We start from the raw sequence: 106,822 nt of genomic DNA on the forward strand, positions 1-106,822 counted from the left end.
AAAATAAATTGGTCGATGAGAGACTATTTGCTGGGAAAGAGCAATCTTAAAAGGAGAAATGGGTACCTAATGACTTATATCATTATCTAAATTATTCCAGTTTCTTAAAGTAGAAGGTAAGAAAGACTTGAGAGTGGAAGAGAGTCGATAATTTGAATTACAAAACTCGATATTGTTTCTTAGAGTATATTGATTATTTTCACCAACTTTGGGAGGTAATAGATTCGAAAGAAAATTAGGAGTATCATTAGTTTTCATCTTATGTAAAAATTTAAGTTTTCTTCTTGCTCTCCTATCACTTGTACTTAGTAGTTCTAAACCTGATTCACTATTTTTTTTTTTTTTTTTTTTTTTTTGCAAATGATGGCAAACTCGTTATTATTCTAGCTACTTCCATTAGACAAGCATATTCTAAAATGGGTAGTATAAATGACTTCTAAAGGCGTAAAAGGGTATCACGATTTAGCATATATTTAAGTTTACACAATCCATTTGTTTTCTTCATAACAGATTTATAGATTTCATTGAAATTGGCATTTGAATCAAGAGTTACCCCAAGGTGTCTATGGAATTGACTAAAAAATTAGAAAGTTATCATCAAAAATCAAATCTAAATCTGCATCAATGTCATTCAAGTCTAAAATGAAGAGCACTTCAGTCTTATTGGGATTAAAAGATACAAGCCATTTTTTTGCCCACCTATTTATCTTTTCTAAATCGCTGTAAAGTGCATATTCAATATCTCTGCATGATGATGATGATTTTGATAGAGCTGTATCGTCCGCTAAAAGACGAATAGAAGATGAAGATAACAAAAAGAAGTGGACCAAGTATTGAGCCTTGAGGGACTCCAGCCATAATGCGATTACTGAAAATGAATTATTAATAAATACTTTTTGTTGTCGATTTCTAAGATAATTTTCTAACCATAATAAGAAATTTCCTGAAATACCATATGATTGTAATTTTATAAGTAGACTTTTGTGCCATATCCGGTCAAAAGCTTTTGAGATATCATAAAAATCATACAAGTGTATGTTTTTTTCTTCCAGATTTATACAAATATTATGAAAAAATTCTATCAATTGAAATACTGTTGAATGTCCTTGCATAAAACCGATTGGAACTGGAAAATAACGAATTTTCAAGGAAATAATTATAAACATGCTTATAAACTACCCTTTCAAATACTTTTCCAACAGTTGAAAGAAGAGATATAGGTCGATAGAGAGAAATGGAGTGTTGATCTCCCTTTTTAAAAAGTGGCATTACTTTAGCAAGTTTCCACATATCTCGGAAAACACAAGACGATAGGGATAATTAAAGAGAATTTCTAAAGGTTTGCAAACAGTGTCAGCAGTGCTTAAAGGGACTAAATATTTAAAAATTCATGTAATAAAAGATAAAAAGAATTATAGAAATAAAAATAATTGTAAATGTTGTGTACTTTGTGTTAATAACAAAGTTTAAAAGTTTGTATACCCATTTTGTTCAAGATGGAGAAAAACTGAAAATAATTAAGGTATAAACTCTTATTTTGTTGAGGTAATGAGGGTATAATGATAATGGAGCACGTGTAAATTATGTAACCCCGGCGAAGCTGGCTGGTTACATAAAATTTACAGGAGCTCCATTATCATAATACCCTCATAACCTCAACAAAATAGAAATCTATTCCTTATATTTACAGTTTTTCACGTAAATGAATATTATTTATTCTCGTGACATTTGAAAATTTTTTTAATCAAAATACCCATATTTTGTTCTCTCCCGTCATCGTCAACGAATTCGATTGAACAGGTGATTGGAATCGATTCATTTATATGTTCCCACCAAAAGTGGGGTCATGACCCCATGTTGCTACGCCAGCGACAATTTCCGTAACAATAGAATAGCCGCACGTGTTGTACTATCATTATACACTGATAATGATAATACTAGAAAGCATGGTTCTTGAGTCCATGTCAGTGCAAACTGTAAATATATAGAAACGACCTAGTCACTATTTCATATTATTATCTTTAGACGAGTGTAAACAATCCCTATTTGCATGCGCGATGCTGGAACATTCAAAACATCCGATCGCTGGAAATCTCATCTGTCTAATGACATATCTGCTATCGACTGAAAACGGCAATTTATCTACTACAAGCTGATTACTGTGTTAAATCTAATATGCAGAAGTTTTGTGAATAGTTTCTAAGTGTAAGTAATTTTTTTTGTACATGTTTTTGCAGCTATAAAGAAGAGTTTTCATTATATTATATGGTATTATACTCCCTTCTACCGTTATTTTATTTTCATTTGTCATGATATTAGGTACTATAAATATAGTCCACTAAACCTGCCTAGATCTTTATTATTATGCTTTTTCCCCTAATATATAGACTGGACTATATACTAGGAAAAAAATAAAATGCCTAATAATATAGGCAGGTTTAGCTGACTAATCAGGTCAATGTATTTCTTTTATCATTATATCAATATTTGATATTCCCTATATATCCCTAGTTATAATGTCCATATCCGTCTAATGGACCTTCCCTATATATCCCTAGTTATAATGTCTATCCGTCTAATGGACATTCGCTATATATTCCTAGTTATAATGTCTATCCGTGTAATGGACCTTCCCTACATATCCCTAGTTATAATGTCTATCCATCTTAATGGGGTTATTATATATATATATCCATTAGCCGGATGAGATTTTCAGCGATCCTGATTTCGGAGTCAAAGATGCACTCGGCTATTTCCGTTATGAACAGCCAAACATTGCCAATATTTCAAATAACTTGTTGTAATTTTGAAAACTTTCTAATTCAGGTATAAGAACGTTTGTAGGAAGTCAAAAACCCTAATAAACCTATGGATTTAGTCCCTTTATAATAATAATATGGACCGAGCCAGGTTGTCCTTCTGTGGTCTGCTACCTTATAATGGCGTCCTCCTTTATAATAAAAAGTGCTGCGCATGTCACAACGACGGAAGTAGAAAAAACGAAAAAGCGAAAATTCAATGTTTGCTTTTTCGCTTTTTCGCGTTTTTCCAAACACGAAAAAGCGAAAAAGCCCAAATAAATCCACGAAAAAGCGACGGAATGGATTTTCGCTTTTTCGTTTTTTTCGCTTTTTCGCGTTGGGAAAATGCGAAAAAGCGAAAATCCGATGTTTGCTTTTTAGCTTTTTCGGCTTTTTTCTAACACAAAAAAGCGAAAAAGCAAAAAAAATACCACGAAAAAGCGACGGAATGGATTTTCGCTTTTTTTTTTTTTTGGCTTTTTGGCTTTTTTCGCTTTGCATTTTTTCGCTTTTTCGCGTTGGAAAAAGTGCGAAAAAGTAAAATAGAATTTTCGCTTTTTCGCGTTTTTTCCAACACGAAAAAGCGAAAATGGCACAAATCAGCCACCATAATAAATTACTCACGATTATGTTGATTACAACATCAATAGAAATAAGGAAATTGTGGAGTGTTTGTTTTGTATTCCTGTGAGGGTGTGAATGCCAACTTTTTAATAGTGGATATTTCACACATTTACTTGCATTTCAGTAATTTTTTTTATTTTACTAGTTAACTGTATGTCTTTTAAACAACTGTTCTTATTTGTGCAACCTAACTGAAGCATGCCTATTCTCAGGAAGATGCTTGATAATGCACTGAAGTAAAACTGTGAGGCGCGATATTTAACAATTGAAAACAATTATCGTGTTCCATTACAAGATTCAACACGAATAATGATATTTAAAACCGAAACATGATCAGGAGGGGGGTCGCTTTTTTGGTGTCTTCGGCGGCATGCTTCAGTGAGATAGCACTATGTACAAGGACAAAAACATAGACATCCACACACAGACCGCATACAGTGGAGACCACCGTCCTTAAAGTGGCCATGGGTGTTAATAGGACGTCAACGTTAACATGATAAACCAAACACAGAATACTTTAAAACTCGCCGCTAGTTATGAGGTCTCGTCAAAATAACTTGATAAAAACAGAACTTATCATCAATCAAGAGAAATCATATACCTCATATCATAAGCACGGGCAATAAAGGCTAATAACTATCGGCGTAGGATTCGGTGTAGGTTGTCGCTGCCGCCGAAGGACTTGCGATAAAACATGATCACTGAACACTCCCACGATTCTAATTTGTACCCATAACATGCTTCGTATCTCTCGTTTATCCTATCCTCACCAACATCACGCTTCGTGTCATTTAGGGCCTCGTTTCATCAATACGTCTTGGCTTTAAAGAAACTCGGTACTGGTAACTTAAGCTTTCTCAATAGGAAAACATTACAGGAGTGTAAGGGACGCCCCTTATTATATTTACCGTCGCATATAACAACACCTTAATGCTTTCCTGTGGAGGAATTTATCCCCAAATACATGTATTTGGTCAGGCACATAACAGCCACGTTAAGACAATTAATAATCCATACATATGATAACTTAGATATCTATATCGGATTATCAATTATAAATCACAAAGCATTTTCACAATGATTTCCACAGTTTTGTACACACGAGAATTTTCAACTTAAATTTGAACGGAAAAAAGATCGTCATTTAGTTTACTACATTTTGTGCCCACAATCTGGTTGTGAAAAATAGTTAATTTACTTGATCACCATAGTTATAATAAAATGGTTCGATGGAGGACTATTTGCTGGGATATGAGCAATCTTTAAAAGGAGAAATGAGGTTCTTAATGGATTAATATTATTATCTAAATTATTCCAGTCTCTTAAAGTAGTAGGTAAGAAAGACTTGAGAGTGGAGGATAGTCGTTAGTTCGAATTACAAAAAGTCGATATTATTTCTTAGAGTATATTGTTATAATTTTCACCTAAACTGTGAGAGGTAGATAGGAGTCGGAAGATAAATTAGGTGTATCATGAGTTTTCATCTTATGTAATAATTTATGTTTTCTTCTTGCTCTCCTATCACATGTACATAATTAATTCTAAACCTGATTTCACTATAAATGTAATGAAACATGGCAAAATTTTTTTTCTTTTTTTGCAAATGGATGGCAAAACTCGTTATTATTTCTAGCTACTTCCATTAGACAAGCATGTATTCTAAAATGGGTAGTATAATGGACTTCTAAAGGTGTAAAAGGGTATCCTCGATTTTAGCATATATTTAAGTTTACGCATTCCATTTGTTTTCTTCATAAACAGATTTTATAGCTTTCATTGAAATGGCTATTTGTGTCTATGGAAATTGACTAAAAATTTAGGAAAGTTATTCATCAAAAATCAAATCTAATTCTGCATCAATGTCATTCAAGTTTAAATGAAGAGCACTTCGAGTCTTATTGGGATTAAAAGGATACAAGCCATTTTTTGCCCACCTAAATTTTCTTTTCTAGATCGCTGTAAAGTGCATATTCAATATCTCTGCATGATGATGATGATTTTGATAGAGCTGTATAGTCCGCTTAAAAGAAGATTCATGCTCATCAGCAATATCGCTTATGAAAGATAACAAAAAAGAAGTGGACCAAGTATTGAGCCTTGAGGGACTCAGCCATAATGCGATTACTGAAAATGAATTATTAATAAATACTTTTTGTTGTCGATTACTAAGATTATTTTCTAACCATAATAAGAAATTATTTCTGAAATACCATATGATTGTAATTTTATAAGTAGACTTTTGTGCCATATCCGGTCAAAAGCTTTTGAGATATCATAAAAAAAACATACAAGTTTATGATGTTTTTACTCGTCCAGATTTAACTATATTATGAAAAAATTCTATCAATTGAAATACTGTTGAATGTCCCTGCATAGAACCGATTGGAAACTGGAAAAATAACGAATTTTTCAAGGAAATAATTATAAATATGCTTATAAAACTATCCTTTTCATAATAACTTTTCCAAATGTTGAAAGAAGAGATATAGGTCGATAGAGAGAAATGGAGTGTTGGATCTCCCTTTTTTTAAAAAGTGGCATTACTTTAGCAAGTGTCCACATATCTCGGAAAACCCACAAGACGATAGAGGGATAGATTAAAGAGAAATTTCTAAAGGTTTGCAAACAGTGTCAGCAGTGCTTAAAGGGGACTAATAATCATTTAAATTCATGTAATAAAAGATAAAAAGAATTATAGAAATAAAAATAATTGTAAATGTTGTGTTCTTTGTGTTAATAACAAAGTTTTAAAAGTTTTTATTAACCATTGTTGTTCAAGATGGAGAAAATACTGAAAATAATTAAGGAATAATACTTTTATTTTGTTGAGGTTATGAGGGTTATAATGATAATGGAGCACGTGTAAATTATGTAACCTTTACCTACGGGCTCCATTATCATTTATAATCCTCATAAAACCACAACAAAATAGAATTCTATTCCTTTTATTTACAGTTTTTCACGTAAATGATTATTATTTATTCTAGTGACATTGAATATTTTTTTAATCATAAATGACCCATATTTTGTTCTCTCTCCGTCATCGTCATCGATGAATTCGATTGAACAGGTGATTGGAAATCGAGTCATTTATATGTTCCCACCAAAATGTGGGGTCATGAACCCATGTTGCTACGCCAGCGACTATTTCCGTAAAATAGAATCGCCGCTCGTGTTGTTACTATCATATGCACTGATAATGATAATACTAGAAAGCATGATTCTTGAGTCCATGTCAGTTGCAAACTGATAAATATATAGAAACGACTGAGTACTATTTCTTATTATTATCTTTAGGCGCGTTGTATAACAATCCTATTTGCATGCGCGATACTGGAACATTCAAAACATCCGATCGCTGGAAATTCATCTGTCTAATGGACATATCTGCTATCGACTGAAAACGGCAATTTATCGACTACAAGTTCCTGATTACTGTGTTAAATCTATTATGCAGAAGTTTTGTGAAGAGTTTCTAAGTGTAAATAATCCTTTTTTGTACATGTTTTTTGCAGCTATAAAGAAGAGTTTTCATTATATTATATGGTTTTATACTCCCGTCTACCATTATTTTTATTTTCATTTTGTCATGATATTAGGTTCTATAAATATAGTCCACTAAAACTGCCTAGATCTATATTATTAGGCTTTTTTCCCCTAATATATAGGACTATATATTAGGTAAAAAAATAAAATGCCTAATAATATAGGCAGGTTTAGCTGACTAATTAGTTCCATGTATTTCTTTTATCATTATACCCCATATTTGATATTCCCTATATATCCCTATTTATAATGTCCATATCCGTGTATCCCTTGGATCCCTTCCCTTACACCTATATATCCCTAGTTATAATGTCTATCCGCCTTACGGACATTCCACTACATATCCCTAGTTATAATGTCTATCCATCTTATGGACATTCCCTATATATCCCTAGTTATAATGTCTATCCATCTAATGGACCTTCCCTTATATATCTCTAGTTATAATGTCTTATCCGCCTTATGGACAATTCCCTACATATCCCTAGTTATAATGTCTATCCGCCTTATGGACCTTCCCTATATATCCCTAGTTATAAAAGTCTATCCGTGTAATGGGACCTTCCCTATATATCCTAGTTATAATGTCTATCCGTGTAATGGACCCTTCCTATATATCCCTAGTTATAATGTCTATCCGTTCTTATGGACCCATTCCCTACATATCCCTAGTTTATATGTCTATCCGTGTAATGGAACTTCCCTATACCATATCCCTAGTTATAATGTCTATCCGTGTAATGGAACTTCCCTATATATCCCTAGTTATAATGTCTATCCGCCTAATGGACATTCCCTTTATATCCTAGTTATAATGTCTATCCATCTATGGACCATTCCCTACGATATCCCTAGTTATAATGTCTATCCATCTAATGGACATTCCCTACATATCCCCTAGTTTATAATGTCTAATCCGTTAATGGACCTTCCCTATATATCCCTAGTTATAATGTCTATCCGTCTAATGGACCTTCCCTATATATATCCTAGTTATAATGTCTATCCGTGTAATGGACCTTCCCTACTATCCCTAGTTATAAATGTCTATCCCGTGTAATGGACCCTTCCCTACATATCCCTTAGTTATAATGTCTATCCGTGTAATGGACCTTCCCTATATATCCCTAGTTATAATGTCTATCCGTGTAATGGACTTCCCTACATATCCCTAGTTATAATGTCTATCCGTGTAATGGACCTTCCCTACATATCCCTAGTTATAATGTCTATCCGTGTAATGGACATTCCCTATATATCCCTAGTTATAATGTCTATCCGTGTAATGGACCTTCCCCTATTTATCCTAGTTATAATGTCTATCCGTGTAATGGACCTTCCCTATATATCCCTAGTTTTAATGTCTATCCGTGTAATGGACATTCCCTATCATATCCCTAGTTATAATGTCTATCCGTCTAATGGACCTTCCCTATGTATCCCTAGTTATAATGTCTATCCGTTGTAATGGACCTTCCCTATATATCCCTAGTTATAATGTCTATCCGTGTGTAATGGGACATTCCCTATATTATCCCTAGTTATAATGTCTATCCGTGTAATGGACCTTCCCTATATATCCCTAGTTTTAATGTCTATCCGTGTAATGGACCTTCCCTATATATCCCTAGTTATTATGTCTATCCCGTCGGTAATGGACATTCCCTATATATCCCTAGTTATAATGTCTATCCGTGTAATGGACATTCCCTATATATCCCTAGTTATAATGTCTATCCGTGGTAATGGGGACCTTCCCTATATTATCCCTAGTTATAATGTGTCTATCAGTGTAATGGGACATTCCCTACATATCCCTAGTTATAATGGTCTATCCGTCTAATGGACCTTCCCTATGTTCCCTAGTTATAAGTGTCTATCCGTGTACATGGACCATTCCCTACATATCCCTAGTTATAATGACTATCCGTGTAATGGACCTTCCCTATGTATCCCTAGTTATAATGACTATCTCCGTGTATTGTAATGGACCTTCCTACATATCCCTAGTTATAATGTCTATTCCGTCTAATGGACATTCCCTATATATCCCTAGTTATAATGTCTATCCGATGTAATGGGACATTCCCTACATATCCCTAGTTATAATGTCTATTCCGTGTAATGGACATTCCCTAGCCATGTATCCCTAGTTATAATGTCTATCCGTGCTAAGGGACCATTCCCTATGTATCCCTAGTTATAATGTCTATCCATCTAATGGACATCTTCCCTATGTATCCCTGTGTTATAATGTCTATCCGTGTAATGGGACATTCCCTACAATTATCCCTAGTTTATAATGTCTATCCGTTGTAATGGACCTTCCCTACATATCCCTAGGTTATAATGTCTATCCGTTTGTAATGGACCTTCCCATACATTTTATCCCTAGTTATAATGTCTATCCGTGTAATGGACATTCCCTATATATATCCTAGTTATAATGACTATCCGTGTAATGGACGATTCCTATGTATCCTAGTTATAATGTCTATCCGTTGTAATGGACCTTCCCTATATATCCCTAGTTATAATGTCTATCCGTGTTAATTGGACCTTCCCTATATATCCCTAGTTATAATGTCTATCCGTCTTATGGACATTCCCTATTATATCCCTAGTTATAATGTCTATCCACCTTGTAATGGACATTCCCTATATATACCCTAGTTATAATGTCTATCCATGTAATGGACCTTCCCTATATATATCCCTAGTTATAATGACTATCCTTGCTAATGGACTTCCCTACATATCCCTAGTTATAATGTCTATCCAGTTGTCTAATGGACATTCCCTATATATCCCTAGTTATAATGTCTATCCGTGTAATGGACATTCCCTATGTATCCCTAGTTATAATGTCTATCCGTGTAATGGACATTCCCTACATATCCCTAGTTATAATGTCTATCCCGTGTAATGGACCTTCCCTATTTATCCCTAGTTATAATGTCCCATATCCGTTTTGTAATGGACATTCCCTATTATCCCTAGTTATAATGTCTATCCGTGTAATGGACCTTCCCTATATATCCCTAGTTATAATGTCTATCCGTGTAATGGACCATTCCCTATATATCCCTAGTTATAAATGTCTATCCGCCTTATGGACCTTCCCTATGTATCCCTAGTTATAATGTCTATCCGTCTAATGGACCTTCCCTATATATCCCTAGTTATAATGTTCATATCCGTGTAATGGACATTCCCTACATATCCCTAGTTATAATGTCTATCAGTACTAATGGACCATTCCCTACATATCCCTAGTTATTAATGTCTATCCATGTAATGGACCTTCCTACATATCCCTAGTTATAATGTCTATCCGTCTAATGGACCTTCCTATGTATCCCTAGTTATAATGTCTATCCATCTAATGGACCTTCCCTACATATCCCTAGTTATAATGTCTATCCATCTAATGGACCTTCCCTATGTATCCCTAGTTATAATGTCTATCCGTGTAATGGACCTTCCCTATATATCCCTAGTTATAATGTCTATCCGTGTAATGGAACCTTCCCTACATATCCCTAGTTATAATGTCTATCCGTTGTAATGGACTTCCCTATGTATCCCTAGTTTTAAAATGTCTATCCGTCTAATGGACATTCCCTACATATCCCTAGTTATAATGTCTATATCCGTCTAATGGACATTCCCTACATATCCCTAGTTATAATGTCTATCCGTGTAATGGACATTCCCTACATATCCCTAGTTATAATGTCTATCCGTCTAATGGACATTCCCTACATATCCCTAGTTATAATGTCTATCCGTCTAATGGACATTCCCTACATATCCCTAGTTATAATGTCTATCCGTCTAATGGACATTCCCTACATATCCCTAGTTATAATGTCTATATCCGTTTAATGGACATTCCCTACATATCCCTAGTTATAATGTCTATCCGTCTAATGGACATTCCCTACATATCCCTAGTTATAATGTCTATCCGTTTAATGGACATTCCCTACATATCCCTAGTTATAATGTCTATCCGTCTAATGGACATTCCCTACATATCCCTAGTTATAATGTCTATCCGTCTAATGGACATTCCCTACATATCCCTAGTTATAATGTCTATCCGTTCTAATGGACCATTCCCTACATATCCCTAGTTATAATGTCTATCCGTGTAATGGACATTCCCTACATATCCCTAGTTATAATGTCTATCCGTGTAATGGACCTTCTATGTATCCCTAGTTATAATGTCTATCCATCTAATGGACCTTCCCTACATATCCCTAGTTATAATGTCTATCCGTGTATGGACATTCCCTACATATCCCTAGTTATAATGTCTATCCGTCCTAATGGACCTTCCCTACATATCCCTAGTTATAATGTCTATCCGTCTTAATGGACCTTCCCTACATATCCCTAGTTATAATGTCTATCCGTGTAATGGACATTCCCTACATATCCCTAGTTATAATGTCTATCCGTTAATGGACCTTCCCTACATATCCCTAGTTATAATGTCTATCCGTGTAATGGACCATTCCCTATATATATCCCTAGTTATAATGTCTATCCGTGTAATGGACCTTCCCTATATATCCCTAGTTATAATGTCTATCCGTCTAATGGACCTTCCCTACATATCCCTAGTTATAATGTCTATCCGTGTAATGGACCTTCCCTACATATCCCTAGTTATAATGTCTATCCGTCTAATGGACATTCCCTATATATCCCTAGTTATAATGTCTATCCGTCTAATGGACCTTCCCTACATATCCCTAGTTATAATGTCTATCCATCTAATGGACTTTCCCTATATATCTCTAGTTATAATGTCTATCCATCTAATGGACATTCCCTATATATCCCTAGTTATAATGTCTATCCGTGTAATGGACCTTCCCTACATATCCCTAGTTATAATGTCTATCCGTGTAATGGACTTCCCTACATATCCCTAGTTATAATGTCTATCCGTCTAATGGACCTTCCCTATATATCCCTAGTTATAATGTCTATCCGTGTAATGGACCTTCCCTACATATCCCTAGTTATAATGTCTATCCGTCTAATGGACCTTCCCTACATATCCCTAGTTATAATGTCTATCCATCTAATGGACCTTCCCTACATATCCCTAGTTATAATGTCTATCCGTGTAATGGACCTTCCCTACATATCCCTAGTTATAATGTCTATCCGTGTAATGGACCTTCCCTACATATCCCTAGTTATAATGTCTATCCGTCTAATGGACCTTCCCTATATATCCCTAGTTATAATGTCTATCCGTGTAATGGACCTTCCCTATATTCCCCTATCCATGGATCCCTATTATCCCTAGTTATAATGTCTATCCGCTAATGGACCTTCCCTACATATCCCTAGTTATAATGTCTATCCGTGTAATGGACATTCCCTATCATATCCCTAGTTATAATGTCTATCCGTGTAATGGACCTTCCCTACATATCCCTAGTTATAATGTCTATCCGTCTAATGGACATTCCCTATATATCCCTAGTTATAATGTCTATCCGTGTAATGGACATTCCCTACATATCCCTAGTTATAATGTCTATCCGTGTAATGGACCTTCCCTATGTATCCCTAGTTATAATGTCTATCCATCGTGTAATGGACCTTCCCTATATATCCCTAGTTATAATGTCTATCCGTCTAATGGACCTTCCCTACATATCCCTAGTTATAATGTCTATCCGTGTAATGGACATTCCCTACATATCCCTAGTTATAATGTCTATCCGTCTAATGGACATTCCCTACATATCCCTAGTTATAATGTCTATCCATCTAATGGACCTTCCCTACATATCCCTAGTTATAATGTCTATCCGTGTAATGGACCTTCCCTACATATCCCTAGTTATAATGTCTATCCGTGTAATGGACCTTCCCTACATATCCCTAGTTATAATGTCTATCCGTCTAATGGACCTTCCCTACATATCCCTAGTTATAATGTCTATCCGTGTAATGGACCTTCCCTACATATCCCTAGTTATAATGTCTATCCGTCTTATGGACATTCCCTACATATCCCTAGTTATAATGTCTATCCGTGTAATGGACCTTCCCTATATATCCCTAGTTATAATGTCTATCCGTGTAATGGACCTTCCCTACATATCCCTAGTTATAATGTCTATCCGTGTAATGGACATTCCCTACATATCCCTAGTTATAATGTCTATCCGTCTAATGGACATTCCCTACATATCCCTAGTTATAATGTCTATCCCCTAATGGACCATTCCCTACATATCCCTAGTTATAATGTCTATCCGTCTAATGGACCTTCCCTATGTATCCCTAGTTATAATGTCTATCCGTCTAATGGACCTTCCCTACATATCCCTAGTTATAATGTCTATCCGTGTAATGGACCTTCCCTACATATCCCTAGTTATAATGTCTATCCGTCTAATGGACCTTCCCTATATATCCCTAGTTATAATGTCTATCCGTCTAATGGACATTCCCTACATATCCCTAGTTATAATGTCTATCCGTCTAATGGACATTCCCTACATATCCCTAGTTATAATGTCTATCCGTCTAATGGACCTTCCCTATGTATCCCTAGTTATAATGTCTATCCGTCTAATGGACCTTCCCTAATATCCCTAGTTATAATGTCTATCCATCTAATGGACATTCCCTACATATCCCTAGTTATAATGTCTATCCGTCTAATGGACATTCCCTACATATCCCTAGTTATAATGTCTATCCGTGTAATGGACCTTCCCTACATATCCCTAGTTATAATGTCTATCCGTCTAATGGACCTTCCCTATGTATCCCTAGTTATAATGTCTATCCGTCTAATGGACCTTCCCTATGTATCCCTAGTTATAATGTCTATCCGTCTAATGGACCTTCCCTACATATCCCTAGTTATAATGTCTATCCGTCTTATGGACCTTCCCTACATATCCCTAGTTATAATGTCTATCCGTCTAATGGACCTTCCCTATATATCCCTAGTTATAATGTCTATCCGTCTTAATGGACCTTCCCTATGTATCCCTAGTTATAATGTCTATCCGTGTAATGGACATTCCCTATATATCCCTAGTTATAATGTCTATCCGCCTTATGGACATTCCCTACATATCCCTAGTTATAATGTCTATCCGTCTAATGGACATTCCCTACATATCCCTAGTTATAATGTCTATCCGTCTAATGGACATTCCCTACATATCCCTAGTTATAATGTCTATCCGTCTAATGGACATTCCCTACATATCCCTAGTTATAATGTCTATCCGTCTAATGGACATTCCCTACATATCCCTAGTTATAATGTCTATCCGTCTAATGGACATTCCCTACATATCCCTAGTTATAATGTCTATCCGTCTTATGGACATTCCCTACATATCCCTAGTTATAATGTCTATCCGTCTTATGGACATTCCCTACATATCCCTAGTTATAATGTCTATCCGTGTAATGGACATTCCCTACATATCCCTAGTTATAATGTCTATCCGTCTAATGGACCTTCCCTACATATCCCTAGTTATAATGTCTATCCGTGTAATGGACATTCCCTACATATCCCTAGTTATAATGTCTATCCGTGTAATGGACCTTCCCTACATATCCCTAGTTATAATGTCTATCCGTCTAATGGACCTTCCCTACATATCCCTAGTTATAATGTCTATCCGTCTAATGGACATTTCCTATATATCTCTAGTTATAATGTCTATCCATCTAATGGACATTCCCTATATATTCCTAGTTATAATGTCTATCCGCCTAATGGACCTTCCCTATATATCCCTAGTTATAATGTCTATCCGTCTAATGGACCTTCCCTACATATCCCTAGTTATAATGTCTATCCGTCTAATGGACATTCCCTATATATCCCTAGTTATAATGTCTATCCGTCTAATGGACCTTCCCTACATATCCCTAGTTATAATGTCTATCCGTGTAATGGACATTCCCTACATATCCCTAGTTATAATGTCTATCCGTCTAATGGACCTTCCCTATATATCCCTAGTTATAATGTCTATCCGTCTAATGGACCTTCCCTATATATCCCTAGTTATAATGTCTATCCGTGTAATGGACCTTCCCTACATATCCCTAGTTATAATGTCTATCCGTCTAATGGACCTTCCCTACATATCCCTAGTTATAATGTCTATCCGTCTAATGGACCTTCCCTATATATCCCTAGTTATAATGTCTATCCGTCTAATGGACCTTCCCTACATATCCCTAGTTATAATGTCTATCCGTGTAATGGACCTTCCCTACATATCCCTAGTTATAATGTCTATCCGTCTAATGGACCTTCCCTACATATCCCTAGTTATAATGTCTATCCGTGTAATGGACATTCCCTACTATCCCTAGTTATAATGTCTATCCGTCTAATGGACCTTCCCTATATATCCCTAGTTATAATGTCTATCCGTGTAATGGACCTTCCCTACATATCCCTAGTTATAATGTCTATCCGTGTAATGGACATTCCCTACATATCCCTAGTTATAATGTCTATCCGTCTAATGGACCTTCCCTATATATCCCTAGTTATAATGTCTATCCGTCTAATGGACATTCCCTACATATCCCTAGTTATAATGTCTATCCGTGTAATGGACCTTCCCTACATATCCCTAGTTATAATGTCTATCCGTCTAATGGACACTTCCCTACATATCCCTAGTTATAATGTCTATCCGTCTAATGGACCTTCCCTACATATCCCTAGTTATAATGTCTATCCGTCTAATGGACCTTCCCTATGTATCCCTAGTTATAATGTCTATCCGTCTAATGGACATTCCCTACATATCCCTAGTTATAATGTCTATCCGTGTAATGGACATTCCCTACATATCCCTAGTTATAATGTCTATCCGTGTAATGGACATTCCCTATATATCCCTAGTTATAATGTCTATCCGTGTAATGGACCTTCCCTATATATCCCTAGTTATAATGTCTATCCGTCTTATGGACATTCCCTATATATCCCTAGTTATAATGTCTATCCGTCTAATGGACATTCCCTATTTATCCCTAGTTATAATGTCTATCCGTCTAATGGACATTCCCTATATATCCCTAGTTATAATGTCTATCCGTCTAATGGACATTCCCTATATATCCCTAGTTATAATGTCTATCCGTCTAATGGACATTCCCTATATATCCCTAGTTATAATGTCTATCCGTCTAATGGACATTCCCTATATATCCCTAGTTATAATGTCTATCCGTGTAATGGACCTTCCCTACATATCCCTAGTTATAATGTCTATCCGTCTAATGGACCTTCCCTATATATCCCTAGTTATAATGTCTATCCGTCTAATGGACATTCCCTACATATCCCTAGTTATAATGTCTATCCGTGTAATGGACCTTCCCTATGTATCCCTAGTTATAATGTCTATCCGTCTAATGGACCTTCCCTACATATCCCTAGTTATAATGTCTATCCGTCTAATGGACATTCCCTATATATCCCTAGTTATAATGTCTATCCGTCTAATGGACCTTCCCTACATATCCCTAGTTATAATGTCTATCCGTGTAATGGACATTCCCTACATATCCCTAGTTATAATGTCTATCCGTCTAATGGACATTCCCTATATATCCCTAGTTATAATGTCTATCCGTGTTATGGACCTTCCCTACATATCCCTAGTTATAATGTCTATCCGTCTAATGGACCTTCCCTATATATCCCTAGTTATAATGTCTATCCGTCTAATGGACCTTCCCTACATATCCCTAGTTATAATGTCTATCCGTGTAATGGACCTTCCCTATATATCCCTAGTTATAATGTCTATCCGTCTAATGGACATTCCCTACATATCCCTAGTTATAATGTCTATCCGTCTAATGGACCTTCCCTATATATCCCTAGTTATAATGTCTATCCGTGTAATGGACCTTCCCTATATATCCCTAGTTATAATGTCTATCCGTGTAATGGACCTTCCCTACATATCCCTAGTTATAATGTCTATCCGTCTAATGGACCTTCCCTACATATCCCTAGTTATAATGTCTATCCGTCTAATGGACATTCCCTATATATCCCTAGTTATAATGTCTATCCGTCTAATGGACCTTCCCTACATATTCCTAGTTATAATGTCTATCCGTCTAATGGACATTCCCTACATATCCCTAGTTATAATGTCTATCCGTCTAATGGACCTTCCCTACATATCCCTAGTTATAATGTCTATCCGTCTAATGGACCTTCCCTACATATCCCTAGTTATAATGTCTATCCGTCTAATGGACCTTCCCTACATATCCCTAGTTATAATGTCTATCCGTGTAATGGACCTTCCCTACATATCCCTAGTTATAATGTCTATCCGTGTAATGGACCTTCCCTACATATCCCTAGTTATAATGTCTATCCGTCTAATGGACCTTCCCTATATATCCCTAGTTATAATGTCTATCCGTCTAATGGACCTTCCCTACATATCCCTAGTTATAATGTCTATCCGTCTAATGGACATTCCCTACATATCCCTAGTTATAATGTCTATCCGTCTTATGGACATTCCCTATATATCCCTAGTTATAATGTCTATCCGTCTAATGGACCTTCCCTACATATCCCTAGTTATAATGTCTATCCGTGTAATGGACCTTCCCTATATATCCCTAGTTATAATGTCTATCCGTGTAATGGACCTTCCCTACATATCCCTAGTTATAATGTCTATCCGTCTAATGGACCTTCCCTACATATCCCTAGTTATAATGTCTATCCGTCTAATGGACATTCCCTATATATCCCTAGTTATAATGTCTATCCGTCTAATGGACCTTCCCTATATATCCCTAGTTATAATGTCTATCCGTGTAATGGACATTCCCTACATATCCCTAGTTATAATGTCTATCCGTGTAATGGACCTTCCCTACATATCCCTAGTTATAATGTCTATCCGTCTAATGGACCTTCCCTATATATCCCTAGTTATAATGTCTATCCGTGTAATGGACATTCCCTACATATCCCTAGTTATAATGTCTATCCGTCTAATGGACATTCCCTACATATCCCTAGTTATAATGTCTATCCGTCTAATGGACATTCCTTACATATCCCTAGTTATAATGTCTATCCGTCTAATGGACATTCCCTACATATCCCTAGTTATAATGTCTATATCCGTCTAATGGACATTCCCTACATATCCCTAGTTATAATGTCTATCCATCTAATGGACATTCCCTACATATCCCTAGTTATAATGTCTATCCGTGTAATGGACATTCCCTACATATCCCTAGTTATAATGTCTATCCGTGTAATGGACATTCCCTACATATCCCTAGTTATAATGTCTATCCGTCTAATGGACCTTCCCTATATATCCCTAGTTATAATGTCTATCCATCTAATGGACCTTCCCTATATATCCCTAGTTATAATGACTATCCGTGTAATGGACCTTCCCTACATATCCCTAGTTATAATGTCTATCCGTGTAATGGACCTTCCCTACATATCCCTAGTTATAATGTCTATCCGTGTAATGGACCTTCCCTACATATCCCTAGTTATAATGTCTATCCGTGTAATGGACCTTCCCTACATATCCCTAGTTATAATGTCTATCCGTGTAATGGACCTTCCCTACATATCCCTAGTTATAATGTCTATCCGTGTAATGGACCTTCCCTATATATCCCTAGTTATAATGACTATCCGTGTAATGGACATTCCCTATATATCCCTAGTTATAATGTCTATCCGTGTAATGGACCTTCCCTACATATCCCTAGTTATAATGTCTATCCGTCTAATGGACCTTCCCTATATATCCCTAGTTATAATGTCTATCCGTGTAATGGACCTTCCCTACATATCCCTAGTTATAATGTCTATCCGTCTAATGGACATTCCCTATATATCCCTAGTTATAATGTCTATCCGTGTAATGGACCTTCCCTATATATCCCTAGTTATAATGTCTATCCGCCTTATGGACATTCCCTACATATCCCTAGTTATAATGTCTATCCGTGTAATGGACCTTCCCTACATATCCCTAGTTATAATGTCTATCCGTCTAATGGACATTCCCTACATATCCCTAGTTATAATGTCTATCCGTCTAATGGACCTTCCCTATGTATCCCTAGTTATAATGTCTATATCCGTGTAATGGACCTTCCCTACATATCCCTAGTTATAATGTCTATCCGTCTAATGGACCTTCCCTACATATCCCTAGTTATAATGTCTATCCGTGTAATGGACCTTCCCTACATATATCCCTAGTTATAATGTCTATCCGTGTAATGGACCTTCCCTATATATCCCTAGTTATAATGTCTATCCGTGTAATGGACCTTCCCTACATATCCCTAGTTATAATGTCTATCCGTGTAATGGACCTTCCCTACATATCCCTAGTTATAATGTCTATCCGTCTAATGGACCTTCCCTATGTATCCCTAGTTATAATGTCTATCCGTGTAATGGACCTTCCCTATATATCCCTAGTTATAATGTCTATCCGTCTAATGGACCTTCCCTACATATCCCTAGTTATAATGTCTATCCGCCTAATGGACCTTCCCTACATATCCCTAGTTATAATGTGTCTATCCGTGTAATGGACATTCCCTACATATCCCTAGTTATAATGTCTATCCATCTAATGGACCTTCCCTATATATCCCTAGTTATAATGTCTATCCGTGTAATGGACATTCCCTACATATCCCTAGTTATAATGTCTATCCGTCTAATGGACCATCCCTACATATCCCTAGTTTTAATGTCTATCCGTCTAATGGACATTCCCTACATATCCCTAGTTATAATGTCTTTCCGTCTAATGGACCTTCCCCTACATATCCCTAGTTATAATGTGTATCCGCCTTATGGACATTCCCTATATATCCCTAGTTATAATGTCTATCCGCCTTATGGACATTCCCTACATATCCCTAGTTATAATGTCTATCCGCCTTATGGACCTTCCCTACATATCCCTAGTTATAATGTCTATCCGCCTTATGGACCTTCCCTACATATCCCTAGTTATAATGTCTATCCGTCTAATTGACCTTCCCTATATATCCCTAGTTATAATGTCTATCCGTCTAATGGACATTCCCTATATATCTCTAGTTATAATGTCTATCCGTCTAATGGACATTCCCTATATATCCCTAGTTATAATGTCTATCCGCCTTATGGACATTCCCTACATATCCCTAGTTATAATGTCTATCCGTCTTATGGACCTTCCCTAATATTCCTAGTTATAATGTCTATCCGTGTAATGGACATTCCCTATATATCCCTAGTTATAATGTCTTATCCGTGTAATGGACATTCCCTACATATATCCCTAGTTATAATGTCTATCCGTGTAATGGACCTTCCCTATGTATCCCTAGTTATAATGTCTATCCGTGTAATGGACCTTCCCTACATATCCCTAGTTATAATGTCTATCCGTGTAATGGACCTTCCCTACATATCCCTAGTTATAATGTCTATCCATCTAATGGACATTCCCTACATATTCCTAGTTATAATGTCTATCCTCTAATGGACTTCCCTATATATCCCTAGTTATAATGTCTATCCGTCTAATGGACATTCCCTACATATTCCCTAGTTATAATGTCTATCCGTGTAATGGACCTTCCCTATATATCCCTAGTTTTAATGTCTATCCGTCTAATGGACCTTCCCTACATATCCCTAGTTATAATGTCTATCCGCCTTATGGACATTCCCTACATATCCCTAGTTATAATGTCTATCCATCTAATGGACCTTCCCTATATATCCCTAGTTATAATGCTATCCGTGTAATGGACATTCCCTACATATCCCTAGTTATAATGTCTATCCGTCTAATGGACCTTCCCTATATATCCCTAGTTATAATGTCTATCCGTGTAATGGACCTTCCCTACATATCCCTAGTTATATAATGTCCATATCCGTCTAATGCACATTCCCTACATATCCCTAGTTATAATGTCTATCCATCTAATGGACATTCCCTATATATTCCTAGTTATAATGTCTATCCGTGTAATGGACCTTCCCTTCATATCCCTAGTTAAAAATCAGTCTAACTGTATATCTAAATTTTATCTTATTAAAAGCAAAAACTTACCTTACATATACATTGTAGGCCTATGTATATGTTTGCTGAATAATGTACATGGTACATCTGTATACATGTAGAATGTATACATAATTAACGAGTGAAAATACCTTTCACTTCTTGTCATATTTCCATCAAATACTCTAAAGCTTCATAGAACTATGCTGTTTTACTTGCCAATGTAGAATCGGCTATTACACTGAATCAGGCTATTATAACCGATAAACTATATATATATGAGTGGCCTCTTAATGGGGTTATTATATATATATATATATATATTAGCCGGATAAGATTTTCAGCGATCCCGATTTCGGAGTCAAAGATGCACTCGGCTATTTCCGTTATAAACAGCCAATCCCGACGGATACAGTTTCGGGTTGCGTTTTGCGATATTTTAACGTTGATAAACATTGCCAATATTTCAAATATCTTGTTGTAATTTTGAAAACTTTCTAATTCAGGTATAACAACGTTTGTAGGAAGTGAAAAACTCTAATAAACCTATGGATTTAGTCCCTTTAATAATAATATGGACCGAGCCAGGCTGTTCTTCTGTGGTCTGCTACCTTATAATGGCGTCTTCCTTTATATATAATGTGCTGCGCATGTCACAACGACGGAAGTCGAAAAAACGAAAAAGCGAAAATCCAATGTTTGCTTTTTCGCTTTTTCGCGTTTTTCTAAACACGAAAAAGCGAAAAAGCCCAAAAAATCCACGAAAAAGCGACGGAATGGATTTTCGGTTTTTCGCTTTTTCGTTTTTCTTTTTTTTCGCTTTTTCGCTTTTTCGCGTTGGGAAAATGCGAAAAAGCGAAAATCCGATGTTTGCTTTTTCGCTTTTTTCGCGTTTTTTTCTAACACAAAAAAGCGAAAAAGCCAAAAAATTACCACGAAAAAGCGACGGAATGGATTTTCGCTTTTTCGCTTTTTCGTTTTTCGTTTTTTGGCTTTTTCGCTTTTTCGCTTTGCATTTTTTCGCTTTTTCGCTTTTTCGCGTTGGAAAAAGAGCGAAAAAGCGAAAAAAGCGAAAATGGCACAAATCAGCCACCATAAATTCAGGTATAAGAACGTTTGTAGGAAGTCAAAAACCCTAATAAACCTATGGATTTAGTCCCTTTATAATAATAATATGGACCGAGCCAGGTTGTCCTTCTGTGGTCTGCTACCTTATAATGGCGTCCTCCTTTATAATAAAAAGTGCTGCGCATGTCACAACGACGGAAGTAGAAAAAACGAAAAAGCGAAAATTCAATGTTTGCTTTTTCGCTTTTTCGCGTTTTTCCAAACACGAAAAAGCGAAAAAGCCCAAATAAATCCACGAAAAAGCGACGGAATGGATTTTCGCTTTTTCGTTTTTTTCGCTTTTTCGCGTTGGGAAAATGCGAAAAAGCGAAAATCCGATGTTTGCTTTTTAGCTTTTTCGGCTTTTTTCTAACACAAAAAAGCGAAAAAGCAAAAAAAATACCACGAAAAAGCGACGGAATGGATTTTCGCTTTTTCGTTTTTTTTGGCTTTTTGGCTTTTTCGCTTTGCATTTTTTCGCTTTTTCGCGTTGGAAAAAGTGCGAAAAAGTAAAATAGAATTTTCGCTTTTTCGCGTTTTTTCCAACACGAAAAAGCGAAAATGGCACAAATCAGCCACCATAATAAATTACTCACGATTATGTTGATTACAACATCAATAGAAATAAGGAAATTGTGGAGTGTTTGTTTTGTATTCCTGTGAGGGTGTGAATGCCAACTTTTTAATAGTGGATATTTCACACATTTACTTGCATTTCAGTAATTTTTTTTATTTTACTAGTTAACTGTATGTCTTTTAAACAACTGTTCTTATTTGTGCAACCTAACTGAAGCATGCCTATTCTCAGGAAGATGCTTGATAATGCACTGAAGTAAAACTGTGAGGCGCGATATTTAACAATTGAAAACAATTATCGTGTTCCATTACAAGATTCAACACGAATAATGATATTTAAAACCGAAACATGATCAGGAGGGGGGTCGCTTTTTTGGTGTCTTCGGCGGCATGCTTCAGTGAGATAGCACTATGTACAAGGACAAAAACATAGACATCCACACACAGACCGCATACAGTGGAGACCACCGTCCTTAAAGTGGCCATGGGTGTTAATAGGACGTCAACGTTAACATGATAAACCAAACACAGAATACTTTAAAACTCGCCGCTAGTTATGAGGTCTCGTCAAAATAACTTGATAAAAACAGAACTTATCATCAATCAAGAGAAATCATATACCTCATATCATAAGCACGGGCAATAAAGGCTAATAACTATCGGCGTAGGATTCGGTGTAGGTTGTCGCTGCCGCCGAAGGACTTGCGATAAAACATGATCACTGAACACTCCCACGATTCTAATTTGTACCCATAACATGCTTCGTATCTCTCGTTTATCCTATCCTCACCAACATCACGCTTCGTGTCATTTAGGGCCTCGTTTCATCAATACGTCTTGGCTTTAAAGAAACTCGGTACTGGTAACTTAAGCTTTCTCAATAGGAAAACATTACAGGAGTGTAAGGGACGCCCCTTATTATATTTACCGTCGCATATAACAACACCTTAATGCTTTCCTGTGGAGGAATTTAAGTTGAGGAAAGTTGATGAAACGAACTTGAGTTGACGAAGCTTTTGTATTTTGATTACTGCTCATTTACACACTTGCAAACATTATTTGGATCTCGGTTTAAGAGGCGTTTATTGAAAATCTGACGACTAGGCTGTTGGCAACCGGAATTTTATTCGCAATGCTCGGCTAGTGTGCAATGAGTTTATTGACGAACAGTAAGAAAATGTGAAAGAAGCGTAATTTAAATTCTTGCTGACGGGACATTCCAATTCCACGTGAACAGTTTTACGTCTAATTTTGGTATTATAGCCCTATTTCTAATTTCGGTCGAGTGTTGAAATTATAAAGAAGCTTTAAAGCCTTTTGTCAGTTGGGAGACGACACAGAGAATAGCCTTACGTCAACACTGTAATGAAAAGGAAATCCTAGACTAGCTCATTCCAGAGAAAACCTAATTTGAAATTTCTTTTTAAATTCCAATTCCTGCAAAATGTAAAGATTGGGGAATTCTTATTGTAAGTTTGGCATGGTCTTTTAAACATCTAGGTATTGCTTTTGATAGATTTTTTTTTAATTTTTCACACGTTCGCATTTGACGCTTGCAGACTTGAATGATACCTTGATTTTCAATGCAATAAAGACATTTCATTGTAACTGAGAGATACATGACGACGGTGAGTATCGTGAACAGACTCTAAGATCCTGGACTCTTCGCGCTGGAAAATAAATGAATTCAGTGATTGTTATTGGGAGTCAAATATGTATTTATATACTCAAATATATTGCCACGTAAACATTAGACGTAAAGAATAATACATATTAATACTTGAAGGAATTGACGCGTATTCAATAATGGAAATATTGGTTAGTGTTCACCCACCTTCATTGTTTACGTGATTTAAAGAGAAAGTTATCAAAGAATAAAAAATTGCCTTTGTTTTATATATCATACCGATTTACAAGATATGCCCTACAAGTGCCCTACACGCCGTATTTCAAGAGTTATTAAATCATTCCTTTCAGCGGTCGACTAAACTTCCAACAAAACAAAAACCCTTAAACGCTATAATCTCTATGATTGAAAAATGTACACGTTTTCTGTGAGTTCTGACCTTTTGACAAAACATTAAACGGACTCTTCAATATTTAATTATGGCTCAACTTTCAATTGGTATTAGGAAAAGAAACCGCGAGAGAAATTGCAATTTGTAGGACATAAAACAAGATGAAGAGGTTATGAACATGAAGCGTTCATCCTAAAGTCGTCACCCAAGTGACAAACAAAACTGTTGCCGTACAACTACTAATGAAGTTTCTCGCAATTCAAATTATCTGGAGGAAAGCTTCACTGCAGTGTTGATATTTTTTACTCAAGCTTGCACAATTTTCGAATAGAAACTGCCAGAAGCTGAGAAGATGATAATGACGTCAAGCCAACTCATTTCATTCTGTTTTCAAACCGAGACAATTATTCTCTGGGGTGAAGCAGTTTTTGCTTATGAATGCATTTGTCTTACAGAAGGTTAAGCACACTGAGTATTTTACACTTACAACAACATCAATTCTGACTAGAACAGAGACAATCGTTTTTATTTTCTCTGTCACATTGACACGGGTATAGCTTATGGCCAATTATTTTGCTTCAGAGATATTGTATTGTTACATGGTTAGTCAATAAACTGACATTAAATTAACCATTTTATTCGATTTTAAAACAAACCTCAGTGTTTTACATTAGTTATACATTTCACCGTATCGCGGCCAGGTGGGGTGCGCTATGCGGTGTCTTCGTTGAGATGAAAAGATGACAATAGGGGAGATATCCACTGTGGAGCAGACGATACACTTACTGAAAGCACACGCTCACGTACAACCATTGAACTGTTAAGCATAAATAAATAACAACTATCATTGCACCGTACGTGGAATGGAAATATTACAACTTTCAAGATACAAACGTTTACCTCAGACACACTCATGCTATTTAGCACACAGCGATGTCAATATTAAATGTGTCCAACTAGTGAAATTATTATTCCTTATTTGTATACAAGGGCTTTGAATATAACTATCATGAGCTTGAAATGACTTATTAAAAGATAGATGAAGCACATACAGCCATTCTTATATATCATGAATTCTAGGAGATCAGTTTGGGAGAACAATACCCTATTCAATCACTGCTTTGATATCTATTTCCAATCGGACATTGAAATAAATGATTTTGTTTAGCTTAGAACAAAGCTTATGTCACATCCATGTGGACTCGTTTTTATTCCTGTTTGATCTAGTAGGGAAAACAGTGACCGAGTGGTTACGACATGCTACTTCAAGCCATCAACCTCTCGGTCGTGAGTTCGAATTGGAGTGTTTTTTTATTCTAGAACCTTGCCGTTAATAGGACGTTGGTCTAACCAAACCAAACATTTTGTTCACCAAGATTTTCCGCCTTGTACTATTGGGATATAGATTCGTATTTTCCTTCATATCAGGTTTCGTACTTTTGTCCATGGCTTCTCATCATTCAAATCGTGATCGAAGACCGAGTGGGTAGCGAGATTTACATTTGCATAAATTGTCCATAAAACAATGCAAGCCTTATTTACATTTTCGAGATCATATCGGGACATCCTGTAAATATCCTAAAATCCCGTATATTGTCATCACGATCGAAAACATACGCGTTTATTAATTAAAAATAATATCGATGAAAATATACAATTTATTACTAATTGGACAATCATAAATAGATCCATTTCACCATGAATTTATTGAGCCGTCAGGTGATTGTCCCTGGCGGGTATTTTTTGCCTGCGTCATGTGATATCAGCCAATATCTCACGCATTTCTCCTATCAGTTAATACTGTCTAGTTCAGCGGCGGATCTGTCAGCTTTATTTGTTAATATAGACTGATAGATGTTGATTAAAAGGATGACACACTGTGGTCAGTGGATAAAGACAGTGTCATGTGAAAGTAAGCAGGACACGTTTACAAGTCGTATATCACGGTTTTAAACTGTTGATTGACTAAATTTGGGATTTTTTTCTTATCTTCCTAACGTCTCTCTTGACACTGCCTGATATTTGGCCTTAAATTGAGCCCTCTCCCTTTTGAGGAAGGCTCTGCGTTCTTTCCCTTGGCCAAGACACATTATGGCGGCAGTGTTTGTTCACGCTTAGTGCTCGGCTAAAGGGAATGTGACGACTGGTTTGCCCTTTGTCAGTATAATGTGATCGGGTGGGTTGTACTGCTCGGTGTGTTTGGCTGCATGTTTAAGTGAGATACGGTAGCAATATAAAAACGGCAAGGGCCCATAACTACAAAGACACATAACTATATCACAGCTTACTAAAACGCACATTTTCACACACAAACGCGTGGAACGTCCTTCAATGGCATTAGCCGTTAAAAGACCTTAAAGCGTAATCAACAACAAATCAATAAGTTCCTCAATCAGTGATACGAAAATATGAAAAAGATGGAAATGAAAATAGTAGTAATGGTAAGTATCATTCATTAAGTACAAAACAACACAGGTATATTGACAATGATGATCTCGTAATTAAGTACAAAACAACACAGGTGTATTGACAATGATGATCTCGTGATTAAGTACAAAACAACACAGGTGTATTGACAATGATGATATCGTGATTAAGTACAAAACAACACAGGTGTATTGACAATGATGATCTCGTGATTAAGTACAAAACAACACAGGTGTATTGACAATGATGATCTCGTGATTAAGTACAAAACAACACAGGTGTATTGACAATGATGATCTCGTGATTAAGTACAAAACAACGCAGGTGTATAGAAAATGATGATCTCGTGATTAAGTACAAAACAACACAGGTATATAGACAATGATGATCTCGTGATTAAGTACAAAACAACACAGGTGTATTGACAATGATGATCTCGTGATTAAGTACAAAACAACACAGTTGTATTGACAATGATGATCTCGTGATTAAGTACAAAACAACACAGGTGTATTGACAATGATGATCTCGTGATTTTATCAGCTCAATATCATAAAACTGTTTACATTATCGGTTAAGTTCATGCACATGTACAATTCAAGATTTAACAACACGGATATGTAGCCTCTCAAAACGCATGCGTAAAGATTCCTTGATTTCATCTGTTATTATGATACAAAATCCTTCGCCAAACAAAAACTACCCGTATGGATTGGCACTTGTCCCCAGGGTTCGAATTAATGGTTTTTGAAAACACACTGAATGCTGGTAGGATAATATTCAGTACATAGCTATTTCCTACACTTCGGATCACAGTTCTGTATTCTACATCAGTTTTACGTGGAAATGGACAGAAAGTTCAATAAAAACAATCGATGGAATATAAACAAAAATAAGTTCAGACTGTAAAGAAATATATCAGATACATAATGCAGCTAACAGTATTGCAAAAGGTAAATTTTGTCTTTTTTTGCAAGTGAATAAATGCGCGGCTGTATTCTGAAATGTATTCATATATTCATTATACATTCGATGTCTTATTATTGATTTAGTGTCACATCATCATTGGGATACTTGTTATTCTCTTTTTATCTTTCAAAGGGGTCTGACCAAGTTAGTTAACATCAGGTTCAATTATAAAGTGCACATGTAACATTAGAAGCTTCACTATAACAAATGAATTCTGCTTTCCTGAAAATGTCACTTGGGTCAGTTTAGCTGTAATTGCTCCTGTGAACGTCGCCCAAAGGGACAAACGTAGTTTCAAGCTGATATTCATATGATTGTGATGTCAATGACCTGCCCTCGGTCAATGTAACGATACAGCGATTGCTTACCCGTCCTCAGCAGTGTCCTCTATAAACAAATCGTTTTTAATATCAGCTCTCTAACAGGTATATTGTAACAGGTCTTATTTGTTTATCGCGTTCTTCGTCCTCTCTCACACACTCTTTTTCTTTCAATTATATACTTTTTAATCTGACGTTAATACACACAATAATGACGTATTAATTACTCTCTCTTTATCTCTATTGCTGGTGTACTGGCAGGCCTACGCCAGTTACTGCTGAATGTTGAACTTTCCTGTATGCGATTTGTTGTGCGTGTGAGTGTGTAGTATGTCTTGGCATATTGTGTTTTTTTTATATCTTGCCCATTTTAAAGTGCTGTCTTTCTGGGGCATACTGTCAAAGACACTAAACAAGTACATCGTATATCTCATCTAGTCTACATTAAACTGAAAATGTCGAACCAGTTGTCGGATTAACTTTTTGCTTAGCGCTATTTAAGAGTCGCGGTCAAAGGGATGAACCCGGAGCCTTTACATTCGGAGACGAACTCTGAACTCAAGGCTAAACGTGAGACTATTCCCTACTTCTTTTGTATTAAAACATCTCATTAGAATTGTGTTCTTTAACCTAACAAATGCCTTGGTATAAACCAAAATCCAAACAAAGCTGCATAAGTCGGTCCCAGATCTTCAGTTCGTCTTCTCCTGCTTAGTCTATAATTGACGAGTACTACGGTGTTATAGGTTTTACGTTTAATTACAGAAATATTCCGAGCTATCGGAGAACGGCTACTAGCTGTAAGCGTGATTGCGGCAGAGACTTGAAGCACGGTAGCCGTTGGATACGATCGAGTGAGCAATACATTATATTGCTCCCGGATGTTCCGGGATACATCAGTGCTAGTGTGGAGTCGGGACTGGTCACTTCACAGTTTCCCGCTATATGGAACAGTCCTTTGGTCGACATAACACCTGCTGTGTTGCTATTGGTTACGGATATATTACGTACGTACAGTGTACGGGTGACTTAACGTATCAATAGATTGACACACATCGATAGCATTAACTATAACTTCACTAACATCGTGTCCCTTCTATACATTCCACACACTTAAGTAAGCCAAGACAACCACTTCATTATTTTTAATTTTACCATTGTTATTTAAGTAAAATGGAGGATGTTGTTTATTTATTTGTTTAGGTAGTGGTTCCCTAAGACAGCGGTTTATAAAGTGAGGTCTTTTTCTACCTGGAGAACCATATGGCGCGAGGAGACCAGGTGTAATTCCGGGAGAAATCCATCATCAATTGAAAGCATGTGTTTCCACGAGAATTAGACTTTGTATACTTGGAAGTTATATAGATCATATCAATCGATACCATTCCGACTCAAACCGGGACCACCAGGGAGGACTATGTTACCAGTAAGTATACCTCATAAGTGACAATGATACATAATTGCCATTAAACTCGTTTATTTAACTTTATTATATTAGATAAGAAGCATTTCAAAACTATTTTATACTTTTATTTGTATTTGATATTCGAAAAGAAACTGCGATTTATTAAATGAATGCAATTTTGGATTATTCAATCATTTTTAATCAGATTAACATTGTCAAAAAAAAAAAAAGCCTTGTGGTAAATACAGAAATAACTATGTAAGATGAAAACTTTGTGGTACATTTAACACAAATTACCAAGTGACAACTTGTCTGTGATCTATATGCGATGATGTACATTAATTCTTCACTATGGTTATGAATATGAAGTTTCATTTTAATCTTTATTATCTTTAATATATGTAGTATCGCATACGTTTATAGATAATTACGCATGGAATAGACAACTTATTAGCAACTCTTCATGTATTGTTCAATTAGATACTAAATTGTGATTTAGCAAATATGACAAAAAATATTCATGTACGTGATTTAATGCAACTCTACAAATACTGCCAAAAATAATCATATACGTATTATAAGTTCAATTGTCCTCATAAGGTGACAAATACAGTAATAAGTATTGTCTATATCTGAAATGTTCAATGGATGTTTACCAATAAGTTCAATTGTCCTCATAAGGTGACAAATACAGTAATAAGTATTGTCTATATCTGAAATGTTCAATGGATGTTTACAAATAAGTTCAATTGTCCTCATAAGGTGACAAATACAGTAATAAGTATTGTCTATATCTGAAATGTTCAAAGGATGTTTACAATAAGTTCAATTGTCCTCATAAGGTGACAAATACAGTAATAAGTATTATCTGTATCTGAAATGTTCAATGGATGTTTACAAATAAGTTCAATTGTCCTCATAAGGTGACAAATACAGTAATAAGTATTGTCTATATCTGAAATGTCCAATGGATGTTTACGATAAGTTCAATTGTCCTCATAAGGTGACAAATACAGTAATAAGTATTGTCTATATCTGAAATGTTCAATGGATGTTTACGATAAGTTCAATTGTCCTCATAAGGTGACAAATACAGTAATAAGTATTGTCTTATCTGAAATGTTCAATGGATGTTTACTGAAATGTTCAATGATGTTTCAAAGTTCAATTGTCCTCATAAGGTGACAAATACAGTAATAAGTATTATCTGTATCTGAAATGTTCAATGGATGTTTACAAATAAGTTCAATTGTCCTCATAAGGTGACAAATACAGTAATAAGTATTGTCTGTATCTGAAATGTCCAATGGATGTTTACAATAAGTTCAATTGTCCCCATAAGGTGACAAATACAGTAATAAGTATTGTCTATATCTGAAATGTTCAATGGATGTTTACGATAAGTTCAATTGTCCTCATAAGGTGACAAATACAGTAATAAGTATTGTCTGTATCTGAAATGTCCAATGGATGTTTACGATAAGTTCAATTGTCCTCATAAGGTGACAAATACAGTAATAAGTATTGTCTATATCTGAAATGTTCAATGGATGTTTACAATAAGTTCAATTGTCCTCATAAGGTGACAAATACAGTAATAAGTATTGTCTATATCTGAAATGTTCAATGGATGTTTACAATAAGTTCAATTGTCCTCATAAGGTGACAAATACAGTAATAAGTATTGTCTGTATCTGAAATGTTCAAGCGCGTATTATATATCAAATATACGTAATTGTTTTCATTGAGTCAAATAATTTGTATATTTGGAACACCATTAAAATTTACGCTTTAAAATAATAACTTATGTTTGATTTCTAAGTTGTTTATCAAATAGTTTACACTACCTTGTATTGTTTTCATTAAATGGTGTAGACAATTACGCCGTTTGAGACAAGAATATGTTATTGCTTTGCTAACTGTTTTAAAGATTGGTATAATGTCAATGTAATAGTTATAGCCGAATTAATGATTATAATTGAACATAAAATAAAGTGGCCCGTGCTCCTATATGGTCTACACTATTTTTAAACATTCATGAATCATTCGAGACAGTGAAATTTGACTTCCACTTCATGGAAGGAAATCAATATAAAATTTCTAAAGAATCGATACGTCAAAATTTGTCTTTTACATGCAATACATATTTATTTTTTTTATTTCGACATTCTTCGCCAACAACATTTCTAAAATAGAAAAAAAATACTGTTAAAATTCGCGCATAGCACAGAAACTGCACTGGAGATTGTTATATGAGCTTAGAATGATGTTAAAGCCGACCTTCACTTAAAACCGATTTCATTTCCTATCACCATTACTCTTCAGAAAGTCGTCTAACACGATTACAAGTGTTACACGCGCGCTCAGCCTACGCTTGTGCGAGGAAAGTGGTTTAAATGTATACCAAAGTTAAATAGAGTAACAATGGTATTAACAAATTTGACAAGTAGCATTTTTTTATACCGAAGATCGTTTAAAACATTTGAAATCTTCATTTTCCTATGTTAATTGTCTCTGACTAATTGCTTCGAAATGGAAGATCGATTTGTCTTCCATGCTTGTCCTCATTCTACTTCAAACCTCGAGTCATTGGATTAGTGTTTACCTCACCAATATCAAGACACGTATCCGTTCATATCGGTTCATTAATATCGTCAGCGTTTGTTTATCACTTTGGTGTCGCCAATGCCAAGAACGGTACAAACGGTCGCATTTTGAAGCCTAAGAATCTACATTATGTACTACTACTTAAACTTCAGTTTGATGTTATTGTATCACATCGTTAGGTCATTGACTTATTATCATTACATCAATTAAAATCATATATCATCCCACCTCTGGTAAGTTATGACTTATTATCATATATTATCCCACCTCTGGTAAGTTATGACTTATTATCATATATTATCCCACCTCTGGTAAGTTATGACTTATTATCATATATTATCCCACCTCTGGTAAGTTATGACTTATTATCATATATTATCCCACCTCTGGTAAGTTTATGACTTATTATCATATATTATCCCACCTCTGGTAAGTTATGACTTATTATCATATATTATCCCACCTCTGGTAAGTTATGACTTATTATCATATATTATCCCACCTCTGGTAAGTTATGACTTATTATCATATATTATCCCACCTCTGGTAAGTTATGACTTATTATCATATATTATCCCACCTCTGGTAAGTTATGACTTATTATCATATATTATCCCACCTCTGGTAAGTTATGACTTATTATCATATATTATCCCACCTCTGGTAAGTTATGACTTATTATCATATATTATCCCACCTCTGGTAAGTTATGACTTATTATTATACAATTATGGCCCTCTGTGGAGGGATACATCTAGAATTGTCTCCCTGGAAAGAGTTATTTTCTCGAGGGCGAAGCCCGAGAGAAAATAACTCTTTTCAGGGAGACAATTCTAGATGTATCCCGACACATAGGGACATAATTATTTTATTATACCGAACAAAATTAAAAGAAATCTCTGTTAAAAGAACCCATGAAGATATTTCCCAACAACAACGTTGTTAAATTCGTTGGGCTACAAAAAAATAAACAACACCGTTGCCATTGTTGGTTGACGTTGCAGATGACGTCAACTTCCGGTCACGTGCGGAGCTTCCAACGGGTTATTTCCCTGGGGTTATTTCCCTCGGGGGTTATTTCCCTGGGGTTATTTCCCTCGGGGGTTATTTCCCTGGGGTTATTTCCCTCGCCTTCCAATTCCGGGGGAAACATCTAACTTATTCAATGTCATGTGATCAAGTTATAATCCAATCAGAACATTCTAAATGAAAGTTATGACTTATTAACATATATTATCCCACCTCTGGTAAGTTATGACTTATTATCATATATTATCCAACCTCTGGTAAGTTATGACTTATTATCATATATCATCCCACCTCTGGTAAGTTATGACTTATTATCATATATTATCCCACCTCTGGTAAGTTATGACTTATTATCATATATCATCCCACCTCTGGTAAGTTATGACTTATTATCATATATTATCCCACCTCTGGTAAGTTATGACTTATTGTCATATATTATCCCACCTCTGGTAAGTTATGACTTATTATCATATATTATCCCACCTCTGGTAAGTTATGACTTATAATCATATATTATCCCACCTCTGGTAAGTTATGACTTATTATCATATATTATCCCACCTCTGGTAAGTTATGACTTATTATCATATATTATCCCACCTCTGGTAAGTTATGACTTATTATCATATATTATCTCACCTCTGGTAAGTTACTTGGAATCCGATTTGTCGAGAATGGTAAAATATTTTCTTATATGGGATAGCTACCTGGCGTAATAATAGTTTTAACGAGGTCATGATTGATTATGACGTCATTTTAAGCAGACCGCATGCCATAAACAAACATGTCTGACAGGCGAAGCGAGTTAATGTGAGCGCCAAATAATTCGTACTGTGAATTAACAATTATGTGAGAGGGTTTGTCAGCATCGAATTTGAAAAGCTATTATGTCATTTTCAAGTATTCGACAAATTCGACACAGAACAGTTGAAATCTGAAAGATGAACTTTCAAACATGCATAAAATTGAAGTCGAAGGCCAAAAGTGAGGCGGTGTCAAGGCGGACGTTAGGAAGTGAGGCGGTGTCAAAAGAAGTGAGGCGGTGTCAAGGGAGAAGTTAGGAAGAAAAGAGTAGTTAGGAAACAGATAAAAGATAAGAACCTAAATTTAGTCACCTTTTACGATCATGCTATACGAGCAGCAGGTAACTACAGGACCAGTATCACATGTGTTTTTATCACCCCTGTAATACACTATATAACTAATAATGTGGCATGTATATGTTGATTTCGCGCCTAATAACCGGAGGAGTGTCTCCAACGGTATTCGGTATTACCATGATGTGAATTGCGCTATCACATGGAAAAAATCAATGGTTATTATGAGTGTTCGGGTGGCATGTTGATTAGTCTTTCGCCTTTCCACAACTCTCTGGGTTCAGCACGGACGTGAAAAGGACAAGGATCACCTGCCTGTCCAGGTGGGCTTTCTCTGAGCACTCCGGTTTCCTCCCACTCTAACATCCTTGCACGTTTAAATTACATGTAATTCATATGAATTCTTACGTGTTTCGCAATCAGCGATGTAAAGATGAGCGCGCAGCCTCCTGATACATGTATTCACTTCACGTATTCATTTTTGCTTACAATTCAAATAGTAAATCTTCGCCAGTGATATTAAAATGATTGTAACAACTTGTAACATTGTTTGGTATTTTTAACTACGGTTTCCCGATTTTCAAAATAACGCTGAATTTTATACTGGCCCAGAAGTTTTTTTTCTCGTTATTCAGCTTGTTCGTACATTGTTTGCCCAATTATTCTTGTGTCACTTGCATCCGACTCAACATGCCCCGAACTGTTCCGAGGACGTTCAACTTCCTTGAACAAAGCGAACAAATATGATCCATAACCTTATATCCCCTGCGGGGAAACCCCTAAATTTATTTTTGTATCCGCCTGTCAGCACTATACCATATCGCAGTGGGATTCCTGTTCCGTAAACTAGAGCATTACATTGTCTTTGACAGCACCCCGGGGCAAATGTCTACAACGACCATGACAGAGCGCGTCAATAATATAGAAATCTCATTACGTTAACGTCAGAAACCGAATTACCATTGCCACTTCCCCTGTCGTGAGGAGCCTTGTTTCTTGTGTAAATAGTCTCAAATCAATTATAACACCTTGTCTGAAACCATAATGTCTCCGCATCACTTAGTTACCCATTCCTTATAAAGTTAACGTTGGATTAACAAGTAATTTCCGAAATCCTAAAACCGGGGTTTTTTGTTGACATTATGTTTGTATTCTATTTTGCACTGCCATTTTAGCTCAGCTGAAAATATGTACTTTTCTTTGTGGATTCCAACCTCCTTTAAATAAAGTTAGGCGGGTTTTACATTTTTGTTTTAATTTCGTTAAAGGAAAATAAGTTTTATAAATGATTTAAAGTTTTATATCGATATTTACTCTCTAAGTTGTTACCTTTGTGATTGTAAAACATTTCTCAAGTAAGTCAGTCTCTCAAGACCTAACAGACATATGATATTGTCAATAAGGTTCCTACAGCTTCATCTTTTTTCATAAATTCAAACTAGGGAATATCATCACTTACGGATAATTCATTAATGTAAATTCTTGCATGTGTTTATGAAATAAAGCATTTAGAATAAACCGAATGAAATCCCAATTCGATTCACCAACACATATCAAAACTATTGCATATTGGGACTTTACAATTCGATGTTTGGACATATTCGGAACTATTTTATGACAAATGTCTTATCAAACACTACTATATTCTTCCACTTCGTGTTAAGCAATGCAAATTGAAACCGAGCATTTCTGTATCCAAAACCAATTTTGATTTTATTTACGCTCTATATTATTGATATCAAATATTGATAGAAATACAGGTATAACATGTTGCAGTAAGAAATGTCTATATCACAAGGCAAACAACTGTAACAAGAGTTTCGATCGGCTTTGTGTTTTTTATGTTAAACCTAGATTCTTTATCTGTATTCAAAACCAAGAACATACCAGGCATACACAAGCATCTTGGTGATATTGGTTTATACCATCATGAAACACGATCAGCACAGCGCTTTGATCTAATGGCGTATAAAGCTCAATAACGGCAAAAATACAAGGCCACAGAAGCTATGGTAGTCGGCAGAGGCGAACCAGCGATAGCTAAAGTTGTATGGTCTATCACTTTCGCTCTTTTTGTCATAGTGAAAACTGTTTAAGTGTTATACACATTTTCCCCGTCTGTCCGAGGTTTAAACTTTCTACTTTTACCACTTTCTATAAAGTTGCAGCACTGGGAGTATTTTTAATTATAGAAGTAAAAAATCTTTTTAACGTGTACACGTGAAAAATAAGCTCGAAAGATGCCGAATCATTCCGAACTCTTCCGAACATCGTCGCGACAATCTTGAAGTAACACGAGAGTTGTGAAACCAAATGTCAACAATTTTTTTTCGTAAACAAAACATGCGGTCGACCTCAGCAGATTGGATCTACAAAGCAAATAATGCTTGCACATTACAATATTTGGTACACACAATATTGATTTACGGCTATGTGTGAATTAGATGTTTCAAATACTCGCTCTGTGGACATATACCAGCACGATTTGCTCATATTAGCCAGAAGGAAAACGTAAACAATCACATGTGCGCTTACGATAGTTACCTGAATCACCACGTGCAGGACGTGTGGACGTCAGTCAGGTGATACGATTCGGAATTCCGACAAAAGCCGAAGGTACTGAACATGGCGGTGATTTAAGGCGCTGTATTCAAAACCAGGAATATATGATCCCTATAGATTTCGGCGCTCTTACGGGCCGACATATGCTTTTGGGGAGTTTAATCATTAATTACATATACATGTTCAAATATCAAATGTTTAAGTGATATAGCGTTACAGTGATAAAATACAACTTTACCAGAAATACAACTTTAAAGGACTGAATGCAGTAGAGAAATCACTCATAGCACTGATCATGTCTAGGGCTAATAACAGTAGTGGCTTTTGGTTTCGACATACTAATTGTGACTATTGAAAACAACGTTTTTCTAAGTGTTTGGAACAAGTTTAAAGAAAAGAAATTACTCTTTTATAAATAAATTGCAGGTAACCAAGTTAATATTACTAACATACTCATTATACCTATATTCCCAGTAATAAGTATCCAACAAACATTTCTTCTTAAAACTTTATATTTTTGTTCCTACTCTTATTATTGCTGAGACAAACTTTACACCTTTTTTCCCAGTAATATGTATCCAACAAACCATGTGTTTGCTAAGATCCGGTACTTTTGTTTACTTAGAATAATCCATCAATGTAGATACATTTCCAAGACATTCTTTGTAACAAGATTGAAGTTCCTAAAACAGTTTTAGTTTAAATCAATACCAATGATAAAGCTTCGGTCACAACCCCTTCCGATTAGGCTTAGGATGTACTACCTGCACGATTTTGAGCCATTTTAGCCCGGTTCCCGGCCGGACACCAGACATGGCCGGCCGGTGGTCGGGGCTCTCAATCAGCATCGGGAAGGTGCCCGTAGATTTCCATAACCGGCCACATATCCTTCACACATCTTTTGCGTATCGTCCGATATCCGGGCGGGAATGGAGTGGCAATCACACCGCCCGACGTTCGGCCGGCTCTGGTACAACTATCGTTGTTATCCGTAGGATATTCGTCCGGTGTCCGGAGACTAGGCACGTTATCGCCCGGACATCTTATGATAATCGGCCGATTAGTATTAGATGCTGCTTCGTTGTCCCCCAAAAACTTCTCTTTGGAAACAGACGCCGCACGGCCTTCTTTTTTATGTGAACGATGTGTGACACATTTTTTACCGGTATTGTCCGATGTCGAAAAATGGCCAAAACCCGCGGTGTACTCTCGATTACCCCCTATACCCGGATATCCACCGATCGTTGTGACCCAAGCATAAAGTCAGGTGATCAGTATTAAATTAGTTTTGGCTAAAGCAAGACTTTACATCATTTTGTATGATATCGGATGTGAAAGGCCTCTAACATAACATTTCTTTGAACGGTCACACGTTGCAGGGGCTTATGGTTCCATGTACATATGCCATATGTAAAAAGGTAAGAGTCCGTTTAACTTAGGCGATGGACTCAAATACACAGCAGTCTGTACGTTGACCTAACAGAGGGGATTAGTATGGTACTATATGGTTTGATATTCTATCGGCGACTATTCTGATTGTGAAGGCTATTTGAGTGTGACTGGCGAGGATACACTGAAAAAGTAACTGATCATTAGATAAGATCACATATAAAGGGACTATCAAATTCATCTGTGCATTTCAATCAGAGCAGAGAGCAGACTGCCGCCTTTTAGTCATGTCATTTAAATGGACCAAGATAAAAACTTATAACTTATGTCTTTATAAAGGTGGTAGAAGAGGTATGTTTTTACTTCTCGTGATGTAAGATTATACATCGGATGACAGTGTCCGGCCTTCGTAAGATTTAAGTCACTTTATCATGATCGGATGTACTCTTTCCGCACCTGGAGTAACGACGTCACATCCTCATCACGCCTGCTTCAAATTAATCTTTTATGTTTATCGTGGAATCGGATACACTCTGATTTCATTTGTTATTGTCGGAGTTAATACTTCATATGTGCATCTGCATGTCGAGAATCCTTGTAAAAAAGGGGAGTCGGAGCGAAAAGATAAGAATCTTCTGTTTGAGATAGTTCTGATACGTATACATACGTGTTCCATCTAGCCTTGGATTAAAGCCATGGTGTAAGTCTAAGGCATTGGTGTATTGAGAATTGCACGCGATTTTCAAAAGATGAAAGTATGGGAACTACGTTATTAAAGAATAGCATGACAGCCATCGATGAATTCAATGCCTTCCTTTGCTAATGCATCGTCACGATGCAAGACCAATGTCTCTTGTTATAGTATTTTATAGGATGCATACAGAGGAAATACTCGTTAGCTAATACGTGTTACTCTCTAACCATATACATGTAGTCAAAGTATTCCTAAAACTGTTATTTCATTTATTCAAGTCTATTTTCACTAAAATACAGGAGAAATCACTTTAGCTTAAGTGCAGTATCAAAGAGTTTCTAAGCTTGGTACAAATAGGAATGGTCTTCTTTACTCAATACGTGCAAATAAATCAGTCACCAGAAATAACGAATGAAAAGTAGTTTAAAAACGAAACAAAAAGCATACAATACACAATTGATAAATAATTAACTTTTGAATTAAACTGTACATGTTTTCATGCATATTTTGAATATGTCCTGCAGGTAGGGCATTAGAATTGTACCTGCTGTTCCTATAGCATGACCGTAAAAGGCGACTAAATTTAGGATCTTCTTTTCTCTTCTTCCTAACTAACTCTATTCTTCCTAATGTCTCCCTTGACACCACGTCACTTTTGGCCTTCTGTTGAGCGCTCGCCCCTGTGAGGATGGATCTGGATTCTGTCCTCTGGCCGAAACACCAAGTCAATTAAAGTGGTAGTTTCTGCTCCTACTTAGCGCTCATCATAACGGAAGTGGAATGACTCAGCCCTGCAGGTAGGGCGTTAGAAATTGTACCTGCTGCCCTACTGCATGGTCAGGAAAAAATGACTAAATTTATGATATTATTTTTTTTTCTTCCTAAATGACTCTATTCATCCTAATATCTCCCTTGACATAATCTCACTTTTGGCCTTCTGTTGAGAACTCGTCCCTGTGAGGAAGGCTTTGGGTTCTGTCCCGTGGCCGAGACACGTCTATAAAAGTGGTAGTTTCTGCTCCTGCTTTGCGTTCAGCATTAAGGGAGTCGGAAGACTGATTCGCCCTTTATCAGTATAATGTGACCGAGTGTAGTGTGTTGCTTGATGTCTTCGGCGGCATGCTTCAGTGATATAGTACTATACAAAGTGCAACAGATCCACTTTACAAGAAGACACAACATGAATATACCGCAGTCTCCCAAAACACGCACCACACACCTCATACACACTACACACCGCATATATGGGAGGCCGTCCTTACATGACCCTGACTGTTAATAGGACGTTAATTAATCAAACAAGCATACTTTGAACTGCATATGACGTCATTTACACGTATGTCGTCATTAGCCATAAAATGTTCGACCTGGCCGTACGTCATGACATTAAAAGTGCGCAATGTGATGGATTTTCAAACTATTTAACTTCTTAAGTACTTCAGAAGCTTTAAAAGTACAACTGAATATTTATCGGAGAATTTTCAGACAACCTCCCATCAACCTTATCATTACTCCGTGACGTCAGAGATAACCTTTTTCAACACCTTCGTCTGATCGCTTAAGGAGACGGATATAATTTGATATCGACCTGGGCAGATGACGAGACAAGCTTCATATGAACTTGTTTATAACTTATTATGTCGATATACGTATTCATATATTGAATTTATGCCAAGGTGGACAGTATTTGATTAAAGGTAGCAAATGTATTTGCTAAAAGGTTTGTAATCTTCCTGAGCCTGATTGTCAATTATGGATTTATCGACCACCCAGGAATGCTTTGTCCTTGGAAATCCCGCTGTCTCCCTATAGTATCTCGTGTATTGTGTCAAGCATCCGTACACATGTTAATTATTTATTTCAATAGATTATATTGAAAAGTTCGTATAGTTTATACATGGGCTTGAAAGTCGATGTTTCAAATTTAATCATATGTGCAGTCGTTTAATAACATTCATACATGTATCTATATAAACAAGAGGTACGATAAATCTATCTGGTTTCGTAATCCGTATGATTTTGCATGCTTTCAAAATTGATCGAAGTATCAAATTACCTTAAACACAACCCGGGACAACTTGGAAATATCATATATGTGGTAGTCACTACATACAGTATCATAAATACCTCTAATTGCTAATTTGGATTTCATTCCTCTCCTTTATAGCATCATGTTTGACCTAATTTGAGTATTCGTCGCTGAAGACGTCTATCTGCTTATCTCATGGCACAGACGTCATACACGTACCAATGGTAGTGACATGAGTACTAGATTTCATGTTTACTTGCCGTTATAGCTGTCGGGGTAGATTCGCTGCTGGTGTGTTTTCTAATACACTTCAGTGAATGAGTGAATTAATAGACAATAGTCCTAACGTTATACACACAATACTAATATAAGGTATTATTGCAGTTTCACAAAAAGTATAATTTCTGTCAAAAACGTTAAATGAAGAAACTTGATAACCATTGAACTTTTTTTAATATTGAGATTAGATGCGAGAAAATAAGATTGAACCGATACATCGTTCCTCGCATGTCCGCTGTATCCATTTTAAATTTAAAATAAATCAGTTTCTATTTATCTTGCTTTAGCGGTTAATATCCATCGATATTTAGTCGCAAAATGGAAATGTCAAATTGAAATATGTGACAACTTTTCAAAATTATAAAAAAAAAGAAAGTTGATCTAGCTCTGTTTTCCATCACAACAAAGAAGATAGAAACAACCCTGGCTAGTCCAATGGCAAAGCCTACGTGATTGCGTGTTACAGTGTCAAATACCAAGGACATTACTGACTGCCTTGAGTTTTATTCAAATAGCATTGTTATCGAAATTGACACATAAAATATATCTGGGTGTGCAAATGAAATTGCATCGGCCACGTTTGTAATTCCCTGTGCTATTCTGTATTCATGAGTTTCGCAGTTTGTAATGTGCTATCCGTGGCATTTCTATTACGAAATATACGATTAAGCATTCACAAAGAACAATTGGCCGGTTCCTTAAACTGTTGGTTTTTCAAGAAGTAATCGCCGATAGAAATTGACGGAGGTCGAAGTTAATAAGAACAGAAGAATTTCCCGTCATTCTTGAAAACAATGCGGTTGTATGATTATCACTTCGATATAAGCTGAGAAAGATCTGATAACTAACTTTTCGTGAAGTAAGTCACAACTTTGAAAGGTGCAGAAATAGATGACTTCATGTCTCCATTTAAGGTGTAGACTTAAAGATTCCTGACGAATTATCATGATAAAAATTGTTTCAAATTTTAAGCAATACAGTAATATTTGAGAATTACTCCCATTATTACGAAAATAAACTATTTTAGGTATATATATATGGCATTTTTGTTTTCGACAAAGTTTACATCCGGTATGCGATTCAAAATTATTATTATTATAACGGCGTTTATGGCTGAAAATGCAACTTAAAAGGAATCCAAATACGATGTAAAATGAAAAATATTTTATACATGGTTTTAAACTTGCATTGTTGCCTTTAAGTATGTTCTTTGACCACACTGCAGACGTGTTTTTTTTATTATATTGTCGACTGTCTTTAAATTTGGGCTGTTTAGGCTGTATATATCTCCATCTAGTCCTCGATTGAGTATAGTGTACTTTCTGGATGGTAATACCAAGAGATTGGGCCTACGGAGGATAATGTCGATGGATGGTAAAGGTTTACCAAGAGATTGGGCCTACGGAGGATAATGTCGATGGATGGTAAAGGTTTACCAAGAGATTGGGCCTACGGAGGATAATGTCGATGGGATCAATATGATATGTCTATGTAAGGAATGAATTGTCACTTTGTTACCTTATTGATAATTACAATATAGTATCTAACTTATTAAAGTAACATTTCTTACGACAAAACACCGGCATTAACCTCCTCTATGGTACGAGAAGTGGGACTTCTCCAGTCTGCGACTTTAAGGTTGTATTCTTCTGAGGTTTCAGTCCCGTTGAAGTCTCGTTTCGACATAAATCAAAGAAGTTATGAGATTTTCAAACAAAATTTATCAATATCTGTAGCAAGTTGCCAGTTGCAAATTTTGTCAAAAAATTACATTTCTATTTTTAGAAGATTTTTGTATACGGGGATTTTAAGAAATGGCCCATTTGGCGGCCATTTTAAAATTGTGTCTTTTTTCGCTTTGAGAAGAGCCACAATTTTACCATTTTTTTCTGAAATTGTTTTTATTTAAATCATCACTGCGCCAGTATTTTTAGCTGTATCGAGCTAATTTTTGCTGTAAATCTTTACTGGTTTCGTGGTAATCAAAATATTGAGCATTAATGTGTGAAATTATACACTTTATTTTAACATTTAATGGTTATTTGAGCACTTTTATTGTTTACTCCAAAATACTGAAAAATAACAAATATTCAAATGGGGCCAAAAAGTAAGCACACGGACCCCCCATTTTTCTGCATGATTTAGAAAGAACAACCCTTTCTCTGTTGATATACAAAATATTAACAAAAGTTTAATACCAGAACGTTTTCTATAAAGGCTTAAATTAGGCAAAAATTACTGAAAATAGTGCTTTTGGTAGCTCAAAATTGAGGGGTAGGGTAGCATAGGTCGTTATTCTGAGGAAAAATATTAGTCTTATTAATCAAAACTGGTATATTTTTTAAAGAAGACTACTGGAAAATAAATACTACGAACATCCATACATTTCAAACACTTCATTAGGAAATTATGGCTTTAATCTCTTGTGTATATGGTCAAAACGACAAAATTCCCATGAAATCCAATATTTTGTCAACTAGGTATCTTTGAGTGACAATAGCTCAAAAAGAGCACACTGACATTTGTTTTTCCTTCCATTTTCTTTTATGATATGATTTCCTATTTCCAAATATCTATATGAGCAAAAAAGTTTAATACAAGAAAATTTTGACTTCTCAGAGGAGTACAACCTTAAGCACTAGTCCGATTCCCATGACAAGTAATTTTACAGCTGGACTAGTGCTAATTGTAATGAACAAGCCGATTGGACTAGTGGCTCCCAACCCGATTAAAATCGGTAAATATCATATTTTTCAACACATTTTGAGTACATGATGTATGAGATTATTTCTGTCTGGATTCATCAATTTATGATAATTTGCGTTCAGGAATGCATCCAGACTGTATTATGGGTCAAAATTGTAAACTGATCATGAATGAAGTGCTAAAACAGAACGGCTGTATAATCGGACTAGTAAAACTTTGGGGTTTAACTAGTCACTAGTCCAAATGACAAGCAGAGAAAAAAATTAATGTCACAGACTGCTTCTCAGAGGTGAACATCCTTAATACATGTACTATTTGTTTATCTTTGACAAGAAAATGTCACGCTACCAAAACCAATTTATTTCTTAGTACAGGTATTAAAAAATTATTTTTATTAATGAAAATGAACGTCCAGTTTAACATAGGAAGCAACATTAGTAGGATCTTCTAAAGGATGATGATCTATTTTATTTGTTTAACATGGAAGTTACTTCGGCGTTTCCCCAACAAGTGCCCAATTGACATTATTGAAGGGAAGCTTACACCGATGACTACCGGACTCCCGTGATTCTATTCATATTAATTTGCTATCTACATGTCTGTGTCATTGCTTTCAATGTGATGTCCCGTCCAGTCTCATTACCGTTGTGTTGGTCAATTGGTCAAGCTAATCAAGCAGAAATAGTAACCTGTTTGCTAGTCAGAACCTACATCCTAAAGAATTAGACTAATATGAATATTTATGATAACGTTTTGCCTTGGAGCTGTCAATTGGAGGGGAAAGAATGGAATGAAAGTCGAGCAAAAATAAACAGGAGTTTGAAGGAACAAACGCAATCACGTCTTATTTTGAATTTGAACACATTTGTTTCTGTTGAAATACGAAAAAAATACACAACAAAGCATTCTCTTCAAAACCGGATTTGGTTGATAACGAATGCACGAAATATTACATTATTTTACAAACTATTTTAAAGTTTGACTTGTAGGATACATCGATTAATTTGTTACTGAGTGAGGTGTGCTATTCGGTATCTTTGAAAGTAAGCTTCAGTGAGAGAACACTACAAAGTGGGCAAGAGTTCCGCTAGCAAATGTATCACACAGGAGATGATATTTAAGGATTAACTTGAAGAAATTTTTTCATGTATTGAGATATAACACAAAAATCTGAGTGTACTCTAAATAAACCGCGAAGCGGTTTATGATGAGAGTACACTCAGATTTTTGTGATATATATCCATCACATAAAAAATCTATCAAAATTAATGCTTATAACCCTGTATAAAGTTAGGAGGTTTACAGTAACATAGGTCTGTTATCTAGTACCGTTATATTCTAACCTTGTATAAGTTAAGAGGTTTACAGTAACATAGGTCTGTTATCTAGTACCGTTATATTCTAACCCTGTATAAGTTAGGAGGTTTACAGTAACATAGCTCTGTTATCTAGTACCGTTATATTCTAACCTTGTATAAGTTAAGAGGTTTACAGTAACATAGGTCTGTTATCTAGTACCGTTATATTCTAACCCTGTATAAGTTAGGAGGTTTACAGTAACATAGGTCTGTTATCTAGTACCGTTATATTCTAACCCTGTATAAGTTAGGAGGTTTACAGTAACATAGCTCTGTTATCTAGTACCGTTATATTCTAACCCTGTATAAGTTAGGAGGTTTACAGTAACATAGGTCTGTTATCTAGTACCGTTATATTCTAACCCTGTATAAGTTAGGAGGTTTACAGTAACATAGGTCTGTTATCTAGTACCGTTATATTCTAACCCTGTATAAGTTAGGAGGTTTACAGTAACATAGCTCTGTTATCTAGTACCGTTATATTCTAACCTTGTATAAGTTAGGAGGTTTACAGTAACATAGGTCTGTTATCTAGTACCGTTATATTCTAACCCTGTATAAGTTAGGAGGTTTACAATAACATAGGTCAGTTATCTAGTACAGTTATATTCTAACCCTGTATTAGTTAAGAGGTTTACAGTAACATAGGTTTGTTATCTAGTACCGTTATATTCTAACCCTGTATAAGTTAGGAGGTTTACAGTAACATAGGTCTGTTATCTAGTACCGTTATATTCTAACCTTGTATAAGTTAGGAGGTTTACAGTAACATAGCTCTGTTATCTAGTACCGTTATATTCTAACCCTGTATAAGTTAGGAGGTTTACAGTAACATAGCTCTGTTATCTAGTACCGTTATATTCTAACCCTGTATAAGTTAGGAGGTTTACAGTAACATAGCTCTGTTATCTAGTACCGTTATATTCTAACCCTGTATAAGTTAGGAGGTTTACAGTAACATAGGTCTGTTATCTAGTACCGTTATATTCTAACCCTGTATAAGTTAGGAGGTTTACAGTAACATAGCTCTGTTATCTAGTACCGTTATATTCTAACCCTGTATAAGTTAGGAGGTTTACAGTAACATAGCTCTGTTATCTAGTACCGTTATATTCTAACCCTGTATAAGTTAAGAGGTTTACAGTAACATAGGTCTGTTATCTAGTACCGTTATATTCTAACCCTGTATAAGTTAGGAGGTTTACAGTAACATAGGTCTGTTATCTAGTACCGTTATATTCTAACCTTGTATAAGTTAGGAGGTTTACAGTAACATAGGTCTGTTATCTAGTACCGTTATATTCTAACCCTGTATAAGTTAGGAGGTTTACAGTAACATAGCTCTGTTATCTAGTACCGTTATATTCTAACCTTGTATAAGTTAAGAGGTTTACAGTAACATAGGTCTGTTATCTAGTACCGTTATATTCTAACCCTGTATAAGTTAAGAGGTTTACAGTAACATAGGTCTGTTATCTAGTACCGTTATATTCTAACCCTGTATAAGTTAGGAGGTTTACAGTAACATAGGTCTGTTATCTAGTACCGTTATATTCTAACCCTGTATAAGTTAGGAGGTTTACAGTAACATAGGTCTGTTATCTAGTACCGTTATATTCTAACCTTGTATAAGTTAGGAGGTTTACAGTAACATAGCTCTGTTATCTAGTACCGTTATATTCTAACCTTGTATAAGTTAGGAGGTTTACAGTAACATATAGCTCTGTTATCTAGTACCGTTATATTCTAACCCTGTATAAGTTAGGAGGTTTACAGTAACATAGGTCTGTTATCTAGTACCGTTATATTCTAACCCTGTATAAGTTAAGAGGTTTACAGTAACATAGGTCTGTTATCTAGTACCGTTATATTCTAACCCTGTATAAGTTAGGAGGTTTACAGTAACATAGGTCTGTTATCTAGTACCGTTATATTCTAACCCTGTATAAGTTAGGAGGTTTACAGTAACATAGGTCTGTTATCTAGTACCGTTATATTCTAACATTGTATAAGTTAAGAGGTTTACAGTAACATAGCTCTGTTATCTAGTACCGTTATATTCTAACCATGTATAAGTTAGGAGGTTTACAGTAACATAGGTCTGTTATCTAGTACCGTTATATTCTAACCCTGTATAAGTTAGGAGGTTTACAGTAACATAGGTCTGTTATCTAGTACCGTTATATTCTAACCCTGTATAAGTTAGGAGGTTTACAGTAACATAGGTCTGTTATCTAGTACCGTTATATTCTAACCCTGTATAAGTTAGGAGGTTTACAGTAACATAGGTCTGTTATCTAGTACCGTTATATTCTAACCTTGTATAAGTTAGGAGGTTTACAGTAACATAGCTCTGTTATCTAGTACCGTTATATTCTAACCCTGTATAAGTTAAGAGGTTTACAGTAACATATGTCTGTTATCTAGTACCGTTATATTCTAACCCTGTATAAGAGGTTTACAATAACATAGGTCTGTTATCTAGTACCGTTATATTCTAACCCTGTATAAGTTAGGAGGTTTACAGTAACATAGGTCTGTTATCTAGTACCGTTATATTCTAACCCTGTATAAGTTAGGAGGTTTACAGTAACATAGGTCTGTTATCTAGTACCGTTATATTCTAACCCTGTATAAGTTAGGAGGTTTACAGTAACATAGGTCTGTTATCTAGTACCGTTATATTCTAACCCTGTATAAGTTAGGAGGTTTACAGTAACATAGCTCTGTTATCTAGTACCGTTATATTCTAACCCTGTATAAGTTAAGAGGTTTACAGTAACATAGGTCTGTTATCTAGTACCGTTATATTCTAACCCTGTATAAGTTAAGAGGTTTACAGTAACATAGCTCTGTTATCTAGTACCGTTATATTCTAACCCTGTATAAGTTAGGAGGTTTACAGTAACATAGGTCTGTTATCTAGTACCGTTATATTCTAACCCTGTATAAGTTAGGAGGTTTACAGTAACATAGCTCTGTTATCTAGTACCGTTATATTCTAACCCTGTATAAGTTAGGAGGTTTACAGTAACATAGGTCTGTTATCTAGTACCGTTATATTCTAACCCTGTATAAGTTAGGAGGTTTACAGTAACATAGGTCTGTTATCTAGTACCGTTATATTCTAACCCTGTATAAGTTAAGAGGTTTACAGTAACATAGGTCTGTTATCTAGTACCGTTATATTCTAACCCTGTATAAGTTAGGAGGTTTACAGTAACATAGGTCTGTTATCTAGTACGTTATAGTACCGTTATGGAGGTTACAGTAACTACGTTTTTCTAACCCTGTATAAGTTAGGAGGTTTACAGTAACATAGGTCTGTTATCTAGTACCGTTATATTCTAACCCTGTATAAGTTAGGAGGTTTACAGTAACATAGGTCTGTTATCTAGTACCGTTATATTCTAACCTTGTATAAGTTAAGAGGTTTACAGTAACATAGGTCTGTTATCTAGTACCGTTATATTCTAACCCTGTATAAGTTAGGAGGTTTACAGTAACATAGGTCTGTTATCTAGTACCGTTATATTCTAACCCTGTATAAGTTAGGAGGTTTACAGTAACATAGGTCTGTTATCTAGTACCGTTATATTCTAACCCTGTATAAGTTAAGAGGTTTACAGTAACATAGGTCTGTTATCTAGTACCGTTATATTCTAACCCTGTATAAGTTAGGAGGTTTACAGTAACATAGGTCTGTTATCTAGTACCGTTATATTCTAACCCTGTATAAGTTAGGAGGTTTACAGTAACATGGGTTTGTTATCTAGTACCGTTATATTCTAACCCTGTATAAGTTAGAGGTTTACAGTAACATAGGTCTGTTATCTAGTACCGTTATATTCTAACCCTGTATAAGTTAGGAGGTTTACAGTAACATAGGTCTGTTATCTAGTACCGTTATATTCTAACCCTGTATAAGTTAGGAGGTTTACAGTAACATAGGCTCTGTTATCTAGTACCGTTATATTCTAACCCTGTATAAGTTAAGAGGTTTACAGTAACATAGGTCTGTTATCTAGTACCGTTATATTCTAACCCTGTATAAGTTAGGAGGTTTACAGTAACATAGGTCTGTTATCTAGTACCGTTATATTCTAACCCTGTATAAGTTAGGAGGTTTACAGTAACATAGGTCTGTTATCTAGTACCGTTATATTCTAACCTTGTATAAGTTAGGAGGTTTACAGTAACATAGGTCTGTTATCTAGTACCGTTATATTCTAACCCTGTATAAGTTAGGAGGTTTACAGTAACATAGGTCTGTTATCTAGTACCGTTATATTCTAACCCTGTATAAGTTAGGAGGTTTACAGTAACATAGGTCTGTTATCTAGTACCGTTATATTCTAACCCTGTATAAGTTAGGAGGTTTACAGTAACATAGGTCTGTTATCTAGTACCGTTATATTCTAACCCTGTATAAGTTAGGAGGTTTACAGTAACATAGGTCTGTTATCTAGTACCGTTATATTCTAACCCTGTATAAGTTAGGAGGTTTACAGTAACATAGGTCTGTTATCTAGTACCGTTATATTCTAACCCTGTATAAGTTAGGAGGTTTACAGTAACATAGCTCTGTTATCTAGTACCGTTATATTCTAACCCTGTATAAGTTAGGAGGTTTACAGTAACATAGGTCTGTTATCTAGTACCGTTATATTCTAACCCTGTATAAGTTAGGAGGTTTACAGTAACATAGGTCTGTTATCTAGTACCGTTATATTCTAACCCTGTATAAGTTAGGAGGTTTACAGTAACATAGGTCTGTTATCTAGTACCGTTATATTCTAACCCTGTATAAGTTAGGAGGTTTACAGTAACATAGGTCTGTTATCTAGTACCGTTATATTCTAACCCTGTATAAGTTAGGAGGTTTACAGTAACATAGGTCTGTTATCTAGTACCGTTATATTCTAACCCTGTATAAGTTAGGAGGTTTACAGTAACATAGCTCTGTTATCTAGTACCGTTATATTCTAACCCTGTATAAGTTAGGAGGTTTACAGTAACATAGTCTGTTATCTAGTACCGTTATATTCTAACCTTGTATAAGTTAAGAGGTTTACAGTAACATAGGTCTGTTATCTAGTACCGTTATATTCTAACCTTGTATAAGTTAGGAGGTTTACAGTAACATAGCTCTGTTATCTAGTACCGTTATATTCTAACCTTGTATAAGTTAGAGGTTTACAGTAACATAGGTCTGTTATCTAGTACCGTTATATTCTAACCCTGTATAAGTTAGGAGGTTTACAGTAACATAGGTCTGTTATCTAGTACCGTTATATTCTAACCCTGTATAAGTTAGGAGGTTTACAGTAACATAGGTCTGTTATCTAGTACCGTTATATTCTAACCCTGTATAAGTTAGGAGGTTTACAGTAACATAGGTCTGTTATCTAGTACCGTTATATTCTAACCCTGTATAAGTTAGGAGGTTTACAGTAACATAGGTCTGTTATCTAGTACCGTTATATTCTAACCCTGTATAAGTTAGGAGGTTTACAGTAACATAGCTCTGTTATCTAGTACCGTTATATTCTAACCCTGTATAAGTTAGGAGGTTTACAGTAACATAGGTCTGTTATCTAGTACCGTTATATTCTAACCTTGTATAAGTTAGGAGGTTTACAGTAACATAGGTCTGTTATCTAGTACCGTTATATTCTAACCCTGTATAAGTTAGGAGGTTTACAGTAACATAGGTCTGTTATCTAGTACCGTTATATTCTAACCCTGTATAAGTTAGGAGGTTTACAGTAACATAGGTCTGTTATCTAGTACCGTTATATTCTAACCCTGTATAAGTTAGGAGGTTTACAGTAACATAGCTCTGTTATCTAGTACCGTTATATTCTAACCCTGTATAAGTTAAGAGGTTTACAGTAACATAGCTCTGTTATCTAGTACCGTTATATTCTAACCCTGTATAAGTTAGGAGGTTTACAGTAACATAGGTCTGTTATCTAGTACCGTTATATTCTAACCCTGTATAAGTTAGGAGGTTTACAGTAACATAGGTCTGTTATCTAGTACCGTTATATTCTAACCCTGTATAAGTTAGGAGGTTTACAGTAACATAGGTCTGTTATCTAGTACCGTTATATTCTAACCCTGTATAAGTTAGGAGGTTTACAGTAACATAGGTCTGTTATCTAGTACCGTTATATTCTAACCCTGTATAAGTTAGGAGGTTTACAGTAACATGGGTCTGTTATCTAGTACCGTTATATTCTAACCCTGTATAAGTTAGGAGGTTTACAGTAACATAGGTCTGTTATCTAGTACCGTTATATTCTAACCTTGTATAAGTTAAGAGGTTTACAGTAACATATAGCTCTGTTATCTAGTACCGTTATATTCTAACCTTGTATAAGTTAGGAGGTTTACAGTAACATAGCTCTGTTATCTAGTACCGTTATATTCTAACCCTGTATAAGTTAGGAGGTTTACAGTAACATAGGTCTGTTATCTAGTACCGTTATATTCTAACCCTGTATAAGTTAGGAGGTTTACAGTAACATAGGTCTGTTATCTAGTACCGTTATATTCTAACCCTGTATAAGTTAGGAGGTTTACAGTAACATAGCTCTGTTATCTAGTACCGTTATATTCTAACCTTGTATAAGTTAGTAGGTTTACAGTAACATAGGTCTGTTATCTAGTACCGTTATATTCTAACATTTTATAAGTTAAGAGGTTTACAGTAACATATGTCTGTTATCTAGTACCGTTATATTCTAACCTTGTATAAGTTAGGAGGTTTACAGTAACATAGGTCTGTTATCTAGTACCGTTATATTCTAACCCTGTATAAGTTAGGAGGTTTACAGTAACATAGGTCTGTTATCTAGTACCGTTATATTCTAACCCTGTATAAGTTAGGAGGTTTACAGTAACATAGGTCTGTTATCTAGTACCGTTATATTCTAACCCTGTATAAGTTAGGAGGTTTACAGTAACATAGGTCTGTTATCTAGTACCGTTATATTCTAACCCTGTATAAGTTAGGAGGTTTACAGTAACATAGGTCTGTTATCTAGTACCGTTATATTCTAACCCTGTATAAGTTAGGAGGTTTACAGTAACATAGGTCTGTTATCTAGTACCGTTATATTCTAACCTGTATAAGTTAGAGGTTTACAGTAACATAGTCTGTTATCTAGTACCGTTATATTCTAACCCTGTATAAGTTAGGAGGTTTACAGTAACATATCTGTTATCTAGTACCGTTATATTCTAACCCTGTATAAGTTAGGAGGTTTACAGTAACATGGGTCTGTTATCTAGTACCGTTATATTCTAACCCTGTATAAGTTAAGAGGTTTACAGTAACATAGGTCTGTTATCTAGTACCGTTATATTCTAACCCTGTATAAGTTAGGAGGTTTACAGTAACATAGGTCTGTTATCTAGTACCGTTATATTCTAACCCTGTATAAGTTAGGAGGTTTACAGTAACATAGGTCTGTTATCTAGTACCGTTATATTCTAACCCTGTATAAGTTAGGAGGTTTACAGTAACATAGGTCTGTTATCTAGTACCGTTATATTCTAACCTTGTATAAGTTAGGAGGTTTACAGTAACATAGGTCTGTTATCTAGTACCGTTATATTCTAACCCTGTATAAGTTAGAGGAGGTTTACAGTAACATAGGTCTGTTATCTAGTACCGTTATATTCTAACCCTGTATAAGTTAGGAGGTTTACAGTAACATATGTCTGTTATCTAGTACCGTTATATTCTAACCCTGTATAAGTTAGGAGGTTTACAGTAACATAGGTCTGTTATCTAGTACCGTTATATTCTAACCCTGTATAAGTTAGGAGGTTTACAGTAACATAGCTCTGTTATCTAGTACCGTTATATTCTAACCCTGTATAAGTTAGGAGGTTTACAGTAACATAGCTCTGTTATCTAGTACCGTTATATTCTAACCCTGTATAAGTTAGGAGGTTTACAGTAACATAGGTCTGTTATCTAGTACCGTTATATTCTAACCTTGTATAAGAGGTTTACAGTAACATATAGCTCTGTTATCTAGTACCGTTATATTCTAACCCTGTATAAGTTAGGAGGTTTACAGTAACATAGGTCTGTTATCTAGTACCGTTATATTCTAACCCTGTATAAGTTAGGAGGTTTACAGTAACATAGGTCTGTTATCTAGTACCGTTATATTCTAACCCTGTATAAGTTAGGAGGTTTACAGTAACATAGGTCTGTTATCTAGTACCGTTATATTCTAACCTTGTATAAGTTAGGAGGTTTACAGTAACATAGGTCTGTTATCTAGTACCGTTATATTCTAACCTTGTATAAGTTAGGAGGTTTACAGTAACATAGGTCTGTTATCTAGTACCGTTATATTCTAACCTTGTATAAGTTAGGAGGTTTACAGTAACATAGGTCTGTTATCTAGTACCGTTATATTCTAACCCTGTATAAGTTAGGAGGTTTACAGTAACATAGGTCTGTTATCTAGTACCGTTATATTCTAACCCTGTATAAGTTAGGAGGTTTACAGTAACATAGGTCTGTTATCTAGTACCGTTATATTCTAACCCTGTATAAGTTAGGAGGTTTACAGTAACATAGGTCTGTTATCTAGTACCGTTATATTCTAACCCTGTATAAGTTAAGGTTTTACAGTAACATAGGTCTGTTATCTAGTACCGTTATATTCTAACCCTGTATAAGTTAGGAGGTTTACAGTAACATAGGTCTGTTATCTAGTACCGTTATATTCTAACCCTGTATAAGTTAGGAGGTTTACAGTAACATAGGTCTGTTATCTAGTACCGTTATATTCTAACCCTGTATAAGTTAAGAGGTTTACAGTAACATATGTCTGTTATCTAGTACCGTTATATTCTAACCCTGTATAAGTTAGGAGGTTTACAGTAACATAGGTTTGTTATCTAGTACCGTTATATTCTAACCCTGTATAAGTTAGGAGGTTTACAGTAACATAGGTCTGTTATCTAGTACCGTTATATTCTAACCCTGTATAAGTTAGGAGGTTTACAGTAACATAGCTCTGTTATCTAGTACCGTTATATTCTAACCCTGTATAAGTTAAGAGGTTTACAGTAACATATGTCTGTTATCTAGTACCGTTATATTCTAACCCTGTATAAGTTAGGAGGTTTACAGTAACATAGGTCTGTTATCTAGTACCGTTATATTCTAACCCTGTATAAGTTAGGAGGTTTACAGTAACATAGGTCTGTTATCTAGTACCGTTATATTCTAACCCTGTATAAGTTAGGAGGTTTACAGTAACATAGGTCTGTTATCTAGTACCGTTATATTCTAACCCTGTATAAGTTAGGAGGTTTACAGTAACATAGGTCTGTTATCTAGTACCGTTATATTCTAACCCTGTATAAGTTAGGAGGTTTACAGTAACATAGGTCTGTTATCTAGTACCGTTATATTCTAACCCTGTATAAGTTAGGAGGTTTACAGTAACATAGCTCTGTTATCTAGTACCGTTATATTCTAACCCTGTATAAGTTAGGAGGTTTACAGTAACATAGGTCTGTTATCTAGTACCGTTATATTCTAACCCTGTATAAGTTAGGAGGTTTACAGTAACATAGGTCTGTTATCTAGTACCGTTATATTCTAACCCTGTATAAGTTAAGAGGTTTACAGTAACATAGCTCTGTTATCTAGTACCGTTATATTCTAACCCTGTATAAGTTAGGAGGTTTACAGTAACATAGGTCTGTTATCTAGTACCGTTATATTCTAACCCTGTATAAGTTAGGAGGTTTACAGTAACATAGGTCTGTTATCTAGTACCGTTATATTCTAACCCTGTATAAGTTAGGAGGTTTACAGTAACATAGGTCTGTTATCTAGTACCGTTATATTTAACCCTGTATAAGTTAGGAGGTTTACAGTAACATAGGTCTGTTATCTAGTACCGTTATATTCTAACCCTGTATAAGTTAGGAGGTTTACAGTAACATAGGTCTGTTTATCTAGTACCGTTATATTCTAACCCTGTATAAGTTAGGAGGTTTACAGTAACATAGGTCTGTTATCTAGTACCGTTATATTCTAACCCTGTATAAGTTAGGAGGTTTACAGTAACATAGGTCTGTTATCTAGTACCGTTATATTCTAACCCTGTATAAGTTAAGAGGTTTACAGTAACATAGGTCTGTTATCTAGTACCGTTATATTCTAACCCTGTATAAGTTAGGAGGTTTACAGTAACATAGGTCTGTTATCTAGTACCGTTATATTCTAACCCTGTATAAGTTAGGAGGTTTACAGTAACATAGGTTTGTTATCTAGTACCGTTATATTCTAACCCTGTATAAGTTAGGAGGTTTACAGTAACATAGGTCTGTTATCTAGTACCGTTATATTCTAACCCTGTATAAGTTAGGAGGTTTACAGTAACATAGGTCTGTTATCTAGTACCGTTATATTCTAACCTTGTATAAGTTAGGAGGTTTACAGTAACATAGCTCTGTTATCTAGTACCGTTATATTCTAACCCTGTATAAGTTAGGAGGTTTACAGTAACATAGGTCTGTTATCTAGTACCGTTATATTCTAACCCTGTATAAGTTAGGAGGTTTACAGTAACATAGGTCTGTTATCTAGTACCGTTATATTCTAACCCTGTATAAGTTAGGAGGTTTACAGTAACATAGGTCTGTTATCTAGTACCGTTATATTCTAACCCTGTATAAGTTAGGAGGTTTACAGTAACATAACTCTGTTATCTAGTACCGTTATATTCTAACCTTGTATAAGTTAGGAGGTTTACAGTAACATGGGTTTGTTATCTAGTACCGTTATATTCTAACCCTGTATAAGTTAAGAGGTTTACAGTAACATAGGTCTGTTATCTAGTACCGTTATATTCTAACCTTGTATAAGTTAGGAGGTTTACAGTAACATAGGTCTGTTATCTAGTACCGTTATATTCTAACCCTGTATAAGTTAAGAGGTTTACAGTAACATAGGTCTGTTATCTAGTACCGTTATATTCTAACCCTGTATAAGTTAAGAGGTTTACAGTAACATAGGTCTGTTATCTAGTACCGTTATATTCTAACCCTGTATAAGTTAGGAGGTTTACAGTAACATAGGTCTGTTATCTAGTACCGTTATATTCTAACCCTGTATAAGTTAGGAGGTTTACAGTAACATAGCTCTGTTATCTAGTACCGTTATATTCTAACCCTGTATAAGTTAGGAGGTTTACAGTAACATAGGTCTGTTATCTAGTACCGTTATATTCTAACCCTGTATAAGTTAGGAGGTTTACAGTAACATAGGTCTGTTATCTAGTACCGTTATATTCTAACCCTGTATAAGTTAGGAGGTTTACAGTAACATAGGTCTGTTATCTAGTACCGTTATATTCTAACCCTGTATAAGTTAGTAGGTTTACAGTAACATAGGTCTGTTATCTAGTACCGTTATATTCTAACCCTGTATAAGTTAGGAGGTTTACAGTAACATAGGTCTGTTATCTAGTACCGTTATATTCTAACCCTGTATAAGTTAGGAGGTTTACAGTAACATAGGTTCTGTTATCTAGTACCGTTATATTCTAACCCTGTATAAGTTAGGAGGTTTACAGTAACATAGGTCTGTTATCTAGTACCGTTATATTCTAACCCTGTATAAGTTAGGAGGTTTACAGTAACATAGGTCTGTTATCTAGTACCGTTATATTCTAACCCTGTATAAGTTAGGAGGTTTACAGTAACATAGCTCTGTTATCTAGTACCGTTATATTCTAACCCTGTATAAGTTAGGAGGTTTACAGTAACATAGGTTTGTTATCTAGTACCGTTATATTCTAACCCTGTATAAGTTAGGAGGTTTACAGTAACATAGTTCTGTTATCTAGTACCGTTATATTCTAACCTTGTATAAGTTAGGAGGTTTACAGTAACATATAGCTCTGTTATCTAGTACCGTTATATTCTAACCCTGTATAAGTTAGGAGGTTTACAGTAACATAGGTCTGTTATCTAGTACCGTTATATTCTAACCCTGTATAAGTTAGGAGGTTTACAGTAACATAGGTCTGTTATCTAGTACCGTTATATTCTAACCCTGTATAAGTTAAGAGGTTTACAGTAACATAGGTCTGTTATCTAGTACCGTTATATTCTAACCCTGTATAAGTTAGGAGGTTTACAGTAACATAGGTCTGTTATCTAGTACCGTTATATTCTAACCCTGTATAAGTTAAGAGGTTTACAGTAACATAGGTCTGTTATCTAGTACCGTTATATTCTAACCCTGTATAAGTTAGGAGGTTTACAGTAACATAGGTCTGTTATCTAGTACCGTTATATTCTAACCCTGTATAAGTTAGGAGGTTTACAGTAACATAGGTCTGTTATCTAGTACCGTTATATTCTAACCCTGTATAAGTTAAGAGGTTTACAGTAACATGGGTCTGTTATCTAGTACCGTTATATTCTAACCCTGTATAAGTTAGGAGGTTTACAGTAACATAGGTCTGTTATCTAGTACCGTTATATTCTGTAACATAGGTCTGTTATCTAGTACCGTTATATTCTAACCCTGTATAAGTTAGGAGGTTTACAGTAACATAGGTTTGTTATCTAGTACCGTTATATTCTAACCCTGTATAAGTTAGGAGGTTTACAGTAACATAGGTCTGTTATCTAGTACCGTTATATTCTAACCCTGTATAAGTTAGGAGGTTTACAGTAACATAGGTCTGTTATCTAGTACCGTTATATTCTAACCCTGTATAAGTTAGGAGGTTTACAGTAACATAGGTCTGTTATCTAGTACCGTTATATTCTAACCCTGTATAAGTTAGGAGGTTTACAGTAACATAGGTCTGTTATCTAGTACCGTTATATTCTAACCCTGTATAAGTTAGGAGGTTTACAGTAACATGGGTCTGTTATCTAGTACCGTTATATTCTAACCCTGTATAAGTTAAGAGGTTTACAGTAACATAGGTCTGTTATCTAGTACCGTTATATTCTAACCCTGTATAAGTTAGGAGGTTTACAGTAACATAGGTCTGTTATCTAGTACCGTTATATTCTAACCCTGTATAAGTTAGGAGGTTTACAGTAACATAGGTCTGTTATCTAGTACCGTTATATTCTAACCCTGTATAAGTTAGGAGGTTTACAGTAACATAGGTCTGTTATCTAGTACCGTTATATTCTAACCCTGTATAAGTTAGGAGGTTTACAGTAACATAGCTCTGTTATCTAGTACCGTTATATTCTAACCCTGTATAAGTTAGGAGGTTTACAGTAACATAGGTCTGTTATCTAGTACCGTTATATTCTAACCCTGTATAAGTTAGGAGGTTTACAGTAACATAGCTCTGTTATCTAGTACCGTTATATTCTAACCCTGTATAAGTTAGGAGGTTTACAGTAACATAGGTCTGTTATCTAGTACCGTTATATTCTAACCTTGTATAAGTTAGGAGGTTTACAGTAACATAGGTCTGTTATCTAGTACCGTTATATTCTAACCCTGTATAAGTTAGGAGGTTTACAGTAACATAGGTCTGTTATCTAGTACCGTTATATTCTAACCCTGTATAAGTTAGAGGTTTACAGTAACATAGGTCTGTTATCTAGTACCGTTATATTCTAACCCTGTATAAGTTAGAGGTTTACAGTAACATAGTCTGTTATCTAGTACCGTTATATTCTAACCCTGTATAAGTATAAGAGGTTTACAGTAACATAGGTCTGTTATCTAGTACCGTTATATTCTAACCCTGTATAAGTTAGGAGGTTTACAGTAACATAGGTCTGTTATCTAGTACCGTTATATTCTAACCCTGTATAAGTTAGGAGGTTTACAGTAACATAGGTCTGTGTTATCTAGTACCGTTATATTCTAACCCTGTATAAGTTAGGAGGTTTACAGTAACATAGCTCTGTTATCTAGTACCGTTATATTCTAACCCTGTATAAGTTAGGAGGTTTACAGTAACATAGGTCTGTTATCTAGTACCGTTATATTCTAACCCTGTATAAGTTAGGAGGTTTACAGTAACATATAGCTCTGTTATCTAGTACCGTTATATTCTAACCCTGTATAAGTTAAGAGGTTTACAGTAACATAGGTCTGTTATCTAGTACCGTTATATTCTAACCCTGTATAAGTTAGGAGGTTTACAGTAACATAGGTCTGTTATCTAGTACCGTTATATTCTAACCCTGTATAAGTTAGGAGGTTTACAGTAACATAGGTCTGTTATCTAGTACCGTTATATTCTAACCCTGTATAAGTTAGGAGGTTTACAGTAACATAGGTCTGTTATCTAGTACCGTTATATTCTAACCCTGTATAAGTTAAGAGGTTTACAGTAACATAGCTCTGTTATCTAGTACCGTTATATTCTAACCCTGTATAAGTTAGGAGGTTTACAGTAACATAGCTCTGTTATCTAGTACCGTTATATTCTAACCCTGTATAAGTTAAGAGGTTTACAGTAACATAGGTCTGTTATCTAGTACCGTTATATTCTAACCCTGTATAAGTTAGGAGGTTTACAGTAACATAGGTCTGTTATCTAGTACCGTTATATTCTAACCCTGTATAAGTTAGGAGGTTTACAGTAACATAGGTCTGTTATCTAGTACCGTTATATTCTAACCTTGTATAAGTTAAGAGGTTTACAGTAACATAGGTGGTCTGTTATCTAGTACCGTTATATTCTAACCCTGTATAAGTTAGGAGGTTTACAGTAACATAGGTCTGTTATCTAGTACCGTTATATTCTAACCCTGTATAAGTTAGGAGGTTTACAGTAACATAGGTCTGTTATCTAGTACCGTTATATTCTAACCCTGTATAAGTTAGGAGGTTTACAGTAACATAGGTCTGTTATCTAGTACCGTTATATTCTAACCCTGTATAAGTTAGGAGGTTTACAGTAACATAGGTCTGTTATCTAGTACCGTTATATTCTAACCTTGTATAAGTTAGGAGGTTTACAGTAACATAGCTCTGTTATCTAGTACCGTTATATTCTAACCCTGTATAAGTTAGGAGGTTTACAGTAACATAGGTCTGTTATCTAGTACCGTTATATTCTAACCCTGTATAAGTTAGGAGGTTTACAGTAACATAGCTCTGTTATCTAGTACCGTTATATTCTAACCTTGTATAAGTTAGGAGGTTTACAGTAACATATGTCTGTTACCTAGTACCGTTATATTCTAACCTTGTATAAGTTAGGAGGTTTACAGTAACATATAGCTCTGTTATCTAGTACCGTTATATTCTAACCCTGTATAAGTTAAGAGGTTTACAGTAACATAGGTCTGTTATCTAGTACCGTTATATTCTAACCCTGTATAAGTTAGGAGGTTTACAGTAACATAGGTCTGTTATCTAGTACCGTTATATTCTAACCCTGTATAAGTTAGGAGGTTTACAGTAACATAGGTCTGTTATCTAGTACCGTTATATTCTAACCCTGTATAAGTTAAGAGGTTTACAGTAACATAGGTCTGTTATCTAGTACCGTTATATTCTAACCCTGTATAAGTTAGGAGGTTTACAGTAACATAGGTCTGTTATCTAGTACCGTTATATTCTAACCCTGTATAAGTTAGGAGGTTTACAGTAACATAGGTCTGTTATCTAGTACCGTTATATTCTAACCCTGTATAAGTTAGGAGGTTTACAGTAACATAGGTCTGTTATCTAGTACCGTTATATTCTAACCCTGTATAAGTTAGGAGGTTTACAGTAACATAGGTCTGTTATCTAGTACCGTTATATTCTAACCCTGTATAAGTTAGGAGGTTTACAGTAACATGGGTCTGTTATCTAGTACCGTTATATTCTAACCCTGTATAAGTTAGGAGGTTTACAGTAACATAGCTCTGTTATCTAGTACCGTTATATTCTAACCCTGTATAAGTTAGGAGGTTTACAGTAACATAGGTCTGTTATCTAGTACCGTTATATTCTAACCCTGTATAAGTTAGGAGGTTTACAGTAACATGGGTTTGTTATCTAGTACCGTTATATTCTAACCCTGTATAAGTTAGGAGGTTTACAGTAACATAGGTCTGTTATCTAGTACCGTTATATTCTAACCCTGTATAAGTTAGGAGGTTTACAGTAACATAGGTCTGTTATCTAGTACCGTTATATTCTAACCCTGTATAAGTTAGGAGGTTTACAGTAACATAGGTCTGTTATCTAGTACCGTTATATTCTAACCCTGTATAAGTTAGGAGGTTTACAGTAACATAGGTCTGTTATCTAGTACCGTTATATTCTAACCCTGTATAAGTTAGGAGGTTTACAGTAACATAGGTCTGTTATCTAGTACCGTTATATTCTAACCCTGTATAAGTTAGAGGTTTACAGTAACATAGCTCTGTTATCTAGTACCGTTATATTCTAACCCTGTATAAGTTAGGAGGTTTACAGTAACATAGGTCTGTTATCTAGTACCGTTATATTCTAACCCTGTATAAGTTAGGAGGTTTACAGTAACATAGGTCTGTTATCTAGTACCGTTATATTCTAACCCTGTATAAGTTAGAGGTTTACAGTAACATAGGTTCTGTTATCTAGTACCGTTATATTCTAACCCTGTATAAGTTAGGAGGTTTACAGTAACATAGGTCTGTTATCTAGTACCGTTATATTCTAACCCTGTATAAGTTAGGAGGTTTACAGTAACATAGGTCTGTTATCTAGTACCGTTATATTCTAACCCTGTATAAGTTAGGAGTTTTACAGTAACATAGGTTTGTTATCTAGTACCGTTATATTCTAACCCTGTATAAGTTAGGAGGTTTACAGTAACATAGGTCTGTTATCTAGTACCGTTATATTCTAACCCTGTATAAGTTAGGAGGTTTACAGTAACATGGGTTTGTTATCTAGTACCGTTATATTCTAACCCTGTATAAGTTAGGAGGTTTACAGTAACATAGGTCTGTTATCTAGTACCGTTATATTCTAACCCTGTATAAGTTAGGAGGTTTACAGTAACATAGGTCTGTTATCTAGTACCGTTATATTCTAACCTTGTATAAGTTAGGAGGTTTACAGTAACATAGCTCTGTTATCTAGTACCGTTATATTCTAACCTTGTATAAGTTAGGAGGTTTACAGTATACATAGTCTGTTATCTAGTACCGTTATATTCTAACCCTGTATAAGTTAGGAGGTTTACAGTAACATGGGTTTGTTATCTAGTACCGTTATATTCTAACCCTGTATAAGTTAGGAGGTTTACAGTAACATAGGTCTGTTATCTAGTACCGTTATATTCTAACCCTGTATAAGTTAGGAGGTTTACAGTAACATAGGTCTGTTACCTAGTACCGTTATATTCTAACCTTGTATAAGTTAGGAGGTTTACAGTAACATAGGTCTGTTATCTAGTACCGTTATATTCTAACCCTGTATAAGTTAGGAGGTTTACAGTAACATAGCTCTGTTATCTAGTACCGTTATATTCTAACCCTGTATAAGTTAGGAGGTTTACAGTAACATAGGTCTGTTATCTAGTACCGTTATATTCTAACCCTGTATAAGTTAGTAGGTTTACAGTAACATAGGTCTGTTATCTAGTACCGTTATATTCTAACCCTGTATAAGTTAGGAGGTTTACAGTAACATAGCTCTGTTATCTAGTACCGTTATATTCTAACCCTGTATAAGTTAGGAGGTTTACAGTAACATAGGTCTGTTATCTAGTACCGTTATATTCTAACCCTGTATAAGTTAGGAGGTTTACAGTAACATAGGTCTGTTATCTAGTACCGTTATATTCTAACCCTGTATAAGTTAGGAGGTTTACAGTAACATAGGTCTGTTATCTAGTACCGTTATATTCTAACCTTGTATAAGTTAGGAGGTTTACAGTAACATATAGCTCTGTTATCTAGTACCGTTATATTCTAACCTTGTATAAGTTAAGAGGTTTACAGTAACATAGGTCTGTTATCTAGTACCGTTATATTCTAACCCTGTATAAGTTAGGAGGTTTACAGTAACATAGGTCTGTTATCTAGTACCGTTATATTCTAACCCTGTATAAGTTAGGAGGTTTACAGTAACATAGGTCTGTTATCTAGTACCGTTATATTCTAACCCTGTATAAGTTAGGAGGTTTACAGTAACATAGTCTGTTATCTAGTACCGTTATATTCTAACCCTGTATAAGTTAAGAGGTTTACAGTAACATAGGTCTGTTATCTAGTACCGTTATATTCTAACCCTGTATAAGTTAGGAGGTTTACAGTAACATAGGTCTGTTATCTAGTACCGTTATATTCTAACCCTGTATAAGTTAGGAGGTTTACAGTAACATAGGTCTGTTATCTAGTACCGTTATATTCTAACCCTGTATAAGTTAGGAGGTTTACAGTAACATAGGTCTGTTATCTAGTACCGTTATATTCTAACCCTGTATAAGTTAAGAGGTTTACAGTAACATATGTCTGTTATCTAGTACCGTTATATTCTAACCCTGTATAAGTTAGGAGGTTTACAGTAACATAGGTCTGTTATCTAGTACCGTTATATTCTAACCCTGTATAAGTTAGGAGGTTTACAGTAACATAGGTCTGTTATCTAGTACCGTTATATTCTAACCCTGTATAAGTTAAGGTTTACAGTAACATAGGTCTGTTATCTAGTACCGTTATATTCTAACCCTGTATAAGTTAAGAGGTTTACAGTAACATATAGCTCTGTTATCTAGTACCGTTATATTCTAACCCTGTATAAGTTAAGAGGTTTACAGTAACATAGGTCTGTTATCTAGTACCGTTATATTCTAACCCTGTATAAGTTAGGAGGTTTACAGTAACATAGGTCTGTTATCTAGTACCGTTATATTCTAACCCTGTATAAGTTAGGAGGTTTACAGTAACATGGGTTTGTTATCTAGTACCGTTATATTCTAACCCTGTATAAGTTAGGAGGTTTACAGTAACATAGCTCTGTTATCTAGTACCGTTATATTCTAACCTTGTATAAGTTTAGAGGTTTACAGTAACATAGGTCTGTTATCTAGTACCGTTATATTCTAACCCTGTATAAGTTAGGAGGTTTACAGTAACATAGCTCTGTTATCTAGTACCGTTATATTCTAACCCTGTATAAGTTAGGAGGTTTACAGTAACATAGGTCTGTTATCTAGTACCGTTATATTCTAACCCTGTATAAGTTAGGAGGTTTACAGTAACATGGGTTTGTTATCTAGTACCGTTATATTCTAACCCTGTATAAGTTAGGAGGTTTACAGTAACATAGGTCTGTTATCTAGTACCGTTATATTCTAACCTTGTATAAGTTAGGAGGTTTACAGTAACATAGGTCTGTTATCTAGTACCGTTATATTCTAACCTTGTATAAGTTAAGAGGTTTACAGTAACATAGGTCTGTTATCTAGTACCGTTATATTCTAACCCTGTATAAGTTAGGAGGTTTACAGTAACATAGGTCTGTTATCTAGTACCGTTATATTCTAACCCTTGTATAAGTTAAGAGGTTTACAGTAACATAGGTCTGTTATCTAGTACCGTTATATTCTAACCCTGTATAAGTTAGGAGGTTTACAGTAACATAGGTCTGTTATCTAGTACCGTTATATTCTAACCCTGTATAAGTTAGGAGGTTTACAGTAACATAGGTCTGTTATCTAGTACCGTTATATTCTAACCCTGTATAAGTTAGGAGGTTTACAGTAACATAGGTCTGTTATCTAGTACCGTTATATTCTAACCCTGTATAAGTTAGGAGGTTTTACAGTAACATAGGTCTGTTATCTAGTACCGTTATATTCTAACCCTGTATAAGTTAGGAGGTTTACAGTAACATAGGTCTGTTATCTAGTACCGTTATATTCTAACCTTGTATAAGTTAGGAGGTTTACAGTAACATAGGTCTGTTATCTAGTACCGTTATATTCTAACCTGGTATAAGTTAGGAGGTTTACAGTAACATAGCTCTGTTATCTAGTACCGTTATATTCTAACCCTGTATAAGTTAGGAGGTTTACAGTAACATAGGTCTGTTATCTAGTACCGTTATATTCTAACCTGTATAAGTTAGAGGTTTAAGTAGGTCTAGTAGTACCGTTATATTCTAACCTTGTATAAGTTAGGAGGTTTACAGTAACATAGGTCTGTTATCTAGTACCGTTATATTCTAACCCTGTATAAGTTAGGAGGTTTACAGTAACATAGGTCTGTTATCTAGTACCGTTATATTCTAACATTTTATAAGTTAAGAGGTTTACAGTAACATAGGTCTGTTATCTAGTACCGTTATATTCTTAACCCTGTATAAGTTAGGAGGTTTACAGTAACATAGGTCTGTTATCTAGTACCGTTATATTCTAACCCTGTATAAGTTAGGAGGTTTACAGTAACATAGGTCTGTTATCTAGTACCGTTATATTCTAACCCTGTATAAGTTAGGAGGTTTACAGTAACATAGGTCTGTTATCTAGTACCGTTATATTCTAACCCTGTATAAGTTAGGAGGTTTACAGTAACATAGGTCTGTTATCTAGTACCGTTATATTCTAACCCTGTATAAGTTAGGAGGTTTACAGTAACATAGGTCTGTTATCTAGTACCGTTATATTCTAACCCTGTATAAGTTAGGAGGTTTACAGTAACATAGCTCTGTTATCTAGTACCGTTATATTCTAACCCTGTATAAGTTAGGAGGTTTACAGTAACATAGGTCTGTTATCTAGTACCGTTATATTCTAACCCTGTATAAGTTAGGAGGTTTACAGTAACATAGGTCTGTTATCTAGTACCGTTATATTCTAACCCTGTATAAGTTAGGAGGTTTACAGTAACATAGGTCTGTTTATCTAGTACCGTTATATTCTAACCCTGTATAAGTTAGGAGGTTTACAGTAACATAGGTCTGTTATCTAGTACCGTTATATTCTAACCCTGTATAAGTTAAGGAGGTTTACAGTAACATAGGTCTGTTATCTAAGTACCGTTATATTCTAACCCTTGTATAAGTTAGGAGGTTTACAGTAACATGGGTCTGTTATCTAGTACCGTTATATTCTAACCCTGTATAAGTTAAGAGGTTTACAGTAACATAGGTCTGTTATCTAGTACCGTTATATTCTGGATACGGGTGGCCTTACCTGTAAAATTGATACTGTATTAATATCATAGATATACGGGAGGCCTTCGTTATGTTAAAGTTTGTATCTATAATTTATCCGATATACTTGAGGCCTTACCTGAAAAGTTTGTTCTATATATTATCAATCCTAGATACAGGGAGGCCTTACCTGGTATAAGTTGTACTGTATTTTATCCTAGATACTGGAGGTCGCTTACCTTTTAAAGATTGTACTAAATTAAGTATCCTTAGATACGGGGATGCCTTAAGCTATAAAATTGTACAATATTTTATCCTAGGATACGGGAGGCCATAGCCTGTCAAAGTTGTATTGTGCATAATTTATCTAGAGATAGTGAGGCCTACCCAGTCAAAATGGAACTTTATTTTATCCTAGATACGGGATGCCTTATCTGTAAAGTTTTGTACAATATTTTTATCCTGGATACGTGGAGGGCCTTAGCTGTAAAAGTTGCTACTATATTTATAACCTAGTTACGGCGGTGGCCCTTAGCTGTAAAGTTGTAGTGGTATTTTATACTGATACGCGATCGGCCTTAGCTGTAAAGTTGTATTTATTTTATCCTTAGTGTACTTGAGGCCTTACATGATAAGTTGTACTATATTCCATGCCTAGATACGGGTAGGGCTTATGTCTGAAAAGTTGCACTATATTTTTATCCCTAGATGGCGGGAGGCCTTAGCTGTAAAGTTGTACTATATATTTTATCCTAGATACGGGGAGGCCTTAGCTAAAAAGTTCGACTTAATATAGTCCTTGATACTTGTTCACGTGAGAGCCTCAGCTGTAAAAGTATGTACGTATTTTAATGCCTAGGAAGACTTGGAAGGCCTTAGGTGTAAAAGTTGTTTCTATATTATAGATCCTAGATAACGGGAGGCTCTTACCTTGTAAAGTTGTACTTATTTTATCCTGGATACGGTAGGCCTTCGATGTAAAAGTGTACTATATTTTATCCTAGATCTTGAGGCCTTACCTGTGTAATGTTGTACTATATTTTTATCCTTGATACGGGAGGCCTTACCTGGAATGTTTGTACTGTTATTTTACTACTTGATACGGGAGGCCTCTAGTCTGTAAAGTTGTTACTTTATTTTTATCCTAGATACGGGAGGCCTTACCTAGATTAAGCTGTGTAACTATAATTCTATCCTAGAGTACAGGAGGGCCTTACCTGTAAAGCTAGGACTATATTTTATTCCTAAGATTACTTGAGGCCTTACCTGTAAAGGTGTACTAAATTTTTGAATCCTAGATACGTGACTGACCATACCCTGTAAATATTGAACTATATCTTATCCTAGATATCACGAGAGGCCTTACCTGTAAAGTTTTACTATATTATATCCTGGTTTGACGGGAGGGCCTTAGATGTTTATGTTTGTACTGTATATTATATCCTAGATACTTGAGGCCTTACCTGTAAAGTTGTGTACTCTATTTTATCCAATGATACGGGATGCCTTAACCTGTTAATAGTTGTACTGTAATTTATCCAAGGATATGGGAGACCTTGAGCTGTTAAATTGGGCACTCTATTTTATACTAGATACGGTAGGAGGCCTTAGCTGTATAAGTGTGTTACTCTAGTTTAATCTAGATACGCGGGAGACCTTACCTATTAAAAGTATGTAATAAAATCTTTAAATCCTAGATACGGGACGGCCTTAGGCTGTAAAGTTGTACTAATATATTTAGTCCATAGATACCTGGAGGCCCTAACCTGTAAGTTTGTACTGTATTTTATCTAGATACGAGAAGGCCTTAGATGATACGGGAGTTCCATTAGCAGTAAAGTTGTACTATATTTAATATCCCCAGAGACGGGAGGTCCTTAGCTGTAAAAGTTGTTAGCTGTTATTTTATAGATACGGGAGGCTGTAAAGTTGTATTATGTATTTACCTGTAAAGTTGTACTGTAAAGTTTGTATTTTAAATTAGATACGGGAGGCCCTAATAACCTAGATACGGGGATTGTAATATCATTTTAGTACTATATTATATCCTAGATACGGGAGGCCAAATCCTAGATACGGGAGGCCTTAGCTGTAAAGTTGTACTATATTTTATCCTAGATACGGGAGGCCTTAGCTGTAAAGTTGTACTATATTTTATCCTAGATACGGGAGGCCTTAGCTGTAAAGTTGTACTATATTTTATCCTAGATACGGGAGGCCTTAGCTGTAAAGTTGTACTATATTTTATCCTAGATACGGGAGGCCTTAGCTGTAAAGTTGTACTATATTTTATCCTAGATACGGGAGGCCTTAGCTGTAAAGTTGTACTATATTTTATCCTAGATACGGGAGGCCATTAGCTGTAAAGTTGTACTGTATTTTATCCTAGATACGGGAGGCCTTACCTGTAAAGTTGTACTATATTTTATCCTAGATACGGGAGGCCTTACCTGTAAAGTTGTACTATATTTTATCCTAGATACGGGAGGCCTTACCTGTAAAGTTGTACTTATTTTATCCTAGATACGGGAGGCCTTAGCTGTAAAGTTGTACTATATTTTATCCTAGATACGGGAGGCCTTACCTGTAAAGTTGTACTTATATTTTATCCTAGATACGGGAGGCCTTAGCTGTAAAGTTGTACTATATTTTATCCTAGATACGGGAGGCCTTACCTGTAAAGTTGTACTATATTTTATCCTAGATACGGGAGGCCTTAGCTGTAAAGTTGTACTATATTTTATCCTAGATACGGGAGGCCTTAGCTGTAAAGTTGTACTATATTTTATCCTAGATACGGGAGGCCTTAGCTGTAAAGTTGTACTATATTATATCCTAGATACGGGAGGCCTTAGCTGTAAAGTTGTACTATATTATATCCTAGATACGGGAGGCCTTAGCTGTAAAGTTGTACTATATTATATCCTAGATACGGGAGGCCTTAGCTGTAAAGTTGTACTATATTTTATCCTAGATACGGGAGGCCTTAGCTGTAAAGTTGTACTATATTTTATCCTAGATACTTGAGGCCTTACCTGTAAAGTTGTACTATATTTTATCCTAGATACGGGAGGCCTTAGCTCTAAAGTTGTACTATATTTTATCCTAGATACGGGAGGCCTTAGCTGTAAAGTTGTACTATATTTTATCCTAGATACTTGAGGCCTTACCTGTAAAGTTGTAATATATTTTATCCTAGATACGGGAGGCCTTACCTGTAAAGTTGTACTATATTTTATCCTAGATACGGGGAGCCTTAGCTGTAAAAGTTGTACTATATTTTATCCTAGATACGGGAGGCCTTAGCTCTAAAGTTGTACTATATTTTATCCTAATACGGGAGGCCTTACCTGTAAAGTTGTACTATATTTTATCCTAGATACGGGAGGCCTTAGCTGTAAAGTTGTACTATATTTTATCCTAGATACGGGAGGCCTTAGCTGTAAAGTTGTACTATATTTTATCCTAGATACGGGAGGCCTTAGCTGTAAAGTTGTACTATATTTTATCCTAGATACGGGAGGCCTTAGCTGTAAAGTTGTACTATATTTTATCCTAGATACGGGAGGCCCTTACCTGTAAAGTTGTACTTATTTTATCCTAGATACGGGAGGCCTTAGCTGTAAAGTTGTACTATATTTTATCCTAGATACGGGAGGCCTTACCTGTAAAGTTGTACTATATTTTATCCTAGATACGGGAGGCCTTAGCTGTAAAGTTGTACTATATTTTATCCTAGATACGGGAGGCCTTAGCTGTAAAGTTGTACTATATTTTATCCTAGATACGGGAGGCCTTAGCTGTAAAGTTTGTACTATATTTTTATCCTAGATACGGGAGGCCTTACCTGTAAAGTTGTACTATATTTTATCCTAGATACGGGAGGCCTTAGCTGTAAAGTTGTACTATATTTTATCCTAGATACGGGAGGCCTTACCTGTAAAGTTGTACTATATTTTATCCTAGATACGGGAGGCCTTAGCTGTAAAGTTGTACTATATTATATCCTAGATACGGGAGGCCTTAGCTGTAAAGTTGTACTATATTTTATCCTAGATACGGGAGGCCTTAGCTGTAAAGTTGTACTATATTATATCCTAGATACGGGAGGCCTTAGCTGTAAAGTTGTACTATATTTTATCCTGGATACGGGAGGCCTTAGCTGTAAAGTTGCACTGTATTTTATCCTAGATACGGGAGGTCTTACCTGTAAAGTTGTACTATATTTTATCCTAGATACGGGAGGCCTTAGCTGTAAAGTTGCACTGTATTTTATCCTAGATACGGGAGGTCTTACCTGTAAAGTTGTACTATATTTTATCCTAGATACGGGAGGCCTTAGCTGTAAAGTTGTGTACTGTATTTTATCCTAGATACGGGAGGCCTTAGCTGTAAAGTTGCACTTATTTTATCCTAGATACGGGAGGCCTTAGGTGTAAAGTTGTACTTTATTTTATCCTAGATACGAGAGGCCTAAGCTGATACGGAGGCCTTAGCTGTAAAGTTGTACTGTATTTTATCCTAGATACGGGAGGCCTTAGCTGTAAAGTTGTACTATATTTTATCCTTGATACGGGAGGCCTTAGCTGTAAAGTTGTACTATATTTTATCCTAGATACGGGAGGCCTTAGCTGTAAAGTTGTACTATATTTTATCCTAGATACGGGAGGCCTTAGCTGTAAAGTTGTACTATATTTTATCCTAGATACGGGAGGCCTTAGCTGTAAAGTTGTACTATATTTTATCCTAGATACGGGAGGCCTTACCTGTAAAGTTGTACTATATTTTATCCTAGATACGGGAGGCCTTAGCTGTAAAGTTGTACTTATTTTATCCTAGATACGGGAGGCCTTAGGTGTAAAGTTGTACTATATTTTATCCTAGATGCGAGAGGCCTTAGCTGATACAGGAGGCCTTAGATCGTAGATACGAGAGGCCTTAGCTGTAAAATTGTACTATATTTTATCCTAGATACGGGAGGCCTTAGCTGTAAAGTGGAACTATATTTTATCCTAGATACGGGAGGCCTTAGCTGTAAAGTTGCACTATATTTTATCCTGGATACGGGAGGCTTTAGCTGTTAAGTTGTACTCATGTAAGGGTGCACCCGGTATTCTAGTCGCCCGTATTACAAAAACAAGTTACTACATACCGGCACAACTTGGTTATCCATTATTCAACGCCACCGATCAAGATTGTTTTCTTTCTCCTTTGCCTCTATAATTTATTGAACTGCTTCTGTATTATTGAGCTGAGAGAGCTATCTCCAGTAATCCAGGCATCATATTTAATTCATGGCGGTCGTTCATATACATCATAGCCTACTGTGATTTACCGTATGTGGACGAGTTGAGACGTCTGCCGTGGTAATCGGTCGATATACCTAATTAATATTATATATCTTTGTATTTATCATCCTAGTTTACTATTACTGTCTATAAATTAAACTATAGAAGTCTGGTAAGATAATGTATTCTTACCCTTCAGATAGTTTTAACGTCCATCTTACCCTTCAGATGGTTTTAACACCCATAAACACCCGAACCACTTACAAATAAAGAAGATCGATTTCATAACAAAATCTTTATACAGATCCCGATTCGGTTAAACGAAATACCGCCATTTTTCTGAAGTGCTATAAAATGGCGGTTTTGGTATTATGCCATTTATTTAGCCCTTGTAAATAAATATATTAGTACATATACAGTTTCAAAAATAAAGACTTTTTTCTGCGATATGAATTTCTAGTATATCTAGCGTGCTTCATCAAGTTTACCGTTGTCCAGTTGGTATTTATATTCCTATAATTGCAAGCTGAATGCAGTTCAATGATTTATGAAATGTTTGTTACATTTTTATACTTATTTGATATCTTTAATGAAACAATCCTTTTTTGTCCACAGGTTTTTCACCTTCTGCTGGTATGCTTTACCTATAGAGCTGTCGATGGCCTGATGGGTCTTAGACCACCTTCCGCCACCTACAAACCACATCCGGTCGGTCCTGTAACCGGAAGCAAGCCTTTAATACACGATCGTAGAGTGACTGATGGATATGAAAGCAACGATGACATCAAACTATTCATTCTTCAAAGGTATAGTTGCAATGTTTGTTTGTTTGATTAATTAACGTCATATTAACAGCTATGTATGCGGTTTGTTGCGTGTATGTTGTGCGAGGTGCGTGTTTCGGGAGACTGGTATATTCATATTGTGTCTTCTTGTACAATGGAACTGTTGCCCTTTTTATAGTGCTATATCACTGAAGCATGCCGCCGAAGACACCAAGCAACACACCCCACCCGGTCACATTATACTGACAACGGGCGAACCAATCGTCCCACTCCCTGTATACTGAGCGCTAAGCAGGAGCAAAAATTACCACTTTTATAGACTTTGGTCAGTCTCGGCCAGAGGACAGAACCCAGAGTCTTCCTCACAGGTGCGAACGCTCATCTCAAGGCCAAAACTGAGGCGGTACCAAATGAGGCATTAGGAAAGATAAAGTCAGTTAGGAAGAATAGAAAAGATGAGATCCTAAATTTAGTCGCCTTTTACGATCATGCAACAGGGGCAGCAGGTAGAATTCTAGCGCCCTACCTGCAGGCTGTGATTTGAAGATGCCATTTTGATTTTTTCTGTCGACAAATGATAACAAGGAAAAAACTAGCGGATTAAAACTAAAACGGAATGACATGTCTTGTGGTACAGTGGTACCAGGTGGCGACAACCAATGTTATATATCACCTGGTTGACAGAGTAGACTTTTCTTTGTTACTTTGTATTCCTTCACCTGGGCTGACTGGAGTTACGTTTGATACACTCTCAATAGTTCCTAAATATTTGATGTTGGAACAATTATCATAAACGGCATATCAAATCATAAATGAACAGATGCCAATGTAATACAAATAAATTAAAGTATTCCCCTTGTGCAACAGTTCGAAGTTTCAATGAGAAACCATGAGAGCATTCTACTTCCTTAGCATTGTAGTAAAGAGTAATCAAACTGGATGCCCATGGTAAGTTATATGACGACCACTTACTCTGCTATAACCTGCGTTTAAATAAGCCAGCAAGCAATGCACGTGCTAAAATAACTTTTTTTTACTTTCCCCGAAATTCACTCTACGTGTCATCGTAAACCAGCCGACGTGCGCGCGAGTTCCTATTATTAACCTTACGGAGGTAATTTCCATCTCTAAGAGAGCATACTTGTCTAATACAATTACGGTTGGACATACGAAATACGTTGCCGTGGAAATGCATTAATGTAGAAAACAATTGGAATCTGTCGGGTTCGTCTGGGCTGATATCTCGTAAGACATTTGGTCAACCCAACCAAACTTATACAGCTTTCTTACATTAACGCCATATTACTATTACGGTGTAGACTGGATCAGAGGTCATTGGTATACTGGCCAATCGTTGGCTGGTTAATGAATAACGTACCTCGACTGGAATAGCTTTAGACTTTTATGGTAATTGGAATTCCAAATCTTTCTGTTTGAGAGCATCAGTAGTCCGCTGTAATAGCTGTGGGCTCTGTAATCCACATTGTGTTTGTTTTTATGTCTCAAGAGAAAAATACCTACAAAGTTACTAATACACGAGGTAATCTTGATCTCCGTGATAGTCAGCGGCCCTCTCAGATAAAATTTAACGATTAAATGTAGTCGAAGTTTTAAAGGGACAATTCAGTCTAAGAGAACATTAAAATTTGTATATATATCAGATAAAACAAGTTCTAATGGAAATTACATAAGTCAGTTTTACTGTGATATGCCTGAAACGCCTATGGTAGTGACACGTGTGTGAAATATTCAAACTTGCTCGCTGTCCGCCATTACACACTGTGGTCGAACTTCTTGTATGCCGAACCCTGTCCCTTGCTCGTAAAGTAATGCAACTTTTGGCTAGAACTGCTCAAATCGCTCTGACAGTAGTGTGTTTACCTTATTAGGTGAATTGTCTTGCCTAAAAATCATTTTATCACCTTCTCAGTGCTTATGTAGTTCATTTGCTTAACGTGCGTGACTTTGGCTCGGGTATGGGTACAGAGTTAATATTGTACCTGCTTAATCGTATTGATCAACGATTTGATATTTCAACGATATTAATTAAAATACTTAACAATGTTGTGGAATTTGTCAATGTTTTACGTTATATGTTTCATAAGAAATGTAGAACAATACATTTATGCTATAGTTTGCTTATTGGTTATGTAAAAGAATTTGCCTGAGTGAATTGTCTCTTTAAGACATTACACTTGTTCGTTCAACAATTGAAACCCTTTTGTTTATCGAGATGCTAATTCTAATTCACCAACATGAGGAAGTTTATTGTCTGAATCAAAATCATAGAAGTATCGTCTCCTATTATAAAATCATGCATTGACATTAACCTATAACATGAATCAATAAATGCCAATCGTATAAGTAATGTTAAATCCCTTGGTTTGTGTGGACGTATTGTTACTTTGTTACAATCATAACACTAGCTTATGTCTAGACTTACATCGGTAGAAACATTAAAAGTACAACAAAGGTTCAACGATTTCAAAAAAAAAAAAAAATTTTCCCCGACTACATACAATATTTCTCTATCCGTCATCGCTGAACCGGAAATTACTTCTACCACCTATGGAAGCAGTAGATTCTTATGGAATCAGATCCCATAATTCAAAGGAAACGTCCAGCTGGGTTGGACTGCGGATTGCGCCAGGGCACAGTTAAAAGGTCTGCGGCTGAGGTCAATATGCCTGTAAGCGATAGAACCAGAAAAAAGTCACCATTAGCCCCGATGTCTGTGGCGGGGTTGCCAAAGGAATTCGCAAGTCCCGAGAAGTTCATTTCCGGGCCACAAAATGGAAACGATGAATTTTACATGAAAGATTAATTGCCTTTTTGGACACAGATACTGAAAAGTACATGGCCAACATTGATCTACTGCTTTTAGCATCATACGAATACTATTTTGTTTGTTGCTGTATGCATGTTCCATGCGAGATTCTCTTTCCAAATGATATATGATTTTGACGTCTGACCAAAAAAAAGAAGCTTTATTTATCTTACATCGATTGCGAAACTAGTTAGATAACAAATCGCTTTTGATGGCTCAGATGTAAGTGAGCGATGGGTCGAAGAATAGGTGGAAACCGGAGTACCACGTGATCGGGCAGGTGACACATTATGTTTTCACGTCGGTGCCAGGGATCGAACAGCGGCCGGCTAAATGAAAGGCGAGTGGCTTAACCATTACGCTTCCCGAGTATATGAAATAACAATAAAATAATAAAAAAAAGTTAATAAAAATAAAAATAAAAAAATAAAAAAACACAACAACAACAGTTAATGCGCTTGTTTTTTTGTGTGTAAGGTCAAGACCCCACTCACCCGTTCGACAGGAAATCATCGACAAGGTTGAAGCGCTGCAGCATCAGACATCAACAGAGGTCCCACCAAAGGTTAAAGGTCAGTTTTAATGGGTTAATAAGAGTTACATACATTTGATTTTCTGTGGGAATATATATGTTTTAGTTGACTGTTCCATGTCCGGTTATTATCTTTAGGATTGATCTATTGTGTGTTTAAGATTGGTGTATTGTATCTTTAGGACTGGTGTATTGTATCTTTAGGACTGGTGTATTGTGTGTTTAGGACTGATCTATTGTGTGTTTAGGACTGGTGTATTGTGTGTTTAGGACTGGTCTATTGTATCTTTAGGACTGGTCTATTGTGTGTTTAAGACTGGTGCATTGTGTGTTTAGGACTGGTGCATTGTGTGTTTAGGACTGGTGTATTGTGTGTTTAGGACTGGTGTATTGTGTGTTTAGGACTGGTGTGTTGTGTCTTTAAGATTGGTCTATTGTGTGTTTAGGACTGGTGTATTGTGTGTTTAGGACTGTTCTATTGTGTGTTTAAGACTTGTCTATTGTGTGTTTAGGACTGGTGTATTGTGTGTTTGTGACTGGTGTATTGTGTATTTATGACTGGTGTATTGTGTGTTCAGGACTGGTGTATTGTGTGTTTAGGACTGGTGTGTTGTGTCTTTAAGATTGGTCTATTGTGTGTTTAGGACTGGTGTATTGTGTGTTAAGGACTGTTCTATTGTGTGTTTAAGACTTGTCTATTGTGTGTTTAGGACTGGTGTATTGTGTGTTTATGACTGGTGTATTGTGTATTCATGACTTGTGTATTGTGTATTTAGGACTGTTGTATTGTGTGTTTAGGACTGGTGTATTGTGTGTTAAGGACTGGTGTATTGTGTGTTTAGGACTGGTGTGTTGTGTCTTTAAGATTGGTCTATTGTGTGTTAGGGACTGGTGTATTGTGTGTTAAGGACTGGTGTATTGTGTGTTTAGGACTGGTGTATTGTGTGTTTAGGACTGGTGTATTGTGTCTTTAGGACTGGTCTGTTGTGTGTTTAGGACTGGTGTATTGTGTGTAAAGGACTGGTGTATTGTGTGTTTAGGACTGGTCTATTGTGTGTTTAAGACTGGTGCATTGTGTGTTTAGGACTGGTGTATTGTGTGTTTAGGACTGGTGTATTGTGTGTTTAGGACTGGTGTGTTGTGTCTTTAAGATTGGTCTATTGTGTGTTAGGGACTGGTCTATTGTGTGTTTAAGACTGGTGCATTGTGTGTTTAGGACTGGTGTATTGTGTGGTTAGGACTGGTGTGTTGTGTGTTTAGGACTGGTCTATTGTGTGTTTAGGACTGGTCTATTGTGTCTTTAAGATTGGTCTATTGTGTGTTAGGGACTGGTCTATTGTGTGTTTAAGACTGGTGCATTGTGTGTTTAGGACTGGTGTATTGTGTGGTTAGGACTGGTGTGTTGTGTGTTAAGGACTGGTGTATTGTGTGTTTAGGACTAGTCTATTGTGTGTTTAGGACTGGTCTATTGTGTGTTTAAGACTGGTGCATTGTGTGTTTAGGACTGGTGTATTGTGTGTTTAGGACTGGTGTATTGTGTGTTTAGGACTGGTGTATTGTGTGTTTAGGACTGGTGTATTGTGTGTTTAGGACTGGTGTATTGTGTGTTAAGGACTGGTGTATTGTGTGTTTAGGACTAGTCTATTGTGTGTTAGGGACTGGTCTATTGTGTGTTTAAGACTGGTGCATTGTGTGTTTAGGACTGGTGTATTGTGTGGTTAGGACTGGTGTGTTGTGTGTTAAGGACTGGTGTATTGTGTGTTTAGGACTGGTGTATTGTGTGTTTATGACTGGTGTATTGTGTGTTTATGACTGGTCTATTGTGTGTTTAAGACTGGTGTATTGTGTGTTTAGGACTGGTGTATTGTGTGTTTATGACTGGTCTATTGTGTGTTTATGACTGGTGTATTGTGTGTTTAGGACTGGTGTATTGTGTGTTTATGACTGGTCTATTGTGTGTTTATGACTGGTGCATTGTGTGTTTAGGACTGGTGTATTGTGTGTTTAGGACTGGTGTATTGTGTGTTTATGACTGGTCTATTGTGTGTTTAAGATGGTGTGTTGTGTTTATGATTGGTCTATTGTGTGTTTAGGGACTGGTGTATTGTGTGTTTAGACTGGTGATTTGTGTTTATGACTGTGTTTATGTGTGTTATGACTGGTCTATTGTGTGTTTATGACTGGTCTATTGTGTGTTTAGGACTGGTGTATTGTGTGTTTAGGACTGGTGTATTGTGTGTTTAGGACTCGTCTATTGTGTGTTTAGGACTGTTGTATTGTGTGTTTAGGACTGGTGTATTGTGTGTTTAGGACTGGTGTATTGTGTGTTTAGGACTGGTGTATTGTGTGTTTAGGACTGGTGTTTAGGATTGTGTGTTTAGGACTGGTGTATTGTGTGTTTAGGACTGGTGTATTGTGTTGTTAGAACTGGTGTATTGTGTGTTTAGGACTGGTGTATTGTGTGTTTAGGACTGGTGTATTGTGTGTTTAGGACTGGTGTATTGTGTGTTTAGGATTGGTCTACTGTGTATTTATGACTGGTGTATTGTGTCTTTAGGACTGGTCTATTGTATCTTTAGGACTGGTCCATTGTGTCTTTAGGATTGGTCTATTGTGTATTTATGACTGGTGTATTGTGTGTTTAGGACTGTTCTATTGTGTGTTTAGGACTGGTGTATTGTGTATTTATGACTGGTGTATTGTGTGTTTAGGACTGGTGTATTGTGTGTTTATGACTGGTGTATTGTGTCTTTAGGACTGGTCTATTGTATCTTTAGGACTGGTCCATTGTGTCTTTAGGATTGGTCTATTGTGTATTTATGACTGGTGTTTTGTGTCTTTAGGATTGGTCTATTGTGTATTTAGGACTGGTGTATTGTGTGTTTAGGACTGGTGTATTGTGTGTTTAGGACTGGTGTATTGTGTCTTTAGGACTGGTCTATTGTATCTTTAGGACTGGTCTATTGTGTATTTATGACTGGTGTATTGTGTGTTTAGGACTGGTCTATTGCATCTTTAGGACTGGTCCATTGTGTCTTTAAGATTGGTCTATTGTGTATTTAGGACTGGTGTATTGTGTTTTTAGGACTGGTGTATTGTGTGTTTAGGACTTGTCTATTGTGTGTTTAGGACTGGTGTATTGTGTGTTTAGGACTGGTGTATTGTGTGTTTAGGACTTGTTTATTGTGTGTTTAGGACTTGTCTATTGTGTGTTTAGGACTGTTGTATTGTGTGTTTAGGACTGGTGTATTGTGTATTTATGACTGGTGTATTGTGTGTTTAGGACTGGTCTATTGTATTTTTAGGACTGGTCCATTGTGTCTTTAGGATTGGTCTATTGTGTATTTAGGACTGGTGTATTGTGTGTTTAGGACTGGTGTATTGTGTGTTTAGGACTGGTGTATTGTGTGTTTAGGACTGGTGTATTGTGTCTTTAGGACTAGTCTATTGTATCTTTAGGACTGGTCTATTGTGTGTTTAGGACTGGTCTATTGTGTCTAAATTTAGGATTGGTCTATTGTGTACACTAAGTTCAGCATTATAGTGCTAAATGAATACGATAATCAGTGGTTAAAGTGATACATTGCCTTACCTCCATGGTGTTCGATGTACAAGCGGTTGATATGTTCTGTTTTAGGTGCCTGAGGTATAATTTTGATCTGTCTTAGCTCGTTATAAATATTCCTTTTCAACATGAATTTGTTTTTTCAATGTAGGACACATTATGTTCATTTTGAAATATTTGGCAGAATAAGTCTGGTCTAGAACTAATAGAAATTCATGTTATATTTTACAGGAGTTACCGGAACGTGTAGACCGTCTGCCGTATTAAAATGCACCATTCGTTTCCTGAAGGATTATCTAAGGAACAACACCACCATATGCCAGGATATCGAGGTACATTACACACTTTTGTCCCCCCCCCCCCCCCCCCCCCCCCCCCCCCCCCCCGATTTTACCGCCCTTTACATAATATGCGCCTTTTGACTGTTAGAAAGGAGGGAGGAGTGTTGCGGGATTTCACTGAATCACGTCTTTCCGGAGAATGTTGAATGTTCGTGTTTTGTCTCCTTGTCATGACGGAACTCTTGCCAACGTTAAATATTATCATTATCATCTTAATAATGCATACCGCCAAAGAACATTCCATCCCTTCACCTTGTAATGACTTACGGAGTAGAAGCTTCTGTTACATAAACCTTGCTTTGCTTTTGCTTTGGTCATGCGTGAAAGCGTAGTAGAGAGACTTCCTAATAGGGACACCATTAGCACGAATAAGTCAATTCCAAAATCAAGGCAATGTCAAGGAAGACGTAAGGAAAAAACCAAAGACATATATATATAAAAATATGTATCAGATCTTAGTCACCTTTTACGATCATGCAATGAGGCAGCGGACTCAATTCTAACGTCTGCAATACAACAGCAAAAAAGCTACGTTAAAAACTGTCTTTTTCTCTTCCAACTCTTAGTATTTTTCATCGAACAGATTTTTTTTATCTGTGTACTGTTCCATAAACCTTTAAAGTGAATAGTCGGGCAAAGAAAACCAGTCTAAGTGCTTCATTAGCCTTCCAAAAGTTCTCACATATTAATACGAAGGTCAAGTTCGGCTTAGTTTCCAAGTTCTGACCATTGAAATAAAGAAAAGTTGAAAGCATTGAAAGCGAGGCTGCGTGGAAATGTAACCACGGACATAGTCAGCCGGGAGGACGTTTTAGGATTCCTATACTTTAAATTAATTTCTGCGTACGCAGACAGATTTTGACGAGAGATTTTATTTTTCTATTTCATAAGAAATAATACTGGATACATTCACACCATTTTTACCTACTTTAGCCATCCTTGCCCGACTGTTCACTTTAAAGGAAAAAATAAAAGAATCACCAAAAAAGATAAGCAAACATCAATATATGTGTATTGTAATTAATTTAGTTTTGATTGATACCAAGTTAAAAGAAAACCATGATGGTACGCTTTTCCTCTCCCCTTTTCCTCGTAAAGCCAGATTTTCCAGAACGATTTGGTATTACGATATATTTCTCCACCACTTTTCTCCGCTCCCACTGTTTTTAGATCGATTTTCAAATAAATGTGTTTTACGTTGACGCTAAGTCATACAAATGTGCAGCGCAAGTTTACAAATGCTGACTATACAATCAGCGTTCCGTGTGCATCTTTTATACTTCTCTACAGAATAATACAATTTCTGTTCAGCTGTTTTCGTTTGATTTGATTTAACTATCGATTTGGTAAATTTCTATTGGAATTATAAACCTGAAATGAATCAATAACCACATGAAGAAAATCGATTTGTAATCATTGAATATTGTCACCAGCCTAAAATTCCCACCTTAAATATATTGGAAAGAGAGCATTTCACTGACTTTCCACCCCTTTAAGAAAGAAACGTTCTTTCGTTAAGGATTTGATACTGTATAATATACGTTGGGAATTTGTTCGTATTTTATTTTTTATTTACACCACAAAAATACTTCATGGTAAAGAGTATTCCCAGAGACAAAAACATCATCAGCCCCAACCTGTTAATGATTTTATGCCAATCTCAAAATCCTGATCCCAAGTCGAACGGCTATTGATAAATATAAGACATGTTCACCACTGTACTATTATCTTTAACTACGGCTTACGGTAACTAAAAGTAAACGGTGATGAAGTGATATCATTCATATTTCATAGTCGCTAGTGTTTTTGTTTGTACCTGCCTAACTTGGGAGCTGGTTTTTCTCTTTTTTTCATTTAAGTGTAGCGTTTGTCCCTGTCGTAGAGATTTTGTCGACATTCATCGAGGCTATAGTAGTACTGTTGTTGCTGAGATTGGCATGTATAGTACTACTTGGTATTGTCGGTAGTATGGTCGGAAAGCTGGTCCCTAGAACTATCACCATCAATGCAAGGTTCTCTAATGGTTAATCAGCCGTCCCACTCACTTAATGCTGCGTCCCACTCCCTTAATGATGAGCGCTAAGAAACGACAACTTTTATAGATTACGCGTCCGTCTCGGCCTGGGGACAGAATCCAGAGCCTCCCTCAGAGGAGCGCTCAACTTAAAACAAAGAGTGATTCGGTGTCAGGGATTACGTAAGGAAAAGGTTAGGAAGAGAGTAAATATCCTAAAGTTAGTCGCCTTTTACGACCAGTAAAAGTGCTACCTCGATTGGTGTGGCCGTTTGTGGTCTTTGAAGAAAAGTGCTACTCGATCGGTGTGGCCGTTTGTGGTCTATGAATGAGAGTGCTACCTCGATTGGTGTGGCGGTTGGTGTCTACGAAGGAAAGTGCTACCTCGATTGGTATGGCGGTTGGTGTCAATGAAGGAGAGTGCTACTTCGATTGGTATGACGGTTTGTGTCTATGAAGGAGAGGGTTACTTCGATTGGTGTGACGGTTGGTGTCTATGAAGGAGAGTGCTACTTCGATTGGTGTGACGGTTGGTGTCTGTGAAGAAAAGTGTACCACGATTGGTGTGGCGGTTGGTGTCTATGAAGGAGAGTGCTACTTCGATTGGTATGACGGTTTGTGTCTATGAAGGAGAGTGTTACCTCGATTGGTGTGACGGTTGGAGTCTGTGAAGGAAAGTGTACCACGATTGGTGTGGCCGTTTGTGGTCTATGAATAAGAGTGCTACCTCGATTGGTGTGGCGGTTGGTGTCTATGAAGGAGAGTGCTACTTCGATTGGCATGACGGTTTGTGTCTATGAAGGAAAGTGTACCACGATTGGTGTGAAGGTTGGTATCTATGAAGGAGAGTGCTACTTCGATTGGTGTGGCGGTTGGTGTCTATGAAGGAGAGTGCTACTTCGATTGGTATGACGGTTTGTGTCTATGAAGGATAGGGTTACTTCGATTGGTGTGGCGGTTGATGTCTATGAAGGAGAGGGTTACTTCGATTGAAGTGGCGGTTGGTGTGTATGAAGGAGAGTGCTACTTCGATTGGTGTGACGGTTGTTGTCTGTGAAGGAGAGGGTTACCTCGATTGGTGTGGCGGTTGGTGTCTATGAAGGAGAGGGTTACTTCGATTGGTGTGACGGTTGGTTTCTATGAAGGAGATGGTTACCTCGATTGGTGAGGCGGTTGGTGTTTATGAAGGAGATGGTTACCTCGATTGGTGTTGCCGTTTGTGGTCTATGAGGGAAAGTGCTACCTCGATTGGTGTGGCGGTTGGTGTCTATGAAGGAAAGTGCTACCTCGATTGGTGTGACGGTTGGTGTCTATGAAGGAAAGGGTTACTTCGATTGGTGTGGCGGTTAGTGACTATGAAGGAAAGTGTACCACGATTGGTGTGACGGTTGGAGTCTATGAAGGAGAGTGCTACTTCGATTGGTGTGACGGTTGTTGTCTGTGAAAGAGAGGGTTACCTCGATTGGTGTGGCGGTTGGTGTCTATGAAGGAGAGGGTTACTTCGATTGGTGTGGCGGTTGGTTTCTATGAAGGAGATGGTTACCTCGATTGGTGAGGCGGTTGGTGTTTATGAAGGAGATGGTTACCTCGATTGGTGTTGCCGTTTGTGGTCTATGAGGGAAAGTGTTACCTCGATTGGTGTGGCGGTTGGTGTCAATGAAGGAGAAGTTTACTTCGATTGGTGTGGCGGTTGGTGTCTATGAAGGAGAGGGTTACTTCGATTTGTGAGGCGGTTGGTGTCTATGAAGGAGAGGGTTACCTCGATTGGTTTGGCGGTTGGTGTCTATGAAGGAGAGTGCTACTTCAATTGGTGTGACGGTTGTTGTCTGTGAAGGAGAGGGTTACCTCGATTGGTGTGACGGTTGGTGTCTGTGAAGGAGAGGGTTACCTCGATTGGTGTGACGGTTGGTGTCTGTGAAGGAGAGTGCTACTTCGATTGGTGTGACGGTTGTTGTCTGTGAAGGAGATGGTTACCTCGATTGGTGTGACGGTTGGTGTCTTTGAAGGAAAGTGCTATCTCGATCGGTGTGGCCGTTTGTGGTCTATGAATAAAAGTGTTACTTCGATTGGTGTGGCGGTTGGTGTCTTTGAAGGAAAGTGCTACCTCGATTGGTGTGGTGGTTGGTGTCTATGATGGAAAGTGCTACCTCGATTAGTGTGGCGGTTGGTGTCTTTGAAGGAAAGTGCTACCTCGATGGGTTAGGCTGTTGGTGTCTATGAAGGAGATGGTTACCTTTATTGGTGTGGCGGTTGGTGTCTATGAAGCTGATTTTACCTCTAGTTGCATGTTTGTTGATGAAGCAGACAGAACATTCCATGTGGAGTATCTATTCACATTGTTTTTCATCGTTCAATTGATCCTCTTTTGCAGTGGATTTTACATTTCACTCGCGTTTGAAAAATTTTGAATTAGGTTTATAATTTAAATTTCAAATCAATGTTGTTTGCCTATGTAAGTGAAAATGTTTAGGGGTGACATGGTAAGAAAATGGCTTTTCAATAAAAATATCTTTGTTGATGCTTCTGGCTGTCTGTATCTAGACACGGAGTTTAAAAAGATATTACAAGCTTAGAGTGCAAGTAATTGGCGCCTTTGTAAAATATTGTCTTAAATCCCGCCCAAGGTACACACTCTGAAAGTTTTATTCGACAATCTCTGGGATTGTTCGTTACTGCCGGAGAACACCTATCAATGTTTTACTGATGACATCATGCTAGTGTCTCAGCCTGTATGCTACAGATAGTGCCGCCCATTGTCAAATTTGCCAAAGGCTAAAACAATCAATTAGCGTGTTAAATAAGTTGTCTTCTAAACGGAGAATTTTCAGGAAGTCCTTCTGAAAAAGTGATTGTCAAAGGGCAATAGGCTTTCAATAAACACTGTTTGTGCGTCAAAACCCTATTCAAAAGTGCTTGTGCTTTATAGTACATTTTTGTTAATTCGTGCTTTAACGGAAAAATGGGAAATTATGCATAAATAGAATGCAACTAGTTTTTGTATCCAATGTGAAAGCTAAAGTTCTCAGCATGCTTCTTAAATCCCTTTGGAAAAATTGAATCATTCTTGGCAACACCCACAAGAACAAAGCCATCATATAAACTGTTTACTATCGATTGTCTTATGGAGATTTATCCTTTCGTTTTAATTTGAAATCAAATACCCCTGACACTCTTCACATATAAAAGCGGTTTTTGAGTTTATGTAAAATTCTTCTCTACTGACAATTACTACCACGGTTATGGAAGAAAGTAATGTTATAACCTGATATTTTATATCCTATAGCTGGTACATGTACTGCCATAATATACACAACAAAACCGTTAAAATTATTTAGAAAAAACCTGATTACACACACTAGAACAATTTCGTAAGATTAAAGCATAATACTATCAAATGTGTATCAATATTTCGAGTTTAGTAACAATAAAACGGTACTTGTAACGTAGTTTGGGTTTCTGGGAAAGGAAAGTTCTCGTCCCTAGGTAGGGGGTATATCAACTAAATATAAGATGAGAAATTTAGGTGTATTAAATATTTTTCATGGAAGAAAGATAGAGAGTTGTAAAATAACATTTTCATGGAATTATGGAATTAAGTTCTTTGCGAGTGTATTTATAACATCAGTCTTAAGATCTTCGATTTTCCCCCTAATCCGTTATAGCCTGTTTATCCCACTCCCGAGTATTACATTATCCTACAGGGCCCTGACCTAACCACACTGGTGACGGCAATAAGACGCTGCTGTTAGGTTGGTGAAGGCCGGATAAGGTACGATGTTTATAAGGATTCTTTGCAGATTAAGAATCCAATGTCAACAATATGCTTATTTACGTGCGATATAACACTAGCAAAGGAAGCAAGGGCTTGTCAGTCAATTTGCTTGAATTACACCAATTTATAGTTATGTTTAATGTAATATCTTTGTTATCATCAATTTGTCGTTAATATATATAATTTACAAAACATACTTATGAACTATTCAGCATTCAACTGATCAAGAGTAAGACCAGTTTAAATACTAAACAAAAAATATCTTAACATTTTAACATTTCAATTGTACTTTGATATTAGCCATTGCTATCGTTAACAAAACTTTTATCTGTCTTATAAAACAGCGAAGGGAAACTAAACATATTATCAACATAAGCCTTATACAACTATCTCCCACGTAATCTAAACATATAAGGCATTATGTGAAGGTTTTATGTCAACAGATGGCTTAAGTTGGCTTCAGGCGAAGCGGTCGAGGCGAGACGTTTCCATGTAAACATACTGGGCGTCTCCGAGTTCTACCGGAACAAAAACCTTCATCCGCGGAAAACGGAAATTAAACGTTATCGAGCTGCCGATTTGTAATGTGGATGTTTATTCAGACATGTAGCATAGCATTAGAGTGATTCTATTGGTTTTGAATTGCTCAATAACGAGCATTCGGCGCCGAGGAATTCCTAGCTCGAAAACCAATCCCTTGTTGTCCTAAATGTTGTCATATCGATAACAAGTACAGCTGCACTTCCTGTTCCTATCGGTCAAAATTCACCAGCTAAAGTGCTCGTGAACTTTTAGCTTAAAATTAATTGCCAAGTCTTTGTTTCCATAACTTAATATCAATAGTAAAATTGGCCGTGTGATACCAATCAAATATTACATCCGTTCGCCTTTGGACAACTGGCCTATCAAAGTACACAGACCGATATTTAGGGGGTTTTAATGTATTTTGTGGGAAACAGACGATATTGAAAAAAACATAAATACATAATACAGGAATATATTAGGCTGATAAGGAAGGCCGTCACATTTTTCGTGGCACACTTGGTTACTTGCATGTAGCAAGATTGCACCAATAGTAGAGCTACACAGACATTAACTGTATCAAAAGGCTATTTCCTCCAAAACATCAGTCTATTTGGTAATAAATGCACAGTAAAAGGCTAGGACAAAAATTATCAAAATGGGTGGTATTGTTTTAGTTTTATTGTCTACTTAAAACTATTTGAAAAGAGCCTCATGAATTAAGACTGGAAACATATGCGCTTAGATTTGCTCCGATCTTGTTTCTGGTTTTGTTATTATTATTGCTTGTACCTTACAATTGATATTAATTCTGAAGGGACTGTAAAAACTACTTTAATCAAGTCGTAAACATCAATACAAATTTTAATCCATAAATAACAATTTCATCAGATATACACTGTTAAATAACTTAATTACCAGTCGGAAGTTCTTTGGAATCTAATTTAATGCCCTTAATTAAAGCCTTCTTCAATTCTGAGTCAGTAATCAACATGGAAAGCTTGTTTTGGGGTTTCATTAAATGAAGCTGGTATCAAGACGAGCTTGAGAACCCGTACAGCTTGTGGGCTACACAGTTACGAGGTATGGCTTCAGTTTTGTTTTCTTTTCAGGTTCTGCCAGTGACATTAACTAGCTTGAATAACCGTAAGAAATTGAACGAATGGTTATATTGACTTCCACAATAATCAAGCTCGACGTCTTATTAAACGAATCCGAAATGAATAAAACAAACTTGGCTTAGCATACAATGTACGTGTACAAGTAGCAGCATGCAACGAATATGACCAAGAATACTCAACATCCTAATTGTTTGAAGATACAAAAAGAAATATATATAAAAAACATATAGCTGATAGGTGGCTCCCTCAGGCACCAAGACCGGAGAAGGGACAACGACTATTTCTCTATAACAAAACAGGAATGATCTAATAGAACAGGAACCACAAGACGGAGGCTTAGTGTCCTGAACATTGATATGGGTGTGTTTTTATCAGGAAGTAAACAAACTGTGACATTCATACTTTGCTGGCAACATTATAAGTTAGTAAAGGATTGGGGTTGGAAATCATCCAAACGGTAGAAGTGAACGCCATAGAGGTCTGGAGGTGGAGTCAAAAGGGACATACTGATTTTGTGAAATTCTAAAAATCAATTGAAATAAGTTTTAATTATATTCATTATTGAATGGTGTTTCTAAAATTTGGGAATAACCGTGTTCGGTATGTACCATAGGACACTAGCCCATTTGGCAATTAAGGTCATCTTGTAAGTACTGTCGGTAACACTAGTATGTAACAATAGTATTTATAGTTCAAGGAAGGCTTAGATGTAAGATTATTACAGTACTTTTAATTAATGGGTTCCTATCGGTTTGCGACTGTTTGTATTGTCACTAAAATAAAGCCGATAGCGTGTAAGTATATCGCCGAGTATCAACAGCAAGGCAACATCTGTAATTATTTGAGGGTTTGGTATTATCAAGCTTCGTGTTTCTCTAAGACACATGTTGATTACTTGTTTGTTTTCTGATGAATTATGCATCCTTTCCAAACTTTTTCCAAACCCCACCTCTCGAATCCCCGTTAAGCTGTTGCTGTGTCTGTATCGTGGTAATCTCGTTCTTTAATCGTTCGTTAATTTCGTTCTTCTATGTTCGTGGTTCAACGACAACCACGAAAAACAAGAAAAGTATTTACAGCACGAAAATGTTATACAGTTGAGTATGTAGGGGTGTTTGAGTGTCTCAGAGGCAAAACAAGTAACCATACCTTAACAGTTAAATTGTGAGTTATCCCTGTCGATTTTTAACATGCACAGACCGAGGTTAGATGTTTCAGAATACTACTAGTTTCTGTGTTTCCTTCGTTAACTACACGATATGAAGGTCTGTCACTATCTAACTAGGAATACGTTTAATAAAATGTGACCATTGAAAGGTAAGGTGTTTTCCTCGGTGATGGGGCTATCATTTGAAGGAGGATGTCCTAATTTAATATTGCATATTTGGTCAAACTACATAATTACGTGTTTTAACCAAATAATTGATTTGGTTTAGTATTATCTAATGTGAAGGTCATTGAAGGGCGTCTTCTCCATGTACGAGATGACGCATGTAGTGCGAGATGAAATCAGTACAGGACACATGTAACAAGATAGATAAGATATACCTCCTTTTATATGACGCCATCAAAACATCCACATCCCATAAATCCTTGAGGTAATATAGTTAAATCGTAATGTCCTACACTTGACGCAAATGAAAGTAGATGAAAACCACGGTAACTCAATGAATTATTAATACGTCGAGCGATCGTAGACATGATTGATTTCTGAAATCGATAAGCCTCGATGTGGAATCGGAGACGGGAGTACAATTATGGGCCCTAATTTGATTTCCATGGAAGCTGCCAAATGGTGATCCGATATTTTCCGGACATATCAGTGTTGGCTGGCTCATACGCCATTATATATACATCTAGTAAAAGAAATGTCAAACCAGGTCAAATTAGGTAAGGTACGTGTTATACGAAAACAAATCGTTGTTGATAGATACACACTGTACGTAGTCGCGTTTACACACGGAATAATACTAACTTCTAAAGACAATAAGTCATCTCCGAAGGCATGCCAGCACAGAGAAGGATTTGCGAATAAATAAATGCAGATTCGATCAGTAAAAGTGGTAAATGTGTCGGAACTATATAACAAGGTTTACACGAATATGGTACACAAATCTCGAAGGATGAATTGATGAAATTTCCGATACATTCCCACACATAATTAAAGAACAATTTATATGTAGTTCTAGGGATAAGGCGTTTATTTTAAGGCGTTATCGATGCCTTCGGTTAATGGCGTCAATACGCTGAAGAACTCAGCACCGCGATGATTTATGTTGCTCTATTTTCACATAATACTTTCTTAATCGTCCGTTTCGCCTTTTGCAGTCGAACTCTAAACGACATAAATAATATTTGACCGAAATTTCTCCTTCCCCTGACTTTGATATAAGGTTTTGTCCTCGCCCAAGCTTACTTTGCCTTTGGTAAAGACATTCTACTTTTGCTTAGCTATCAACAACAAAGTTGGTGCGCGTCTGGTTCACTTGTTGCTAGTATATGGGAGGGCGCGGGGATGTCTTGTTCGCTGTCTTCGGTGGAATGCTTCAGTAAGGTAACACCCTCAAATAAAATTGATTTCGTTTTCAATTAAAACTCTTCCGGAGCTGATCGTGGTCAAGTGAATGCGGCTTCCTCTGAATGCGTCGAGTAAATGCGTAATGTATTGCCCATATGACGCCGTGAAAATACTTACTAAACTGTTATCAGGTGCTGCAATACAGCAATAAGCTGTCAAAGACTATGAAAAGCACACAATCCGTCGCAATACACATACGTACCTTATTGCTGATTTCAGAAGTAGGCCTATTTTGGTGGGTCTCCACCATATTACATAACCCAAAGCCGTTCTTGGTTTGTATGTGAACTATCACAACGGAATTTCCGGTAGTTGTAATATTTTCCTTGTCGCGGTATAAAATCCAAAGACGTTGATTAGTTGTTCAAATACGAATTTATTAAATCACTTATCTATGAGTCGGAAGGCGATTTCCTGAGTGTCCGAAAATCGACCCGTAGAGACCGAGCTCTAGATCCTAACTGATGACAAAATATGAGACATGGAATTAAATGTACAATTGATAAAATGGGTGACACATGGCATGTAAATGACTCTATTATGGCTGGTCGGTACTCGGACAGGTGAGATAATAAGCTTATCTATTGTCTGAGTCGTAAGTGTCATAGTACTAGTAAGACCAGTTAGAATAATTAACTTCAAAGGGTAGATGAGTTATAAAAACACAATGAATAAATTACAATAAACCATGTGTTATATATAGTGTAATTAACTGAAACAGAGTCAATAGATACATGTACAAAATGTAGCTTTAAAATATCATGTCACAAGAAGAAAATAAAGTCACGAAAGATTGTGGAAATCAAATTAAATAATACTGAATTAAAGTTTTAACCAATGTTAAAAAAAACATAAAGTAGCACTTATATCATAAAATTCTTCATGATAGAACACTCAACACGAAGAGTAATACATATAAGTAAGGTATTAGGTTAACAATACAAGACCTGAAATTAGTCGCCTTTTACATCACTTTCTTCGAAACCACAGGATGCGGACAGCGGTGAGAATATTAGTAATCAAAGTGCTCAATGCAGTTACCATATCAAGACATAATGAAATATAGAAGAAATAGAATGGAGAAATTCACGATTTACTCGCATGAAATTATGGCAGCCGTTACCACGTTAGCCTACCAGTAAAGTAACCATGCCACATAATGTTATGATATATTTATATACATATGTATTGTTGATTTACTTGTTTCTTTCCAGGAACTAGAGACGTGTGTGCTAGATAAGATCGACACTTGTGACGTAATGGCGTCACGACAGGCCTACTTGATACTCGACCGTGTGAAGGCATTGATACCTACTTCCGGCAGACATGCGTGTGGAGTACCAACCCATAAACTGCCAGCGACAACACAGACCACATTAAGTATGGATATGTTTTGAAATCAAAGTTTACGAAAGAAATATATTCGCAGTTTTAATGTTCTCAAGCGTACTCACCGACAGTTGTGCTTATTTACAAAGTTTCAGTTTTATTCAGCGTAACCTATTTGATTACAACGAGTTCTTGAAATACTTTTTATTTGAATTACGATCCAATTATTAAAATAATTTCGCTTATTGTTAACCACACCATTGACGGTTTCTGAACATTTTCTTTTATAGATTACTCCCCTTGTTGTGTGGTTAATCTACTCGAATGCATGGCAAGAACTTACCGATTACTTCTTCAAGACCGGAAGTCATGTGACGCCATCACTGAGTTCACATCCTGTTCATCGTTCTCTTTCCGATCGTACGAGGGTCAGGCAGCAGAAAGAATATTTCAGTCGATAATGACACTTACTCGAACTTGTATCCACTCCCGAAAACCTTATTCAAAGTGACCAATGTTACATGATGTACGATGCTGAATCAACGACATGACAATAAAATGACAGCAGCTTCATCGATGCATCCATGCATTGAAGAGATCATGTGATCTCAACAAAAGAAGCAGACACGTTAACAAATATTTTTACACAAACCTGCCATGTCACCGGCATAACATTATCTGTCTCTCATTAGTATCAAATCGACATTAGCGTAACTTGATTTTCATTTATGGAAATCATCCGATTGGGGAAACATAACGTTCTGCTAACTTGAGACAGTCAACGAGCAATTACGAAATTCTTGTATATACCCCTAAGAAATAACAATATGTATCAATTACAACAAATTTTTTGTATGAAACTGGCATGGTTAGCAAAAACGTACATATAAAAAACATGTTGGTCAACCAAAGCTCACGACTGAAGTATCTGGCTCCACAACTGACACACGACTTATGACTGATTAAGTAGGATAAAACTTCATGTATTCCAGACTGGTCAGTTTCATACAGTCAGCATTAAAATGCTACAATGAATCAGCAAGTCAATGTCATGCGCTGAACTGACCAAAAAATCCATATCATACCCCGTATACTTCATTATCAAGACATGGCAATCGTGTCATTCAAACCAATTTACTAGAGAAAAAACCGACATAATTATTTGATATTTTGTCTTGGGTTAATAATAACAGCTTTCTTGCACGTGAAGAGAGATGGTCTTTTTATAAACATACTATCGTATGAATAATTCTAATTGTGCATTTATATAAGTATATAACTATTTGCATCAGTGATTCCTTATTACCATGCTTATAATATATCACGTGTTTACTTGTATTGAAGGTTACTTTGGTAATATATATAAATGAAAATGGTTGGATCTCTCAAATTTATTTACAAAAACTGTAACATATTTCCGTCAATGTTACTGCTATTCTATTTCATTTTTCTAAAATTTCGGATTTAGATACTTCAAGGCATATTACATGGACAAATTGGGTGTATACGGTGAAGTTAAGATCCCGAGCAGTTGTTTGTATTGTTGTATTCCAGACCTATAGGTCAGTACAACAAACACATTTTAATTAGATATGCTACATTTCAATATATATTATAATAGGTAAACCACTTCGCAGTAGCTACAGTGTGGAACTAACTGACTACTGATTTAAGCCATGTGTTTGATATTTGGTCATATTTGATGACTTCTGCTACTCGATTTTGACTAAATGATGAAAGGTGAAATTCGAATAACATTAATGTCAATATCTTTATAGCAATGGGGATATCACGGCCTTGAAGGATAAAATTGATATCAAGCTTTTTGATGAACTTATAAAAAACAATACAAATGAATGGAAATCGATATGCTCTTTATGTAGGGTAAACACACCTCGATACTTTCATCTAAACTGTTAAATTAATTGCGTAAATATTAGGCTGGTATGCCCAGTAAAGTATTGTTTTGCAACTGGGAAATATTTGTATTTGATCTCCAAATGGCTTATTTAAACTGCCATGTGCTCGATCTCACATCGGATAAGTATTTATGATATTGACTTCCTTTTGATATGTAGTTATTGAAGCTTTTTGATCCCAACAATGAATTTTTACTTTTGAGATTTAGTTATTGAAGCTTTTTGATCCAAACAATGAATTTTTACTTTTGAGATTTAGTTATTGAAGCTTTTTGATTCCAACAATGAATTTTTACTTACTTCACACAACATGCAGAAGTGAAATATGATTATATTTTGTGACATTTTAATTTAAAATCATGTTCTATGGATAACAAAACCTGATTTTGACCATGAATAAGGACTATTGTACAATGTATATGTTTTGTAATGTTGATATGACTACCATTGTAATTATAGTGATGTTATGACGGTTGTGAACTCTGCACATACGTGTTAATGCCTTTATTGTACATACACATTAACAAGTACAGCGCTTGGTTACTGAAAGAAAATATTTTGTATGTATGTAAGACGACACATGTATTTTAGTGGTCACGTTTAGAACCATTTAGGTTTTCAATTTAATAATATCATCCACAAACAATGCACATTATTGTATGATTGGAAAATAAAGAGCTCGAAAAATCCTTCACGTCTTCTTGATATGTTTTTAATATGTAATTACAATACAAAAGGTTGTATAGTTTACATAAGTATCTTCTGCTTCTGTTTTTGATAGGGAAAAATGCTATTCGTCAGCAGTGTAGCACCTTTAAGGTGAACTAAGGAAAGAGTAAGTTTTAGAATCTTCTTCCTCGAAAACGTCACTTTATTCTGTGTTTTCATGTTTAATTCGCTAGCCCGAGAGTATATATTTACGTTCTAGCGAAGTTTTTTTTTTCACTGTAAAGGTGATTTTCGAAATTTCAATTTCCTGGATGTTTTGTTTTTTCTAATTGGTAAGCATAGAATTCTGAACTTCACCAGAAATATTTCCCCAGGATACAAGATTGCTGTATTAATAGTTTGGCTGTTGCGTGTGAATTCAAGTTTTCCTGATTTCGAAGCAAATTCCATTGGCTACGAAAGAAACTCCTTGAGCGATCGCAATACCTTTTCACATGGCAAAAATTTGTCGTTCATTTTGCCTTCCTAAGACTACCATATAAGCATTGTATAGATTGGTATTACCGTTGTCGTCTATTAGTGAGTCCATCGGTGTCATTGAGCATTTATCTTCTGACGAATAGACATGGAATAGAAGAGCCGCATTTCAGCAGCGAGTACTTCACATCCATCACAATAAGCAATCGTCAAGGAACAGTATATTTCTAGGACGAGACAACCGAGGAAAGTAAGGAACCATTTATGTTTTCTGTAAACTTCCGATTACATGACGACAGGTAAATAGATTCATATTACTCAGTAGTTGACTACTGAAGTGACCATTTTGATATAACTCAAGGTACATCGAACCAACTGGGGTTTACTATTCTGCAGTGACTTAGGATCAAATTAAAATAACAAGACTCCAAAGAACCTTACGGTCATCTGACTACCTTGCTAATAGCCGTATAGGAAATTATTAAATATGGTGTCATGGTAGCCATCTTCAATTTGGGATAACTAGAGTATAATGTCGTGGTCATTTCAGGCACATTCCAGCCCGTAGAACTGAGTAGAACACTTTAGTTTAAACCATATTTTATATTGCAATTAAGGTCATATAAATCACAATATATTATAAAGTTAGGATTCAGAAAAAAAACAGGTATAAAATACTTATATTAATTTGTCTACTTAGTATACAATGTATATATATACATAGCACTAAATAAAGAATGTAGCGTTCTTGCCTTAGGTATCATTTAGATAGAACAAACAGCAACTTGTTTAACTGCACTGTGTATTGACCACGTGTAATAACTACATCCGGTTTACTACATCCGGTTCAGGGAGTACTCATTATTTGCATTGGGGAGTAATCATTATCTTTAACAAATTAACCAGTCTGTATTAACGTTACATCCCCCTTCTAAAAAGAAGTTAACAGTGTTAATATTTGAGTGACTCCCAAGTAAAGAAATTACAGTTCATAACGCGTTTGTGCCTTGTAATTAGAATTATGACTAGCAATTACACTATGCATTATTGAGTCCAAATAAATCACTTTTAACCAATTTAACTGTGTCCATTATTTATGACTAGATTTAACACAATGACTAGTTTGTAACACAATGAACTAGTAACGATAACTAAACTGAACTAAAAAATTATTAATAAAGGCACTGTCTTGAACGCGAAATCACACCCAGTAAACAGCTGTCACGTATTCACTCAGGTATGCTGGCTTCTTGGACACTCGCGTCGACACTCTGGTTGGTTCAGCAGCTGGAGACGGAATTGGATCTGGCACAGATTCTCGCGAAGACATTTCCTTGGGCTCCCTTGGTGGTTGTTGGGTTTGTTGTTGTAGTGTGTTAGGTAGTTCAACCTCAGATGTTTGAAAAGGTTCTTTTGTCCTGCGTAAGAATGTTCGATTACGTCGATATATTCTACCATCTTCCGTTTCAACTTTGTATGAGCGGATATTAACCGGCTCTCCCACAACCTTTCCTTTTGTCCATTCTCCTTTGCGATCTAAAACTGGTTGGATAAGTTTTTATTGTGTAAACGGTCTACTTCGAAGAAGTCTGAATAGTAATCTACTGTTATCAGATAGTTCTTCTGGTTGAACTCGAAAAGATCACTGCCTACTTTCTCCCAGGGTCGTGACGGTAGTTCGTGACTCATTAACGGTTCTTTCCCTTGTGCATCATTGTAAGAGTTGCAAATGTCACATTTCTCAATGTACTGTTGTACGTCGCTGTTCATCCTCGGCCAGTATAAACATTCTCTGAGACGTCTGAGACATGCCTGTAGGCCTATATGTGATGAATGAACACGTTCAATCATTCTCTTCGTACTCTCTGTGGTATTACGACTCGATATCCTTTGAAGACAATACCATTTTGAATGGTCAGTTCTTCCCTGAAGGGGAAATAAAATGCTAGGCATTCAGGAAGTGAGTCTTTTTTGTCTGGCCAACCTCTCCGAATCACAGATTTTAACTGAGTAAGTTCATCATCTTCCTCTGTAGCAGTCTGTAGTTGCTTAAATCTCTCAGGTGATATCGGAAGATGCTGCGCCAGGTTGACAGTTTCAATGTCTCGTTCCGATCGTGATCTCTGTTCCCGCGTTTTTTCGTATGGCGCAAAAGCTCGGCTTAATGCGTCGGCCATGTGCATCTCTGGGCCTGGTTTGTATACAACCATGAAGCTGAAACGCTGCAGCCTCAGCAGCATGCGCTGAAGTCGTTTAGGCGCACTTACTAGACTCTTCTTACAGATGATTTCTAGAGGTTTGTGGTCTGATTCGACTAGGATTTTCCTTCCATATGTGTAATTTTCAAATCGTTCCATGCCAAAAACAACGGCCAAGAGTTCTTTTTCAATTTGAGCGTAGTTTTCCTCTGTAGGAGTTAACGCCCTTGATGCGTAACAGATTGGATGACCCTCTTGTAGTAAGCATGCTCCCATACCTGACTGGGACGCATCACACTGTAGGACAGTTTCCTTTGTTGGGTCAAAATACTTCAACACTGGAGCACTTGAAAGTATTGCTTTAATGTCCTCAAATGCTCGTCCATGTACATTAGCATCCCACACAAACTCGCTGTCATCCTTTAGGAGTTTTCTTAGTGGTGCTGTTGTCTCTGAGAGACACGGGGCAAACTTCTGTACGTAATTTACCATGCCTAGTAACCTCTGGACTTCTTTCTTGTCTCTAGGTGTTGGCATTTCGGCAATGCCCTTTACTTTGTCTGGGTCAGCGCGTAGTCCATCTGACGCGATGATGTGTCCCATATAGGTGACCTCGTTTAGTCTTAACTTGATTTTGTCCTTGTTTAGACAAACACCTCTTTCTTCACATCTTTGCATTAGTGCAAACAGTTTGTTGTCATGATCAAGTCTAGCTTGATCGTCACTATTGCCACATCCGTAAACAATAATGTCATCATGAATGGCCTTAATGTCCTCAAGACCTTCTAGGGCTTGGTCCATTCTTCGTTGGAATTCCTCTGGTGCAGGGGCTATACCAAATGGCATTCTTTTCCACTTATAGCGTCCCCACGGTGTTCCAACAGTAGTTAACAAGCTACTTTCTTCATCTAGCTCTACATACCAGAAACCATTTTTGGCATCTACAACTGTAAAAAGTCTCGCATTCTGTAGATCCGGCAAGATGTCTTCTATAGTAGGTGTAGGATAGTTGTTCCTTTTGAGTGCCTTATTTAAGGGCTGTGGATCAATGCAAAGGCGTATCTTTCCGGACGGTTTTGATACGACGACCAAGGATGATATCCAATCAGTCGGTACTTGCACGTGCGAGATGACCCCTTTTTCAACTAGGGTGTCTAGTTCCCTTTTGACCTTTTCCTTCAATGCTATGGGTAGTTTCCTTGCAGGTTGTTTGACTGGCTGAACATTTTCGTCAATTTCCAAATGTAGTTTGCCATCTAACTTTCCTTCTCCTTGGAATACCTTTGGAAAGGCTTTAGCTAGGTCATCTTCTGTATTTGTGGCCATTTTGCTGTCTATCTGATTTATTTGTCCTGGTCCTTCCTTGATAACATTGGTGTTTACCTTGATAAAGTTCATTTCCTGGATCGCTTGTGACCCAAGTATAGGGTTAACTCCCCCTTGTACCACTACAAACTCGAAGATATATTTCCTCTTGTTTTTAGGATTCTTGACAAGACATTTCCTCTTGCCAACAGGCTTTACCTGTGTTTTGTTGAACATTACCAAGGTTCCTTTGGACGGCTTGAGATATTTCAAGGTTTTATCTCTATATATGCACGAGTATAACTCTGAAGGTAGAACATTCACTGTTGCTCCACAGTCTAGTTGAAACTCGACATCTTTCCCTGCCATAGTTACCAATGCGTTTATTCTCTTTTTGTGTCTAGTACCACAGGCATTTACTTCTTCTATACTATACATGTAATCTTCGGACTCGGAGTCAGTAGTTTGATTTTCCTCTTGATCTTACGTAATGGACCTTTTTCTGCATTCTCTTTTGTTGATACTTCTGTGATGGGCATTTGACCTCAAAATGGTTGGTTTTCCCCCATTTGTGACATTTTTGGCCCCATGCTGGCCATGCTTCCTTTTTGTGTGCATGGATGCGTCCACAGAATTTACATTCACTAGGTTATTGCTTTTAGCTACCGAAAATATTTTCATGTTTTTTTTTCCTTTCGACTGTTGTCGCCTTACAACTTGTACCTCCTCTTGAGTGATCTCTCGTAGTTGTTTTGACGTTTTTTCACTAGCTCTGCACACATCAATACATGAAGATAATGTTAATTTGGCATCCTGAAGGAGTTTTTTCCTTGAGTTGTTATCTCGGATTCCAATGACCATTCTATCCCTGATAAGATTGTCCACTAGGGTACCATAATTACAGGTTTTCGCTAAATTGCGTAAGGCAGAGACATATGTATCAATGCTTTCACCTTGTTCTTGGTCTCTCTTGTTAAAACAATATCTCTCATATGTTTCATTTGTTTTCCCAACACAAAAAGTGTCAAATTTCTGTACAACAACTTCAATGTCCTTTGATTGATCTTCAGTTTCAAATTCAAACCCTTCAAATATCTCCAGGGCGTCAGGGCCTATACATGTGAGAAATGTAGCAGTTCTTAGGCTTTTATCTTTTGTTGACAAACCCGTATAGCTATTTCATAATTATCCCATACACGTTTAAAACGCTTCCATGACTGAGTAAGATTAGATTTCAGATCTAATTTCGGAGGGAATGGTATATTGAAAGCTGGTATGTTAACATGAACTGGGTTAGCTGGGGCTGAAGCGCGGGCGCCTTGTGACGTTGACGGAATTGACATTGTTTGTATTTTTTCCTTTCGATTGTCACATAAACATACAGTCAAATGATACCTTACAATGTTTGTGTGTTTTCCATCCCACTTCTGACACCATGTAGCGTTCTTGCCTTAGGTATCATTTAGATAGCGCCAGTATCCGGTCCGTCTCCGGACACTTTATTATAATTACCTTTATTATATAACTTTCCGGATATGAAATCACATTGTTTTGTGTTTAGTTTTGCTCGGCCTCTTCCGGCCTCCTAGTCCATGAAGTAAACACGTGTGTTTTGACTAATCCATGGAAGTAAACACGTGTGTTTTGACTAATCCATGTTTGGACTTACTGGTGTTGTATTAAAGGTTTATATTCACCCTGGCGTGGTGGCAGCGACGAAACGAACTTTCACGCCAACTCTGTATAAACACTAGACTTGTCAAGTCCGCTTGTATAAAAGCATACAGGAAATAAAACATGACGTCGTCACATCGTGCTCCGAAACAGTGGAGCCTCACAAAGGAGGAGACTGTGAATTCCTCTGAAAATTGGAAACAAAATTTACTTTACACATTGTTGTTAGACTCTAAGTTCGCCCCATTTTTAGTTTCTGGGGTCACGTGGGAGGTCAAATCTAAAAACTCGCCTCACAGGGGCTTCGTTGATGACGTAGATGATGGCGGTGTTACAAAAGAACAGAAAGTTGCCACATTGGAACTCATGCTCGACCAGATCGCAAACTATTGTCCCGTCATATCAAGAAATTCGATCGTCAAATCGTCCACATCTATAGACCAAATATGGCAGTCTATCAGGTTACACTTTGGATTCCAAACAACAGGTGCACATTTGATTGACTTTAGTTCTATTCGACTTGAACCAGGCGAAAGACCTGAGGATTTGCATCAACGGCTTGTCGCGTTCGTCGACGATAACTTACTTCGTCAAGGTATGGGTATCTCTCATCACGGCCGGCCTCTACATGAAGATGAGGAACTGTCCCCGACATTAGAAAATCTTGTCGTGTTAACATGGTTACGACTCGTTCATCCCGCTTTACCTAAGCTCGTGAAACAAAGATACGGTACCGAACTCCGATCTCGCACTCTCACTTCGATCAAACCTGAAATTTCACAGGCACTCTCTTCATTACTAGAAGAACTGCAAGCGTCTGATGATGCTAAGGTCATGAGAGCTGCCGTCAGTCGTTTTCCTAATCAACCACGCAAAACTTCCTACGAGCGTAGCTCAAGGTCAAACAATACACGTCCTACCAAAGTTTGTTGTCTATGCAAAACCGCCGGCAGACCTGACAATCATTTCCTCAGCAAATGCGCTTTCCTGCCCATTGAAGACAGACATTACCTCGTAAAAGCTAGGCAGATAACTGGAATATCCGATGTCAATTCTGACGACGAGCTAGATACTGTCAGTGAGATAAACGACCACTCGCAACCGGTAGCGACAGGAAACCCAAGTGCAAATATAAATAGGGTGAGAGTTGTCCAATCACCATATATAGACGTGTTCAACGCACATCACCCTGTTCGCTTAACAGTAGATAGCGGAGCAACGGGCAACATGATCCGTGCATCGGTCGCCAAGGATCTAAATTTGCGAGTAACCTGTAGCTCTCAATCCGCCAGCCAGGCTGACGGATCCTCGTCACTAACAATTGTCGGCGAGACACGAACTGTATTCACTCATGGTAACCACAAACTACACCTTGATGCTCTTGTTATTGAAAACCTTGGTACAGACATTTTGGCGGGAATTCCATTCATGGAACAAAATGACATTTCCATTCGTCCTGCGAAGCGCCAAGTTCTCATCGGCAACACAGTTTTGTGCAGTTACGGTTCGATACCGAACCCCGGAGACCGTCATGCTATCAGGAGAGTGCATATCCTTAGGGCACCTGAACGGTCAACAATTTGGCCAGGTCAGTTCCTTGAAATGGACATTCCAAATGATATGTCGAGTCAGTGTCCGGTTGTTTCTATTGAGCCACATGACAGTCAAACCGCCAAGTGGCCTCCGCCTTCATTGCTTACGTGTGTGTCCGGTAAAGTCCGCATTCCTAACTTAACGCAGGAGCCTCAGGTTCATAAAAGGAGTGAGCACTTCTGTAAGGTACGCGCGACATACATTCCAGAAGCCGAGTTGATCGGAGAACAATACACCAATCCCTGTTAACTAAAACAGCCTGACCATAACCATTCAAAGACTGTAACCGTGGATCCAGACAACATTCTTCCTGAAGATACTAGACAGGGCTTTTGGAACATCCTTCACAAGTATGATAGTGTTTTCGACTCAAATTTTTCCGGTTACAATGGTGCCGTTGGTCCATTCGAAGCTAAAGTCAACATGGGGCCCGTCTTACCTCCACAAAGAAAAGGTCGCCTTCCGCAATATGGTAAAAGTCAGCTGAACGATCTTCAAGACAAATTTGATGAACTTGAACAGCTTGGTGTATTTAAAAAACCTGAAGATGTCAATGTGTCGGTGGAATACCTAAACCCCTCCTTCCTAGTCAAGAAACCTAACGGTGGTTTCAGACTGGTCACAGCATTCGCTGATGTCGGTAGGTACAGTAAACCTCAACCGTCACTCATGCCGGATGTCGACTCAACACTTCGTCAAATCGCTCAATGGAAATTCCTCGCCGTGACAGATCTCACAAAGGCTTTCTATCAGATCCCGTTGAGCAAGGACTCTATGAAGTTTTGCGGCGTCGTAACTCCTTTCCGAGGCGTTCGCGTATATGCTCGATCAGCGATGGGCATGCCCGGTTCTGAAACCTCGCTTGAGGAACTAACTTGCCGTGTGCTAGGCGATTTGGTCCAAGAGGGCATCGTCGCGAAACTCGCCGATGACCTATATTGTGGAGGAAACACGCCTGATGAGCTTTTGAAAAACTTTGAACGTGTACTACGAGCCCTGCAACAAAACAGTCTGATCCTAAGTGCTAGTAAAACAACAATTGCTCCCAGGCAAACAACCATACTTGGCTGGGTGTGGCGGTCAGGATCGTTACAAGCCCTACCACATCGTGTTGCTACACTGTCGACATGTAGTGCCCCACCTACGGTTTCAGCATTACGCTCATTCATAGGTGCATACAAAGTACTTTCTCGTGTAATCAAAGACAGCGCGTCTTTCATAGCCCCGTAAGATGATGTTGTCGCAGGACGAGATTCACGAGATAAAATTCAGTGGACCGATGGTCTCCACGAAGCATTCAGTGCCGCTCAAGACGCTCTACTGTCTAACCGCTCTATAGTACTTCCTCAACCCTCTGATAAATTGTGGATCGTCACCGATGGAGCAAGCAAAAATCACGGTTTAGGAGCAACGCTGTACGTTTCTCGGGATAACACCACGCATTTAGCAGGTTTCTTCAGCGCGAAGCTCCGCTGTCGTCAAGTGACGTGGATCCCCTGTGAAATCGAAGCCCTATCGATCGCCGCCGCTATCAAGCATTTCAGTCCTTACATAATCCAATCGGCCAACAAGACATGTGTGTTAACGGACAGTAAGCCGTGTGTTCAGGCATTTGAAAAGCTATGCAGGGGAGAATTTTCTGCTAGTCCACGTGTGTCGACCTTCCTATCTACAGCGAGCAGATATCAGACATCAATCCGACATGTTACTGGCTCGTCTATCCTACCTACCGACTTTGCCAGTCGTAACGCCCGTGAATGTGACGATCCGACGTGTCAAATTTGTTCGTTCGTTCGCTTTGCCGAAGAATCCACAGTTCGGCAGGCCAATATCCAGGACATAACCGATGGTAAATCCCGCTTACCGTTCACTAGCAGAGGCGCATGGAATGCCATTCAAGCTGAATGCTCCGACCTGCGTCGTGCCAACGCTCATCTCCGACAAGGAACGCGACCTTCAAAAAAACTGACAGGCATCCGAGATGTTAAACGATACATTCAGGTAGCTTCCATCGCGAAAGATGGCCTCATGGTCGTGAAACGTACAGATCCCCTTCACCCAACTCGAGAATGTATCATCGTGCCCAGAAGTGTTCTCGACGGTCTATTGACTTCTCTGCATCTCAAATTAGACCATCCAACAGTCCATCAGTTAAAAACTGTCGTACACCGTAGCTTTTACGCATTGGACATGGACAAAGCTATTGAACATGTGTCGCTCTCTTGTCATCAATGCTCAGCACTACGCTCTACGCCCGCAACTATTGTTCAACAAGACTCGTCCGACCCCCCTGAAACAGTTGGTTCAAGTTTCGCGGCAGACATCATCAAACGCGAGCGTCAACTTATCTTAGTGTTACGAGAGTGTGTGACATCATTCACTGCTACTATGCTTGTTACTGACGAGCGTGCTCAGACTCTCAGGGACGGTATCTTACAACTCTGTGCCGAGTTGCATCCACTTGATGGCCCGTTCACAGTAATTCGGACCGATCCCGCCCCAGGCTTTGTAGCCTTGTGCAATGATGAACTACTTAATCGCCACAGGATATCTATCGAAGTAGGCCGTGTCAAAAACAAGAACAAAAATCCTGTCGCTGAGAAAGCCATTCGTGAATTGGAGAGTGAAATCCTTCGTCAGGATCCAGGATGTGGTGTTGTGACCCCTGTGTTATTATCGTTGTCGACCGCTCGAATGAACTCTCGTATTCGTAACAGGGGTTTGTCTGCAAGAGAAATGTGGACACAGCGTGACCAGTTTTCTAACGTTCAAATTCCATTAAAAGACAGTGAACTCATTGAACGTCAGCATGAGCTACGAACTGCAAATCACCCAATGAGCGAGCGTTCTAAATGTCCCAATAATCGCGATCCTAGTCAGTGTCAGGTCAACGTCGGTGACTTGGTATACATCACCTCTGATGGGAACAAATCTAGAGCGCGAGATCGATATCTGGTGACCTCCGTCGATGGTGATTGGTGTAACATACGCAAGTTTGCTGGGTCTCAACTTCGCCGATCCTCGTACCGTGTCAAACAATCCGAGTGTTTTAATGTTCCGCCAGCTGTTCCAAAAGACTGTTCTCACCACAAATTCTCCGCATCGCCGGAGTATTCCTCCGATCATCTGTCCGAAGACGATGAGGCTACTCCTCCGCCTTGTCCTGTACTTCCACCACCGGCTCCTCCTCCGATCCCGACTGACATAGCCGAGACTTCGTATGAACCTCATCCAACTGCTACATACGAGCCTCCTCCATGTACACCCATAGAGACTCCATCTCCTATTGCTTCAGCGATCCCTACTCCCGAGCCAGAACCACCTTCAGCTTCGCCATCAACATCAACAAAAGATCGACCCAAGCGCCTCAAACAGACTCCAGCGTATCTGTCGGATTATGAACTTGATTTTTAGTGATTGTGTTACTCGTTGCACGGGGCAGAATAATCAGAGGGTAGTCTAACCCAATGAAGCTGCCTTTAGTATTATTCATCATATTTTGTGTTACAGATCAAGAACTAGCATAATTATGCTAAGGAAGCGTTATGCTAGTGTTTTTCTTATTGATATCCCTGTTTGTTAGTTTGACTGGCTGATAATGTGTTTTCTCAAAGTGACTTGTTCAAAAGGACAAACTTTAAAAAAAAAAAAAAAAAAAAAAAAAAAAAAAACGCCAGTATCCGGTCCGTCTCCGGACACTTTATTATAATTACCTTTATTATGTAACTTTCCGGATATGAAATCACATTGTTTTGTGTTTAGTTTTGCTCGGCCTCTTCCGGCCTCCTAGTCCATGAAGTAAACACGTGTGTTTTGACTAATCCATGTTTGGACTTACTGGTGTTGTATTAAAGGTTTATATTCACCCTGGCGTAGAACAAACAGCAACTTGTTTAACTGCACTGTGTATTGACCACGTGTAATAACTACATCCGGTTCAGGGAGTACTCATTATTTGCATTGGGGAGTAATCATTATCTTTAACAAATTAAGCAGTCTGTATTAACGTTACAAAGAACTAGCTAGGTATTGGATACGGCGTATTTAATTGATGTTTCTAATATGGAGAAAAAACAGAGAGGAGGAGGGGGGGAGAAGGGATGAAATAAAAGGAGAGGGAAAGTGAAGACTATGTGAAATAGGAAATCTCTTAAGCAATTGATACTTATAGTCTACATGGTAAATTATATGAACTCGAAGTTTATACGGATTAGTATGTAAGAAGCATATTAACGGAGCAGTAAAGCGGAGCTGAGGGTAGTACTGTGTATGTAAAATATGAGAACAAAACCTCGTTAGGGACCTGCAAAACTAATCACTATTATTTCCAAAACGTTTAATTCGAGAGATAAAATTATGGAAGCAACGCGATAAGAGTTTATTGTCAGCAATGGACAAATTAGGATCTCCGTATAGTAATATATCAAGGACGTATTCAGGAGGTAGATAGAAAATATAGCTATAATTGGAGCAATGCAAAACATAGTGTTCATTGGTCTCGTTTACCTGACCACATGAACAGAGGGGGCTTTCTACAAAATTACAGTTAAATAAATGCTACAGTTCATTCCCAACCTAGCATGGTGGATCTGATCAGAACGGTTATCGTTATAATAATGAGGGACTGTTCGGGAATTTCTCTGTAGGTATTTTTTGTTCTTCTTCAAATTACTTAATGAGGGGTTATTTTTTTACTTCGGGATGGATAGAATTCCATAGGGCAATAGAAGAAAATAGAATAGATTTTTGAAAGAAAGTAGTTTTGCATAAGACGTTACTCAGATGGCCAACGTCACATAGGTTATATTGGTGTGTGTCTGTCCTACGTGGAGGAAGATCTGATAGATAAGGAGAGGAAAGACGGAAGATCATTTTATGTATCTGTAGAATTTTTTCATGTTGCGTCTAAATTTCAAGCTATCCCACTGAGTTTTCCTGTAGAGATGTTCATGAGTGGTTAGTTTAGTACCCCGGTAATTATTCTAGCAGCTTCCAATTTTCTTGTAATTGACACTGATGATTCGTTAAGTTGTCCCGGCAGATCAAGTATTGGTCTTATGAAAGAAAAATACAGTGTTTGGAGCGATTTCCTGTCAATGCTGACTTTAAAATTGTCTAAGAATGGATAATTTAGAAGAAGCTTTTTTGATCATATACTCAACTTGAGCAGACCAAGTTCCATCCTCAGAGAAGAATATACCTATATGTTTGTGTGATTTAACTTCATTTATAGGAACAAGGAAGGATGGTTTGGCTTATTATGTTTCTTACTAATCAAAAGAGATTCCGGTTTTTTTTCATGATTAAAATTAACTAACCATTTTTTGACCAGACATATACTTTCCTTAAATTATTATTTATATAATCTGCACAATCATGTGGAGTATCAACGATGGCATTTCGCGAAGTGTCATCAGCACAAAGTTTTATAATAGCATTAATACCATCGACTATATCATTAATATAAATTAAAAAACAACAACAAAGGGCCCAATATTGAACCCTGGGGGA

The 106,822-nt window shown here is 36.8% G+C and overlaps 1 protein-coding gene across 2 annotated transcripts; it reads left to right on the plus strand.

Annotated features, from left to right (window-relative positions):
• The first annotated feature begins 29,321 nt into the window (after nucleotides 1–29,321).
• On the plus strand, nucleotides 29,322–94,084 carry LOC138316197 (uncharacterized). 2 transcript variants are annotated; one of them, XM_069257773.1, is made up of 7 exons: nucleotides 29,322–29,524; nucleotides 29,721–29,943; nucleotides 72,706–72,896; nucleotides 76,180–76,274; nucleotides 80,031–80,131; nucleotides 91,362–91,527; nucleotides 91,767–94,084. In XM_069257773.1, the coding sequence occupies exons 2-7, from the start codon at nucleotides 29,935–29,937 to the stop codon at nucleotides 91,985–91,987; spliced, it is 783 nt and encodes a 260-aa protein (XP_069113874.1). In that variant the 5' UTR covers nucleotides 29,322–29,524; nucleotides 29,721–29,934; the 3' UTR covers nucleotides 91,988–94,084. The 2 variants fall into 2 exon arrangements, with proteins under 2 accessions (XP_069113874.1, XP_069113875.1); XM_069257774.1 differs by lacking the exon at nucleotides 29,322–29,524 and having other exon boundaries at nucleotides 29,611–29,943.
• Nucleotides 94,085–106,822: the final 12,738 nt, after the last annotated feature.

This window comes from Argopecten irradians, chromosome 2, assembly GCF_041381155.1.
Source record: "Argopecten irradians isolate NY chromosome 2, Ai_NY, whole genome shotgun sequence".
Lineage (NCBI taxonomy): Eukaryota > Metazoa > Mollusca > Bivalvia > Pectinida > Pectinidae > Argopecten > Argopecten irradians.

Coding starts and splice junctions, on each gene's coding strand:
- LOC138316197 (XM_069257773.1), top strand. Junction 72,897..76,179: donor AAACTATTCATTCTTCAAAG/GTATAGTTGCAA, acceptor TTTGTGTGTAAG/GTCAAGACCCCACTCACCCG. Junction 76,275..80,030: donor GGTCCCACCAAAGGTTAAAG/GTCAGTTTTAAT, acceptor TATATTTTACAG/GAGTTACCGGAACGTGTAGA.